The sequence below is a fragment of the Bufo bufo genome, chromosome 1, assembly GCF_905171765.1.
Source record: "Bufo bufo chromosome 1, aBufBuf1.1, whole genome shotgun sequence".
Taxonomy (NCBI): domain Eukaryota; kingdom Metazoa; phylum Chordata; class Amphibia; order Anura; family Bufonidae; genus Bufo; species Bufo bufo.
In genome coordinates, this window is record NC_053389.1 from 41,192,814 (window position 1) to 41,323,872 (window position 131,059).

A 131,059-nucleotide genomic window follows, 5' to 3' on the forward strand; every position below is an offset into this window, starting at 1 on the left:
GCAGGGTTTACACCAGACTATGGACTAACTGACCGCAGGGTTTACACTAGACTATGGACTGACTGACCGCAGGGTTTACACCAGACTATGGACTGACTGACCGCAGGGTTTACACTAGACTATGGACTGACTGACCGCAGGGTTTACACCAGACTATGGACTGACTGACCATAGCATTTACACTAGACTATGGACTGACTGACCGCAGGGTTTACACTAGACTATGGACTGACTGATCGCAGGGTTTACACTAGACTATGGACTGGCTGACCACAGTGTTTACACCAGACTATGGACTGACTGACCATACCATTTACACTAGACTATGGACTGACTGACCGCAGGGTTTACACTAGACTATGGACTGACTGACCACAGTGTTTACAGTAGACTATGGACTGACTGACCGCAGGGTTTACACCAGACTATGGACTGACTGACCACAGTGTTTACACCAGACTATGGACTGACTGACCACAGTGTTTACACTAGACTATGGACTGACTAACCACAGTGTTTACACCAGACTATGGACTGATTGACCACCGTGTTTACAGTAGACTATGGACTGACTGATCGCAGGGTTTACACTAGACTATGGACTGACTGATCGCAGGGTTTACACTAGACTATGGACTGACTGATCGCAGGGTTTACACTAGACTATGGACTGACTGACCACAGTGTTTACACCAGACTATGGACTGACTGATCGCAGGGTTTACACCAGACTATGGACTGACTGACCACAGGGTTTACACCAGACTATGGACTGACTGACCACAGTGTTTACACCAGACTATGGACTGACTGACCACAGTGTTTACACCAGACTATGGACTGATTGACCACCGTGTTTACAGTAGACTATGGACTGATTGACCACCGTGTTTACAGTAGACTATGGACTGACTGACCACAGTGTTTACACTAGACTGACTGACCAGTTCCCAGCACAGGCGACTGCGATGACATCACCACAACCTCCTGAGCCCTGTATCAGGCATTGCGATTATGTCATCATGAACACCTAAGTTTGTGACCACGCTATCGCACCGCCCTTGCACCTGATGTCATTGTGTACTTCTGCGATGTTCTACCACCTGATAGATTTCAAGCCTAGCGCATACTTCCCAACTGTTGAAAAATCGCAAAGAGGGACAATATATGCCGGCACACATTGTGACTAGGCCACGCCTCTAACTCCGCCCAAAACATAATTACTGACTCCGTCACAACTGCAGCAGCTGGGGATCGGTTAGGTGAGTATACGTTTCTTTATTCTTTACAGCATGTGGAGCCCCTGGGACAATTTTTTTTCTTGCACTTCAATATCAATTTAAATATAAGCACATCGATCATCAGATTATAGATAATTTAAAGTCCAAACTGCACCAAATAATGAAGTTCTGGTCTAATATACTGGTAGAAACCATGCAGATTGTATAGTAAGGAGCAATTTACTAAGTTTATTAATGCACATTTAAGCATGAATTATTCAGGTCAAAAAGAGGGACATTTAAGGCTACTTTCACACTAGCGTTTTTGCTGGATCGAGCAGGGTTCAGCAAACGCTTCCGTTACTGATAATACAACCGTCTGCATCCGTTATGAACGGATCCGGTTGTATTATCTTTAACATTGCCAAGACGGATCCGTCATGAACTCCATTGAAAGTCAATGGAGGACGGATCCGTTTTCTATTGTGTCAGATTGTGTCAGAGAAAACAGATCTGTCCCCATTGACTTGCATTGTGGGTCATGACGGATCCGTCTTGCTCCGCATCCCAGGACGGAAAACAAACCACAGCATGCTGCGGTTTACTCTCCGGTATGGGGAAGGAACTAAATGCATCTTGGAGCGCTCCGTTCTGATCAGTTACGTTTTGTCCCCATTGACAATGAATAGGGACAAAACGGAAGCGTTTTTTTTCCCGGTATTGAGACCCTATGACGGATCTCAATACCGGAAAATATTAACGATAGTGTGAAAGTAGCCTAAAGATCAACCTAAGGACAGAGGGACTTGGGTCAAAAAGAGGAACACCTGGGAGGCATGCTAGTGGCCTGCAACCTATGAGGCTAAACAGCAGGGATAGGAGCCATAGACTCCTGTGGCCCGCCCTAAATAGCTGACCCCTCGGCCGTCACCTGCATCTCGCCGCATGACTGATGAGGTCCTGTGCAGGACAAAAAACAACAGTGATGCCAAGCAAAAAAAAAGTCCTTGCATATAACACCCCCAGCATCGCCATATTGTAAAATAGGCCTTTTTTTTTTGGTGTAACTGTGTTCTTTTATCATTATTATTATCTGGGAGTTTATTTGTATGGGAAATAATAGTGCATTTACTAGGTGCAGCCACCAGATGGCAACACTCTTCTTGGTCATTGCATGTTTGTAGGTAAACTATAAACTGCCAGGCTCAGCATTTTTAAGAACCTGTGACATCACTGTGACCTATAGGGATATGGGATGAAGCAGTGATTGTGTAAACCATCACAGATCGTAATTCACAGGAGTCTAAGGGCACAGCTACATAGTCAGGTTTCCTGATGCAGTTCTGGGAGCCAAAACCACTCCTGATTTTGGATTCCAAAATGGCATGCAGCAACCAGACTGTGTGGTTGTACCCGGAGGCAGTGGCGCACCCACAGGGGGGTCCAGCGGGTCTGGACCGCCCCTAGAAGCAGGCCGGGATAAGTTGGGAAAGCGCTCATCTCTCTACATTCATCTCTATCGCCGTCCTCAGTGATACAGCTGGATGCTGCGGCGGGGCAGAGGAGAAGCATCTTCCTACTCCATTCCTCTGATAGGCAGTAGGCCTGCAGCACATCAGAGGCCGGCGCAGGCGACTTAATGACGTCAACATCATCACGCCGCCTGAGCTGGGCAATGTACAGCGCGGGACACAGGCCGGAAGAGGCCTGCATCACATCGCTGCCAGAAGCATGGAGGTGAGTATTCCTGTTTACTTTTTTTTTTATTTGGCACAATGATGTTGAGCACATTATGGGGGGTGTAACGTAATATATTTCCCTACCTTGTGAGTTTTCCTACCCTCGTCACTTCCGGTCGCACCGGACATGACGTGAGGAGGTGTGCCGAGCCGCACAGGTGCACAACGACGGGGTAGGGAAATTTCACAGCAGAGTGCGCATGCGCCGGGAGCCTCGCCAGCGGTTAGGGTAGGGAAAAATTACGGGCCAGTGCGCAGGCGCGGTGATCGGATGGATATCCTCAGCCGGACACTGGCCGAAACTGCGCATGCGCCGGAAGCCTCACCAGCGGTTAGGGAAGGGAAAAATTATGGGCCAGTGCTTTTTCCCTACCCTAACCGCTGGTGAGTCTGCCGGTCGGCAGTGTCGGCTGAGAACATCCATCCAATCACTGCGCCTGCGCACTGGCCCGTAATTTTTCCCTACCCTAACCACTGGCGAGGCTCCCGGCGCATGCGCACTCTGCTGTGAAATTTCCCTACCCCGTCATTGTGCGCTTCCGTGGCGCGGCACACCTGCGGCCCACCTCATCACATCATGTCCGGTGCAGGGGGTAGGGAAATCTCACGAGGTAGGGAAATTTAACGTTACAGGGGCACTATGGGGAAGGGGAGGACAGAAGCACTAGGGGGGCATCTACTAGGGAACCTAAGAAGGGGGATTTTATACTGGCACATTATGGCGGACACTATGCGGGCATCTACTGGGGGCACTATATAAGGGGTTTTTATACTGGCACACATTATGGGGGGAACTATGGGGAAGGGGGAAAGGGGGAAAGAGGAGCATTATAGGGGCATCTACTGGGGTACTATATAGTGGCATTTTACATTCTGTAGTGATGTATGTCATTTTAGTCGTGAAGTGATTAGGTTCAGAATTTAGCATGAGGTTATTTGGGAGGGGAAGGGGGGGGGGGGCGCTGTTACAATTTTCGCCTCAGGCAGCAGAGAGGCTAGGTGCACCCCGGCGCAGGGATCACCATGTGGCAGCCGTGCAGCAGGCGCACTCTATGTGCAACACGCCAGACCTGCAGGGTATAGCGAAGTGAGGTCACGGTTATGGGCAATCGAGGGTTACTCACTATTTGAAGGAGAACCCTGGGCAGGCATACGGCAGTGAAGGAGAGGTAGACACAAGTTCCTCTGGGGCACACTCGGTATGTAGAGACCTGGCCTGATGTTGTGTGAGGTGCCCTGGATGTTGCAGGTGTTTAGAGTGCCTGAAGCAAGGTCCCTTTAAGAGATTCGTGACGCCAGTGCCTGTAACGGTGGCACACCAGTTTCCAGTAGCAATAAGTGAGGTACACAGGTGGTATAGTGAACCAAACGTTGCTTTACTTATAACAGTCCAACTTTGTACAACAAGATGGTAATGCAGTCCCTTATATCATAAGCTTCACAAGCAGGCTTATTTCAAATACTGGCAGGTATAATTCTGTGCAAGATACATGGAGGGCAATCAACAACACACTCAGAATAAGGTTGTACCTTCTCCTCAGAAATAGTGTACACTGTTCTTTAGAACTCCTGTCTGGTTTCTATCCCAAGGCCCGGATGCCTAAATGCTGGCTTTAATCCTTGGTAAATATATCTTCCTCCCGTATTGACTCTTGCTCTTACTTTATAGTTCCTCTGCCCATTAGCTTACTTATGTTAGCTGGTTGCACTGTCTCTGCTTGGCTTGAGGGTAACTGCAGGTTTCTCCCAGGAGGTCCTGTCCTACTACTGGGGTGTCTCAACTGAGCTAATCCTAGCCTCAGGAGCTTCAGGTAGACTAAGTGACTCCTCTAGTCCCCTGGAATACACTACCACTCCCCTGTCTGGGCCTACCTATATATATCTAGGGCTCTCTAGCTCCCTCTAACGCCTGGGAGGCTAAACTGCACCCTAACAGGCCTGACACCCAGATAACACAGGGAAATACATTGCATGTAAAACACATTAACCCTTGTGTAGTGCCCACCTTTACCTAGTGGGACACTACATACCCCCACGCTATGACGTTGCCCGTCCTCGGCGCAACATGGAGGATCCGCCCATCTGGAAGCGGCAGCCTGAAAGACAAAGGAAGAACATGCATACACAACAATCACCACAATAACAATGCAAAACAATGGCGAACAGTGTCACTGAGAGGTGTGGTGAAAAGGGACGTCGTTCTCTTCTTTCAGGATAAGGTAATGGAACAGGGGCGCTGACCTGGTGCAGCATATCAATAATACCAGGATAGTACATTATAAACTTTAAATGCAAATTGTCCATAATAACGCAAACAACCATAAGTCCTTGGAGGCTCACAGGATCACATGAGTCCGTACCCAGGCTTGCAAAGGGTTAAACAGGGGTTTCCCTTGAGGGGCTACCTGGGCCCATAATGTAGTGAAAGCAGTCTTTTCTCGATCTTCTGGGGCCATGGGTACTTGCCAGTACCCACTGGTTAAGTCCAAGGTGGAGAAATAGGCTGATGACCCCAGGGCAGTCAAGGACTCTTCAATGCGTGGCAATGGATATGCATCTTTGTGGTGATCTTTTTTTCGGACAAGTACTAGGGGCGCAGCCCAGGGACTATGACTGTCCCGCATTATATTAGAGTCTTTCATCTCTTTTATCATCTCTTTCACGGACTGATAGGTAGTAGGTGGTATGGGTCGGTGTCTCTCCTTAATAGGAGGATAGAAGCCAGTAGGTATGGTGTGTTTGATTACACTGACCTCTCCGTAGTCCGTGGAGTGCTTGCTGAAAGCCTGGTGGTGCTCCTTCACCAGCTTCAGGATTCCCTCTATTTGCTCCTTTGGGGTGGATTCGCTCCCCACATGTAATTCTTCCCACCAGGATGTCGTAGGGAGGCTGCTGCTCTGTGTAGTCTGGAATGCCTCCGTGGCAGGCAGACGGATCACATCCTGGAAAGACGCTTGAAAAAGCTGAGCAACGGGGCAGTGTTTAAGGAGAGTAACGGGATGATCACCAAAGTTAATTAAACGGACAGGCACTTTACCTTGAGACACGGTCACCAGGCTCTTGGCTGTCCGTATGAAGGGATGATTTTCAATGGGAATAGGTTCCACTAAGGCCTGATAGTCCTGGCCCTGGATCCCTAACACCGCACGGCACCACAGGATGATCTGGGAATTTGGAGGCGGAATTACCGGCCGGTTATCCCGGATCCGGACAGTACAAATTTCTCCTTTCTTGTTGGCGAACCTTTGTTGAGCACACAGCACACTAAATAGTCTTTTGAATAACCCTTCTGGAAGCAGGTGAGGCTGAAGATATAGTTTGATTTAATGCGTCAAGCACTTCAGAGTAACAATTTTTTAGAACGTTAGTCCCTAATATCACAGGGTGTCCTCCTTTATCTCCTGCTTGCACCACAATCACGCCTTGCTGTGGTAAGGTGGCTTCTCCCACCTGAAGGGTAGGTTCCCAATACCCATGCACTTTCACTGGCTTACCGTTGCTGGCAATGATATCTAGCCAGGACTCTGGTGGCTGGGTGAGAAGACTTGGATCCCAGAACTTGTCAAAGGCAGGCTGTTGAATGGTGGTGACCTGTGACCCAGTGTCCAAGAGGGCTTCAAAGGGTATCCTGTTGATACATATATTAATTTTTGGACGGGATCCTACATACTTAGGCATCCAGCTTGGATCCTTTGGACCTACTGTTCTACCTCCCGAGGGGCGGTCCTCTGCCTCAGGGGTTGCCCGGTTTAACTGCCAGCACATTGATTCAGTATGTCCATATTTCTTACAATGATGGCAGACAGGCTGCTTTCTACTTCTGGACCGGTAACTCGGTCGCCCATCAGGTTCTTTGAATATACATCCCTATAGGCAGGTGGGAGCCTTGGAGGAAAAGTGTAGTGTACGGGAACTGTAATACCCGTCACTACCAAAGTGTCACTTGGTGTGCTGTCGTCCCTCCTTAATTATGGGGAAGTTGTTGTATGTCAGTTTTATAAAATGTAATGTAATGTGTGTATTTCCCTGTTAATGACACTTGCATGTACAGGCTTGCCAGGGGTGTCATTCCTACTTCTAGTCCATAGAGGGAGCTAGGGAGCCCTAGTTTATATAAGGCCAGTCAGGGAAGTGCAAGGGAGACGGAGTCTAGTATCTGTAACCTACAGTTGGAGTTTAGACTATGTCTGAGACAAGTCCAGGCCTGAAGCCTGCTGTTCAGGAGAAGATTCCCTCCTGAATACCCATATGCAGAAGCAGGAACATCTTAGCCTAAGGGCCTGAGGAACCATTCAGAAGCTAGGAGAGACTGAGGCAAAGATCAGAGGAGCCAGAGGTACTAAGAAAGACAGAGGAGGTACTTATCTAAGCTATAGCCAAGGATATAAAGCCAGACTTAGGTTAATGGGCCTTGGTGAAGATATGCTATGTTCCAGGATCAGACAGAATTAGAGTGCTAGCTCCTGTGCTGCAAGTCCTGTGTTCAACACTCTGTAATTACCCTGCTGTACTGAATTGCCTGCATCGACCGAATTGCAAAATCGACTGTATGCTGAGGAACTGCGTTTCCAATATTGTCTCTGCCTGCAAACTACTAAAGTTGAAGTTCTGTTTAAGACTACGTTTCCTCAATTTATTCCTGCATCCGCAAACGGCGTGCCACCGTTTACTTGGCACTGGCGTCACGAACTATTCCCTACCTATACCTGCCCTTGCAGAGAGTCAGCTGTACCAGGTTAGTGTATATTGCACTACTACACCCAGAAACACCTACTGCACAACTTGAGTACGCTGCACTTCTCTTTTGGCGTCACGAACAGGATACGCACGCTTTCTAGTGCAAGAAGCGTGAACTTTGTGCCTTATACCGTTGCCCTGTGACCAAAGTGACAACTTTCCTGTTTTATTCAAGTGGACTTTGTGGACTTAAAATCGTACCCAAAGTGTACCAAAAACCTCTAAAAAGCGCTGTGCAGTGTTGCGCTACCCAGAGGAAGAAAATCGCCGCATTGGAGTGTGGTTTTGTGGACTTTAAACATTCCTGCTTGCTGTCAGTGAATAGACAGCGTTTGTACCTAAAGATGGCCGCTGGGCTTGCTGAATTTACTGCTGCGTCACCTTCATCCCGAAAAGGCGGGAAAAATTGGCGCCTTTCTGAGGAAAAAGCGGGAAGAAGGTCAAGGGCAGGCGCCACGGCTTATCTGGACATTTGCATGTCTGCCAGCATGGACACCGCCCTCCATATACTGGAATACCTGGGGGGCGGCCTCCCAGTGCAATGGGAGGAGCTGGCTGCTGTAATTGACGCGACCCTATCGCTCTCCTCAGAAGGATCGAGCATGTTGGATTGTGAGCAGAGTGTTGCTGCAGCGTCCGCACCTGTAATTGAAAAAATGACCGACACCGGTGTAGAGCCAGAAGAGGCTCCACCGGCCTACGCTCCGGGACCGGAGCAACCCGCCTGCCGCACCAGGGAGAAAGAACCCGAGCCCTACTATGGCTCATGGAGGGACTTTTTTCAGCCATCGTTCAAATGGTCTTCCCTGATGGCGGAGATCCGAGAGGCCGCTATCAAGCGGAACATAAAGACTAAGATCGTGTATGAAGAATTGACCAAGACCATCCACGAGAAGCATACGCACACCCAACCCCGCCTGGAAAGGAGAAAGGGAGTGGTGCTGTCGTTTGACAAATCCCGTGGCTACGGGTTTATTCAGGACTATCTTACTGGCAGAGACCTCTATGTCAATCGAAGGTCTGTCAAAAGAGACTACCTCCCTTCGTACCAGCACAGCCTCCGCGAGGGAGAGGAAGTGGAGTACACCCCTGCCGAGGGCCTGCGAGGCCCCTATGCGACTGCTGTGACCCGTCCGAAGCGAGGACCTGAGGATTGGGAGGCAGAAGAAGGAGAAGACTACTCTGGCTGCGAGCGAGAACCGGAACGCTCTCCAGAGCCGGCCCATCATGCCTTTCAGGAGCGGAGCTCCTTCATCGGGCCGAACGTCTTCTGGCAGCCAACCGTGTTGGAGAAATGGGTGAGCCCCTTCCCTTCCCCCGAGCTGCCTCGTCGGGAGAAGACAATATCAGAGCTGGAGCAGTTAAAAGGACTTAGTGCTACCTTTGAGAACATCCGGATGGGACGGAGACCAGATGCAAGTCCAGAACCTGAAGAGGCCGAGTCTGCGTCATCGGTGACTGTACCTGCGCCGGCGGCGCCAGCAGAGAACAGCGACTCCGACACAGAGAGCATCGGTGAGCAGATCGTCCGGCTGGAGGAGAAGTTGCGGGAGTTGCGTAAGACCTACACCGCCAGGATCCAGACACCGCCGAGGAAGGATGAGGTAAGGGTGCCTGTCACCACCCGCCGACCGCCTTCTGTTGCCACCGCTCCGTCAGTGCCCCAGACCGGACCCGCGATTGCCGTAAATTGCTGCACCCCGAGCACCGGACCGCTTGCTGCGGCGGTGCCAAGCACGTCACACCCTGCAGTGATCATGCCAGGGCCGGCACGGTCCATCAGAGGGTTCACCCCTAGGCCTATGGGGCCAATACCTATTAGGGGCCCCTTTACTCTACAGCTGCCCCCTGACACTGTTATGTGGGCACATCCTCCTGTAGAGGACTACTACAGACGATACCTGCCAGCGGAGCCAAGTGGATATGATAGGCCACTGTAATCAGCCTGCTAGGCCTTTGATTTATTTCTTCATAAGAAGTTTGATGTTAACCCTTCCAGGACAGGAGTCCTATGTTTCTAGTCCTTTGTTGCGGCTGCCAGTTTGTCCACGGCTCAGTGGTAGGTGTTGACCACTGAAATCACAAAGTCAGCAAGGCCGCGTTTGTTTCCAGGACCTCCTGCCTGCTTTTGTTACCCCACACCAAGTTGTGCCTGTTCCTTTGTTGCACCTTTTACCCTTCCCCCCTTTTCAGGTTGATCAGGGGTATTACAGCACTTGTCTTTGCTGTCCATTTTATTGTGCAACCTGTTACTAAGGAACCGTGCCCGGAGACAGACTCAAAAGTACCTGAGCCTCTGAGATTCTTATTCTTTTAAAAGTATTGTGCCCAGAGATGGACTCCACCGCATGAGAGCCTCTGTGATTTAATGAGAAATAACCTGGGTACGGACTCATGTTTGTTATTTGAGCCTCCAAGAACTTTTATACCGTTTTCTACTGTTCTATCATGGACTTATTCATTGTCATGGACTATCCTGGTTATAATGTTACGCTGTGCCAGGTCAGCGCCCCCGTTCCATTCACTATCCTGAGAGAAGAGAACGACGCCCCTTGTCACTACCCTTCACTTTTGCCAATTGGACCTGATGTAAATGTAAATGCAGATGAATTACATGTATGTATGCCTGCATGTCTCTATTTTCTATTTCAGGTAGAGATCCCAGTTGGGCGACCCATGATGGAGTACGAGGTCGTACTCAGCTTAAAGCAGTGGGGTATGTAGTGTACGGGAACTGTAATACCCGTCACTACCAAAGTGTCACTTGGTGTGCTGTCGTCCCTCCTTAATTATGGGGAAGTTGTTGTATGTCAGTTTTATAAAATGTCATGTAATGTGTGTATTTCCCTGTTAATGACACTTGCATGTACAGGCTTGCCAGGGGTGTCATTCCTACTTCTAGTCCATAGAGGGAGCTAGGGAGCCCTAGTTTATATAAGGCCAGTCAGGGAAGTGCAAGGGAGACGGAGTCTAGTATCTGTAACCTACAGTTGGAGATTAGATAATGTCTGAGACAAGTCCAGGCCTGAAGCCTGCTGTTCAGGAGAAGATTCCCTCCTGAATACCCATATGCAGAAGCAGGAACATCTTAGCCTAAGGGCCTGAGGAACCATTCAGAAGCTAGGAGAGACTGAGGCAAAGATCAGAGGAGCCAGAGGTACTAAGAAAGACAGAGGAGGTACTTATCTAAGCTATAGCCAAGGATATAAAGCCAGACTTAGGTTAATGGGCCTTGGTGAAGATATGCTATGTTCCAGGATCAGACAGAATTAGAGTGCTAGCTCCTGTGCTGCAAGTCCTGTGTTCAACACTCTGTAATTACCCTGCTGTACTGAATTGCCTGCATCGACCGAATTGCAAAATCGACTGTATGCTGAGGAACTGCGTTTCCAATATTGTCTCTGCCTGCAAACTACTAAAGTTGAAGTTCTGTTTAAGACTACGTTTCCTCAATTTATTCCTGCATCCGCAAACGGCGTGCCACCGTTTACTTGGCACTGGCGTCACGAACTATTCCCTACCTATACCTGCCCTTGCAGAGAGTCAGCTGTACCAGGTTAGTGTATATTGCACTACTACACCCAGAAACACCTACTGCACAACTTGAGTACGCTGCAAAAGGGCCTTCATCCTCCAGTAACAGTGGTCTCTCCCACTCCTCTATCTTCTTACACACCTTCTCTAAGCTAAGAGTAAGATGGTTCACTTGCTCCATTAGTGCTGCCACTACATCTGTGACTGGAGCCTGGGTGGCCTGACTGACTTCTGCAGGCCCCACATTAACAGTCTTTGGCTGACAAGCCTGCGGTTCAGAGAAGGCTGCTGGCCCTGGAGCAGGGTTCTGGCCTAGTATACTGATGGCCAATTCCTTAAAATCCAAAAAGGTACAGTGAGGGTGTTGAGCTGACAACATCCGTAGCTGGCCCTTTAAATGCTTAGTACTTATGCCCGCAATGAACTGCTCTCTTAGAGTCCGGTCCTGATCCTCAGCTTCTTTGGGATCCACTTGGACTACAGCTCTCAGTGTCTCTTGTAAGGACAGGGCAAAATCGCGGAGCGACTCTCCAGGCTGCTGCTTTCTGCTGAAGAAACGCATTTTAACTTCTGACACCGTTCTGGCCTCAAATGTGGTGCCCAAGCGATCAAAGATCTGTTCCAGGCTACTCTTTTTAGAGCGGGGCCACGACATGACTTCCCTGCGGGCGGCCCCTTCTAACTGAGCTAAAAGGATCTCCATTTGCTGTTCGGCAGTTATGGGATAAAGCCGGAACAAGGCCAGTATCTGCTCCCTAAAGTCCTTTAACTTATGGGCTTCCCCTGAATAACGTGGGAACCAGGGGGCCCCAAAATAGTACGGCATAGTTAGCGGCATCAGGCTTGGCGGTGCCACGGCGGTAGGGGCCCTAGAGTCGGCTGTGAGTACTTCAGAAGGCACGACTGGGGCCGCCTGTCCAATTTCCTCAGGTGCGGACATGGCGTTGCTAGGTGGGTATGGCCCTTTAAATGTAGCGGACCGGAGTGGCAATGGTAATAACTTTTTTTTTTTCACAGTAAAGTCTTTGGTCACTGAAAGGGTTCCCTCCGGCGCCCTGGCAGGGGTCGGGAATGTTACGGTAAGGTAATCAGAAGAGCCGGCAACAGTTTAAAGTCTGTACTTACTCCGGTGATGCTCGCTCCAGGTCTCGCGAGATGCGTGGCTACGGGCGTTGAGCGTCCTGCGTACAGCGTCATCAGGTGGGCGCGGCCTCTCATAGCTCCGGGACTCAGGTAGGCGGCACCTTTTCTTCCAGACAGGGCGGCGTTCTTCCTCCTTGTTGGCCGGGCGATGACTCCGCCTGGTTCTTTTAGCGCCAAAGTCCTCTTTTTCGCGCCAAACGGTTCCACAAGGCGCACTTGTAATCCACCTCAGGTTAAGTGGGCAAAATCGCTGTCTATTCACTGACAGCAAGCGGTGGCTTAAATAAGCAGCAAACAGTCCATGCAATATAATCTTCACACCGCAAATTATTACAGTTCTTTGGCCCAGCAATTTTTCAATAAAGCATTTAGGGCTTGGTCACTTTAAGGCATATAGTAGCACACAGTTCTTGTATCCGCAATGGCGCAGGAATGTTCGCAATCCTGTTCGTGACGCCAATTTATGCAACACGCCAGACCTGCAGGGTATAGCGAAGTGAGGTCACGGTTATGGGCAATCGAGGGTTACTCACTATTTGAAGGAGAACCCTGGGCAGGCATGCGGCAGTGAAGGAGAGGTAGACACAAGTTACTCTGGGGCACACTCTGTATGTAGAGACCTGGCCTGATGTTGTGTGAGGTGCCCTGGATGTTGCAGGTGTTTAGAGAGCCTGAAGCAAGGTCCCTTTAAGAGATTCGTGATGCCAGTGCCTGTAACGGTGGCACACCGGTTTCCAGTAGCAATAAGTGAGGTACACAGGTGGTATAGTGAACCAAACGTTGCTTTACTTATAACAGTCCAACTTTGCACAACAAGATGGTAATGCAGTCCCTTATACAGGGAGTGCAGAATTATTAGGCAAATGAGTATTTTGACCACATCATCCTCTTTATGCATGTTGTCTTACTCCAAGCTGTATAGGCTCGAAAGCCTACTACCAATTAAGCATATTAGGTGATGTGCATCTCTGTAATGAGAAGGGGTGTGGTCTAATGACATCAACACCCTATATTAGGTGTGCATAATTATTAGGCAACTTCCTTTCTTTTGGCAAAATGGGTCAAAAGAAGGACTTGACAGGCTCAGAAAAGTCAAAAATAGTGAGATATCTTGCAGAGGGATGCAGCACTCTTAAAATTGCAAAGCTTCTGAAGTGTGATCATCGAACAATCAAGCGTTTCATTCAAAATAGTCAACAGGGTCGCAAGAAGCGTGTGGAAAAACCAAGGCGCAAAATAACTGCCCATGAACTGAGAAAAGTCAAGTGTGCAGCTGCCAAGATGCCACTTGCCACCAGTTTGGCCATATTTCAGAGCTGCAACATCACTGGAGTGCCCAAAAGCACAAGGTGTGCAATACTCAGAGACATGGCCAAGGTAAGAAAGGCTGAAAGACGACCACCACTGAACAAGACACACAAGCTGAAACGTCAAGACTGGGCCAAGAAATATCTCAAGACTGATTTTTCTAAGGTTTTATGGATTGATGAAATGAGAGTGAGTCTTGATGGGCCAGATGGATGGGCCCGTGGCTGGATTGGTAAAGGGCAGAGAGCTCCAGTCCGACTCAGACGCCAGCAAGGTGGAGGTGGAGTACTGGTTTGGGCTGGTATCATCAAAGATGAGCTTGTGGGGCCTTTTCGGGTTGAGGATGGAGTCAAGCTCAACTCCCAGTCCTACTGCCAGTTTCTGGAAGACACCTTCTTCAAGCAGTGGTACAGGAAGAAGTCTGCATCCTTCAAGAAAAACATGATTTTCATGCAGGACAATGCTCCATCACACGCGTCCAAGTACTCCACAGCGTGGCTGGCAAGAAAGGGTATAAAAGAAGAAAATCTAATGACATGGCCTCCTTGTTCACCTGATCTGAACCCCATTGAGAACCTGTGGTCCATCATCAAATGTGAGATTTACAAGGAGGGAAAACAGTACACCTCTCTGAACAGTGTCTGGGAGGCTGTGGTTGCTGCTGCACGCAATGTTGATGGTGAACAGATCAAAACACTGACAGAATCCATGGATGGCAGGCTTTTGAGTGTCCTTGCAAAGAAAGGTGGCTATATTGGTCACTGATTTGTTTTTGTTTTGTTTTTGAATGTCAGAAATGTATATTTGTGAATGTTGAGATGTTATATTGGTTTCACTGGTAAAAATAAATTATTGAAATAAGTATATATTTGTTTTTTGTTAAGTTGCCTAATAATTATGCACAGTAATAGTCACCTGCACACACAGATATCCCCCTAAAATAGCTAAAACTAAAAACTACTTCCAAAAATATTCAGCTTTGATATTAATGAGTTTTTGGGGTTCATTGAGAACATGGTTGTTGTTCAATAATAAAATTAATCCTCAAAAATACAACTTGCCTAATAATTCTGCACTCCCTGTATCATAAGCTTCACAAGCAGGCTTATTTCAAATACTGGCAGGTATAATTTAATGATCTTCCTAGTTTATGACGTAAAGTCATGATTTTATTAAAGACACGGAGGCGAATATTGCTTTCTCTTCCTTTACTAAAATCCATAGCAGCAAGAAGAGTAACCATGGTAACAAAAAAGAAACACCCCTAAGGGTAACCCCTCCCTCCATAAGTCCATAAGTAGCCCTTCCTCAGGGAACACTTCCTCTTTCTTTGTCCAACCGAAACATCCCGAACATCCAGAAGACACTGGGAACTACCAAACCGGTGCACTCCAACGGGAGACGACCTTAACTGCGAACCAGAGTTGTAACGATCTGCATAGACGTGCGCCCAGATCAGGAGCTTTAACCTAGGGGAAAACGGAAAACAAATAGCATAGTAATCTCAGAGTAAAGAATACTGTAAAAATATCAACAGCACCACAGCCAAAATAACTGTCAAGCATATAGATAAAAAATGACATAACGAAAATGCAATATCACAGATACAACATGGTATATACTGAATAGCAAATATATATAAAAAGAAAAACATATAAAAGGGAGGCAAAGGGAGGGCAATATTCGCCTCCGTGTTTTTAATAAAATCATGACTTTACGTCATAAACTAGGAAAATCATTAAATTTTATAACAAGACACGGAGGCTTCATATTGCAAGTTTAAAGCTAAGAAATAACTGAAGAAAACGCATGAGGACCAGGCCTAAAATAAAAATCCCTAAACGTAGAAGCCCTGGACCAGTCCGCTAGTTTCAAGATATCTTCCAAACGGGCTCCCGAAACCGCCATAGACGTAGCGGAAGCCCCACGCACCGAATGTGCCGTAAAGACGGAAGTATCGATACCCGCAAGGGACAAAATCCACTTGACCCAGCGAGAAAGGGTAATACTAGTAACCGGGGCAAACGGTCTGCGAAAGGACACAAAAAGCTGTGGCGAGTCCCTAGACCTAAGGGACGCCGTCCGTGAGAAGTATTCCCTAAAACAGGAAACCGGGCAAACCGCGGGACAATCAGAAAAAGCCGGGTAAGCCACTGTAGAAATGCTCGTCTTGGTACGACGAGAAACATTAAAAGAAATCCCCTCGGGAGTGAATGAGACTGCGTCAAAGTCCAAGGCCCGGACATCCGAAACGCGCTTACATGAAACGAGGCAGAATAACGTAACCAGCTTTGCTGAAAGATGACGTAAGGAAAGATCCGGATTCGACAGCCAACGCGTCAAGAAGTCAATGACCAAGGACACATCCCACAAAGAGGAGAACCGAGGTCTAGGAGGCCTAGAGAGACGAGAACCTTTGAGCAACCGGCGAACCAGAGGGTGTTGACCTGCCGGAAGGCCCGAAAAACCTTGATGACGGGAAGAAATGGCCGATCTGTACAAATTAATCGTACGATAGGCCTTGCCATCCTCAAAAAGGGAAGATAGAAACCGTAAAACATCCTCTACAGGAGACGTAACGGGATCCAGGTTCCGTCCCAAGCACCAACCAGACCACACTCCCCAGGCTGCCCGATAAGCCCGAATGGTACCGGGGGCTCACGCACTTTCCAGGAGGAATCTAGTCGTCTCCGATATTCCAGCGATGTCCCAGCGACCCCTGAGATCCTGCACGCCAGGAGACGGAGAGCGTTGTCAAACAGAAGGGGATGGTGCTGACCCAGCGGGCCCTGAAGAAGATTCCGTCGGGTCGGAAGGAGAAATGGGTCCGCAATCAACAACTCCATCAGCTGAGGAAACCAAGTCTGCGGACGCCAAAACGGGACCACTAGGACTAATTCCGCCTGCTGACGACGTACCTGAGAAAGTACCCGAGGTATCAAGGCGAAAGGTGGAAAAGCGTAAGAGAGGGCGCCTGACCAATCCTGGAGCAACGCGTCTACCACCTCCGATCGAGGGTCCGGCCGCCAACTGTAATACCTGGGTAGCTGGGCGTTCCAACGAGAAGCAAACAGGTCCAAGGAGAACGGGCCCCAAAGGGATTCGATGGAGGAGAACACCGCAGAATCCAACATCCAGTCGCTGAAGTCCGAGATGTAGCGTGAACTCCAATCCGCGTGGACGTTCAGAAGACCTGGAATATACTCCGCCACGACTGTGATTCCCCTGTCCAGACAATAGGACCAGAACTCCTTCGCTAGATGAGTTAGCATTGCTGACCGAGTGCCGCCCATGGCGTTCACATAACGTACGGCTGACACTTTGTCCATCCTGAGTCGAATACAAGCACTGACCTTGCCGTCGACGAAGCTCTGAATCGCAAAGGATCCCGCCAGTAGCTCCAATACGTTGATGTGCAGAAATGTCTCCGACGTGGACCATGGACCTCCGGTGGACACGCCATTGCAGCGAGCACCCCACCCCTGCAGGCTGGTGTCCGATTCTATCACCACATCCGGCTGAGGACCCACGATAGCCTTGCCATTCCACGCTTCGAGATTGTGAGTCCACCACGTCAGCTCGTCCCTGGTATCTTGATCCAGTACCACCGACTCCCCGTAGGAGGCTCCCGCCTGAAGATGGGCAATCTTGAGTCGTTGAAGCGCCCGGTAGTGAAGCGGGGCCGGAAAGACCGCCTGAATTGAGGAAGACAGCAGACCCAAAACACGGGCCAAGTGACGTAGAGAAACGTGAGGCAACCGGAGAGTGACGATGGCCCTAACTTTGGACATCGGAAGACAAAGCGTGCGGGTGGAGGAATCCACACGGAACCCCAGGAACTCCATGGATCTGGATGGTTGAAGACAAGATTTCTCGAGATTGATAACAAATCCCAGACCGGTGAGCAGGGAGACGGACAGATGCAGATGTGCTAGGAGAGTGGGAGGATCCCGGGCAATCAGGAGCATGTCGTCCAGATAAATTATCAGACGGACACCCTGACCCCGAAGCCATGAAACCACCGGCTTCATGAGCTTGGTGAAACAACAAGGGGCTGATGAGAGGCCAAACGGGAGACATGCGAACCGCCATATCTGATCCCCCCACAGGAAACGCAGAAGATCTCTGGACTGATGGGCAATAGGAACTGTGAGATAGGCATCCTTTAAATCGAGTTTTACCATCCACTCGCCGGGAAGGAGAAGGTCTCTCAGCAGATGAATGCCCTCCATTTTGAAATGGCGGTATCGCACATAAAAGTTCAGATTCTTCAGATTTATCACTGGGCGAAACTGTCCCCCCTTCTTTTCCACAAGGAAAATATCGCTGACCACTCCCCCGTAGGGATTTGGGGCCCTTTCTATGGCACCCTTTTCCAGAAGGGACAAGAGTTCCGTGTCTATGAGAGTGCGAGACTCTAGAGAGAACTCTCGCGGTCTGAACGGGGGCAGACGAATTGGGGTGTCTATCAGTTCGATCTGAAAGCCCCTGATTGTGGACAGCACCCATGGGTCGGAGGTGATGTGATCCCAGGCATGCAAAAAATGTAGGAGCCTGCCCCCTATGCATGGGGAAGAAGACAGAGGACAAACTTGGGGACTTACCAAACGGACGCCGGGAACATGGAGCTCCTCTGAAGCCTCTGGACCTTCCGAAGGTACCTCTGGACGGAAAGAATGGAGTTTGACGTTGATCTTGAAACGTTTGGCGTTGTTGAAAGGAGCCTCGACCGGTGTTACGGGTCTGAAAATGCGTACGGCCGGACAGGCGGCCCCTTGAGCTGCCGGCCCTAGTAGAGACTCTATTCTGAAAGACCTTGCGCATACTAGATTGCGCTTTATCCAAAGCCGTAAAGGCCCCGACAAATTTGCCTAACTCCTTAATAAAGGGGTCGCCAAAAAGGAGTCCCTGCGCATCTTTGCCAGATTCAGACAAAGCCATGCTGGTTAGCTTAGGCTCGATTTTCATGAGGATTGCCTTCCTCCTCTCAATTGCCAGGGAAGTGTTGACATTTCCCGTGACGCAAATGGCACGTTGCACCCAGCCCCTGAGCTCATCTGGGTCAATCTGAGTGCCATCCGCCTTGGCAGATTCCGCCAACTCAAAATTTTTTGTGAGGGGCCCTAAGATATCCAAAAGTTTATCTTGGCAAGCCCGCAGGGCCGAGTCAAGGCCCCTGCGAGGGTGAAAGCCCGTTTTGGCCAGAAATTGGACCATTTTAGGGTCTACGTTAGGCGTTTCCCCGACTTTATTGGGGATAATGGGGCGTGGGCATTCCGCCCTTAGCTTGTTGCGGGTCTCCTTGCATAACGGAGTTCTAATTCTGGCTTCCAAGTACTGAGCCACATGGGAGGCAGGGACCCACTCAGCCAACCTGGGATGGTGGAGGCTATCGGGGTCAAACAAGGGCTCCCCAGCTGGGTCAGTAAGAGTGTTGTCATTAGAGGCGACAGCACCTGAGGCCCCACTAGTGGACGGCCGGGAAACTGGGACGTAATCGTCCACATCAGGATCCACCATAGCTCCTGCAATATCATCATCCGAACCATCCGGATGGAAACTCAAAGCCTCCTCATCAGACTCATTTTCAGAGTGATCACTAGGCTCGTGCTGATTGCGAGCAGATTTCCACCGCACGACTTTTCTGCCTGGCACGGACAGGCTCGTTTGTGTGTGCTAGGCACGCTCTCATGTGATAGAACAGTGCTATCAGTGACAGGGTTTCTGGAGGCAGTAGCAGCAGGTGGTGGGATGCTGAGAGAAGCCATAGGGATAAGGGCCTGAGAGATGGACTGTGTGATAACAGATGACATAGACCCCATGGCAGAAGCAATCGCCTGGGATATGGATTGCTGTAGGGCAAGAGCCTGGGCTTCAGCAGGGGAGATAGAAAAAGACCCAAGGCCAGGAGTAGATCCCTGGGGTATGGGGACCAGAGAACTGGGGGCAGGGGTAGCCGAATCGTGAGCTGACATGATTTATAAGGAGTTAGTCACTCCAGAAAAAACCGTTTAGCAACAGAGACAGTTCTACCTAACCTGTAACGCTGTGATGTAAAATGGCGCCGGGAAAGCAGAAGCACGGCCGCCAGAGACAAACGGAACACCCCCTCCGCTCCCAGAAGCCAATCGGAGCGGGGGAGAACGAATTGCCGCCCACAGAAAAGAAAAGACCGCCCAGGGAGGCGCGTCCAGAGCGGCGAGGGACACCAAGATGGCGCCCGTGACCAGCAACGAGTGCCTGCAAGATGGCGCCCGAACTCTCGTACCTCGCGAGAGTTCGGGCGCAAGAAGGACGGAGAAATGGCACCGTATGCACAAGATAACAGGCCCCAAGGGAAAGACCGGTAAGAAGGAGGGTAACCGGTAAAGAGGTGGACGGAGGGGAAGGAGGAGTCAGTGGGAGAGCAAGAGACCCCCCCCAAAACGGGACGTAGTCGCGGCGACAACAGGGACCAAAATATACAAGTACCACTATAAATGTAGAATAAGACAAAATACGGAGAATAAAACTGAAAAGGGGGACTGGAAAAGACCCCCCAGACAGAGAGATGAAAAAACTATAAGCAATAACAGCAAAAGAGACTTATATTAAAGACACCAAATATGACCAAAAAAATCCACTACTTATCTGCTATGGAGCAGCAAAGAAAGAGGAAGTGTTCCCTGAGGAAGGGCTACTTATGGACTTATGGAGGGAGGGGTTACCCTTAGGGGTGTTTCTTTTTTGTTACCATGGTTACTCTTCTTGCTGCTATGGATTTTAGTAAAGGAAGAGAAAGCAATATGAAGCCTCCGTGTCTTGTTATAAAATTCTGTGCAAGATACTCAGAGGGTAATCAACAACACACTCAGAATCAGGTTGTACCTTCTCCTCAGAAATAGTGTACGCTGTTCTTTAGAACTCCTGTCTGGTTTCTATCCCAAGGCCTGGATGCCTAAATGCTGGCTTAAATCCTTGGTAAAATATATCTTCCTCCCGTATTGACTCTTGCTCTTACTTTATAGTTCCTCTGCCCATTAGCTTACTTATGTTAGCTGGTTGCACTGTCTCTGCTTGGCTTGAGGGTAACTGCAGGTTTCTCCCAGGAGGTCCTGTCCTACTACTGGGGTGTCTCAACTGAGCTAATCCTAGCCTCAGGAGCTTCAGGTAGACTAAGTGACTCCTCTAGTCCCCTGGAATACACTACCACTCCCCTGTCTGGGCCTACCTATATATATCTAGGGCTCTCTAGCTCCCTCTAACGCCTGGGAGGCTAAACTGCACCCTAACAGGCCTGACACCCAGATAACACAGGGAAATACATTGCATGTAAAACACATTAACCCTTGTGTAGTGCCCACCTTTACCTAGTGGGACACTACATATGCAGGAGAGATGCTACTGCTCCTCCCCCTGCCATTTGCAGCGGGAGGATTCAGAGTGTGGCAGCGCCAGCCGCCCATAGGCATGGTGGTGGCTGCAGATGGGGCTTCAGCCTGGTGAGGACGGCCGAGGAAGGGCAGCAGGCCGCGAACAGGCGGCGGGGAGAGGAGCTTCCTGGATGTAGCCTGATGAGGTCTATTGTATAATACTCCTCCTCCGTTATATCCTTAAGCCACACTTCTTAACAATCTATTAAAGGGCCCCACCTTCTTAATAAACTGCAAAGTCATTGTAACCTCTTGCAGTCTTTGTCCGTTTCTCTAGTTGCTTTAGGGACTGCTCGGCAGTGCAGCCAGGGCAGGCATTCCCCTCTCTGTATGATGTGTAGATAGGGTTGCGACTAGGGATGAGCGAATCAACTTCGGATGAAAACATCCGAAATCGATTTGCATAAAACTTCAGAGCAGGACCTCCGTTCCATATTAGAATGTATTGGCTCAAATGAGCCGAAGTTATTACTCTCTCGAGACTTCGCAAAATAATCCGACTTCGGGAAATGTTTTTTTTACAGTAGAAATTAATTTATGAAGTTATTATGCGAAGTCTTGCGAGACTTCGCGAAGTAACAACTTCGGCTCATCTGAGCCGATACATTCTAATACTGTGCGGAGCGCTCGCTCCGTACAGTATTCAAACGAAGTATTGTGTGAATCGACTTTGGATGTTTCATCTGAAGTCGATTCACTCATCCCTAGTTGTGATGATGCAGGAGATGATGTTTGCGTTGAGAGACAGAGACAAGAAATGAGATGTGGGAAAGTGCAGCATGGTGGACGGAGTATATGTAACAAGTACTTGATGATTGTTCCTGATTCTGCACGAATACAAAATCTAGAGTCACTTCTGATGAAAGAAACAAAAGTGACCGATACTTGTTATAGGGGAACACCGACTGACACTGTTTATAGGCGACAGTTGCAGGAAAGACACTTATAGACTGCATAGAGGCCATTTTTCTTATGGTGCCAGAACATACCTTACAAGAACCCTGTGGTACTTGCTAAAGAACCACATGCAGCGTCCCACTACGTGTGTGTGGGCACTGCTTAAAAGCACTTTTTGTCTTAACAATTGTATTATGCTGTATTGTGGTACTTTGTATTAATGTATCTGCAAAATCCCTGTTACCAGGCAGATTAGGTGTAATTTATACATCCCACCACTAGATGGGGATATAGCTTAGGTCCTATATATATATTTAGGTCAGGCCTAGTGAGGCAGATCAGATCAGTGATAAAAATTTAGTCAGAGATGAGAGCAGATCTGAGGAGATCAGATTAGATTAGTGGGAGAAAATGTAGAGTGAAGACTCCATGACACAGATTAGTGAGTGGAGCCAACTTCGCCATGAGGTGGTACTAAGATGTGAGGCGCAGAAGAGCGTTTTCCTTCTGTGGCCGGACTGTAGACTTGCATCCCTGACCAGTAGGAGAAGAGTTTGCCTCCCTGGAATAGAAACAAGCTTCCTAAGGAATCATCGGTGATAAGAGCCATTATTGAGGGCCACAGACACCTTTGCGCATGGTGGAGGACTTATAGCTTCTGGCAGCCACACCATACTTCTGAGAGACAGATGAGTTTACCTGTCCCAATGTTCAGCTTGTAGGGAAAGGACAAGGAATAGGACTGAGCACATCAATAGGAACAAGGTACACCTAACCCACAGCTCCAAGTCAAACCTAAAAAGCCTAGAAACAGTGGATTTGCAGACCTACTCTGTTACCATCAAGAGACTGTACTGCTGCAACCAAAGTCATCCACAGTAAAAGTTGTGAGTTGCATCTTACCACTGTCTACCTCATTATTACTACTAATGGTTGTACCACCATTAACGGTACTGGCGTCACGACAAAAAACATCAAGGGACTCAGCCGCAACAAGCACCCTAACATCAAGGGCACCTCAACCACTATCTTGGCTGATGCTTCCCTACCACAGTGCCCGGAGGATTTCGTGCTGTCCACCTCAACACTGTGCTGCCAGCCAAGGGAGGCTTTCTGCTAACCGTGAGTAAACTGATGAACTGTGTGTTATACTTTGGCCCCTCATCGGTCCACCGTGCACCTCACGTGTTGCCCCTGCGCTACTGGCTGGCTGCACACATCCCACTGAGAAGATTGTGGAAACATTTAATGTAAGTGCAGCAACTGCAGCGTACTCAAGTTGGGTGTAGAAATGTTCCTGGGTGTTGTAGTGCAATCGTGACACTAACCTGAGACAGCTGACTCTCTGCAAGGGCAGGTGATGATAAGTAATGTTCGTGACGCCAGTGCCAATTAAACGGTGGCACGCCGTTTGCTGATAGCAGGAATAACTGAGGAACCACGTGATGTTAAAACAGAACTCAAACTTTAGTAGTCATCATGCATGGACATAGATGGAAGCGCAGTTCCTTGGCAGACAGTTGGTTGCAGTACATTTGATGCAGGCAATATATATATATATAGCAAGGTGACTTCAGAGTGTTAAACACAGGACTTGCAGTACAGGCAGCTTGCACTCTATTCCTGACTGATCCTGGAACATAGAAACTCTTCTCCAAGGTCCGATGCCCTAGCTCTGGCGTATATCCTTGGTTTTATAATTATCAAGTACCTCCTCTGTTGTCTTTAGTACCTCTTGCTTTTCTGGACTTGCCTCTGTCTCTCTCAGTTTCCTCAGGCTGGTTAACTGTGGTGTTCCTGCTTCTGCATATATAAACTCAGGAGGGGAACCTTCTCCTTGGATCTGGAACCCGGTTACAGGGACTGCAATACCCTCTCCTGGTCTGCAGGCTTCAGGCCTGGACTTGACTCTGACATTGTCTAATCCCCAACTTGGTTCTCACTCTGGTTAGACTAGACTACAGACTGCCTTTTCCTTCCCTGACTGGGCCTTATATAACCTAGGGCTCCCTAACTCCCTCTAGTGACTAAGAGCTGGAATGACACCCCTAGCAGGCCTGTACATGCACATTTTACAGCAACAGGGAAATACATAGCATTACATTACATTACATTTTATAAAGATGACTTATACCAACTTTCCCTTAAATAAGGAGAAACGACAGCACACCAGTGACCCTTCTGTAGTGACGGGCATTACAGCTCCCGTACACTACACAACCTGTAGAAAAGATGCCAAAGTTTGATGCTGGCGTCCGCCCCTTGGTTGCATAGTGAGAAGTGTTGCACCCCTACCTCCGGATGCTTAGGCTTGAGAGAAAAGTGCAGTGTGATGAAAATTGCATCAGAGAGAGTCCTAAGCCTACTAACTACTACTACTGCAGCCGTGTAACCTGTAAGAACTGTGCGGAATTTGCACATTGTGTAAGAACTGCCAGTCCATGCATGCTGAGGACTGAACTGCCATAGTGTTATGACCAGAGGGTGGGAACCTGCTGCACCATGTGACCAACTCACTCTGAAGGCTACTTTCACACTAGCGGCACGGACCTACGGCAGGCTGTTCCGTCGGGTGAAAAGCCTGTCAGATCCGTCCTGCCGCTAGTGAACGTGTGCCCCCGAAATGCCGCTCCATCCCCATTGACTATAATGGGGGCGGGGGCGGAGTTCCCGGCGAGACACGGCAGCGCACGGCGAGAGGCTGCCGGAATAAAATGTCGGACATGTCGTAGTTTCATTCCGGCTTAACTACTAACTTCCTGTTCTCCTCTCAGCTAGACACACCCAAGCTATATATATATATATATATATATATATATATATAAATAATGTGGTGACAGCACCACCTAGGGGCCAATGGGTGTAATGACATTGCCAGCCTGATAATAGGAAATACCATACAATGCAAATACAAAGGCAGATGTTTAAAGTGTCCCATTTACACACATATGTGGGACGCTGCAAAAAATATTGGTTCAGCTATAATCCTTATAACAGGCTTGGCAATTTTCATTTGAGGAGTTCTCCTTCTTTCTATATCTGTCTATACTTTATCCACACTCTAGCACTCAGGTACTGAATATAATAAACTTGTTACTGGTCAGTAGCAATCCACAGGGCGGCTCCCTAATGGCAGACATCAGTCTTCTGCTCCATTCTGTGGAAAGGATGCTCACTGCGGTCCACTATGTCCATACAGGCATGCGGCAAAGGATAATCATCTGGCTGTGTCCAGGTACTTTTAGGTTCCTCCTGGTTCCGCCTGTTGCTTGTGAAGTCCATTGGCTAATTTAGCTCTAACCTTCACTAGACTTTCTCTATACCAGATGTAGACTCACTGGTCTGTGCTGTGCTGCTGTAATACTGTTCTCTATACTCCCTTAGCTTGATCAGGGCCAAGGGGCTAAAATAGCAGCTACATTATGGATTAGGCCTGTTCTGCTCCTCCGTTAACTTACTTCCTCAACTCTACACTCTCCACAACTTCTCACTTCTCCCTATTAGCATACCTCAGACTATATATATATGCAAGTGATGCCAGCACCACCTAGGGGCGAATAGATGTAAAGACTCTCTAACAGCCTGATAACAGGAATTACAGCTTGATACCATAATACATTAAATACACATATATCAAAAGTTTAAAGTGCCCACATATAACACCTAGTGGGACACTGCACTTAGAAAACGCCCTTAGAGGAGGTAGGACACGTGGCACAGTGGGTTCACACCCACTGGTTCGTGACCAGGATGATATGACGACGACAGGACCTAGAAGTGAATTGAACACCTCTATTGGAGAAAATATGATGAGGAAAACCATGAAGACGGATGAACAGGCAAACCTGTGATAAAATACATGGCTATATGCTGCCAGGGAGCCTCAGGAAGAGAAAGAAGGTGTCTTATTCTGTGCACACAAGAGACAAGCCAAGACAAAATCTTAAAGGGGTTATCCCATCATAATGATCAGTGTTAAATCAGTTAATGATTTGACAGTGATCATTTTTGTAAATATACTTGATTAACAAATTCCCACCGTTTAGGAGAAAATTCATCCCCACTTACCTTATTGTTGTGACTCGGTCTCCCCTGGTTACGGCCACCGCTCTTCTCCAGAATCCCGATGGTCGCGCTTGCTCAGAAGACTCCATCTTTTCTCCCGGCCGGGCCGCTCGCTGTCCTGAACGCGCACGCTGCCGCGCATGCGCGACGGTGACTTCTTCCCGGCCAGAATAGTACAGAGCTGCGAACGCGCACGCCGGCTCTGTACTATACTAGCCAGAAATAAGTCACATGGCGCATGCGCGGCAGCGTGCGCGTTCAGTCCAGCGCGCGGCCCGGCCGGGAGAAGACTTCAATCAAGATGAAGCCCGCCCCCAGCCAGAATCCAGGAAGTGAACGGCGCGGTGGCAGCAGGTAAGTATAAATAGGCGAAGTGGGATAACCCCTTTAAATATTCTTCCGCAAGGATGGCTACCAGTACCGTTGAGCGATGAATTGGAAGGTCTTTTGCTGACTGCCATGACCTGCAACTTTCGAGGAGTGACCCCAGTGTGGGAACCGTCTCCTGAGAGACTCAGCAACAAAATTCTTTCCAGGTGGGATCTCATATAAAACTTGAAAGGGCAGACAGCGATCTTAGCCAGATCAATGATGTTTTGAGGCGCCTCCTCCTGATCTGTACAATAAAAAGACCTGGAAAGAGCATCGGCGTTGATGTTTTTATCTGCCACACGGAATTGGAGAATGAACTCAAAGCAGGCAAAGAACAAGGACCATCTAGCTTGACAAGGATTAAGTCTATGTGCAGACTGCAAATAGGTAAGATTCTTGTGGTCAGTATAGATCACCACTAGATGAGCTGCTCCCTACAGAAGGCAATGCCATTCCTCCAGTGCCATCTTGATGGCCAATGCAGCACGCCAGACCTGCAGGGTATTGCGAAGTGAGGTCACGGTTATGGGCAATCGAGGGTTACTCACTGTATTGGAGGAGAACCCTGGGCAGGCATGCGGCAGTGAAGGAGAGGTAGACACAAGTTCCTCTGGGGCACACTCTGTATGTAGGGATCAGGCGTGATGGTGGATGAGGTGCCCTGGATGTTACAGGTGTTTAGAGTGCCTGGGGCAAGGTCCCTTTTGGATTCGTGACGCCAGTGCCTGTAACGGTGGCACACCGATTTATAGTAGTAATAAGTGAGGTACACAGGTGGTATAGTGAACCAAACGTTGCTTTACTTAAACAGTCCAACTTTGTACATCAAGATGGTAATGCAGTCCTTTATATCACAAGCTTCACAAGCAGGCTTATTTCACAAGATGGCAGGTATTAATCATGCAAGATACTCAGAGGGTAAATCCACAACACACTCAGAATCAGGTTGTACCTTTCCTCAGAAATAGTGTACACTGTTCTTTTAGAACTCCTGTCTGGTTTCTTATCCCAAAGCCCGGATGCCTAAATGCTGGCTTAAATCCTTGGTAAATATATATCTTCCTCCCGTATTAATTCTTGCTTTGCTTTACAGTTCCTCTGCCTATTAGTTTACTTATCTTGGCTGGAAATATCCTTACTTGGCTTGAAGGTAACTGCAGGTTTCTCCCAGGAGGTCCTGTCCTTCTACTGGGGTATCTTCTGAGCTAACTAAGGCTCTCTGGATCTTCAGGCAGGCTAGGGTTCTTCACTAGCCTCCTGGTCATAGCTAGCAGCCAGGGCTATCAAGCTGCATGTCAGGAGGAGGCCCTCAGCTTATCTCTGGCTGGTGCCTTCTCACTTCTGTCTCCACAGACTCCTGACTATGATCTCACTCCTCCCTGTCTGGGCCTGAACATTTATACTAGGGGCTCCCTATCTCCCTCTAGTGTCTGGGATGTCTAACTACACCCAACTAGGCCTGCTAAGCATTAACACAGGGGAAACATTGCATATAAAAGCACATAGAAAATACATTACATGCCTGGTTTAATATAAGATCACTGTCCCTTGTGAGTAGAAGTAACACGCTAACCAATTGACCCTTGTGTAGTGCCCACGCCTATCTAGTGGGACACTACACCAACAACTCTCTGTCCCCAATTGAGTAGTTGCACTCAGTAGCAGAGAAGGCCCTGGAGAAGAAGCCACAGGATGTTATATTTCCTGAGGAAGATCTTTGTGAAAGCACTGCTCCAACAGACGATGCATCCACCTCAAAAACAAATTGCATAGCAGCATCAGGACGATGGAGCACAGGAGCAATAGAAAAGGCCTTTTTTAGAGTTTGGGGTTCGCTCCTTTGTGGGTAAAGGCTGAGATGGGAGCTGTCAAGGAAGAGAAATGAGGCACAAATTGGCAGCAATAGTTGCCAAACCCCAGTATGAGGCCACTTTAAAATCGCTGACAGCTTCTCAAGGTATAACTGTAGACCAGTATCAGAAATTATGTTCCCCAGAAATAGAAGGGAGGACTGCTCATTTTACTAACTTGGCATACAGACAACTCTCTCTTAATCTTTGCAAGACCTGACGGTCCTGTCTCTGGTGGGAAGCCAAATCTGGAGAGAAAACAAGAATGTCATCAAGGTACACCACAACGCAGGAATAGAGCAAGTCTCTGAAGATGTCATTCACAAACTCTAGGAAGACTGCTGCGGCACTGCTTAGCCCAAAGAGCATCATCAAGTACTCGTAGTGACCATCTCGGTTGTTAAAAGCCATCATCCACTCATCCCCTTGACTGATTCTGATCAAGTTATAGGCTACACATAGATCTAATTTGGAGAAGATCTTTTCTCCCCTGAGGCGGTCGAACAACTCAGGATTCGGAGGAAGAAGATATTTGTTCTTTATGGTGATCTTGTTGAGCCCCCAAAAATTGATGCACGGATGTAGGGTGCCATCTTTTTTCATCCCAAGGAAAAACCCTGCGCCAGCTGGAGACAAAGAATTGCGGAGGAATCCCCTGTCAAGATTTTCCTTGATAGATGTGAGGCATGGAACCAATCATGCAGTCATACGGCCTGTGTGGTGTTAACATCTTAGCCTCTTTCTTGTCAAAGACATCCCCGCAGGCGTGATATGCTGCAGTCAGACCCTGGAGATTGAGTGGTACCTGTGGTGACTGAACCGGCTGAACAGCAGAAAGATATCTCCCTAGGAAAGACTATCCCCAACGAAGCACCTCTCCGGTCCTCCAGTCAAGGACAGGTTCATGAGTACGAAGCCACAGAAGTCCCAGGAGGAGAGGATGGGACAAACTTGGTAGAATCAGAAACTAAATCTCTAATAGAGCCCTTCCATCAACAGAGGATACCATCAAAGGTCTCTGCAGGCGTCGAACAGGAATTTGATGACAATCCACTAGGCCTTGTTGCAGGAAGTTCCCTGCAGACCCAGAATCCAGGAGCGCCATCTCCGTGACTCGAACATCTCCCAACGACAAGGTTACCGGCAGAGTCAGAGGGAGATAGAAATTATATTTGCCTAAGGTTACCTCTCCAACAGACCCTAGGCTAAGAAGTTTCCTGGCTTCGAGGACAAGAATGGAGGAGATGTCCGGAACCTCCACAGTAAAGGCCACTAGACCGAAGACTGCTGGAAAGAGGATGCTGGATGATATGATCTTCTTTCACGTGCTACCTTCTTGGCACGTTCCTGAAAGCGCAGATCAAGCCAGGTGGCCAGGGACATTAGGTCATTCAGGGTAGAGGGGAAATCCCAACCGGCCAGCTCATCCTTAATTTTCTCGGAGATACCCTTCCAGAAGGCAGCCACTAGTGCCTCAATATTCCAGTCTAGTTCAGAAACCAGGGTCCGGAACTGGACTGCGTACTGGCCTACCGACTGGATGTCAGAGTGGCCACCTGTATCCCAACAAGGGGAGATGTCAACCAGTATTAATGAGACCTCATCATATACTCTGCTGCAGAACCTTAAATAAAGGGGGTACCACCCTGGTTGTGTGACCAGTGACCGAGCTCCACCAGCATTTTATACTTTTCAGTCTCAGGTCAATCGCGTTAAGTTTTCCAGGTATGCTTCTTTCATTTTCCCCTAGTGTATTTCAAGGTCTGATGTTTGTATTTATCTATGGGCACTGTTATATGTTGAGTGTAGTCTACTAGCTTTTCCATACTTTAGTGTGTTATACTGACATACACAGGCTAGATGGCCATACATACAGAATGAGAGCAGATACTGAGGATTACACCTAGTATACAGGGCAGGAGAAGTGGTACTGTGCAGTGTCCATATGTACAATATGTCAATTGGGTGACGTGTTACTCCTACTCACAAGGGACAGAAATATTATATTTAACTATGCATTTAATGTATTATTCTATGTGTTTTTACATGCAATGTTTCCCCTGTATTATGCATTGCAGGCCTATTAGGGTGTAGTTAGGCATCCTAGACACTAGAGGGAGATAGGGAGCCCCTAGTATAAATGTCCAGGCCCAGACAGGGAGGGGTTAGGTCATAGTCAGGAGTCTGTGGAGACAGAAGTGAGAAGGTACCAGCCAGAGCTATGCTGAGGGCCTCCTCCTGACATGCAGCTTGATAGCCCTGGCTGCTAGCTACTACCAGGAGGCTAGTGAAGAACTCTAGCCTGCCTGTAGATAAAGTGAGCCTCAGTTAGCTCAGAAGATTACCCCAGTAGAAGAGATGTACCTCCTGGGAGCAACCTGCAGCATCCCTCACAGTAAGGACAATACAGCAAGTTCAGATAAGTAACCTGATGGGCAGAAGTACTATAAAGTAAAGAGCAAGGGTCAATACTGGAGGAAGGATTTATATACCAAGGATTAAAGCCAGCATTTAGGCATCCGGGCCTTGGGATCCAGCCAGCTAGAATAGCTGAAGGGGATAGTGCAGCATTGCACTGCAAAGCCTTAACTGTTTGCCCTCCAAGTATCTTGCATGATTAATACCTGCCATTATTGAAAGTAAACCTGCTTGTGGAGTATTGTTCAAGGGACTGCATCATCATTATCAACTGTAAACTGTCTGTACAAAGTTGGACTGTTTTTCCAAAGTAAATCAACGTTTGGTTCACTATACCACCTGTGTACCTCTATTACTACTCCTACAAATCGGTGTGCCACCGTTACAGGCACTGGCGTCACGATCCTTAAAGGGACCTTACCTAAGGCACTCAAAACACCTACAACATCCAGGGCACCTCACATACCATCAGGCCTGGTCCCTATCTACAGAGTGTGCCCCAGAGGAACTAGTGTCTGCCTCTCCATTCACTGCCGCATGCCTGCCCAGGGTCCTCCTCAGAAAAGTGAGTAACCCTCGATTGCCCATACCGTGACCTCACTGTCGCTATACCCTGCAGGTCTGGCGTGTTGCATAAATTGGCGTCACGAACAGGATGCGATCATTCCTGCGTCATTGCGGATGCAAAAACTGAGTGCCGTTGTTTGCCTAAAAGTGACTAAGCCCTATTGCTTTATTGGAAAATTGCTGGGCCAAAAGAACTGTAATAATTTGCGGTGTGAAACTGTGCTTTTTATGGACTGTTTTACTGTTGTAAAGCCACCGCTTGCTGTCAGTGAATCGACAGCGATTTTGCTCAAAGATGGCCGCTTAGCTTGCTTGGATTTATTTGCTGCGTCATCTTCATACTAAATTGGCGGTAAAAATTGGCGCCTTCTGCTGAAAAGTGCGGGAAAGGCTATATGTCCGCGCCACCGCCCCGTGCTGGAAATTTACATGTCTGCTAAAATAGACTCCGCCTCCCCCATGTTGGACTACCCGGGGAGCGGCCTCCCGGAGCAGTGGGAGGTCTTGACTGAATTAATGTGTGCCGCCCTGTCGCTCTCCAGAGAAGGATCGAGCGTGTTGGAAAAATGGGCGAGTCCGTGGCCCTCACCTGAGCTGCCTCGCAGAGAAAAGACCATCCGAGAATTAGAAGATGTGGAAAGATTCCATGCTGCCCTGGACAACATCCGAAAAGGAAAGAGAGCGGACGCCTCACCTGAACCTGCAGCGGCTGCGCAGGATGCGCCCTCTACTTCACAAGTGCCGGCGGCGACATCGGAGGACAGCGATCCCGAATCCGAAAGCCTGGATGACCAGATCGTGCGGCCGGAGAAGCAGTTACGTGAGCTGCGCCAGATTGCCTCCGCCAGGATCCAGACTCCACCCAACCAGAAGGAAAGTGGACATAAGGACTCGGACGTCTCCGGGTCTGAGGTGAGAGTACCTGTCCCTGCCAGCCGGCCACCTTTAGTATCAGCACCTGCGGTGAGGCCCTCCTATGCTGTGCACCGACGCGCAGAGCCAGTTGTCCCGGAACCCACCGGACCGCTTGCAGCAGCGGTACCCAGGCCAGTGCAGCAGCCCACAATTGTCATGCCTGCATCGGTGCGGTCAGCAACCATGATCACCCCTAGGCCTATGGGGCCAATACCAATTCGGGGTCCTTTCATGCTGCAGTTGCCCCCCAATACTGTGTTGTGGGCACATCCGCCTGTTGACTCTCACTACAGGCCCAGTCTACAAATGGAGCCAGGGAGCACCACTGTGATGCAAAGTGGATATGACATGCCCCTGTGAATTGGCCTGCTAGGCCATCGATTTATTTGATTTCTTTCATCAAGGGACCTTATCAAAAGAGGATTTAACCCTTCCAGAACAGGAGTCCTTTGTTTTGGTCCTTTGTTGCTGCTGCCAGTTACCCACGGCTCAGTGGTAGTGTTGCCCACTGAAATACCAATTGCAGCAAAGCCATGTTGTTTACAGGACCTCCTGCCTGCTTCTTCAATATTTGAGCCAAGTTGTGCCTATTTTTTTATGTTGCACCTTTAACCCTTTTTAACCCCCTTTTCAGGTTGATTAAGAGTATTGCAGCACTTATTTTTATATATGCCATTAGAATAATGTGGGCTATTTTTATGTGCTGTCATTTTATTGTGCAACCTAAGTCCAAGGAAATGCGCCCAGGGATAGACTCAAATGCACATGAGCCTCTGAGATATTGCTATTTAAAAGAGATGTGCCCAGAGATGGACTCCACTGTATGCTAGCCTCTGTGATGCTATACCTTCGCCACTGCTGTCTTTGAAATACTTCCTGTGAATAAGAAAGGAACCTGGGTACGGACTCATGTTTGTTCTTTGAGCCTCCAAGAACTTTTAATTGTCTTGCATTTTTCTACTATTCTATTATGGACACTTTACACTTGAAATATCAATATGGACTATCCTGGTATCACTGATACGCTGCACCAGGTCAGCGCCCCTGTTCCCTCACATTATCCTGAGAGAAGAGAACGACGCCCCTTTTCACCGTACTTGCTCCTAAGCCAGTGGAACTGCCTGATGTATACATATAATGTATTCTGCAAATGTAGATGTATTTTCCTGCTTTGCATTATTTCTCTTTTTCAGGTGCAGTATGCAGCTGGGCAGGGCCCCTTCATGTTGCGCCGAGGACGGGCAACGTCATAGCGTGGGGGTATGTAGTGTCTCACTAGGTAGGCATGGGCACTACACAAGGGTCAATTGGGTGACGTGTTACTCCTACTCACAAGGGACAGAAATATTATATTTAACTATGCATTTAATGTATTTTTCTATGTGTTTTTACATGCAATGTTTCCCCTGTATTATGCATTGCAGGCCTATTAGGGTGTAGTTAGGCATCCTAGACACTAGAAGGAGATAGGGAGCCCCTAGTATAAATGTTCAGGCCCAGACAGAGAGGGGTTAGGTCATAGTCAGGAGTCTGTGGAGACAGAAGTGAGAAGGCACCAGCCAGAGATATGCTGAGGGCCTCCTCCTGACATGCAGCTTGATAGCCCTGGCTGCTAGCTATGACCAGGAGGCTAGTGAAGAACTCTAGCCTGCCTGTAGATCAAGTGAGCCTCAGTTAGCTCAGAAGATTACCCCAGTAGAAGAGATGTACCTCCTGGGAGCAACCTGCAGCATCCCTCACAGTAAGGACAATACAGCAAGTTCAGATAAGTAACCTGATGGGCAGAAGTACTATAAAGTAAAGAGCAAGGGTCAATACTGGAGGAAGGATTTATATACCAAGGATTAAAGCCAGCATTTAGGCATCCGGGCCTTGGGATCCAGCCAGCTAGAATAGCTGAGGGGATAGAGCAGCATTGCACTGCAAAGCCTTAACTGTTTGCCCTCCAAGTATCTTGCATGATTAATACCTGCCATTATTGAAAGTAAACCTGCTTGTGGAGTATTGTTCAAGGGACTGCATCATCATTATCAACTGTAACTGTCTGTACAAAGTTGGACTGTTTTTCCAAAGTAAATCAACGTTTGGTTCACTATACCACCTGTGTACCTCTATTACTACTCCTACAAATCGGTGTGCCACCGTTACAGGCACTGGCGTCACGATCCTTAAAGGGACCTTACCTAAGGCACTCAAAACACCTACAACATCCAGGGCACCTCACCCAACATCAGGCCTGGTCCATATCTACAGAGTGTGCCCCAGAGGAACTAGTGTCTGCCTCTCATTCACTGCCGCATGCCTGCCCAGGGTCCTCCTCAGAAAAGTGAGTAACCCTCGATTGCCCATACCGTGACCTCACTGTCGCTATACCCTGCAGGTCTGGCGTGTTGCAGAATTACCACCCCAGAAGGGTGGTAAAGCATGGTGCAAACCAATGGGAAATAAGTCCAGAGAGTCAGGGTCTGCAGTAAATCAGTGTGCTTCTTCAGGTGAAAAACAATCCAGGTGACGCATAGGGCTGGCTTCTCCAGTCCCCTTCCTGGCAGAATAAGGTTTGATGCTGAAGAAAGGCCTAAGCAAGCTCTCCCTCTCTCTATATATATATAATAAGAGCAGATACTGAGGATTACACCCAGTATACAGGACAGGAGAAGTGGTACTGTGCAGTGTCCTTATATACAGAATAAGATCAGATACTGAGGATTACACCCAGTATACAGGAGAGGAGAAGTGGTACTGTGCAGTGTATATATATACAGAATAAGAGCAGATACTGAGGATTACACCCAGTATACAGGACAGGAGAAGTGGTACTGTGCAGTGTCTATATATACAGAATAAGATCAGATACTGAGGATTACACCCAGTATACAGGACAGGAGAAGTGGTACTGTGCAGTGTCCATATATACAGAATAAGATCAGATACTGAGGATTACACCCAGTATACAGGACAGGAGAAGTGGTACTGTGCAGAGTCCATATATACAGAATAAGAGCAGATACCGAGGATTACACCCAGTATACAGGACAGGAGAAGTGGTACTGTGCAGTGTCTATATATACAGAATAAGATCAGATACTGAGGAACTCTTTTTTATTTTATACAAAAATACAAAAACGTTGCCATAAAATTTTCCAAACAAGGTATAAAGTATATACACTTACCCTACTGGCCCAGCTACATGCATACTATCTCATTCATACCTACTAAAAAAAAGGAGAAAATGAAACCTAGCCTAACGTAAACATCCGATCCAGCTGAGCCCCGACTATATACAAATTTATACAAATTGCTCAGAACAGAAAATAAATTACAACTTCACAATAAAAAATAATAAACATAAAATAATCATAATAGAAATGTCAAATAACTATAATTTTTTTTTATATATATATATATATATATATAATATATATATATTTTTTTTTTTTATATATTATTATATATTTTTTTTTTTTTTTTTTTATATATATATATATTTTTTTTTTTATATATATATATACATACATACACATATACACATACACATATATATATATATATATATATATACATACACACATACATCATACATATATATATATATATATATATATACACACACACATATATATATATATATATATATATACACACATATATATATACATACACATATATATACATATATATATATATTTTTTTATATTACACACATATATGAGAAAACAAACCTATACTAACCCTACCAATCTATCTATCCCATCACCTTCACCCAGAGCCAACCTCCGCCTCTTGTCCCTCCATGAGGCCAGGCCTTCCTCCACCACCCACACCCAGCCCCTCGCCTCATGTCCTCCTATGTCCGCATAGTCCAGGGCTGGATGCAGGTCTCCCCATACAAAAATATGAACCCCCCCACCCCATCCCACCCAACCTAACTACACCCCACTTACCCTATCATACAATATATACATCTTATAACAACCATATCAATCTATACAAACCAATATTAAAATACACCCGAAGGCCCAAGTTCAGTCATTTGCAAACCTTTCTTCAAAAACTCATCTTAAATACAAAACAAAAACCTAATGTGAAAGCCTCAGCCCAACACCAGGAAAAGTGCTACTGAGGCTAAGGCACATCAAAGGTGAAGCCTCTCCAGAGGTAAGAGACCCCATCCGTACCCGCCTTCTCGCACTCAAGAGAGCGAACCTTCGCCAGGTCACCTAGAATGTTCCTACACACCTCTTCCACAGGGAGGACTTTCTGCTGGGTTGAAACTAAACACCGTGCGTTCCATGTGAAGTACCTGATCACTATGCTAACTATAAAAGCTGTGCATGGGTCCCTTCTTCCCAAACCTTTGAATGCTCCATAAGCCCATTCCGCATAGGAGAGGTTGGCTAGCCTAGGCCAGCCAATGGATGCACCCACCCGTTTGTATACCTCTGTATTAAAGGGACACTGAAGCAGGAAGTGTTCCATACTTTCCAGTATGTTGCCACACTCCCCCCCTTTCATCAGAGTTCCTGTACTTCAAGTTGTCCCTTACATACAGCTTCCCGTGAAAGCAGCGCCAAGCCAAGTCCCAAAACTTCAAGGGGATCCTTGCCGAATTTAACAACTGTAACCCCTTGTCTAGATCCCGGCTTGGGCAATCCTTAAGGGCCAGGGGCTTTCAGAAGTGGGTCAACAAGACCCTCTCGTCAAGGGATCTCCTTGACTGGGTCTTGATTTCCCTCACTCCCAAACCCCACTGGCGGATCACCTTCAGAATCGGGGTGACATAAGCCGGAAGATATCCGTGAGGTGTACGCAAATCCTTCACTTGCCCTCCTGTCTCCCACTCCTGGAAGAAAGGCCGAAACCAACCCCTGCAAGAGACTACCCACGGAGGAGCCCTCTCTTTCCAGAGGTTTGCCAGGTTGATCTTAACAAAGGTGTTCACAAGGAACACCACTGGGTTGACCATACCCAACCCCCCTAATCTCCTCGTACGGTATGTCACCTCTCTCTTGACTAGGTTCAGCCTATTCCCCCATAACAGTTGAAAGAACAGACTGTAAACCCGAGTCCAGAGAGGTTCTGGCAAGACACATACACTGGCCAAATAGATAAGCAAAGGGAGAAGGTAAGTCTTGATCAGGTTCACCCTTTCCCTGAGGGTCAAAGACCAACCCTTCCACTGGTCAACCTTCTGAGCGGCGATCGTGAGCCTGCTGTCCCAATTTTGGGTGGGATAATCCCCATGGCCGAATTGAACGCCTAGGACTTTGGCTGACGACTGGGGCTCTGGGAGGGTGTCCGGGAGACCGAAAGATGGATCACCCCCTCCCAGAGACTCTCACACTTATCCCGGTTAATCATGGACCCGGAGACTTCCGAGTAGCGTTCTACCTCCGACATCACGTATTCCGCCTCCCCTCCCGAGGACACGAAAACAGTGACGTCATCTGCATACGCCACCACCCTCAGAGTGGCTTCTGGCTCCTCCAGACTCATCCTGACTCCCGCTAACGGTCCCCGATCAATCCTCCTAATAAAAGGATCAATCGCAAACACGTATAAGAGCGGGCTCAATGGACAACCCTGGCGGACCCCAGACCCGACCTCAAAAGGGCTGCCAGACCAACCATTCAACAGCGGGAAACTCTCTGCCCCTGCATACAAGATCTTTAACCAATCGACAAACCCTCCCGGCAGGCCATATTTCAGAAGGACTGCCCAGAGGTACTCGTGGTTAACCCGATCAAAAGCCTTTGCCTGATCTAAAGCCAGCATGTACCCCTTCCAGTTACCCGCCCTACTCTGCTCCACTGCCTCTCGGACACCGAGCACAGCACTAAACGTGCTTCGGCCTGGAACTGAGCAATGTTGGGTCTCCGAAAGGAGCCGGGGCGCAAACTGCACCAACCGTTTAAACAGTATCTTGGCCAGGATCTTTCTGTCCATATTGAGAAGCGCTATGGGACGCCAATTCTCAATACGGCTCGGATCTTTACCCTTTGATATAAGGATCAGAGCTGACCTCCTCATTGACTTCGGCAGAAAGGCACTCATTGAATACCTTAGTCAAGAGGGGACCCAAGGAGTCCTTAAAGGCCTTATAAAACTCGGATGTTAAGCCATCCGGGCCTGGCGACTTCTTTAGGGCAAGCCCTTCGATCGCCAGGCTGACTTCCTCTTCTCTGATTTCTTCTATCAAAACGCCAAGAGAGAGGTCTACTCTTGACTCAGGGATGGTTTCAGCCAGGAAAGCCGAAATCCTGTCCCGATTCAGATCCTTCTTCCTCAAGAGGCACGAGTAGAAGGACTTGACGATTTCCAATATCCCTGATCTGGACCTATCCAGAGATCCCGTACCATCGACCAGTCCCGTCACCAACTTACTTTTCACTGACATCTTACAGTTTCTGTAAGGGTCGGGCGAGCGGTACTTCCCGAAATCCCTCTCAAAAACCAAAGATGTGTGCCTATCGTACTGGCACCTCTTAAGCAAAGATTTCACCCTGGAGATATCCTCTCGGCTACCTCCAGTCGAGACCAGTTGTTCGAGTTTCCTCCTCAGACCCTGATACAAGCGGTACCTGTCCAGGGACCTGAGGCTCGAGAGCTGGCGGAAGAATTTTGCCACCCGATCTTTGAATATCTCCCACCTGAGTGTCACAAAGATCCAGCAACTCTACCTGACTCTGAAGGAAGTCCTTAAAGGATTGTCTCACCTCTGCTTCCTCCAGGAGGGCCGAATTTAGCTTCCAATAGCCTCTTCCCATTTGGGGGGATTCTGCAACATTCAAAGAGAACATAATTAGACAGTGATCAGAGAATTCCACCTCTACCACCTCTAAAGGTGAAAAAGTAGTCTCCTCCTTTAAATAAAACCTGTCTATTCTAGACCTAATCTGACTACCTCTATAATAAGTGAAACCACCGTGGCCTGGGGTGTGCCTGATGTGGACATCCACCAGGCGAGCCTCGCTAGCTATGCTATTCAGGGATACACTATCATAAGCCAGCCAGTTTCTGGCGCCTCCCCGGTCTTGGGACCTTGTGACTGTATTAAAGTCCCCGCCAAAGACCACCTGCCGACTCGTAAAAAGGAAAGGTTTGATCCTCATAAAGAGAAGCTTCCGATCCCACCTGGTTTGGGGACCATAGATGTTTATCAGGCGAAGCTCTTGACCCTTCATGAGGACATCTAAAATCAAACACCTCCCCATTTCTAACTCAATCACTCGTCGGCTTTCTACTGGTGCGGTAAAAAGAACCGCCACTCCGCTATACGGCTCAGCCGCAAGAGACCAATATGATGGACCACACCTCCACTCCTTTTTTGCTTTATACACAGCCGCCAAATCTGGCAGCCTGGTCTCTTGCAAAAATAAAATGTCAGCTTCAACCCGGCTGAGAAAATCAAAGGCTGCAAACCTAGCCGCATCCGATTTAATACTGGCGACATTAATGGTCGCCAGCGTCAACGGAGTGAGTGCCGCCATACAGAGTGATTAAGTTAGACGGCCTTCTTCCTTCCCTTCCCCTTCTTGTTCTTCTTCTTACCCCTCTTGGGGCTACCCCCTAAGGTGGCACGATCTCTTTTGAGAGAGACAGTGGTGTCCATCTCATTAGTCACCACCGCCTCCCCCTTCGCACCACCCTTGTCATTCCCATTCCCAGTGTCTGGACCCGCCCCACCTCCCGAGGACCTTGCATCCTCACCGGAGGGAGGCGCGGGCCCTTCCAGAGGCTCCTTCTCTTGCCCCTCCGGCTCCCCACCTTGAACCTCCTCCCCGGAAGAAGAGGAGGCGGAGATCTCATCCAAGGTGAGGTACCGGTTGGAAAGATCCAGGGGAAGAGAGTCAGGATTAGAGAGGTCCATGGGGGAGCTGGCTTTGCCTTCCACAGGCACTCTAGTCGGGCTAGATCTTTTTTTGGTCAGACGTTTCCTTCTTATTCTTTTAGACTCTGTCTCACTCCCCTCTGTTGCACTCTCGTAGCAAGAGGACAGAGTCACCTCGGAACGGTCTAGTCTCCTGAGTTCCTCATTCCCCTCGATATCCCCCAGGGTCTCAGCTCTAGGAGAGGCATTCTCTTGGGAGGGCCCAGGCATCACCCCAGGACGGGGTTCCACCTGCTTCCTCTCCATTTGACGCCTCTCCCTCCGTCTCTGCTGGGACGGGCCGTCTTTTCTCTTCATTGACCCCACTGCCCTGTCGCCTTCGCCAGCACTCGCCTCGGCGGTGGGGGCCTCCCGGCTCGCCTCCACGCGTGCACGAGCCACGTTGGCGCCAGAGCGAGGGCAACGACTGAACGGGTGCCCTAGCTCACCACACAGGTTGCATCTAATCTGCCCACAAGATGCAGCTAGATGGCCTTCACCCCCGCACAACGCGCACCTCTGCACTTGCCAGCTGGCGCTGAAGTGCGAAGGGCTGCCGCACTTGTAACATAGCTTAGGCTGCCCCCTGTAGAACACCATGATCCTATCCCGACCAAGGAAAGCAGATGATGGTATGTGGGAAACCGACCCCCTGAATGTTTCAACTTAATCTGAAACGTCCAGGCACCCGACCAGATGCCAAACTCATCCAGGTTCTTGCTAGGAAGACCCTGGACGTCCCCGTACCTGCTCAACCAGGTCAAGATGTCAACACAAGAAAGTGACTCGTTACGGGTGAGAACGGTCACCTTCTTGACCTCATTCTGGCGGGTTATCGCTTGCACAAAAAACCCCTGCCAGTCCAGCTGGTCTTTTGCCAGTTCATACCCAGACCAGAAAAGTTCAAGACCCTCTGGCCGGGCAAAACTGACATCAAACTCCCGGGTGCCATACGGATGTATCAGGGCAAAGATGTCACATGCCCTGATGCCCATTCGAAAGAGAAGCTCTGCCATCCTCTTTCTGGTAGGGCACGCTTCATTGCCTCTCCACTTCAGACAGACAACATTCCGCCTGGTTGACCCGGGGCCGGTTGTGGGTGAGGACCAGGTGGTCTCGCCCCCGCCTTGCTCTCGGAAGGCACGCAGGCCATGCCTGTCTATCCAGAAGGATAGATCCACCTGCTGCCCCCCTACTGTAATGGAATTCTCCCCTCTCCTAAGAGCCTCTAGAAGTTGCCGCTGCAAGTTACCGTCACCAGACATTGGTAATGGGGAGGACAATGGGGACCGCCCCTCCCCCCCTGCGCCGGCAACCACACCAGCATAACTTCTGCCAGGCGTAACCGACGCAGGAGGGGCAGCCGGACCGGGCCCACCCCCATCCCCCCCAGACCTATCTACAGCAGGTGCCACTCCAGACCCCTCTGAAGGGGCTACATGAGGCGCACCGGCCACTTGTACAGTGGGCGGCCGACCTCCAACATTCACCCCTCCATCAGGGCCCGGGGCAACACCACTAACAAAAACTGTATTTACACAAGTGACCACTTCTTTAGTGGCCACTACCACACTCTCCCCTCCCCCCACACACACTGCTGGGCCAGAGGGGACCGAGGTCACATTATTTGTTTTGTCCAGCATCTCCTTGCTGGACACATTTTTAACAGTCTTTCCTGATTTTTTTAGTCTTTCCTGATTTTTCGGGCCGGCGGGCTGTAGAACCACTGGTCCCAGCCACGCCGGCCTTATCCACTTGACGGACAGTGCAGGAGGGAGGGGCGGTGCGCACCACACTCGCATCAGGACCGCCCCCTCCCTCTCTGCCTACACACACACTGCTCTAAGCTCTTTTCTGGACATCCGCAGCTCTTTAATCACTTCTTTTTTACGACTTATTTTTCTCGATATGTCTGGCCTGTTTTTTCTGGCTGCTTTGTCCACCTTCCCCCTCTCAAGCTTCAGGTTCTCCCTCACCTTCTTGAGGGTCCTATTCGCTTCCTCGTACTCCCGGAGGTAGGCTGTGATCCGGGAGCTGTAAACGGCGATTAGTTCCCGGGGCTTCATGTTGCCCCAGTCAGCCTCAACCGGAACCGTCCCATCCCCAGGAGCACTCCGCGTACCTCTTGGAGGGCTACTGTCCGCCCTCCTGGAACTGCCGGCGATGGACACGGCTTCACCTCCGGGGGCTGCAGGGGCCGCTGCACCACGACTCCTGCTGGATCTTCTGACCCCCGAGGCGGAAGATGGAACTGAGGCCGGTAGCTCACCTCCCCTACCTCCCGCCAGCCTACCCCGGGAAGCAGGATCCTGGGTCTTCAGTCGCTTCATGGCCCAGGACCCTACCAGCTCCCTGGGGAGAGAGAGGCAGGGCCTGGGCTGGGAAAGGTGGAAAAATCCCTGGAAGTGGCTGGACAATCAGCAGGAGCTCCTCCAAACACGACCACACCCGTCCACTGGCTCCTGCACACTGAGGATTACACCCAGTATACAGGACAGGAGAAGTGGTACTGTGCAGTGTATATATATACAGAATAAGAGCAGATACTGATGTCCTCATGTCCTCCTATGTCCGCATAGTCCAGGGCTGGATGCAGGTCTCCCCACACAAAAATATGAACCCCCCCACCCCATCCCACCCAACCTAACTACACCCTACTTACCCTATCATATAATATATACATCTTATAACAACCATATCAATCTATACAAACCAATATTAAAATCCACCCGAAGGCCCAAATTCAGTCATTTGCAAACCTTTCTTCAAAAACTCATCTTAAATACAAAACAAAACCTAATGTGAAAGCCTCAGCCCAACACCAGGAAAAGTGCTACTGAGGCTAAGGCACATCAAAGGTGAAGCCTCTCCAGAGGTAAGAGACCCCATCCGTACCCACCTTCTCGCACTCAAGAGAGCGAACTTTCGCCAGGTCACCTAGAATGTTCCTACACACCTCTTCCACAGGGAGGACTTTCTGCTGGGTTGAAACTAAACACTGTGCGTTCCATGTGAAGTACCTGATCACTATGCTAACTATAAAAGCTGTGCATGGGTCCCTTCTTCCCAAACCTTTGAATGCTCCATAAGCCCATTCCGCAAAGGAGAGGTTGGCTAGCCTAGGCCAGCCAATGGATGCACCCACCCCTGCAAGAGACTACCAACCCCTGCAAGAGACTACCCACGGAGGAGCCCTCTCTTTCCAGAGGTTTGCCAGGTTGATCTTAACAAAGGTGTTCACAAGGAACACCACTGGGTTGACCATACCCAACCCCCCTAATCTCCTCGTACGGTATGTCACCTCTCTCTTGACTAGGTTCAGCCTATTCCCCCATAACAGTTGAAAGAACAGACTGTAAACCCGAGTCCAGAGAGGTTCTGGCAAGACACATACACTGGCCAAATAGATAAGCAAAGGGAGAAGGTAAGTCTTGATCAGGTTCACCCTTTCCCTGAGGGTCAAAGACCAACCCTTCCACTGGTCAACCTTCTGAGCGGCGATCGTGAGCCTGCTGTCCCAATTTTGGGTGGGATAATCCCCATGGCCGAATTGAACGCCTAGGACTTTGGCTGACGACTGGGGCTCTGGGAGGGTGTCCGGGAGACCGAAAGATGGATCACCCCCTCCCAGCCAGAGACTCTCACACTTATCCCGGTTAATCATGGACCCGGAGACTTCCGAGTAGCGTTCTACCTCCGACATCACGTATTCCGCCTCCCCTCCCGAGGACACGAAAACAGTGACGTCATCTGCATACGCCACCACCCTCAGAGTGGCTTCTGGCTCCTCCAGACTCATCCTGACTCCCGCTAACGGTCCCCGATCAATCCTCCTAATAAAAGGATCAATCGCAAACACGTATAAGAGCGGGCTCAATGGACAACCCTGGCGGACTCCAGACCCGACCTCAAAAGGGCTGCCAGACCAACCGTTCACCAGCGGGAAACTCTCTGCCCCTGCATACAAGATCTTTAGCCAATCGACAAACCCTCCCGGCAGGCCATATTTCAGAAGGACTGCCCAGAGGTACCCGTGGTTAACCCGATCAAAAGCCTTTGCCTGATCTAAAGCCAGCATGTACCCCTTCCAGTTACCCGCCCTACTCTGCTCCACTGCCTCTCGGACACCGAGCACAGCACTAAACGTGCTTCGGCCTGGAACTGAGCAAAGTTGGGTCTCCGAAAGGAGCCGGGGCGCAAACTGCACCAACCGTTTAAACAGTATCTTGGCCAGGATCTTTCTGTCCGTATTGAGAAGCGCTATGGGACGCCAATTCTCAATACGGCTCGGATCTTTACCCTTTGATATAAGGATCAGAGCTGACCTCCTCATTGACTTCGGCAGAGCACCCGAGGAAAGGCACTCATTGAATACCTTTGTCAAGAGGGGAACCAAGGAGTCCTTAAAAGTCTTATAAAACTCGGATGTTAAGCCATCCGGGCCTGGCGACTTCTTTAGGGCAAGCCCTTCGATCGCCAGGCTGACTTCCTCTTCTCTGATTTCTTCTATCAAAACGCCAAGAGAGAGGTCTACTCTTGACTCAGGCATGGTTTCAGCCAGGAAAGCCGAAATCCTGTCCCGATTCAGATCCTTCTTCCTCAAGAGGCACGAGTAGAAGGACTTGACGATTTCCAAGATCCCTGATCTGGACCTATCCAGAGATCCCGTACCATCGACCAGTCCCGTCACCAACTTACTTTTCACTGACATCTTACAGTTTCTGTAAGGGTCGGGCGAGCGGTACTTCCCGAAATCCCTCTCAAAAACCAAAGATGTGTGCCTATCGTACTGGCACCTCTTAAGCAAAGATTTCACCCTGGAGATATCCTCTCGGCTACCTCCAGTCGAGACCAGTTGTTCGAGTTTCCTCCTCAGACCCTGATACAAGCGGTACCTGTCCAGGGACCTGAGGCTCGAGAGCTGGCGGAAGAATTTTGCCACCCGACCTTTGAATATCTCCCACCACTCAGACTTAGTGTCACAAAGATCCAGCAACTCTACCTGACTCTGAAGGAAGTCCTTAAAGGATTGTCTCACCTCTGCTTCCTCCAGGAGGGCCGAATTTAGCTTCCAATAGCCTCTTCCCATTTGGGGGGATTCTGCAACATTCAAATAGAACATAATCATACAGTGATCGGAGAATTCCACCTCTACCACCTCTAAAGGTGAAAAAGTAGTCTCCTCCTTTAAATAAAACCTGTCTATTCTAGACCTAATCTGACTACCTCTATAATAAGTGAAACCACCGTGGCCTGAGGTGTGCCTAATGTGGACATCCACCAGGCGAGCCTCGCTAGCTATGCTATTCAGGGATACACTATCATAAGCCAGCCGGTTTCTGGCGCCTCCCGGTCTTGGGACCTTGTGACTGTATTAAAGTCCCCGCCAAAGACCACCTGCCGACTCTTAAAAAGGAAAGGTTTGATCCTCATAAAGAGACGCTTCCGATCCCACCTGGTTTGGGGACCATAGATGTTTATCAGGCGAAGCTCTTGACCCTTCATGAGGACATCTAAAATCAAACACCTCCCCATTTCTAACTCAATCACTCGTCGGCTTTCTACTGGTGCGGTAAAAAGAACCGCCACTCCGCTATACGGCTCAGCCGCAAGAGACCAATATGATGGACCACACCTCCACTCCTTTTTTGCTTTATACACAGCCGCCAAATCTGGCAGCCTGGTCTCTTGCAAAAATAAAATGTCAGCTTCAACCCGGCTGAGAAAATCAAAGGCTGCAAACCTAGCCGCATCCGATTTAATACTGGCGACATTAATGGTCGCCAGCGTCAACGGAGTGAGTGCCGCCATATAGAGTGATTAAGTTAGACGGCCTTCTTCCTTCCCTTCCCCTTCTTGTTCTTCTTCTTACCCCTCTTGGGGCTACCCCCTAAGGTGGCACGATCTCTTTTGAGAGAGACAGTGGTGTCCATCTCATTAGTCACCACCGCCTCCCCCTTCGCACCACCCTTGTCATTCCCATTCCCAGTGTCTGGACCCGCCCCACCTCCCGAGGACTTTGCATCCTCACCGGAGGGAGGCGCGGGCCCTTCCAGAGGCTCCTTCTCTTGCCCCTCCGGCTCCCCACCTTGAACCTCCTCCCCGGAAGAAGAGGAGGCGGAGATCTCATCCAAGGTGAGGTACCGGTTGGAAAGATCCAGGGGAAGAGAGTCAGGATTAGAGAGGTCCAAAGGGGAGCTGGCTTTGCCTTCCACAGGCACTATAGTCGGGCTAGATCTTTTTTTGGTCAGACGTTTCCTTCTTATTCTTTTAGACTCTGTCTCACTCCCCTCTGTTGCACTCTCGTAGCAAGAGGACAGAGTCACCTCGGAACGGTCTAGTCTCCTGAGTTCCTCATTCCCCTCGATATCCCCCAGGGTCTCAGCTCTAGGAGAGGCATTCTCTTGGGAGGGCATAGGCATCACCCCAGGACGGGGTTCCACCTGCCCCCTCTCCATTTGACGCCTCTCCCTCCGTCTCTGCTGGGACGGGCCGTCTTTTCTCTTCATCGACCCCACTGCCCTGTCGCCTTCGCCAGCACTCGCCTCGGCGGTGGGGGCCTCCCGGCTCGCCTCCGCGCGTGCACGAGCCACGTTGGCGACAGAGCGAGGGCAACGACTGAACGGGTGCCCTAGCTCACCACACAGGTTGCATCTAATCTGCCCACAAGATGCAGCTAGATGGCCTTCACCCCCGCACAACGCACACCTCTGCACTTGGCAGCTGGCGCTGAAGTGCGAAGGGCTGCCGCACTTGTAACACAGCTTAGGCTGCCCCCTGTAGAACACCATGATCCTATCCCGACCAAGGAAAGCAGATGATGGTATGTGGGAAACCGACCCCCCTGAATGTTTCAACTTAATCTGAAACGTCCAGGCACCCGACCAGATGCCAAACTCATCCAGGTTCTTGCTAGGAAGACCCTGGACGTCCCCGTACCTGCTCAACCAGGTCAAGATGTCAACACAAGAAAGTGACTCGTTACGGGTGAGAACGGTCACCTTCTTGACCTCATTCTGGCGGGTTATCGCTTGCACAAAAAAACCCTGCCAGTCCAGCTGGTCTTTTGCCAGTTCATACCCAGACCAGAAAAGTTCAAGACCCTCTGGCCAGGCAAAACTGACATCAAACTCCCGGGTGCCATACGGATGTATCAGGGCAAAGATGTCACATGTCCTGATGCCCATCCGAAAGAGAAGCTCTGCCACCCTCTTCCTGGTAGGGCACGCTTCATTGCCTCTCCATTTCAGACAGACAACATTCCGCCTGGTTGACCCGGGGCCGGTTGTGGGTGAGGACCAGGTGGTCTCGCCCCCGCCTTGCTCGCGGAAGGCACGCAGGCCATGCCTGTCTATCCAGAAGGATAGATCCACCTGCTGCCCCCCTACTGTAATGGAATTCTCCCCTCTCCTAAGAGCCTCTAGAAGTTGCCGCTGCAAGTTACTGTCACCAGACATTGGTAATGGGAAGGACAATGGGGACCGCCCCTCCCCCCCTGCGCCGGCGACCACACCAGCATAACTTCTGCCAGGCGTAACCGACGCAGGAGGGGCAGCCGGACCGGGCCCACCCCCACCCCCCCCAGACCTATCTACAGCAGGTGCCACTCCAGACCCCTCTGAAGGGGCTACATGAGGCGCACCGGCCACTTGTACAGTGGGCGGCCGACCTCCAACATTCACCCCTCCATCAGGGCCCAGGGCAACACCACTAACAAAAACTGTATTTACACTACTAGAAGTGACCACTTCTTCAGTGGCCACTACCGCACTCTCCCCTCCCCCCACACACACTGCTGGGCCAGAGGGGACCGAGGTCACATTATTTGTTTTGTCCAGCATCTCCTTGCTGGACACATCTTTAACAGTCTTTCCTGATTTTTCAGTCTTTCCTGATTTTTCGGGCCGGCGGGCTGTAGAACCACTGGTCCCAGCCACGCCGGCCTTATTCACTTGACGGACAGTGCAGGAGGGAGGGGCGGTGCGCACCACACTCGCATCAGGACCGCCCCCTCCCTCTCTGCCTACACACACACTGCTCTGAGCTCTTTTCTGGACATCCGAAGCCCCACCCCCTCCACCCCTGACCACTCCCACTGCGCCTCCACTCCCCGCCGCCACGACAATACCAGCGGAAGGGACTGAAGCGGAGCAGACCGGGGCAGAGGAGACTGGAACCCCGGCAAGGACTTGGGCATACAAACTGGGAGGGGCGGAGGCAGCCACCTCGCACCCTCCCCCTGCAACTCCGGATCGGGACACCGCTGTACCCGCGGTCCCACCCACTCCACCCACAGCCGTCCGCACCACCCCCGCCCCCCTGTCCCCCACCGCCATGCCAAAACCAGCAGGGGGGGCTGCAGGGCGCACGGGAGCGGCGAAGCAGACCGGGGCAGAGGAGGCAGACCCCAGAACAGGGATCCCGGCAACGACCTCTGCAAGGGGGGCAGTGGCAGCCACACCGCCCCGCCGCACCTCCACCCGGCACTTGTCCAGTGCCCCAGCAGAGGCGGGCGGAGCCATCCGACCACCAACCATGTCCCCCTCGCCGCCCGCCCCGGGAGCCTTCCTGTCTGGCCCCTCCAGCTTTTCCTCACCGCCCCTGTTACCGCAAACAGGGACGGCGTCCTGCGCCATCTTTGCCACATCTGTCTCCCCACTCCTACGCACCGATCCCACAGCAGAGACCGGGCCAGGGAGGATGGTGGGGTTCGTGCCCTGAGCTGGCTTTTCAGCTGGCCCAGGGCACGCAGGGTGGGTCACATAGACATACCTCACCTCTGGCTTTAATGTCTTTGCCTTTCTCTTCTTTCCCATCGGCTCATCTTCAGGCAATTCGTCACCAAAGCAAATGTCCTCACGAATTTTGGGGGACTCCAGGTGGCGTATTTCGGCCATAAGCTGCCCCCCAACTCCACTGTTCTCACTGTACCCGCCTTCTTCATCAGAACTAGTGGGGGGCAGGCATACCTGCTGTCACGAGGGTGTCGAGGACCACGCCTGACTCCGTTATACCCGGGGTCAGGAAGTCGCAGCGGTTGGCTGCACGCTCTATTTAAGATAGGGCTGTTTTCCTTATGGTAGCTTTCTGGGTTTGCTTAGCAAACCCTTTTGGCTCACTCAGGGATCCGTAGCTCCTTCTCCTCAGCTGTTACTTGTCCAGCACTCCCATACCCTCTTCCTCTCATTCCTGACCTGTTTAATCAGATTGCGGGTGCTAGGTGGTTCTCCAAACTTGATCTTAGGGGTGCCTACAATCTGATTCGTATTAAAGGGTTTCTGTCACCCCGCAAAACTCGTATTTTTTTTTTTGGATAGTTAGATTCCTCATAGTGCGATATAGCAGAATATAATGCTCTTACTTACTTTCATGCGGCCGATTCTTTATAAAACGAACTTTTATAATATGTAAATGAGGGCTCTACCAGCAAGTAGGGCGTCTACTTGCTGGTAGCTGCTGCAGAAATCCGCCCCCTCGCCGTGTTGATTGACAGGGCCAGCTGTGATCTCCTCCTCCGGCCGGCCCTGTCAGTAATTCAAAAATCGCGCGCCTCGCGTCATTCGGCGCAGGCGCTCTGAGATGAGGAGGCTCGTATCCTCAGCACTCCCTCAGTGCGCCTGCGCCGATGACATCACCGAAAGAGAAGACGTCATCGGCGCAGGTGCACTGAGGGAGTGCTGAGGATACGAGCCTCCTCATCTCAAAGCGCCTGCGCCGAATGACGCGAGGCGCGCGATTTTTGAATTACTGACAGGGCCATCCGGAGGAGGAGATCACGGCTGGCCCTGTCAATCAACACGGCGAGGGGGCGGATTTCTGCAGCAGCTACCAGCAAGTAGACGCCCTACTTGCTGGTAGAGCCCTCATTTACATATTATAAAAGTTCGTTTTATAAAGAATCGGCCGCATGAAAGTAAGTAAGAGCATTATATTCTGCTATATCGCACTATGAGCAATCTAACTATCCAAAAAAAAAAATATGAGTTTTGCAGGGTGACAGAAACCCTTTAAGGAGGGGGATGAGTGGAAGACAGCGTTTAACACCCCTGAGGGGCATTATGAAAATCTAGTTATGCCTTTCGGTCTGACCAATGCTCCTGCCGTCTTTCAACATTTCGTTAATGACATTTTTAGTCATCTAATCGGCAGGTTTGTGGTAATATACCTAGATGATATTTTAATTTATTCGTCCGATCTGAAAACACATGAGGTGCATGTCAGACAAGTACTGCAGGTCCTACGGACGAATGAATTATATACTAAAATTGAAAAATGTATCTTCGCCGTTCAGGAGATACAATTCCTGGGTTATTTTTTATCTGCTTCAGGTTTCTGTATGGATCCTAGGAAGGTCCAGGCAATTTTAGATTGGGATCTTCCTGAGAACCTTAAAGCACTACAACGGTTCTTGGGCTTCGCGAATTTCTATAGGAAATTCATTAAAAATTATTCACTTATTGTAAAACCCCTTACTGACATGACTAGGAAGGGGACTGATTTTTCTAAATGGTCTGACGCTGCTAAAGTTGCTTTTTCCTCTCTAAAAGAGAGGTTTACCTCAGCACCTGTACTGGTCCAACCTGATGTCTCTCAGCCTTTTATTGTTGAAGTCGATGCGTCAGAGGTGGGAGTGGGGGCGGTGCTGTCTCAGGGTCCGTCTCCTGGCAAATGGCGTCCTTGTGCTTTCTTTTCTAAAAAACTATCTGCAGCAGAAAAGAACTACGATATTGGCAATAGGGAACTATTAGCTATTAAACTTGCGTTTGAGGAGTGGCGTCATTTCTTAGAGGGGGCAGTCCACTGTAATTACGGACCACAAAAATCTTCTGTACCTCGAATCAGCTAAGCGTCTCACCCCTAGACAGGCTAGGTGGTCGCTATTTTTTACCAGGTTTAACTTTGTGATTACCTATCGTCCTGGGGCAAAGAACACCAAGGCTGATGCACTATCTCGTTGTTTCCCTGGAGGGGGTAATGTGAGTGATCCGGTACCCATTCTTCAAAGAGGAGTGGTTGTTTCTGCGGTACACTCTGTTTTGGAGGGGAAGGTGTTAGAGGCCCAGGGGGACGCCCCGGTCTCTTGCCCCTCAGAGAAATTGTTTGTACCGTTGAACCTACGTTTCGAATTATTAAAGGAACATCATAATTCGGCACTTGCTGGGCACCCGGGTAGTAAAGCAACCTTGGAACTATTGTCTCGTCGTTTTTGGTGGCCAAGGTTGCGTCAGGATGTATTGGATTTTGTGTCTTCTTGTTCTACCTGTGCGCGCGCAAAAGTTTCACATACACGTCCTGCAGGGTCTCTATTACCACTCGTCATTCCCAATAGACCGTGGACACATCTGTCAATGGATTTTATCACTGACTTACCTTTGTCTGCGGGTAAAACAGTTATTTTGGTAGTAGTGGACAGGTTTAGCAAAATGGTACACTTCATTGCGTTACCCGCACTACCTAATGCTAAGACTCTTGCTCAGGTATTCGTCAGTGAAATCGTGAAGCTTCACGGGGTCCCCTCCGATGTTGTTTCGGATCGGGGTACCCAGTTTATTTCTAAATTTTGGAAAGCTTTTTGTTCTCGTTTGGGGGTACACTTGTCCTTTTCCTCTGCTTTCCATCCTCAGTCGAATGGACAGACTGAGCGTACCAACCAAAACCTTGAGACATATCTAAGATGTTTTGTGTCTGAAAACCAAGAGTTGTGGTCATCATATTTACCGTTAGCTGAGTTTGCCATAAATAATCGTCGTCAGGAATCCACTGGCAAGTCACCATTTCTTGGTGCATATGGTTTTCATCCCCAATTCTGTACTTTCAAAGAGGGGGGTCTTCTGGGGTTCCCGAAGAGGAACGGTTTTCGTCATCTCTTTCATCGGTATGGCAGAAGGTGCAAGCTAACTTGAAAAATATGGGAGGTAAATACAAATGCATGGCTGATAAGAGACGGTCGCCAGGTCCGGACCTAGGAGTGAATGACTATGTGTGGTTGTCTACTAGGAATATTAAATTGAAGGTTCCCTCTTGGAAACTGGGTCCTAGGTTTATTGGCCCTTACAAAATTGTAGCCATCATCAACCCCGTGGCTTTTCGCCTGAAGTTACCTCAGACTTTTAAAATTCATAATGTTTTTCATAAGTCGTTACTCAAAAAATATGTTCCACCTCTAGAACCATCACCGCTGCCACCCCCTCCTGTTGTCGTGGATGGTAACCTAGAATTTCAGATATCCAAAATTGTTAATTCTCGTCGGGTCCGCCGCTCTCTTCAATATCTGGTGCATTGGAGAGGTTACGGTCCCGAGGAAAGAATGTGGGTTCCTGCGTCTGAGGTAAACGCCGACAGGTTAGTTCGGGTTTTTCATGCCTCTCATCCTGGGAGACCTGGTCCTGAGTGTCCGGAGGCCCCTCGTAGAGAGGGGGGTACTGTCACGAGGGTGTCGAGGACCACGCCTGACTCCGTTATACCCGGGGTCAGGAAGTCGCAGCGGTTGGCTGCACGCTCTATTTAAGATAGGGCTGTTTTCCTTATGGTAGCTTTCTGGGTTTGCTTAGCAAACCCTTTTGGCTCACTCAGGGATCCGTAGCTCCTTCTCCTCAGCTGTTCCTTGTCCAGCACTCCCAGACCTCCTTATATTTCTCTCTCACACTTCTCTGGTTGCCAGAGATAGAGCTTCCTGCCTGGACATCTATTCTGACCTTCTGGAGCTGTGTTGCTGCGTTCGCTGGTAGTTGGTCCAGTACGCTACCCTCCAGATCCCTGTTGGACCTTTTTGGTTTATTGTGGTCGCCCACCTGGGTGTATGTGTTTGTATGTTTTGTCTGTCCTCTCCCTGGTGTTTCCCTCTTAGTGATAGTGGTGTGGACTAGCGATCCCACCGGCCTGTTCACTATCCAGGGCTCATATTAGGGAAAGCCAGGGTTTAGGCACGCGATCGCCGCACGGGTGAGGAACCCGTCTAGGGACGTCAGGGCAGTCAGGTGCCAGCCGCAAGGTGAGTTAGGGGTCACCACCTTTCCCTCTCCCTTGGGCAGGGCTTTCCCTGTTTTCCTCCCTGTGCGTGTCGTCAGTCATTACACCTGCTCTGCGGTGATACCTGTGGTGATGCCAGTTTCCGCAGGCTGCCCCCCCATGTCCGACTCTTCCTCCTCACTAGAGGAGTCATCTTCTAGCTGCTTTTGGTTTCCAGACATTTCATTGAACCTTTCATCGTTCATGAGTTTTTCCTTAAAGGGACCACTGTTTTCCAGAATGGCCCCCATTCTTTCCTGCAGCTCTTTAATCACTTCTTTTCAGACTTTTATTTTTCTCGATATTTCTGGCCTGTTTTTTCTGGCTGCTTTGTCCACCTTCCCCCTCTCAAGCTTCAGGTTCTCCCTCACCTTCTTGAGGGTCCTATTCGCTTCCTCGTACTCCCGGAGGTAGGCCGTGATCCGGGAGCTGTAAACGGCGATTAGTTCCCGGGGCTTCATGTTGCCCCAGTCAGCCTCAACCGGAACCGTCCCATCCCCAGGAGCACTCCGCGTACCTCTTGGAGGGCTACTGTCCGCCCTCCTGGAACTGCCGGCGATGGACACGGCTTCACCTCCGGGGGCTGCAGGGGCCGCTGCACCACGACTCCTGCTGGATCTTCTGACCCCCGAGGCGGAAGATGGAACTGAGGCCGGTAGCTCACCTCCCCTACCTCCCGCCGGCCTACCCCGGGAAGCAGGATCCTGGGTCTTCAGTCGCTTCATGACCCAGGACCCTACCAGCTCCCTGGGGAGAGAGAGGCAGGGCCTGGGCTGGGAAAGGTGGAAAAATCCCTGGAAGTGGCTGGACAATCAGCAGGAGCTCCTCCAAACACGACCACACCCGTCCACAGGATACACCCAGTATACAGGACAGGAGAAGTGGTACTGTGCAGTGTCCATATATACAGGATAAGAGCAGATACTGAGGATTACACCCAGTATACAGGACAGGAGAAGTGGTACTGTGCAGTGTATATATATACAGAATAAGAGCAGATACTGAGGATTACACCCAGTATACAGGACAGGAGAAGTGGTACTGTGCAGTGTCCATATATACAGAATAAGAGCAGATACTGAGGATTACACCCAGTATACAGGACAGGAGAAGTGGTACTGTGCAGTGTCCATATATACAGAATAAGAGCAGATACTGAGGATTACACCCAGTATACAGGACAGGAGACGTGGTACTGTGCAGTGTCCATATATACAGGATAAGAGCAGATACTGAGGATTACACCCAGTATACAGGACAGGAGAATTGGTACTGCGCGGTGTCCATATATACAGGATAAGAGCAGATACTGAGGATTACACCCAGTATACAGGAGAAGCGGCACTGTGCAGTGTCCATATATACAGGATATACTATATATATATACTGTAAGAGCAGAACAGGTACTGAGAATGGTTGTAGTGGCACTGTGCTTCGGTATACGGTGCCCTAATGACAGCTCCTCTCTTCTTAGTGCCATCAGGACATAACAGAACTATACGTCAGGTTATGGGGCTGTGAATCTGGGGGATTCGTCGGTGACTCTTTGCTCCCATCATTCCACATTCTCACTGAATTTTTCATGTAGTTTTTCCCTTTTCATGTTTTTCCTTCCTTGGATTGAATTCTCCCTGGGAGGAGAGAAGGTGGAGGGAGAGGAGGAAGTGAAGGAGTGATGGGAGGAGAGAGAGAAGGAGAGAGAGACAGATGACGAGGGGGTGGGGGGGATGGGATACGTCTTTGTATAGCAGAACGAGGCTTCATCAGACAGACGTTCAGATAGATACCCAACATCTGCGTGACATGCACACTGAGCGCTGGATGCCCCTGTGACAGCGAGACGCAACCCCCGACCGCAGCTCCCGGTGCCGCACTACATCTGCCTCACACATCACAACAGCTGGTATCACCGGTACCAGACTAGACGGGCAGGATGGGCGACTGGGACAGAACGAAGAGCGCTTGGCTGTGCCTGAGCGGCGTCCTGATCTTGGGTGTCCAGGTGAGGAGATGGTGGTGGTGGTAGAGGTGGCGGCGGCAGCGGCAGAGGTGCAATGCACATCTCCAGGGTTGGGTGGAGTTGCTACATTTTCACGGCAGAAGGCTGGTGCTGCATGGCAGCCGTAAGGTAAACGGTGGCACCGCCAATCGAGAAAGCAGTGATACAATGTAGCATCCATTAACCTCTTCCTATGCAGGGTTTACAGCCCATTTTGGTTGCAGGCCGAAGGTGGCACAACCGGGCACAGGTGCAGAACGACATCGTAACACAGGCTGCCTGCTGGCGTCTGGTGCGCAAGGACAGGTTGTTATTTTTTTTTAGAATACCGCCAAATTGATGGGATCGGTCACGTTTTAATATACTCAAACGTTTTTTGTTTTTTTTTCAACCAATATCGAGCGTCCTTTATGGACAATCATGGCACCCAAGCCATCAGACCAACAGCCATCCAGTTCGCTGTTACGAAAATTGCTGCCATCGTCATAATCCGCCAGGTAAACAGCGGAAAAAAAACAATTTGGCATTTTTAAGAAAAATCGTTACCTCCGCGGCTGAGGTCATGTGTCAATATTGATGGAAAGGGATGGCGGTGAGGGGGGGGGGGGGGTTGGGCGCAGGGCATGGCTAAGGATCACGCCAGGGCACGGCAGGGCATTGCTGGCGTGCGGTTAAGGGGTTAAGTGATCTCACATCAGAGCCTGTGCACAGCAGGATGCGGGGATGCGTCTGGACGGCGCAAATGGTTCAGCCGGGCGCTGGACTGAAATAGCAGGTGGTGCCTGATGCCAGAATGGAGATTAATGGAATTACTAATTGGGAGATGGGTCTGTAATGGAAGAGCAGATAATGTCAGGAGCGGGCGGCGGTGGGGGCCATGTCCTCCCTCCGGTTAAGTAATGAGAGGCTGGGAGCCGCTGGCATCACCATATAGGAAGCAGAATTAATGCTGCGACTTCAGCCAGGACGGGGCGGCCATTGTAGTGAGTTGACGCATGTTCTAAAGATCATGGATAAGTCGCCATGTGGATCCGCATCCGTCTAATCTAATCGGTCTGGCTTCTGTATAAAATCTGGTAGGGGCTGGGCCCAAGAGCTTGCAGTCTATCTGCCAGCATTATCGTCCCTGTTGTCAGCCATTGGCGACTCTGTGACTATTATTGCAGCTTCATGCCACATATCGGATGGCAGCAGACGATCTGTTGCTCCATGTTGTCAGCCAGTTCAGGCTGGGGAGTCGCGGACTATGCACCCCTTTTATCAGCCATTTCAGACGGGGTAGAGCCAGCGTTAGGACAGGTGACTGCAGTCTGTTGGCATCCGCTATGTCAGGCCCGGGGGAGACTGTAGGGCAGGTGAATACGATCTACTGTTCTCTGTTATCAGCCATTTCAGACGGGGTAGAGCCAGCGTTAGGACAGGTGACTGCAGTCTGTTGGCATCCGCTATGTCAGGCCCGGGGAGACTGTAGGGCAGGTGAATACGATCTACTGTTCTCTGTTATCAGCCATTTCAGACGGGGTAGAGCCAGCGTTAGGACAGGTGACTGCAGTCTGTTGGCATCCGCTATGTCAGGCCCGGGGGAGACTGTAGGGCAGGTGAATACCATCTACTGTTCTCCGTTATCAGCCATTTCAGACGGGGTAGAGCCAGCATTAGGACAGGTGACTGCAGTCTGTTGGCATCCGCTATGTCAGGCCCGGGGAGACTGTAGGGCAGGTGAATACGATCTACTGTTCTCTGTTATCAGCCATTTCAGACGGGGTAGAGCCAGCGTTAGGACAGGTGACTGCAGTCTGTTGGCATCCGCTATGTCAGGCCCGGGGGAGACTGTAGGGCAGGTGAATACCATCTACTGTTCTCCGTTATCAGCCATTTCAGACGGGGTAGAGCCAGCATTAGGACAGGTGACTGCAGTCTGTTGGCATCCGCTATGTCAGGCCCGGGGAAGACTGTAGGGCAGGTGAATACGATCTACTGTTCTCTGTTATCAGCCATTTCAGACGGGGTAGAGCCAGCGTTAGGACAGGTGACTGCAGTCTGTTGGCATCCGCTATGTCAGGCCCGGGGAGACTGTAGGGCAGGTGAATACGATCTACTGTTCTCTGTTATCAGCCATTTCAGACGGGGTAGAGCCAGCGTTAGGACAGGTGACTGCAGTCTGTTGGCATCCGCTATGTCAGGCCCGGGGAGACTGTAGGGCAGGTGAATACCATCTACTGTTCTCCGTTATCAGCCATTTCAGACGGGGTAGAGCCAGCATTAGGACAGGTGACTGCAGTCTGTTGGCATCCGCTATGTCAGGCCCGGGGAAGACTGTAGGGCAGGTGAATACGATCTACTGTTCTCCGTTATCAGCCATTTCAGACGGGGTAGAGCCAGCGTTAGGACAGGTGACTGCAGTCTGTTGGCATCCGCTATGTCAGGCCCGGGGAGACTGTAGGGCAGGTGAATACCATCTACTGTTCTCCGTTATCAGCCATTTCAGACGGGGTAGAGCCAGCATTAGGACAGGTGACTGCAGTCTGTTGGCATCCGCTATGTCAGGCCCGGGGAAGACTGTAGGGCAGGTGAATACGATCTACTGTTCTCCGTTATCAGCCATTTCAGACGGGGTAGAACCAGCGTTAGGACAGGTGACTGCAGTCTGTTGGCATCCGCTATGTCAGGCCCGGGGAAGACTGTAGGGCAGGTGAATGCGATCTACTGTTCTCTGTTATCAGCCATTTCAGACGGGGTAGAGCCAGCGTTAGGACAGGTGACTGCAGTCTGTTGGCATCCGCTATGTCAGGCCCGGGGAGACTGTAGGGCAGGTGAATACGATCTACTGTTCTCTGTTATCAGCCATTTCAGACGGGGTAGAACCAGCGTTAGGACAGGTGACTGCAGTCTGTTGGCATCCGCTATGTCAGGCCCGGGGAGACTGTAAAGCAGGTGAATACCATCTACTGTTCTCCGTTATCAGCCATTTCAGACGGGGTAGAGCCAGCATTAGGACAGGTGACTGCAGTCTGTTGGCATCCGCTATGTCAGGCCCGGGGAAGACTGTAGGGCAGGTGAATACGATCTACTGTTCTCCGTTATCAGCCATTTCAGACGGGGTAGAACCAGCGTTAGGACAGGTGACTGCAGTCTGTTGGCATCCGCTATGTCAGGCCCGGGGAAGACTGTAGGGCAGGTGAATACCATCTACTGTTCTCTGTTATCAGCCATTTCAGACGGGGTAGAGCCAGCGTTAGGACAGGTGACTGCAGTCTGTTGGCATCCGCTATGTCAGGCCCGGGGAAGACTGTAGGGCAGGTGAATACCATCTACTGTTCTCTGTTATCAGCCATTTCAGACGGGGTAGAGCCAGCGTTAGGACAGGTGACTGCAGTCTGTTGGCATCCGCTATGTCAGGCCCGGGGAGACTGTAGGGCAGGTGAATACGATCTACTGTTCTCTGTTATCAGCCATTTCAGACGGGGTAGAGCCAGCATTAGGACAGGTGACTGCAGTCTGTTGGCATCCGCTATGTCAGGCCCGGGGGAGACTGTAGGGCAGGTGAATACGATCTACTGTTCTCTGTTATCAGCCATTTCAGATGGGGTAGAACCAGCGTTAGGACAGGTGACTGCAGTCTGTTGGCATCCGCTATGTCAGGCCCGGGGAGACTGTAGGGCAGGTGAATACGATCTACTGTTCTCTGTTATCAGACATTTCAGACGGGGTAGAACCAGCGTTAGGACAGGTGACTGCAGTCTGTTGGCATCCGCTATGTCAGGCCCGGGGGAGACTGTAGGGCAGGTGAATGCGATCTACTGTTCTCTGTTATCAGCCATTTCAGACGGGGTAGAACCAGCGTTAGGACAGGTGACTGCAGTCTGTTGGCATCCGCTATGTCAGGCCCGGGGAAGACTGTAGGGCAGGTGAATGCGATCTACTGTTCTCTGTTATCAGACATTACAGGCTCGGGAGAGGCCGAGAGTGGATGGGATAGATTTAGGGGTTGGTAAGATGGGCAATTGCAGTTTCACAGGGGGTCCTCGAGGACATGGACCCCAAAAAGAGAACTAAAACTACCTAGTAATATGTTGCAGTGTATGGTGGTATATATTTTGCGAGCTTTGGAAGAGAGTATTATCTGGGTACTGTATATTTGTTAGGCATCATGTGGTGGTATTATGTGGGCTGTGTATGTCAGTATTATCATATCATCAGTATTATCATGGCAGTGTAATGTGAGCTGTATATGGCAGTATTATCTTAGCACTTTATGGGAGTGTAGCAATATTGTGTGGGCTGTATATGACAGCAGCATCTTGGCAGTGTATAGCAGTATTACGTAGGCTTCATATTGCAAGATTATCGTAACACTATATGGCAGTATGACAGCATTATGTGGGCTGTATATGGCATTGCTATCTTGGTAGTATAGCAGTATTATGTAGGCTGTATATGAAAGTAGCATCTGGGCATTACATGATGACAGTATTATGTGGGCTTTATATGGCTGTGTTATCTTGGCAGTATTATGTGGGCTGTATATGGCAGTATTATCTTGGCAGTATTATGTGGGCTGCATATGGCGGTGTTATCCTTGCACTATATAGCAGCATAGTAGTATTATTTAGGCTATTTATGACAGTAGCATCTTGGCAGTATTATGTGGGCTTTTATATGGCTGTATTATCTTGACACTATAAGGCAGTATGACAGTATTATGTGGGCTGATATGGCAGTACTATATTAGCACTATATGGCAGCATAGCGGTATTATCTGGGCTGTATATGAAAGTGGAATTTGGAGATTATATGGCAGTATTGTGTGGGCTGTATATGGCAGTATTATCTTAACACTGTATGGCAGTATTACTTAGGCTGTTATGTGACAGTATTACCATGGCACATTATGGCAGTATTATGTGGAAAAGCTTCTTGACCACGGCCCCATTTAACATAAAACCAAACCTGAATGCAGAGCAGGTGAATACATCTATAGCTCCCTGTTATCGGCCATTTAAAGCTAAACAGATATATGACCAGTAGGGGGAATGAATGAGACTAGAAAAAGAGCCCTGACCCCCATGATCACTACGGTATGTCACATCTCCAGAGCTGTGATCCTCTAAAGCTATTCATAACCTATTTGTCGGATATTAGCCGCTTTTCGTATAACGGTACGGTCAGAACAATTTTGTCTTGTAACAGGTGGCTGTGGACAGAGAACACAGTGAACTGGTCCCAGTAACCTTTCACTGTCTCCTCCTGGTACAGACTTCTCCTATACATAATACCAAAAAAAAAAAAAGAAAAAGAAAACAAGGCCTCTGTCTATTGTTAGCGGTCATGTGAGATGTAGTAAGACCCGTCCACAAGGCCCGGGCTAGAGCAATGATTACAGATGTCATGACTGATTGTTCCCCCGAAGACAAACAAATAAGGATGATCACCGGTGAATAATATACACGTGCCTATACATATATGATTATGAAGCCAATGATGCCCAGGTTATACCAGCATGGTCCATATCACTATATACAAGAAGATGTATAACTTAGACCAGCTGTACATATATAATTATATACAGGAGATGCCCAGGTTATACCAGCATGGTCCATATCACTATATACAAGAAGATGTATAACTTATACCAGCTGTACATATATAATTATATACAGGAGATACCCAGGTTATACCAGCATGCTCCATATCACTATATACAAGAAGATGTATAACTTATACCAGCTGTACATATATAATTATATACAGGAGATACCCAGGTTATACCAGCATGGTCCATATCACTATATACAAGAAGATGTATAACTTATACCAGCTGTACATATATAATTATATACAGGAGATACCCAGGTTATACCAGCATGGTCCATATCACTATATACAAGAAGATGTATAACTTATACCAGCTGTACATATATAATTATATACAGGAGATGCCCAGGTTATACCAGCATGGTCCATATCACTATATACAAGAAGATGTATAACTTATATCAGCTGTACATGTATAATTATATACAGGAGATGCCCAGGTTATACCAGCTGTACATATATAATTATATACAGGAGATGCCCAGGTTATACCAGCTGTACATATATAATTATATACAGGAGATACCCAGGTTATACCAGCATGGTCCATATCACTATATACAAGAAGATGTATAACTTATACCAGCTGTACATATATAATTATATACAGGAGATGCCCAGGTTATACCAGCATGGTCCATATCACTATATACAGGAAGATGTATAACTTATACCAGCTGTACATATATAATTATATACAGGAGATGCCCAGGTTATACCAGCATGCTCCATATCACTATATACAAGAAGATGTATAACTTATACCAGCTGTACATATATAATTATATACAGGAGATACCCAGGTTATACCAGCATGGTCCATATCACTATATACAAGAAGATGTATACCTTATACAGCTGTACATATATCATTATATACAGAAGATACCCAGGTTATACCAGCATGGACCATATCACTAGATACAAGAAGATGTATAACTTATACCAGCTGTGCATATATAATTATATACAGGAGATGCCCAGGTTATACCAGCATGGTCCATATCACTATATACAAGAAGATGTATAACTTATACCAGCTGTACATATATAATTATATACAGGAGATGCCCAGGTTATACCAGCATGGTCCATATCACTATATACAAGAAGATGTATAACTTATACCAGCTGTACATATATAATTATATACAGGAGATGCCCAGGTTATACCAGCATGCTCCATATCACTATATACAAGAAGATGTATAACTTATACCAGCTGTACATACATAATTATATACAGGAGATACCCAGGTTATACCAGCATGGTCCATATCACTATATACAAGAAGATGTATAACTTATACCAGCTGTACATATATAATTATATACAGGAGATACCCAGGTTATACCAGCATGCTCCATATCACTATATACAGGAAGATGTATAACTTATACCAGCTATACATATATAATTATATACAGGAGATGCCCAGGTTATACCAGCATGCTCCATATAGCTAGATACAAGAAGATGTATAACTTATACCAGCTGTACATATAATATTATATACAGGAGATGCCCAGGTTATACCAGCATGCTCCATATCACTATACACAAGAAGATGTATAACTTATACCAGCTGTACATATATAATTATATACAGGAGATGCCCAGGTTATACCAGCATGCTCCATATCACTATATACAAGAAGATGTATAACTTATACCAGCTGTACATATACAATTATATTCAGGAGATACCCAGGTTATACCAGCATGGTCCATATCACTATATACAAGAAGATGTATAACTTATACCAGCTGTACATATATAATTATATTCAGGAGATACCCAGGTTATACCAGCATGGTCCATATCACTATATACAAGAAGATGTATAACTTATACCAGCTGTACATATATAATTATATACAGGAGATACCAAGGTTATACCAGCATGGTCCATATCACTATATACAAGAAGATGTATAACTTATACCAGCTGTACATATAATATTATATACAGGAGATGCCCAGGTTATACCAGCATGGTCCTTTCAGTGCAGGTTCCACCTATAGATGCAGTAAACACATGAATCACACCTGTCGCTGGCAGGGACTGGATTGATTTTCGGGGGGGGGGGGGGGGGGGGGGTTAATGCTGGTTCTGGTGAATCAGGACTTGTCTTTTATGATCCGTCATTAGGGTGACGTGGATTTACTGCTCCTTCCATTTACAATATTACATTGTTTGGCGCCAGGAGACGTGCTGGCTGTATACCTGGTGAGAATGTGGCGACATCAGTCAGAGGCAGGGTAATCAATCAGACAGGAACTACAAATCTCAGCATAAGGTACCATAGTTATGAAATTGCATTGATCCAGAATACATGATGGGGGTTGTAGTAATTGCTACTGACCCCTAGGTGATAGGTAGCATTGGAGCAAAAGGACGGATAATGAGTAACATGCCATATAGTCCTGATGGGGATGTAGTACAGGAAAGGTTTGCAACCTCCAGCACTCCAGCTGCTGTGAAACTACAACTCCCAGCATGCACACTTGCTTGGCTGCTCTCCCAAAGTAGTGAACGGAGCATGTTGGGAGATGTAGTTTCACAACTGAAAGGTTGCTGATCCATGTAGTTCTTTGACAGTAGAGAAAAATATGGCTTAGATACATTGGCTCAGCAGACAGTATCACACATAATAGGATTAGATACAGTAGCTCCAAAGACAATATCACATATGATAGGCCTAGATACAGCAGCTCAGCAGACAGTATCACACATGAGAGGATTAGATACAGCAGCTCTGCAGACAGTATCACACATGATAGGATTAGATACGGCAGCCCAGCAGACAGTATCACACATGAGAGGATTAGATACAGCAGCTCAGCAGACAGTATCACACATGATAGGATTAGATACGGCAGCTCAGCAGACAGTATCACACATGAGAGGATTAGATACAGCAGCTCTGCAGACAGTATCAAACATGATAGGATTAGATACAGTAGCTTAGAAGACAGTATCACACATGATAGGAAGAGATACAGCAGCCCAGCAGACAGTATCACACATGAGAGGATTAGATACAGCAGCTCAGCAGACAGTATCACACATGATAGGAATAGATACAGCACCTCTGCAGACAGTATCACACATCCTAGGATTAGATACAGCAGCTTAAAAGACAGTAGCACACATCATAGTTTTAGATACACCAACACAGCAGTCCATATCATATATCATGGGATTAGATACAGCAGCTCTGCAGACAGGACAGTATTAGATATAAGCTTAGATATGCAGAAAACAGTATCACACATGATGGGATTAGATACAGTAGCTCCAAAGACAGTATCTAATACAGTAAGCCTAGATACAGCATCTCAGCAGACAGTATCACACGTGATAAGATTAGATCCAGGAGCCTAGAAGATAGCATCACACCTGATAGGATTAGATACAGCAACTCAGCAGACAGTAGCAAGGTTTTAGATACACTAACACAGCAGTCCATATCATACACTGATGGATTAGATACAGCAGCTCTGCAGACAGTGTTAGATATATGCTTAGATATGCAGCAGACAGAATCACACATGATGGAATTAGATACAGCAGCTCAGTGGACAGTATCACACAAGCTAGGATTAGATACACTAACACAGAGGACCATATCATACATCATGGGATTAGATACAGCAGCTGTGTAGACAGTATCAGATATAAGCTTAGATACATGGCTCAGCAGACAGTTGGATACACGGATACAGCAGTCTGTTCCACACATGATAGTGATAGGTACATGTAGTACACCTTAGATACGCTGTGTAGCAAGCACAGTATCAGATTTGAGGAGCTGAGATACGCTCTGGGTTAACCCTTTTCTTCCATCATCCATTAGGATTTACAAGGCGTTCCCCGATCCTGGCTGCAGCCTGGATGAATTGCTTTGTAATTTTATGAGTCCCAATCGGATGAGATAAAACCCTGACCAGACACAATGCCTGTAATTCACACATCTCATGTGGAAGTCTATCGTACATCTCATGGGTCATGTCTGGCGCAAGAAATTCCGCACAATGTTTTTTTGCTTTTTTGTTGTCATTTCTGTGAACAGTACAAACAGATGTGTCTATCACTCCTCTCTGATACAAAAAGCCACAAATTATTGGCGCGAGATCCTACCACTCAACTGTCGATTTTTTTAAAGGAGGCTGTAGATAATCACTGGATAGATCGGAAAGAGTATGAATTCCTATTCCCCCAATATCCGAAAATTGATACCTTCTATGGACTTCCTAAAGTCCACAAGGGGTTACATCCCCTAAAAAGGGAGGCCAATAGTTTCGGGGGTTGGAAATTTGACTCATCAAAATTTACATTGATAGAATTCTACATCCCTTTGTTCTATCCCTTACTTCGTATATACGTGATACGATGGACCTGCTTAAGAAACTCGAAGGAATAGTAGTTGATGTGTGGCTGGCCTCGGTTGATGTTGAGGCCCTTTATACATCATCCCACACCAAATGGGACTGAGGGCTACCAAGCATTTTCTTGATACCAAAATCAATCATTACCAGGGCCATTACAGTTTTCTTCTTCGTTTGCTGGAATTCATCTTGACCCATAACTATTTTGTATTCGATTCTAAGTATTACCACCAGCTCAGGGGTACCGCTATGGGGCGTTCCTGTGCCCCAACTTATGCCAGTTTGTTCCTGGACTGGTGGTGGGAGGATACAATAGTGTTTTCTGACCAATATGCCAACTGGGTCTCACATATTTTACTGCGGGTAAGATATATCGATGACATTCTGATATTGTGGTCAGGTGAGAAACGAGATTTTCAGTTATTTGTCGAGGCACTGAATCAGAATAATATTGGGTTGTTTTTTACCCATGAGATACAGAAAGATTCTATTGCTTTTCTAGATATTCGGCTATGGAAAAAAGATAATATGATTCAGACATCCTTACATCGTAAAGAGACCTCCACTATCAGTTTTCTGCAATGGGGGAGCTTTCATCCCACCCCACTAAAGAAGGGAATCCCAAAGGTACAGTTCCTCAGAATACAAGGGATGAGGATTTTGAGAAAGAGGGTTTCTATTCTACATCAGAGATTTCGAGAAAAAAGATACCCGAGAAAAGCATTAAATCAAGCATGGGAATTTGCACGGAAATGCAACAGAACCAAGCTATTAACCCCCAAAATCAGAAAACAAGATGATAAAACCCATACGTATTATTGTAACTTTTGATTCCTTGGCACAGGAAGTGAGAAATACACTTGGTAAATATTGGTCACTTCTGAAAACAGATCCAGACATCTCAGGATTCATTCCAGATTTTCCAGTAATTATGTATAGACGTGGGCGCAACTTAAGAGATACCTTGGTTCGCAGCCGCTTTGAGACTCATAAAAAAGAGACATGGCTGACCAATAGACAGGCTGGTACCTTTCGTTGCAGCCATTGTAAAGCGTGTCAATTTATTGATAGAGGGTCTCAGTTTTCAGATTCTGGTAGACATAGGGTATACCATACCCGCTCTTTTGCTAACTGAAATACTGAGGGTGTAATATATCTATGTAAATGTACATAAAATTTGATGTATGTAGGAAAAAACATGCTGCGCATTTAAGAGATGGATTTTGGAACTTGTGGGGGATGTAAGAAATAAACGTGATAAACCTATCTCCAGACATGTGACTTTGAAACATAATAGTGATGTCAGAGTTCTGACCTTTTGTGTGTTAGAGACGATCAGGACAGGTATTAGAGGTGGAGATCTTGTCACCATTTTGAAACATAAAGAAGCTAGATGGACATATAGATGAACACTATCACCCCTTGTGGCCTTAATGAGTATATTGATTTTGTGTGTTTTATTGAAATAATGACTTTTTTGGACTAGTCCGTCTATTGTTATTTTTTATCTATGGGTGAGGTAGGGTGCTACTTATAATGAAATGGTGCACCCAATATATACCTTATAATATGTGGGGTGTCACGAACCAGCGGGTTTGAACCCACTGTGCCACGTGTCCTACCTCTAAGGGATTTGTCTAAGTGAACCCCTCGATCTTCACAGTACCCCTGATGGTGGGGATAGACTTTCCCGAGGGGAACACCAGGTTGCTACCTTTTGAGGAGGATAGGCACACGAGGCAGCTGGTCCAGACGGACCAGGAGGTACCTGAAAAAGGTACCAGAGGTGGAGGACTGAAGGATGAGGCAGAGGCGTAGTCAGACAGGCAAAAGGTCAGGGCAGGCGGCACAGGTACAGGTCAGGCAATCCAGGTCGGCAACAGGAGAGTTGTGAGGAATATGGATTATTATTTCATGTCAACCATCTTCCCACACCAGCCATTAGCTGTCAGCTAGCAGAGGTAGTGAACTCCATAGGAGGGCCCTGCTTCAAAGCCCCAGCCATATGGTAGGGAACTTTTTGAAGGCCACCTTTGTTTGCAATTTCACACCCCATTCAGACAGCATGGATCCTGCAGGAAAACCTCCCTGCAGGGGGTCTAAGCCATTCCCCAGTTCAATCAAATCTAGCAGACAGCATGGAACCGGCGATTTATAAGGAATTATGAATCGCCTGGCGATCACAGGCGCAAACTGGATACATATTTGTGTCCCGGTGGCCACGATGAAAATGCCCGTGGTCTTAGTTTGGTGGTGGGATGCCAGGGAAGGGATATATACATATCTCCCCACAGAAACCCAATAATGGTACCATGCTTGGACTCTACTGGTAGCCGGAACCTAGGCGGATTCGTTGGTCCCAGAACCATCTCCCTGTGACCTTTTGGCCTGGAGCTATGAACCCTAAAGGGGTTTGGGGGTCATTTGCTGCCAGCCCAGCAGATGGGGGGGTGGACCCCCCCAAAGGCCGGAAGGGAAGGGACCGGCTACAGGTTAAAAAGCTTGTGCCAGCAAGCGGGCGTTTTTTTTCTCGGAAGGAGGGTCCAGACCACTGTATATATTCTGTGTGTATAGTGTTATATCTAGTGTGCCCTTAAGGCGATTAAATATATAATTTAATCTTGTGCTGTCTTGTATCTCGATCACGAATCCCCACGTCCGTGTTTTGGCCTAGTTATAAGCTACCGCGGGTTGGTTTCTCACCATTTATAATCCCGTTAGCGTACCGGGCTTATATCAAACGAGAAGCTGGTGGCAGATTACCCGGGCTGAGAAAGCGCTGTTTCACTGCGGCAGTGAAATGGCTCTCTCAGCTTGTTGCCTCTCTGTGCCCGCGTGGACAAGAGGTGTCTGTGTAAACTGTACCAAGTTGACCTTACATGTTCCTCCAGGAGGCTGTAACGTGACGTGACGTCTTGGTAACCAGGGACCAAACCGCGTCTTGTGAGCTCGATGTAGTTGACGTCAAGCGGGCACGAGGACTGGTATCCATCACAAGAGTCAAGACAAGTAGGCAGGGATCTAACAGGTAGCAAAATCCAGGAATACAGGTATGAGTCAGGAACACAAGTGGAAATCAGGAACCTTAGCAGGACACAAGGACCTTGACACTGAGGCATCTGGGAAGGGGGCTGAGGGATGTCTTTTACCAGAACAGGAGCCACTGTGATCAAGCGAGCAGGATTTACAATGTACTGGGGCTCCTCCTGCTGGTCGGAGAAATCAAATGACCGAGACAGAGCATCTGCCTTGTTGTTTTTCTCGGCCAGGTGAAAGTGAAGCTCAAAATCACAACAGGAGAAGAAGAGTGCCCATCTGGCTTGGTGAGGGTTCAGACATTGGGCCATCTTCAGATATGTATGGTTCTTGTGTCCGGTGAAGATTATCACTGGATGCTGGGCCCCCTCCAATAGATAACACCACTCCTCCAAGGCAAGTTTTATGGCCAGAAGCTCTCTGTCTCCTATACAGTAATTCCTCTCAGCAGGGGAGAAGAGCTTGGAGGAGAATCCACATGTAAACATCTTGCCCTTGGAACCTTTCTGTAGTAAAACAGCACCGGCTCCTATGGAGGAGGCGTCCACTTCTAAAAATAATTGGCGGGAGACATCTGGATGATGCAGAACAGGTGCAGAAGCAAAGGACCTCTTTAATTGGACGAAGGCGGCCTCCGCCTCAGGAGTCCAGTCTTTGGCATTCACCCCTTTCTTAGTAAGATCAGAGATGTAAGAGATGAAAAATTCGGGATGAACTGATGATAGAAATTAGCAAATCCAAGGAAGCGATGTATAGCACGAAGACCCTGTGTGCAGGGCCAGTCCATTACTGCATTTAATTTTTCAGGATCCATCTTTAACCCGGCATCCGAGATCATGTATCCGAGGAACGGTACGGTAGATTTTTCAAAGATGCATTTCTCGAGTTTGGCATAAAGTCGATTCTCTCTCAACCACTATAAAACTAAACGTACATGCTTCCGAGTGAGTGGTAAGATCTGGAGAGTAGATCAGTATATCGTCCAGGTAAACAATCACACAGACATAGAGCAGGTCCCGGAAGATATTTTTTACCAACTCCTGGAATACCACGGGAGCATTGCACAGACCGAAGAGCATGACGAGATACTCGTAGTGTCCATCACGAGTGTTGAAAGCAGTCTTCCACTCATCGCCCTTTCGAATGCGGCTAAGGTTGTATGTGCCGTGCAGGTCTAATTTTGTGAAGACTTTAGCTCCCCGGATCCTGTCAAAGAGTTTGGAGATTAGCGGAAGAGGGTATCGATTCTTGACTGTGACCTTTTTCAGACCTCGATAGTCGATACAGGGTCATAGGGATCCATCTTTTTTCTGCACAAAGAAGAACCCGGCACCGGCTGGTTAAGTAGATTTCTGGATAAACCCCCTCTCGATATTCTCCTTGATGTAATCAGACATAGCTTGGGTCTCGGGAAGAGTGGGTAGACTCGACCACGAGGAGGAGTGGCACCGGGTAGAAGGTCAATCGGAAAATCATATGGACGATGAGGAGGCAGGGTCTTGGCCTCTTTCTTACTGAAGACATCTGCAAAACTGGTATACTGCTGCAGAGGTCCAGACAGGTCTACAGGTACAGTAGGTGAGGAAGCAGGTCGGACCTCTGATAGTCAGATGGACTGACAGCATGATCCCAAACGCAGAATCGGACTGGAGTGCCAGTCCACAACTGAAGTGTGCTGACATAGGGATAACCGGATTTACGGACGCTGGCAGCACATAGAAGGAGATCATATCTGAATGCAGAACCCCTATTTGCAACTTAAGGGGCATAGTAACAGAAAACACAGGTTCAGGAAGTGCCAATCCATTTACGGAAGCCACAGACAGAAGCCTTTCTAGACGGATGGTAGAGAGCCGATACCGATGGACCAGAGCTTGCTGAATGAAGTTACCAGCTGACCCAGAGTCTAAGAATGCAGGCACAGACTCCCTTGTGAGAGAGAGTCACCGGAACTGAAAGTTTCGGAAAGGACTTCTCCTTGTCTAGGACAACCTCTCCAACTGATCCTAGACATTGCCGTTTCCCGGCTTCTGTGGACAATTACGCACAAAGTGGGCCTTTCCTCCACAATACAGACACAGGTTCTCTGCTTTGCGGCGTAAACGTTCCTGGTCAGAAAATTGAAGGAGCTCAATTTGCATGGGCTCTTCAGATGGGGTGGACACTAGAGGAAGAACCGGCCTCTGGACGGATGGAGCCAAACGAGATGGTCTTCTGGTGCATGCAACCTCCTTAGAACGTTCCCTGAAACGCATATCTATCCTTGTGGCCAAGGTGATCAGGTCATTCAGAGTAGACAGACTGTTGCGACCAGCTAATTAATCCTTAATCCGGTCAGAAAGACCCTCCCAGAACACTGCCAGTTGAGCCTCATTGTTCCATGCAAGTTCGGCAGCCAGTACGAACTGGATGGCGTACTGACCCAGCAGAGCTGATGCAGTGGAGGACGTGCGGCCCGACTCTTCAAAGACCAGCCAGAAGGTAGCCAGGAAAGACTGCAGATTAGTGGTCTCTGGACCTCCATGTTCCCAAATAGGATTTGCCCAAGCAAGGGCCTTATCAGACAGCAGGGACACAATGAAGGCAACCTTGGACCGCTCAGTGGGAAACTTCTGTCCATGCAACTCAAAGTGGATCAGCAGGACACAAGGACCTTGACACTGAGGCATCTGGGAAGGGGGCTGAGCCACTTACTGTATATATGCGCAGGAGGGCTAGGATTGGTCAGCGAGGTCACATGACCTAACCCATAAAGCCCAGGAAGTGATGCACGCTGGCCCTTGAGGAAGTGCTGCATGAAACAAGCAGCAAGCATGCTATGGCCAGGGCTGAGAGGAAACTGTGGAGAAGATCCCAGAACAACAGTACCCACAGCACCCACACACAGGGTAGTAACCTTGCCCCTATTTTACCTCCCCATCCCCCGTCCTATTAGCTGGTATAAAGTGACACTAGTTTATGGTAAAATATTACTTTCAAATAGTCAAACAATCCTCTTGTATTAGTAGAGTACAGTGACTTTGGCATCTGTACCTTAAAGGGAACCTGTCCCGGGATTTTGTGTATAGAGCTGAGAATATGGGTTGCTAGATGGCCGAAATATCCAGTCCCTATAGCTCGGTGTGCTTTTATTTGTTTTGCATCAATGTTTTTAATAGTATTACTATATAGTTTTAATAAGCAATAAATTCCTATAGCTATATATTTCGTTTCTCCAAAGTGGTTTTTTATGTAGGTGTGCCCCTCTTAATTATATAGCTTTTATCACTTTAACACTTTTTGAAGATTGGGTGAATCTTTTTAGTGGGTGCACCCTTCCACTCACTGGACAATAGGTGAGCCATCTCATACTGATTATTTTAGAAGTTGATTTTTACCTTAATTTTTTCAATCCCCGTTGGCTCAGGAGTGGGAGGGGGCGTGGCATACCCAGATCAGGGGCATGGCTTAGAGGGACCTGGGGACGTGGTTTTATATCTTTTGAGGGTGGACACATTGTGGCAGGGGGCGTGTCTGGGCTCCTTCCTGCAAGAGTGACGCCCCTCTGGGCACCTTACTGGCTCATTTGCATACCAAATAAACTGGATTTTCAGAGGATAAAAACATCTATTGCTGGAACAAAGGCACATCTTGAAATAAGGTACTAAGTGCTATTACTTCAATAGCGATTATCCTGGTGACAGATTTCCTTTAAAGCTCTCCTACAGCGGTGAAGATAAATAGCTGGGTTGTTATGGAAACCTGAAGTAAAGCTGTGTATGTGGAGGCTGGATGACCTGCGAGCTTCTATTGGCTGATAAGGGTCATGTGACCAAGCTGCTATTGGCTAATGCATTTTTTTGGGAATATCTCAGGAGCGGTACATCCTAGAGAGCTGAGACCTGGTCTAAAAACTTCCCGGACACTTGATGTACCTGTGTGCCAAATATCGTGATTGTAAATGTAAATTCCTTTAGCGGACATACACACGCACACGCATATACTTATATATTAGAAGATATACCATCAACTGGCTGCTGTTCACAGATCTGTCACTCCTGTTATATTTACATAATAATTGTAATAAACATCTCTAATAAAAAACATCAATCAATGCAGACTTTTGCGCTGAACTATAGGTATATAATGGATATGACTGATCTGTCAACAGCACCTTGCTGATTGGTTCCAGATTTAAAAAAATGTATATGCTTATTTTCATAGCAGTGACTTTTGTTGTGAACGGTGATTTATCCCACCGGTGCAGCAGCGGACCCTTGTTGCTTTACAGACCCATCCCTGTGTTCATGACCCAAGTAATAACGACGTCATCTTGACCCTGAGCCAGATCGGCTTTTATATCCCTGGTTTACTCTCTCAGGCTGCGGCCCGGGCACTGAGGTTGTATAATGAAACCACAACAATTCTGAGCAGAAATGATTAAAAAACCTCTCATGGCTTTATAAGGCTTGTAAAAAGCCCGACACAAAGCACAGAGCGGGGAGCTAAGGCTCAGTGTGAGGACAGCTGCAGGGTAAAGAATGGAATCTTACTGTACATGGCTGCCAATACAGCTCACCCAGCTTTCCAAGACTCCTGAACAACAACAACAGTAGGACAGCATGGAAAACCATAGGCAGGTAGGACGCCCAGGAGACGGCTAATGTGTGGTATAACTACAACCATGTTAGTAGTCACCCAGCTTTCCCAGATTCTTTAGGCGTGAGATTAGCCACGTCATTCAGTCTTCTTATTGAAGAACCCTACGGTCAGCCTCTCCCCAGCCTGAAATGGCTGATAACAGCGAGCAACCGCTTGTAGTCACCTGTTTTACAGTTATTCTTGCCTGTATTCTTCCATACAGCAGAGATTAGATGGACTGTATTTCTTTGCATTTTAGTTTCATTACTTTGGTCCTTTTTTGATGACTCGTCATATGCTTATAATTTACACATTGACAAGTACGACGAAAGAGACTTCATTGCTTTGACAGTAACTTCATCTTGGTTTGAATTATTACCGTCATTCCAGGATCAGATGATTACGGCTCAGGTCAGAACCATTACACAACGGAACGTTTGCGTTCCATGGAAAGTCACAGGATGTATGCGGTACGAGGCGTTACTAGTGTTGATCGAGCACCAAAGTGCTCGTGTGCTCTACCGAGCACCATGGAAGTCAATGGGAGAACCCCAGGCACCCCCTGCTCAGAAGAGCAGAGGGTGTCTGGTTCACAAAAAGAAGTTAAAAATTGATGGAAACCCCCCAAAATAGTTTGGAAACAGCATTGGGAGGATGTGTGGATGTATATTGGACTCTTATTACCTATGACATACAATAGACAACCACACAAAGGCTATATGCCAAAAGCCAGGTATGTGCAAGCCAACAATCTATCTATGAGACAGATACAGTCAGCATACCTTACAATGTCAGCCTTGTGCACTATGAGATATTCCAAACCAGCTCTCATCTGACTGAGAGCCAGTAAGCCTCAAAGTTGCGTCATATCTGTTGGATGGCTTGGGTGGACCTGCGCACCTAGATCAATATCATTAGGGTGACAAAAAGTTTTCTGATTGTCCTAACATAATATTCAATAACCTTTCTATACAGTTTTGTCATGTAAACTCATTTGCATAAAGATGGGCATATGGGAAAAACATGCAAATGAGCAGAATCTGCCTTGTTTTTCAGCTGAAAAACCATTTGCATGGAAAATTTGCAATAAAAATTAGCGATTACAATATTCGCGATCTACACTACTCATGAACAGCACCATCTATTGGATTCATAGTCTTATGACAAGACTATTAGACTATGAGTCTTATGACAAGACTATTAGTCTTGTCATAAGACTATGAAACCAATAGATGGCGCTGTTCATCTTGTTGGGGCGCTAGTAAGGCTTCTTTCACACTCGCATTTTTTGCGAAAATACAACCGCATGCATCCGTCATGAACAGATCCATTTGTATTATCTGTAATATAGTCAATGGAGGACGGATCAGTTTTCTATTGTGCCAGATTGTGTCAGTGAAAACGGATACGTCCCCATTGACTTACATTGTGTGCCAAGATGGATCAGTTTGGCTCAGTTTCATCAGACAGACACCGAAACGCTGAAAGCAGCGTTTTGGTGTCCGTCTCCAAAGTGGAATGGAGACTGAACTAATGCAAACTGATGCATTCTGAGCGGATCCTTTTCCATTCAGAATGCATTAGAATGCAAACTGATCCATTTTGGACCGCTTGTGAGAGCCCTGAACGAATCTCACAAACAGAAAGCCAAAACGCGAGTGTGAAAGTAGCCTTAGTGGGGCACCCTGATCAACAGAGCACACACACACCGTGTAGCACCATCTAAACTGGAATCTTTTAAAATACTATATATATATATATATATATATATATATAGAGAGAGAGAGAGAGATAAACAAAATAACTGTCCACAAGGCCAGCAACTTATAATAATGCTGGAGAGTTATTACACGAGTGGCTGATATCAGTAGTCACACACAAGTAAATGTATGAAGGTTCTCAGCACTGGAGATATGTGACAGAGAGTAGTCATCATGGGGGTCAGGGGGAATTATGGAAACTACTTATCGATTATAATATCTGTGGCCCCCTCCAGCCTTATCGGTCTATCACATTTATTCCTTGCAGTACGCATTGTGGCATTACAGTCCCCTAATAAAGTCCCCGTTGCATACCGCCGACGTATGCCAATTTACTGTGCCATACAGGGGCATATATCAGCCATTGACCACAATGCTAAAAAGACGTATACTCTTTTCTAAATATTTTTTAGCAGTGGGTATGCCGACGTGTACCACCTGCTAGAAGGACTCTCTTCTGGCCTCTGCCAACTGGTCAGGAGCCTATGGCAAATGCCAGGAGTAGCGTAAAAAACAAGATGTGAACTGAGTTTAATATGTACCTTAAAATGTTATTTTAGCATTATTATATTATTACAATATTTATTTTTATCTTTTATTTTTTACCTATTTTATTTTTTGGGCTTTTTTTGTGTGGGGGGGGGTTTGTTTGTTTTTAATATACAAATCACTTCCACATTATAATTGAACGGACGGCCTCGAAGGAAGCTGAGTTCATATCCCAGAGGAGATGCGGCAGATGACACGATGTATAAATATAGGGCCTACGTTGGCGACAGATGTGACAGGCTGTTGTAATAAGAAGAGAGAGGCGAGGTGAGCCGCCAGGCCGGGAATACAATGGTTGAGGCTGGTAGCGAGGTGGGAAGGTGTCAGTCAAGAGGAAATTTGAAAAACATGTTGTAAATGCGAGACGAGGATGAAAGCTGGAGGAGCGAGGAAATCGAGAGGCCCAGGAATATGAGATGAAAAAAGCAGATATGGGATTGGGAGGGCAGGAGACGTGAGAGGTGACGGGGGCGGGGGGGCGGGCAAGATCAACCCTTTACATCCATTTGAAAAAGGTTGTCATGACAACGAAGAAAGATAGACCATCTCCACCGGGAGCCCGTTACCATGGCAGCTTATCCTGGAAAGTCAGCGATAGAGGCTGAGAATGAGTAGGCCGGGGATGTAGACCCTGAGACCGTACAGCGAGGCGTCGGGGGGGTATTCCAACCTTCCTGCCACCTCGCCTCACACTCTACAACATGGCTGACAACAGTGACTCTGACCCCCTCCTACTCCCCTGTAGTCAGAGTGACCGACTGTGGTGGAGAAAAGGTGGTTAGCAGGTAATGACGCTAATATAGAATGGAAGAAAGTGCATAACGTGACTGCAAACCTCCCAACTTTGTAAACGAACAAAGAGGGACACATTGTGGGGAGTACCACAGCAAATTTTTTCAGCACTAGGCCACGCCTCTAACTCCGCCCTAAACATAACTATACACCTAATCCCACCCACATAGTATCCACATAGTAATTATTCCCCCACATAGTAATTATTCCTCCTTCATGCAACTGCACAGTATTTATGCCCTTATTGTGTCTTCACAGAACTATGCTCAGCTGTGCCCCCAGTAATATGCCCACATTGTGCCCCCCAGTAATATGCCCACATTGTGCCCCCCAGTAATATGCCCACATTGTGCCCCCAGTAATATGCCCAGCTGTGCCCTCAGTAATATGCCCAGCAGTGCCCCCAGTAATATGCCCACATTGTGTCCTCAGTAATATGCCCAGCTGTGTCCCCAGTAATATGCCCAGCTGTGTCCCCAGTAATATGCCCATATTGTGCCCCCGTAATATGCCCACATTGTGCCCCCAGTAATAAGTCCACATTGTTCCACCCAGTAATATGCCCACTTTGTTCCACCCAGTAATATGCCCACATTATGCCCCCGAGTAATATGCCCACATTGTCCCCCCCGTAATATGCCCACATTGGGCCCCCCGTAATATGCCCACATTGTGCCCCCGAGTAATATGCCCACATTGTGCCCCCCGTAATATGCCCACATTGGGCCCCCAGTAATATGTCCACATTGTGTCCCCAGTAATATGCCCACATTGTGCCCCCAGTAATATGCCCACATTGTGCCCCCAGTAATATGCCCACATTGTGCCCCTCACAGAAAGTAAAAAAAATAAACACCACATACTTACCTTCTTCCTAGCAGCAGCAGGATATCGGCTGTCTAGTCTGTGAAAGAGGCGGAGCCGAGGCTGAATGCCATCCGGCCCCGCCCCCCACACAGACCAGAGGTGTGGCATGCGGGCAGGGTGGAGGGATGATGAAACAGGGAGCGGATGCCAGTGTTCCGTGATATTTCCCCTACCCGTGAAATTTCCCTACCCTCGTCACTTCCTGTTGTGACGCGGCCGCACCGGACATAACGTTCCCAGCTTTGGAAGGAGGTGTGCCGGGCCGCGCAGGCGCACAACGACGGGGTAGGGAAATTTCACACCAGAGTTGGGGAGAAGGGGCCACCTAATGCGCTTGCGCCTTACCTCTCAGTTGGACACCGGCGGCGCGGTTAACTACTCCCGTCGGGATACACCGTGCGTGCGCACCAGCGGACAGGGAGATCTCTAATACCGAACATCCATCCGATCACCGCGCCTGTGCACTGTGGGGGTAGGGAGATCTGATGGCCATTTGTTCTGTTAAATCTCCCTATCACTCACTGCGCACCCGCGGTGTCCGATCATCTGGAGCCAGCTGAGAGGTAAGGCGCAAGCGCATTAGGTGGCCCTTTCTCCCCAACTCTGGTGTGAAATTTCCCTACCCCGTCGTTGTGCGCCTGCGCGGCGCGGCACACCTCCTTCCAAAGTTGGGAACGTCATGTGCGCCTGCGCGGTGCACCTCCTTCCAAAGCTGGGAACGTCTTGTCCGATGCGGCCGCGTCACAACAGGAAGTGACAAGGGTGGGGAAATTTCACGGGTAGGGGAAATATCATGGAACACCGTCTCTCTGCTTCATCATAATACAGGCAACTGTCTCTGCTTCCTATAGACACAGGACAGCTGCCAGAAAGCGGGACATAGCTCCTCCATACCGGGACAGCCACTGATATCCAGAACTGTCCGGGACGGTTGGGAGGTATGCGCGACTGCATCCGGGGGAGCGCTTTCCCATAGCAACCAATCAGAGTCCAGCTTAACAGCAAGAGGTCGATTTATGAAACTGTCACCAAAAAAAACCTCTTAAATTATCTGTATTATCCATAGCAGCCAATCACAGCACAGCTTTCATTTCTTAAAGCTCTTGTGAAAGATGAAAGCCGTGCTGTGATTGGTTGCTAGGTGCAAGACGGCTTTAATTAGACAGTTTCATACATCTACCCCTATAGGCCCTTTGGAAAATGAAAGTAGTGAGATGATTGGTTGCTATAGGCAACTGCACCATTTTGCCTTTCCCCTCAAGAAGTACCACTGGCACAGTTACACGTGTGTGCGCCATATTTATAGAGCTCTTGGCTGCCATTTTGTGACTCAGTTTATACACTATGGGGGAGATTAGTTCAATAGTTTAGTTGCCATAGCAACCAATCACAGCACAGCTTTAATTTTCCAAAGGAGCTCTGAAAAATGAAAGGTGGAATCTGATTGGTTGCTATGAGCAACTAAGCCAGTTCTTTACACTAGTTTTGATAAATCTCCCCCTCTATGAGGGTTTTGGGGGGAATTTGAGGAGGGCCGGCGTAGCCCACCATCCTGCGTGATGGGATGGAAATTGCTGCCTGCGAAATAATCTTCATTCTATTTTTACCTATTGCTGTTTTCCTCCCTGACAAATGACCGCTGTTATCTTATCTTCTGACAACCCTGCCCCCTCTTCCCACATACTCACACATCACAATCTGACTATAATTGTACAGAGGAGGAGAAGGGGACGAGCTTTAAAACAAAATATGAACCTACAAAAAACAAAAACGCCATTGTTTTGCCTCGAAAATCGACAAGGATTTCATGTGGCACAGTAATAGAACATATTGACCATGGAAATAGAGACAGGACCAGGGATCTCAAGTCTCCCCGAGGTTCAGGGAGTCTCCCAATAGCGGCTCCCTGACACCCGCATGTGAGACAATACATCCCGGAAAGGTTTATCTCAGTCAGATAGCAGAGCAGAGAGATAAGAGAAGTGACAGGACACAGAGTTTAGATTACAGGTTGAATTAACCCTTTAGGGTCAAATTGGCTTCTCAAGGAGATATATATGTTAAAGGCATCCCTTCTTCTGTCTCATTCAGTAGCTATAGAACTATTGAGAGAGATGTATTTTTTTTAAATACATTTACACATTTAACCCTCCATTTTAATTATATTATTTACCCCAGTGTTAAATTCACCCCCCCTGGATGCTTGATTTTTTTTCCTACAGTGGGGTAGATAATTACACACAGGGTTTTAAAGAATAAACTTCCTGACTCAGACCAAGAGCCGACTCAGCGAGTCAGCAAGTGAATCGAAGCATCCGCGCATGCGCATTGCGCAACCTAAGCTTCGGTTCACTTGCTTCTTGTCAGCTCAGCGAATGAACCGAAGATTCATGAATCTGTTCATTACTGATTCAAATGAACCGATTCATGTGAAAGATCCGAACTTCCCATCTCTAGTTTACTCGCAGTAAACCTTTCCGGCAACCTGTAGCAGTGTCCCCTTCTCGGCGCGTGCGCGCAGTGCAAGAAGAAGCTGATGCCAGCAGTCCGCAGCGGCGCATCAGGCAGAGCCTGTGCGCACGCGCGGGATCTCAAAGCGGGAGGAGGGGGAGGGAGGGAGAGGCGGCACTGAGGAGTAGAAGGCGGCGCTGGGCACGAACGGCGATGCGTGCGGCCGGGCACCATGCATCCACAGACCTCCCCTGCTTGGGCACCTTAATTCAATGATTGACAGGTTAGTAAAACCTGTTTTTCTGCAGGATAAAGCCACAAATAGCTTTTATAAGGCCACCTTAGAAATCAGAATGCTGCCCTGGACATGAGCAGATGTTTAGCTCACAGGGCTTCTAGGTGGTGACAGAATCCCTTTAATCATATACAGAAATATGATAATTTGGGGCAGGGTAATGAGCCCCGTCCTCCACACCATAGAGCAAAGTGTGCAGATACTGCAGATGTCTGGAAAATGTAATAAAAAGTTTGTGAAAGAAAAAAAATGAAAACCTCCCTGAAATGAGACGTGCACCTCCCTGAAATGAGTTTTTGCAGGTTGGGATGTCTGCAGGACTCAGTTTCCATTGTGTGTTTCATGAAAAGAGGAAAATATTAATACTGCTATGAGACTGTCTAAATAATAGTGCCACATTGTGCTTAAATATACCGCCATACTGAGCTGCCGCAACATAGTAATACCCACATACAAGTTTCCAAATATTATGGCCATATCGATTCACCGTTGCCATACCGTTATACCACCACTCTGTATCAAGTAATAATTCCATAATCCTGCCAGTACCTACGTGTACCTACAGCATGTTCTGTAACCTCCAACAATCAATACTTCTATACAATGCCATAGTCATAACACTGCTATATAAAGGCAGTAAACATTTAGCATTAATCATATAACGCTGTCATAAAGTGCTTATATAATAGTGCCATACAGAATCAGCGAACACATAAGAATCATACAGCACATAAAAAAATTATATGGTGCCCATATAATTCTGCTATATGGCAACTTACCTGACAGCCATATGACAGTGCTCAAAATATACTTCCATACATTGCTTATATAATAGTGCCATACAGATTCAGTGAACACATAATCATACAGTATCTAAATAACAGTGCCATAGGGTGTCCATATAATACTGCTATACAGTACTTACATGACAGCCATGGACATATAACAGTGCCCAAATAACCCTCCAAAACAGTTCTTATATAATAGTGCCATACAGATTCAGTGAACACATAATCATACAGTACCTACTGTAAATAATGTTGCCATAGGGTGTCCATATAGTACTGCCATACAGTACTTACATGACAGCCATGGACATACTGTATAACAGTGCCCAAATAACCCTCCCATAAAGTATATATATATATGATAGTGCCATACAGATTCAGTGAACACATAATCATACAGTACCTAGATAATGTTGCCATAGGGTCCCCATATAATACTGCTGTACAGTACCTACATGAAAGCCATGAACACATAACAGTGCCCATACGCTGCATATATAATAGCGCCATGCAGATACAGGTAACATATAGGAATCTCAGATGGTGTCCAAATACAGTGGTATAAAGTGTCCATATAATACTGCTCTACGGCACCCGATATGACCGTGCCATGCAGTGTCCCACACTGTGCCAAAACAACCTTGTTCTGTAATGCCTATAAAATGCTGTCACACTATACCTATATAATGGCGCCACACAGATACAGTGAACGCAGAAGAGTGCCAAACCATATTTTTAGCTTACCGTACATAATACTACCATACTGTGAACACATAACAGTGTCCAAATAATATTGCTCTGCAGTGCCCATGTAATACTGCCGCACAGTGTATATAATAGAGCATTATATAGTGAATACAAAAGAGAGCCAGTCTAGTAGTGCCCTATAGTATCCACATAGTACTGCCATACAGTGTCTACATAATACTGCCAACCAGTCACTAGATATAAATTGTATATCGCTCGAGGATTTGCAGACCTCCCTCTCTTTGCTGTTATATAACGGTTTATCTCCCTCCATCATGCTGATTGTTTCCACAATATTTCGCTCGGTATCTAGGTCGCCACTTGTAATCTGCAGTAATCATTTTATTTTATTTTTCCATTTTTCCAATTTCTTTAAGTGGCTGCGGCCGGATCGTTCGCGGCTTCACAGGATTACACTTGATTGTTTTAGCATATCTTTATGCGGCTTTGCGGAGGGGCATATAGCGGTCTGCGGGTTCTCCTGGCATACCATAGGCTCAAATGCCCTATCCTCTGCCAGTCTGTGACCAGGTGGAACTGACAGAGGGGGCCAACCTTTGGGGAATTCACCCAGTGCACTTCTGTGAGCACTACTTCGAATGTCGTCTGCCTATAGTCATGTACAGGACTGTAGGTACAAGCAGGCCCTCCTGCCAGGAAGTACTGACATAGGGATCTCACCTAAATGTATGGATTTCTACCCAATCCATATCTGTGAGGATGTAGTGACTGCGGGTAAAGCGGGTCTAACATGGGAAGTTTGGGGCCCCGGAGGCTGGAGATGGATTTGGGGCCCCCATGGGAAAACCTAAGCTCCACATTTTATGTGTAAATGGCTGCGGGGAAGAACTGGATGATTTTCCTGAGCAAAACCAGCAGCTGACAAGTGAGGAAGAGCAAAGTGATGGGGCTGGATGCAGACTGACATGTGAGCACTGCAGTACTGACGGACATACGTGACCCACATGTACCGCCAGATCATGTCAGTGTCCTACTGCAGCATCTTCAACAATTCTGTGTGTAAAGACGACCCGCTGCAGCCCTATAATCCTCCTTATAATACTCCCTGGAATACCTCTATAATCCTCCTTATAATACTCCCTGGAATATGCCCAGTAATACTACTTATAATACTCCTTGTAATATCCCTATAATATTCCATGTAATACTCTCTGTGATATATCTTATAATACTCCCAATAATACTCCCAATAATACTCCCTGTAATACCCCTATAATACTACTTATAATACTCCTTGTAATATCCCTATAATACTCCCTATAAGATTCCCTGTAATACTCTCTGTGATATATTTTATAATACTCCCTGTAATAACCCTATAATACTCCCTGTAATACCTGTATAATACTCCTTATAATACTCCCTATAATACCTCAATAATACTTTTTATAATACTCCCTGTAATACCTCTATAATACTTCATGTAATGCCTCTATGATACTCCTTGTAATACCTCTATAATACTCCATGTAATGCCTCTATGATACTCCCTGTAATACCTCTATAATACTTCATGTAATGCCTCTATGATACTCCTTGTAATACCTCTATAATACTCCATGTAATGCCTCTATAATACTCCTTGTAATACCACTATATTATTTTCTATAATACTCCATCTAATACTCCTTTATTCCCTGTATTTCTCCCTCTAATACTCCTTCATTCCCTATAATACTCCCTGTGATAGTCCTATATTCCCTATAATATTCCTTTATTCCCTGTAATACTCCTTGTAATATTATCTGTAATACTCTGTATAATACTTTCTGTACTACTATAATTATAACTGTGATCATGCATAACTCGTGCCTTTTCTCCTGTGTCTGCAGAGTATCGCAGCATGGCGACCCCAGTTGGCGCTCTTTTGTGGCCGGGTCCCCCTTCACATGGACCTCATGAGAGGAGACTGGGTGGCGGATCCCCGTGGAGTTCCCAGCTGCCCAGGAAGCAATGAGGAAATCCTACAGTACTGCAGACAGGTGAGGACCAGGAACACTGCTACTGAGCCAGAGTATCTAAGCCTGCCATGAGCGATACTGTCTGCTGAGCTGCTGTATCTAAGCTTATCATATGTGACACTGCCTGCGCTGTGTGATACTGACCGCTAGTCATGAGTGCTAATATCTGTTCTTCTGCAGATGTATCCAGAGCTACAGATCACGGGGGTGACAGAAGCCGCTCAGCCGGTCACGGTGACAAACTGGTGTCAGAATCAAAAGCCTGAATGCAAGCGTCGCCTCCATATTGTAGTCCCCTATCTCTGCCTTGGTGAGTGGTGGCCAGTAACATAATGCACCCTTTAAAGCTGCCCACACTCCTTCAATAACTGTTCTGCCCGACTATCTTATACACTTGCACACTGGGTGGACTGAAACAACGTTTTTTCAACGGGAGAGGGCTCATTGCCTGTGAAAACAAAGGATCGGACATTCTGAAACCCAACATGTCCGATCCTTCTTTCTCCCAGCATCTGAAGAGTCAGGACACCCCATACACATCAGTGAGTCAGGCAATGCCACCAAAACCAGTGCTTGACCAACGTTCCACTAATGTATATGGCACCTGAAAAGGGTTTCCCAAGACTTAAACTTGTCCTCTATCTACAGTATATCAGGGATGGCCAACCTGAGGCTCTCCAGCTGTTGCAAAACTACGACTCCCATCATGCCCGGAGAGTCTACAGTTATCAGCCTACAGCAGGGCATGGTGGGAGTTGTAGTTTTACAACAGCTGGAGAGCCGCAGGTTGGCCATGCCTGGGCTAGGGTATAAATGTCTGATCGATGGGGGTCTGATCACTGAGACCCCCACCGATCCTGACAACAGGGGTTCTGTGCCCCCATATGAATGAAGCGGCAGTCTAGAGAATAAATGGAGCAGCAGCATAAAGGCCATGAGGCTCTCATCCTAGTGATTACGGGGGTCCCAATGATAGGACCCCTGTACAGCCAAGTCATGTGCTTGACTACTGCACATCTAGCAATACCGTAGAGAATGTATGCAGAAGCAGCACACTGGCCATGGGGCTCCCATTCTAGTGATTACGGGGGTCCCAATGATCGGACCCCCTATATAGCCAAGTCATGTGCTCGACTACTGTACCTCTAGTAGTCCCATAGAGAATGACTGAAGCAGCAGTGCACATGGTTGACCTTCACTCCACTGATACAGGGGACACAGGACCTCCTTTGTTATGATGGGGGTTCCCAGCGGTCGTACCTCCAACAGTCAGACACTTATTCCCTATCTTGCGGAAAGTTTAAATCTTGGGACAACCCCTTTAAAGCTCATTCCATATATTTAGTGACTCAGGGGTAGATGGGCCCGGAGCCCAGACTGTTTAGCTCCCAGAGGCTTGTCTAGAGTACATACTTTAGTAACAAAACCGGAGCTGTGAAAAATATTTGGTCTGTACAGGGTTTTTAGGATATAAACAAGAATGTTTCTATTCCCTGACAGCAAGCAGTGACCTTGCTGCAAAACAGGCTAAGCTGCAGAACACGTCACAATGTACTTCCATATGACTGGCCCTCTCATGTCCTTCTTTCTTTATCTTTGGCAGTGAATGAGTTTGTCAGCGATGCTTTGCTGGTCCCAGATAAATGTCGCTTCCTGCACCGCGAACAGATGGACGTGTGTGAGAGCTATCAGCACTGGCATGAGACGGCTCGCACGGTGAGACATCTATCCCTCTATAGTCCCCGGCAATGACAACTCCCATCAGGGCATTCGATGCATTGTATTTTTTTAGATGCCCTGAGAGCTACATGTGACCAGGTGGATTACCATGAATTCTGAGATCCGGGAATAAATAGGCTTAATATGACAGGTGAATAAAAAATGTACTAAACTATAATAAGATATATACAAAATATAACATACAGATTAAAGTAAATCACCAAAGCTGTGAACAAATGAGCCAGCTCCCCATTGACCAGTTCCCCCATGGTACCTGGCCAACACCCATATGATACAGAGAGGTAGTGGTAGCAAGACACATCTTACCCTGAAGATGTTGTCAATGGAGCTAAGCTCTCTGTGAAAGGGGTTCTCCGGGAATTAAGAAAATGAAAAATACTTAAATATTACTTTATTATAAATATATTCTCAAATACCTTTCATTATTTATAATGGCTCGTTTTGGGCAATCATCAGGGGAAACAAAATGGCCGCTGTCCCATCAGTTCACACAAAACCTGTCCTAATCACACAAGAGGAGAAGTTACTTCAGAGCACTGAGGGAAAGAGCTCCCTCGTCCTCCTTTCAGCTCTACTTGTCAGGGATTATGATCCTGCATACAGACGATAAGAACTTTAGCTGAATCTTTGGGGAATTTAGTTCATGAGGAGACATGAAGTACAGAGAAGACGGACAGGACAGGCTGCGGTAATGTGTTGCTGTGGTAATGGAGACCGTAAACAAGTGCTGCTGCTCATTACCCACACCCCAACCTCCTCTCATGTCTCCTCATCATCTCCATTCCCACAGAGATTCACCTGTATGCAGTATCATGATTCCTGACAAGCAGAGCAGAGAGGAGGATGAGGCAGCGCTATGGCTCATTGTGGTGAAGTAACTTGTCCTGCTGCGTGATTAGGACAGGTTTTATGTGTACTGATAGGACGGCGACCATTTTATTTCTCCTAATGATTGCTCCCTAGAAAAAACAAGCCATTCTAAGTAATGAAAGGTATTTGTGAATATATTTATTATAAAATAATATTTAAGTATTTTCATTTTTTTAATTCCTGGAGAACCCCTTTGATTAGCTAGATGTTTTCTAGTTTTCTGGCCCCTCCTAGCGCCCCCTAAAGGTCTTCTGTGTGTAGTACGCATGCACAGATACTTCAGACCTCAGGAACGCGGCCAAGTACCTAGTACTAGTAACCACCTGCATTACAAGGAATTAAAGGGGAAAGAACTACCTTGCTACGTACCAGGTATGGGGAAGTGTCTTTTAAGCAATTCTCTCATGTATTTTATGTGATTGTCTGCCCCTGATGAGCTTGCATAAAGCAGGAACAGACTTCCTTAACACTAAGAAGTTGTGTCTCTTCCCTGCCCAGGCCTGTGCCGCAGAAGACCTGGATCTGCACAGTTACGGGATGCTGCTGCCATGCCGCCCAGAAAGATTTCGAGGAGTGGAGTACGTCTGCTGTCCAACTCGTACACCCCACCAAGTGGAGCCCACAAGAGGACAGCCTGTCACCGAGCTTGAGCCGCTGGACCCGGACAGAGGGTAAGAAAAGAGGAGGGAATTGGACCCCTGATTGAGTAGCATATTTAATCAGAAACCCTTTATCTCTTCACCATAGTAGTTCCCAGATCTAGGGTTAAATATTACCTCATTGATGAAATGTTTGTAGTGGCCTGGGATTAGGAAGGTCCCAACGCTATGCTGGGTCCCCCGGACACCATCGAGGTGTCACCACGTATTGCTGCTCTCCAGAAGGGATGGTAAGGCATGGTGCACCCCAGAGAGTCAGGGTCTGCAATTAACCAGTGTGCTTCTTTACTGGAGGAACTCATGTGCAAAACAATACAGGCGATGCACTGAGCTGACTCCTCCAGACTCCTCCAGTCTCCTCCCTGAGAGAAGAAGGTTCTGTGCTTAGGAAAGGCCCAGACTAGCATTTCCTCTCTCTCTCAGAAGACTGGCTCCCTGGCCAAAGGACTGGTGGCCCAGGGTCTGTGGCTCAGTCATCCGAATGGCTCCCTGGTCAACAGACTGGTAACCCAGGATCTGCAGAGGAGTATCTCCATCTCAGTGTCCTCTTCTCTTCACCTTTGCAGACTGGCAGAGTCTCTCCTACTAAACACTGGTCCCTATCTGCAGACAACTATATACAGTTTGTAACTGAAACAGAACCTTCTAGTGGGAGGGGTGAAGTGGAGAAACACAGCCTAGACAGAAACAATGTTGCAATTTCAGTCTGTCATAGACTTGTATAAAGTTTCAATACAAGTCTATGGGAATGACTAAGCAGTTTTTCCAGACATAAACAAGTCTTCAGATATAAACAACAGAGCTAAACCAGACAGTCAGAAGGTCAGTGTATCTGTTTTTTCCCCTCCAAAACTTTGCATAGTTCCTAATAGCAAAACTGTGGGAGATTTATAATTTCTCGGTGCCAAGATAGAAAGTCTCTCAGTATTAGCTGGCTGTGCATTAACCTTTTCCACAGCCCAGTGCAGATACAGTGCAAATGAACAGGATATATTACAGTAAACATATAAAACAGTCTAAGTGCACACAACAGCATAAGTCATAGGGGGCGCTGTTTCTGACTTGCTTGCTCTCATCAGGGATGATGTGGAGATTGAAGATGACAATGTCGACATCATTGACGACGGAGGAGAGGACACTGCAGGGGCCAGTGAGGACCAGCACCCACCCATATGGGATGACTACTTTGTGGGAAATGGGGAAGAAGAGGAAACGACTAGCAGCGCCCCCACACAGCCACCAGAGGTTAAAGGTCAGACGCTCCTACATGAGTTTTTTTTCGGTATGGGCATGTAACCATACACACCATGTCCATGCCTCCGAGATCTCAGCTTGGGACTCAGTTTCAGCAGAATGTACCATATGTTAACACATTTGTTAGTAGCTGAGGCATGTCATTGTTTGCTGATATTAGTTAAGTACAGTATAGTACTATTACACAGGCATTGTGTAGCACTAATATTTAGGCACAGTATTGTACTGTTAAGTAGGCACTGTGTGGTGGTATTATTCAGGTACAATATGGTGTTGTTACTTACACCCTGTGTGGTGGTATTATTTGGGTACAATATGGTATTATTAGGCTACTTTCACACTAGCGGTAGCCTTCTCCGGCGGGTGAACAGCCTGCCGAATCCGTGCTGCCGCTAGTGCATGCGTGCCGCCGGAGGTCCACTCCGGCCCCATTGACTATAATGGGGGTGGGCCGGAGTTCCGGCGGCAGTGCGGCAAACATTCCAAGAGGCAGCCGCAATAAAACTACAGAACAGCCTGCTGGAGAAGGCTGCCACTAGTGTGAAAGTAGCCTTAAGCAGGCATTGTTTGCTGATATTAGTTAAGTACAGTATAGTAAAATTATACAGGCATTGCGTAGCAGTATTATTTAGGCACAGTATTGTACTGTTAAGAAGGCACTGTGTGGTGGTATTATTTAGGTACAGTATGGTATTATTAAGCAGGCATTGTTTGCTGATATTAGTTAGGCACAGTATAGTACTATTATACAGGCATTGTGTAGCAGTAATATTTAGACACTGTTTTGTAGTATTATTTAGGCATGGTATAGCACTATTAAATATACACTGTGTGGTGGTATTATTTAGGTACAGTATGGTATTATTAAGCAAGCATTGTTTGCTGATATTAGTTATTTTCAGTATAGTAATATTATACAGACATTATGTAGCAGTATTATTTAGGCACAGTATAGTACTGTTAAGTAGGCACTGTCTGGTGGTATTATTTAGGTACTGTAGCATTATTTCAGCAGTACTGAGGCAGCATTATTACAACGTAGGTAAATACAGGCCATCATAGAGGACATGATTCTGTAAAGCTCAGTGTATCTTCCTGATATTTTCCGGCCACTCTTACTAAGCCCAAGTATCAAATCCAAACTGGAGTGAGACCAAATAAAATAATAATAATTACCTAACTTTCTGTTTTTTTGCAGTTTCTCGTCCCACCGACGGGGTGGATATCTACTTCGAGTCACCACGAGACGGATCTGAACACGCCAACTTCCTGCGAGCAAAAATGGAGCTGGAGGAAAGACGTATGAAGCAGATCAACGAGGTGAGCGGAGAATAACCTAACAAGAAAATGAGCACTTAAGAAACTAAGCCAATGACTAAGGGCAGGAAAGACAAGGCCAGCAGTTTGGATAGCGCCATTAAATCGTAAATGGATGGCAGGAATTTTGTTAAAAATTTAGGAATTGGTCTTCCAGGTTATGAAGGAGTGGGCCGAAGCAGATAATCAAGCCAAGAACCTACCCAAGTCCGACCGTCAAGCGCTAAATGAGGTATGTAGTCACTGACTAATGCATTTCATACGTTGTTGATATGTTTGTCCCCTGACTGTCACTTGTCATGTGAAATATGAAGGGTGTAAAATGAAGGTTGTGCGCTCCGGTTGTAAACATCAGGGTGCACAGTCTTATCTATCATGTTGAGGTAATGGGCAATAGATTGGACTATCAGGTTTGGACAAGGTTTCAGGACGGTGAAGGCCCCATCATATCTTGTATGAGAACTGTTAGGGTTGTGGTCGTATTGTATCTGAAATGAGACCTCTTTTATGGTAGATGGTGGAGGTCATGTCGACCAAGCCCACCAATTTTTGGCAGGGCCGATCAAGCATATAATGGGTATGGTGTCTCCCGACTATACCCTAAAAACAGGTGTTAGGAAAATTAAGGATGGGGCATCTTGGATTTTAACTGTCCAATCCTTTGGTTCTTGAGAAGCCACCACCAGTAGAGTCCATCGGAAGTTGACTCCCCTCTTCTTACTGAGAACACATGCATTCTTGAATAGAGCATGCATGTGTATAGGGAGATTAGCAATGATAGCTGTATGCCAAACTAAATTTCACTCAACAGCTGTCAGTCGGCCTAAGCTGCTGCAGCCTTATCTACCCTGACAACAAAAGGATCAGATGTGTTGTAATCCAACACCCTGATCTTTCTATGTCCTACCTGTCTACTGTCAGGGGAAAGTCAGGACACCATCCTACACATTAGATGGTCATCCGGTCCCACTGAAGTTCTGCCAACAATTATCTAATGGGTGTCCCCAGAAGAAGGTGGCCCCATCATGAATGAGCTACAGACCAACAAGCCCTTGATGGTACCTTCATGGCTGGTTGGGAGACTGTTAGGACAGTGGTGGGATCTTTGATAGGCAAGTTGTAAATATGGGAGCTACTTCCAGGTGGGTTCAGCCAACATTTCTCTCATGCGTATGGCTCGTTATGCGTATGGCTCGTTTAGGTGGTCAGTTTTCCTGCAGCACCTCCACAGGGGAAATTAAGCATTACACAGCGTCCATTCATAACAGTGAGTTGTCTGTGTAACATAGGACAGGACAGATCCTCCAGAACGAGAGATACTCTTTGCGGCCGCTCTCCACTCTACCCAAGAGATAAGGATACTGGAGGATGCTGTCTAGAAGACCTCCCTCTATTTACTCACAAGTCACCATTGGAAAGGAAACCCATCATTAATGGGATGAGACCTAACGGGATGCTTATAATCCTATCATCTCTGGGATTTGGCGGTACGGTAGGTGACTACGTTGCCATCAGTCCCTATCATAACTGAGATGTCAACTACTAGTTTGGTAGGATTCTGGTTACCGATTCCAACATGAAAGGATGATGGTAATTTTTTTTGATTAGTTGGAGGTTGAAATGGATGGTGGGTTCCATTTGTGACCAGCTTATGGAGGACGACCCTCTCCCCTCCTTCCCAATATCACAGCCTGCACTAGAATATGATGGGCATGTTCGGTGCCAGTCTTCCAGATTCATATTGAATATGTCCATCGTGTTTGATAGTTCCAGATACCGTGTACAGATGTAGCAGGGCCGACCATGTCACAGGACTGACAGTAACCCTCCTGTATTCACCTCACACATTGAGCACTGCTACATCTGTCCACTAATTGTCTAGTCTGAGTGGTTGCTCTTCAGATGCTGGAGACACCAGGTAAGCATAATGTGGCTGGATGGCGACATTAATATTTAATTGCCCCCCTCACCCCACCCCCACATCCACCGACAGGGGAAAAAAACATACAGAAGAAAATATTAATTATTTCAGAGCGACAGGAGAATTTTCCCATGATAATATCCTGGGGTTTTCAAGCCATTAGCAGTGAAAACTTATACGAGAGACAGATGTAAAAGTCATTTATTTTGCAAATCCCCGATGTCCGGGGAAAGCGATAGCTTTTAGTCCCACTTAGTCTCTATCTGGGGGTCGTGTTACCGCGGAGCAGCAGAGATGAGATGACAGGGGACGAGGGGAGATATCATGAAAGCGGATCTGATCCTTGTTATAAAAACAAAATATGGGACATGACGGTGCGGGGGGGTGGGAGCTTGTGTAATAACGGATCCGGTTACACGGCGCTCTGGACTTCGCCCCGTCTCCCTGTATAAGCCCTTCAGCCTCCGCTATTATTTGGGTAAACGACCCGAGAATTTACGGCGTGTTCTTACCAATCAGCAATGTGGAGGATTCACGATGTGATCAAGATGAGTGCCGCCTGTGGTGTCATGTAGAGCCGCCAAAAGGAGCCTCGCGTTTCTACATTCCCATCGTGTATCATGTGATACTGTCTGCTGAGCTGTGTATCTAATCCTATCATGTGTGATACTGTCTGCTGAGCTGTGTATCTAATCTTATCATGTGTGATACTGTCTGCTGAGCTGTGTATCTAATACTATCCTGTGTGATACTGTCTGCTGAGCTGTGTATCTAATCCTATCATGTGTGATATTGTCTGCTGAGCTGTGTATCTAATCCTATCATGTGTGATACTGTCTGCTGAGCTGTGTATCTAATCTTATCATGTGTGATACTGTCTGCTGAGCTGTGTATCTAATCCTATCAGGTGTGATACTGCCTGCTGAGCTGTGTATCTAATCCTATCAGGTGTGATACTGTCTGCTGAGCTGTGTATCTAATCCTATCATGTGTGATACTGTCTGCTGAGCTGTGTATCTAATCCTATCATGTGTGATACTGTCTGCTGAGCTGTGTATCTAATCCTGTCCTGTGTGATACTGTCTGCTGAGCTGTGAATCTAATCTTATCATGTGTGATACTGTCTGCTGCGCTGTGTATCTAATCCTATCAGGTGTGATACTGCCTGCTGAGCTGTGTATCTAATCCTATCAGGTGTGATACTGTCTGCTGAGCTGTGTATCTAATCCTATCATGTGTGATATTGTCTGCTGAGCTGTGTATCTAATCTTATCATGTGTGATACTGTCTGCTGAGCTGTGTATCTAATCCTATCATGTGTGATACTGTCTGCTGAGCTGTGTATCTAATCCTATCATGTGTGATACTGTCTGCTGAGCTGTGTATCTAATCCTATCATGTGTGATACTGTCTGCTGCGCTGTGTATCTAATCCTATCATGTGTGATAATGTCTGCTGAGCTGTGTATCTAATCCTATCATGTGTGATTCTCCCTGCTCAGCTGTGTATCTAATCCTATCATGTGATACTGTCTGCTGAGCTGATGTATCTAAGCCACTAATGTGTGATGCTGTCTGCTGAGCTGTGTATCTAATCTGATCAGGTGTGATACTGTCTGCTGCGCTGTGTATCTAATCCTATCATGTGTGATACTCCCTGCTGAGCTGTGTATCTAATCCTATCATGTGATACTGTCTGCTGAGCTGATGTATCTAAGCCACTAATGTGTGATGCTGTCTGCTGAGATGCTGTATCCAAGCCGATCATGTGTGATACTGCCTGCTGAGCTGTGTATCTAATCCGATCAGGTGTGATACTGTCTGCTGAGCTGTGTATCTAATCCGATTAGGTGTGATACTGCCTGCTGAGCTGTGTATCTAATCCAATCAGGTGTGATACTGTCTGCTGAGCTGTGTATCTAATCTGATCAGGTGTGATACTGTCTGCTGCGCTGTGTATCTAATCTGATCAGGTGTGATACGGTCTGCTGCGCTGTGTATCTAATCCTATCATGTGTGATACTGTCTGCTGAGCTGTGTATCTAATCCTATCATGTGCGATACTCCCTGCTGAGCTGTGTATCTAATCCTATTATGTGATACTGTCTGCTGAGCTGATGTATCTAAGCCACTAATGTGTGATGCTGTCTGCTGAGATGCTGTATCCAAGCCGATCATGTGTGATACTGTCCACTAAGGTGCTGTATCTTGTGATACTGTCTGCCGAGGTGCTGTATCTAAGCCTATGATGTGTGATATTAAATGCTGAGGTGCTTTATCTAAGCTGATCATGTGATACTGCTCACTGGGGTGCTGTATCCTAGCCAATCATGTGTGATGCTGCCTGCTGAGCTGCTGTATCTAAGCCAATCATGTGTAATACTGGTAGCTGAGCTGGTGTATCTAAGCCGATCATATACGATACTGTCCACTGAGATGCTGTATCTAATGATGTGTAATACTGCCTGCTGAGCTGTGTATCTAAGCCTATCATGTGTGATATTGTCTATTGAGCTGTAATATCTAAGCCTGTGATGTATGATACTGTTCTGCTGAGCTGCTGTATCTAAGTCTATATTGTGTGATACAGTCTGTTCACCCTCTGTATCTAAACCCGGCAGCTGTATCTAAGCTTGTCATGTTTGATACTGTCTGCTGAGTTGCCTATACTGTGCAATACTTGCCGCTGAGCTGGTGTATCTAAGCCTGTGATATTATCTGTCGAGCTGTTGTATCTAAACCTATCATGTGTGAGATTCTCCTCTGATCTTCAGTATCTAAGCCTATCATGTGTGGTACTGTCTGCTGAGCTTCTATATTTAAACCTATCATGTGTGAAAGGCTACATTCACACGACCGCGGTGTTTCGCGAATCCGCAATTTGCGGACCGCACATGCCGCCGCTACCATAGAAAATGCCTAATCTTGTCCGCACTTTGGAACTACGGATGTGGATGCTGTCTGCATCTTTTGCGGCCCGATTGAAACGAATAGGTCTGCACCTGTTCCGTGAAATTGCGGGACGGATGCGGACTCATTCATACGGTCGTGTGAATGTAGTCTAAATGTCCCCTAAGATGGTGTATCTAAGCTTATCATGCATGATTCCCTCTGCTGAGCTGTGTATCTAATCCAGTGGCTCATGTTGTGACTCATCTCTGACCATCGTTCTTTTCTCAGCACTTTCAGTCCATCTTACAAACCCTGGAGAGTCAGATTTCAGCTCAGCGCCAGCGTCTGGTGGAGACACACCTGGGTCGGGTGGTTGCAGCTCTCAATGATAACCGCAGGGCGGCGCTGGAGAACTACTTGGCCAGTGTGCAGACCACACCCCTGGATGTAAGCCCCTCCTCCTCGGACCTCTTCAGACCCCCAGAGACGTTTTCAGAACCGCTATAATCAGAACAATGTGTTGTGTCTGTTTTCGAGCAGCCGGAGAAAGTTCTGCTGGCCCTGAAGAAATACATACATGCGGAGCAGAAAGACCAGCGCCATACGGTGCGTCACTACCAGCACGTCAGCAGCGCGGAGCCGGACAGAGCCGAGACCATTCAGTTCCAGGTACCGGGGTCTGCCCTCTGTGGTCTGTCTCTTCACTGGTGGCTGGTGTCTTCTCTGTCAGTTACAGTGGTACCATCTCTTCTTCAGGTTCTGACCCACCTCCGCGTCATTGAGGAGCGAGTCAACCAGTCCCTATCACTGCTGTACCGGAACCCCCAGCTGACTCCGGAGCTACGGGAGCAGATCGGTGAGGAATGTGGACACATGGAGGACCTCACACCGTGCACTGTAGCGTCTCTCCAGTGCTTGGGCACCCACACAGTGCATATGCAATAGCGCACATGCAGTGTCCACACAATACACATGCAGCACCCACAAAGGACAAGTACGGCACCCACAAGGACACGTACACATACAGCACCCACACAGGACAAGTACGGCACCCACAAGGACACGTACACAGTACACATACAGCACCCACACAGGACAAGAATGGCCAGGGGCGTTACTAGGGTCTCAAAAGATCCAGGGCCCAAGCACTAATGCATATGGCCCAATTCTCTAAGTTGAACAACCTCTCCCCCCGTAAATACTAGCACTGAAGACATTTTCCTGTACTTGCTATACAGCAGCACGTACCTCTCACATCCAGGACCTCCCAGGTGACGTCTCCTCTGATGTAGATCTTCTCTGTCATCATCTTCTCCATTCGGTCCAGACAACTTCTTTCAGCCGTGTCTCGTCTCTGCAGAGTGTGACACACGGACATCTTAGCTTCCTTACTTTTCTGTACCCCCAAATACTATCCTGAGGAAAAATGAGTGCCCCCCCCATAGTAATAGTGCACCTCATAGTCCCACTAATAGTAATTCACTTCTAGAATGCCCTCATTAGTAATACTGCCCCCCACAGTGCCCCCAACCGTGATAACGCTCCCCAAGAGTGCCCCCATTAGTAGAAGAGCCCTCCAGTATTAATAATACCCTCACAGAGCCCCCAGTAGAAATAAGCCCCCCTATTGTCCCCCAGTGGTAACAAAGCTCTCTACAGACCCCTCAGTAGTAATAAGGCCCCCCATAGTGCTCTTAGTAGAAATAATGTCCCTCCTATAAAGCTCCAGTAATAATAAGAACGCCTAATGTCCCTTGGATTTAAAATGCCCTGAAGCGCCCCAAGTATTTATAATGCCCCCTGCAGTGCCCCCTGTAGTTATATTCCTCAGTTTAGTGTCCTCAAAAATTATAATTCCTCAGCACCTCCGCCATACAGTCCCATGTAAATAACACTATTTCCCTCCCTCCGCCATAGAGTCCCATATAAATACCATCACACCATCTCTCTCTATTTACAGCCCCCTCCAAAATACAGCCCCATGTAAATAACATCACACCACCTCTACTGCCCCCTCCAATATACAGTCCCATGTAAATAACATCCCTCTCTATCTACAGCCCCCTCCAAAAAACAGTCCCATGTAAATAACATCACACCATCTCTCCTGCCCCCTCCAAAATACAGTCTCATGTAAATATCACCCCCTCCCCAGCCACCTCCAACATGCAGTCCCATGTAAATAACATTACCCCTTAACATTCAATCCCATGTAACTAATATCACTCCGTCCCATAGCCGCCTTCAACATACAGTCCCATGTAAATAACATCACCCTACCCCAGCCACTTCCAAATATCAGTCCCATGTAATTAACATCACTGCACCTCACTGTCCCATGTAAATAACTTCCCTCCCTTCAGCCCTAATATACAGTCCCAGTTAAATAACTACAATTCCCAACATTGCTCTGCCTCTTACACTGAGTAATCTTCACTTACCTCTCCTCATGTAGCAGACATCACCTCAGCCTCTTCCCAGGGCTTCCTTCACTGCTGAGCCGTCCCCTCCTGCACTGGTCACATGATGGTGACATCATCCCAAGTCCTTTTCAGCTACTGCATTTAGAACTGATCACAGGTCCTTCAGCTCTTGCAGTGCATTAGATTCAATTGTATTGCTGTCTTGAGGAAGGCAATACAGTTATATCTAACAGGCAGACAGGACATTTGGGGCCTGGGACAAAACATCAGAGGCCCAGGCCCCGAATGTTTTGACCTAGCAACGACCCTGCAGTATGTCACCCACAAAGTAAACATATCCCAGACACAGAGTGCATAGACACATAGCATGCACACAGTATAACTACAGCATACGCACAGTACACATACAGCATACGCACAGTACACATACAGCATGCACACAGTATAACTACAGCATACGCACAGTACACATACAGCATGCGCACAGTACACATACAGCATGCACACAGTATAACTACAGCATGCGCACAGTACACATACAGCATGCGCACAGTACACATACAGCATGCGCACAGTACACATACAGCATGCGCACAGTACACATACAGCATGCGCACAGTACACATACAGCATGCGCACAGTACACATACAGCATGCGCACAGTACACATACAGCATGCACACAGTATAACTACAGCATACGCACAGTACACATACAGCATGCGCACAGTACACATACAGCATGCACACAGTATAACTACAGCACGCGCACAGTACACATACAGCACGCGCACAGTACACATACAGCACGCGCACAGTACACATACAGCACGCGCACAGTACACATACAGCACGCGCACAGTACACATACAGCACGCGCACAGTACACATACAGCACGCACACAGTATAACTACAGCACGCACAGTACACATACAGCATGCGCACAGTACACATACAGCATGCGCACAGTACACATACAGCATGCGCACAGTACACATACAGCATGCGCACAGTACACATACAGCATGCGCACAGTACACATACAGCATGCGCACAGTACACATACAGCATGCGCACAGTACACATACAGCATGCGCACAGTACACATACAGCATGCGCACAGTACACATACAGCATGCGCACAGTACACAGCATGCACACAGTACACATAGGCTATCTCCAGTACCCCCATAAAAATTAATGAAGCGGCCACACACATGTGCGACTGCTCTGTTCATTTCAGGGGCGGCTTCTCATGAATGGTGGGGGTCCCAGCAGTAGGATCGGTGATGGAGATAGGGGATAAATTAATCAAACTGGAACACCCCTTCAAGTCTGTTGCACAGCAGGCCGGATAAAGCATCAAACTTAAGGAGAGGCCTACACCTTTATGTAACTTTGGTGCTTCCTCCGGCAGCACAGAGGGGCTTGAGAAAACATGGGTCTTCAAAAATGTCCCGCATACCACACATACACTGTATACATACAGCACCCTCATACCACACATACACTGTATACATACAGCACCCTCATACCACACGTACACTGTATACATACAGCACCCTCATACCACACGTACACTGTATACATACAGCACCCTCATACCACACATACACTGTATACATACAGCACCCTCATACCACACGTACACTGTATACATACAGCACCCTCATACCACACATACACTGTATACATACAGCACCCTCATACCACACATACACTGTATACATACAGCACCCTCATACCACACATACACTGTATACATACAGCACCCTCATACCACACATACACTGTATACATACAGCACCCTCATACCACACATATACTGTATACATACAGCACCCTCATACCACACATATACTGTATACATACAGCACCCTCATACCACACATACACTGTATACATACAGCACCCTCATACCACACATACACTGTATACATACAGCACCCTCATACCACACGTACACTGTATGCGTACAGCACCCTCATACCACACGTACACTGTATACATACAGCACCCTCATACCACACGTACACTGTATGCGTACAGCACCCTCATACCACACGTACACTGTATACATACAGCACCCTCATACCACACGTACACTGTATACATACAGCACCCTCATACCACACGTACACTGTATACATACAGCACCCTCATACCACACATACACTGTATACATACAGCACCCTCATACCACACGTACACTGTATACATACAGCACCCTCATACCACACATACACTGTATACATACAGCACCCTCATACCACACATACACTGTATACATACAGCACCCTCATACCACACATACACTGTATACATACAGCACCCTCATACCACACGTACACTGTATACATACAGCACCCTCATACCACACATACACTGTATACATACAGCACCCTCATACCACACATACACTGTATACATACAGCACCCTCATACCACACATACACTGTATACATACAGCACCCTCATACCACACATACACTGTATACATACAGCACCCTCATACCACACATACACTGTATACATACAGCACCCTCATACCACACATACACTGTATACATACAGCACCCTCATAATACACATATGGCACCCACACACTACTTATATGGCACTTTCATGCCACCCGTACAGAACCCATACCGTAGTGAATTCCTTCTCCCAGAGAGGAAATAATCAGCATAAGAGAAGACGGAAAGGCATGTTGTCCACTGTTCCAGAGCCTAAGGCCCTGTACACACCTAGCCCTGCTCGCAGCTGAGGCCATGACACAATGGGGCACATTTACTATAGTGTCTGTGCCTGTTTCCGACTTATTCTTAAGTCACATTTATCAACTGATTTTGCGCCTGTTTTGGAGGCTTTTGCGCCTCGTTCACTTATTTTGAGTTTTAAGACTAATTCAGAAGTTTTCAAACTTTTGTGACTTTTTTTCCGACCTATGTATGTAGGTGCGCCTTTTTTGCGCCTCTCTTATTTCTACTCCACTCCTGACCAGGCTTATTTTCCCATCTGTTTTGAGGGGGAACTTGCACAATTTTTTACATTGAAAAAGATAAACATGCAACTTTTTTCCAGTCACTTGCGTAAAACCAGGGATGCTCAACCTGCGGCCCTCCAGCTGTTGTAAAACTGCAATTCCCACCATGCCCTGCTGTAGGCTGTCCGGGAATGATGGGAGTTGTAATTTTGCAACAGCTGGAGGACCGCAGGTTGAGCATGCCTGGCGTAAACCAATGAGACAAGTCTAAGTGAATATGAACCCGTCTTACAAGAAAACAACCACTAGAGGTCAGACCTAAACCAGAAAAGAAAAACCTGAGCCTCAAATTAGCGACATGCGTTGCTAATACACCTGTTCTTTTTTTCTCCAAAAAAAGGCAAACTTGATAAATGTGCCCCAATGTATCCAGTCTGTTATTTAAAGGCATCTATAGCACAAATCTCTCTCTTGCCCTGATAGCTTGTTACAATGTATCAGTGCAGCTAAAATGTATCAGCATGTTTAGCAAGTTAGGGCTCATGCACACGAACAGGTGCCGGCCGGGAACCTATTGTGGCCCGCAAACAGCGGGTCCGCAATATACGGGCACCGGCCGTTTATGGACTGCATCACGGATGCGGACCCATTCACTTGAATGGGTCCGCAGTCCGGAAGGTGCGAAGTGGAATGGAGGCACGGACCCCCACTGAAGCACTACAGAGCGCTTCCGTGGTTTTCTGTCCGTGCCTCCGCAAAAAAATAGAACATGTTTTTTGCGGTGCGGACAGATCACGGACCCATTCAATGGATATGCATCCATCTGTGCCAGCCCCGCGGACGGTGCCCGTGCATTGGGGACACGTTCGTGTGCATGACCCCTTAAAGTTTGTCTAGGCTAGGTGAGTACAGGTTTTCAGCCTCTGGATGTTAACAAGAATGGTGGTATTCACTGACAGCCAGCAGAGATCTTAAAACGGTTTCATTATGGCATTTTTGGCAGAGAGTTGGCTGCGCACAGAATGGGTTGGAGCTAGCGATCTCCTGAGCTCAACGCAGAAGAAGCTGAACGAAGACAGCGACTACCCCGAGATGAGAGTGCCCTCCCAAAACTCCGCCGAGACGTCTCAAGGAGAGGGTGAGCAGGAGGCCGAAGCCCTGGCTGCCAGTCTTCCCGTCCCCTTTCCCTTTTCTTGGCTCTCTCTTTAAATCTTGAGTCTGTGTTGTCTCTTATGAACATTGTCTTCCTTTCTCTCTTTGTCTTCTCCGCTTGCTTTGTCTCCTTGTTACTTTTTGCCTTTTGGGGGACGCCTCATCAGATTCCCAGCAGATAGAACGGAAAGGTCAGTGCTTGGGTCGTGCGTCTGTCTCTTTAAATCTCTTCCGCCTGCTGCCCGTTGGGTATACTTTAGAAAGTGAAAACAGTAGTGTCGCCCATGGCAACCAATCAGATTCATGCTCAAAAATTGCTTCGATTCCAATGAAAGCTGGGTGACAACCAAGATGGCCGCCATAATGGCTCCCACAGGTTTCTCCTGCCTCGTTCCCTCCCACCTCAAAAAAGATTTTGGATACACCCCACTCAGTCCTGCTGCTTCTTTTCACAAGCCCACCCAGTCCTAATGAATTCAATATGGCTGCCATCAAACAAAATTCATTTTAATTGGTTGCTATGAGCCACAGCGCTGTTCCTATTAGCAGTGTTTTTAGTATGTGACCCCCTCTATTCTGTGTGTCCCCTCATGACGGGGTCTTCCTGTGTTTCCCGCAGGCTCAGCGGTCTGGGACATGTACTCAGATTTCCCCCCTAGTGAGCGGACTATTACTTTCCCAGGACAGAAGGTGAGGCACCCCAACAGTGTATATCTTTAGGGTGAATATGTGTGGCCACGGGGTATGACTAAAGGTGTCTCCCCCACCCCTCTCATATTTAGGATAACGGATCGGTAAAGCAGGTCCACTACCAATCCGAAGACATCCAGCGTGATGAACTGGTGAGTAGAACATACGCTCTCCCCCTGCTGGCGGGTCTGAGTATAACGCCAGCTCTTATCCTTACAGGGCAGGTCCACATGGGACGGAATTACCATGGGTTTTACTTCTTGGATTGCACCATTATCCGAAGTCCGACTGCACTATAGTAGCCTTGGGGATGAGATTTTACAAATCTTACGTGAAATCTGCAGTCGGACTTGCATTGGGAAAAAATTCAAGTTTTAGGTATCAGTTATCAGATGCAGCAAATTTATTAAAGGGGTATTCCGATAGGATGAAGTTATCTCCTACCCACACATCAGGGGATGACTATTAGATCTGACTGCTAGGGCCTCTTCCAATCAGGAGAACGGGGGCTCCATACCGCACATGTTGCTCCATTCATTTCTAGCGGACAGCTGGAAATAACCAAGCGCTTGTACTCGTCCTGTAGAGATTAAATGGATTGGAATGCTGCCCCATTCATTTCAGAGGTATAGGTCCCCCATTCTTGTGATTAGTGGAGGTCCCAGCGTTCAGACCCCCCGCAATCTAATAATCCTGTGGATAAAGATTAACTTCATCCAACCAGAATACCCTTTTAAAAAGAGCACATGTCTTAAAGGGGTTTTCCGGTACTTAGATATTGATGGCCTATCCTCAGGATAGGTTATTAATATTTTATTGGTGGGTATCCGACACCCAGCACCCCCCACCATCTGCTGTTTCTGGCATCGGAGACTATACAGTGGACGGAGGCAGGAGCATAAGGTTCTGTCCCCTGTGTAGTGGCCGTGCCAAGTACCACAGCTCAGCTCCTCGTGGGTGGAGCCTTCCGTCCACTGTATAGTTGTCAATATCAGTGGCTGCAAAAAGCTGAGTGCTGGACCTCCATCGATCCCATGTTGATGACCTATTCTGTGGGTAGACCATTAGTATTAGTCCCGGAAAACCCCTTTAATAAATTTGTTACATCTTGGGTTGTCCGTCCACAACAAAGTAAAATGTGGGCATTTTAAACAAGGTGCGGCTTGCCTAAAAAATGTACATTTATATACCAAAAAAATTGGTGTACATCACTGATACAATCCCTCCCCATAGTCACTCAGTTCCTTGATATTTCGGGTACATTCACACGACCGTATAATTTTATCCGCATCAGTTCCGGCATTTTGCGGAATAGATGCGGATCCATTCATTTCTATGGGTGAATAAAATGTGCGGACAACGTTGGGGACAGAGCGGCAGTCCGGTGGCACGGCGAAATAGCGGCAGGATGGATCCAACAGCCTGTCGGATCCGTCCTGCCGCTAGTGTGAAAGTGCCCTTAATAATTCTTTTTTTCCTTCCATTTTTTGCGGACCGTAAAAACTGAAGGCATACGGAACACAAGCGGAAGTCATTTGTCCGCAAAATGCAGACACACGGTTCCGTTATTTGCGGACCGCAAACGGTCGTGGGAATGTACCCTAGGATCTCTACTTCCTGTTAGTTAGGCCTCATGCACACGACCGTTGTGTGCATCCGTGGTTCCGTTTTCAGTTTTTTTTCGCGGACCCATTGACTTTCAATGGGTCCGTGGAAAAATCGGAAAATGCACCGTTTGGCAGCCGCATCCGTGATCCGTGTTTCCTGTCCGTGAAAAAAATATGACCTGTCCTATTTTTTTCACGGTCAACGGTTCGCGGACCCATTCAAGTCAATGGGTCCGTGAAAAATCACGGATGCACACAAGATTGTCATCCGTGTCCGTGATCCGTGTCCATTTTTTCCTATCATTTCAATGGCAAACTTGACTTAGATTTTTTTCATTTTTCATGTCTGTGGATCCTCCAAAAATCAAGGAAGACCCACGGAAGAAAAAACGGACACGGATCACGGAACAACGGAAACCGTTTTTGCGGACCAGAAAAAAAAACGGTCGAGTGCATAAGGCCTTAGTGACAGCAACAGTTTCTATCCAGAAGCTAGAAACCTGTCCCGACCTAATACCCACAGCTGAGGGTTAGATACAGCTGTATCCAGACTAGACCATCCTCTGTGCACTCCAGCCTGACACAATGTATCCGTGAGTGAGGCCTCATGCACACGAACGTATTTTCATTCCGTGTCCGTTCGTTTTTTTTTTGCGGACCGTATATGGAACCATTCATTTCAATGGGTCCGCAAAAAAAACGGAAGGTACTCAGTGTGCATTCCGTTTCCGTATGTCCGTATTTCCGCTCCGCAAAAAAATAGAACATGTCCTATTATTGTCCGCATTACGGACAAGGATAGGACTGTTCTATTAGGGGCCAGCTGTTCCGTTCCGCAAAATACGGAATGCACACAGATGTCATCCATATTTTTTGCGGACCGCAAAATACATACGGTCGTGTGCATGAGGCCTGAAGTGTAACGAACCATCAGGACAGGAGAGAGTAGTCTAGGCTGGGTACAATGGTAACAAACCCTCAGCTGTGAAGAGCCCTTAGTCAGAATGAGTTTTCAGCCTCTGGATGTAACTCAAGAATGTTTCTATTCACTGACAGCAAGTGGGGCTTTTGACAATGATGAAAAATTGAAACACAAATGAGATCATTCAGGAATTCCAGTAGTCCACCATCTGTTTCCTGCCTAGATATGGTAGGAGATTTCCAGCCTCAGCACTGAAGCCCTTTCATTTAATGCAGGTCCAGACTAGTCTTTATACGGAGCTGCCCTTTAACCCTTAGGATATCGGAGGTTTTTGCGTTTTTGCCTTTTTTATTTTTCCTCCCTATTTTCTGTGAGCCATAACTTCACATAGCTGTATGAGGGCTTATTTTTTGCGGGACAGGTTGTACTTTCTAATGCCACCATTAATTATAGCATAAAATGTAGTGGGAAGCGGTAAAAAAATTCCAAATGGGGTGGAATTGGCAAAAAAAACGCAATTCCTCCACCATTTTATGGGTTTTGCTCCCACGGCGTTTCATGTATGGCAAAACTAACCCGTTCCCTTCATTCTCTGGGTCAGTACGATTACAACAATACCCCATATGTGTAGTTTTTTTTTTACATCACCATACTCCGACCCCCATAACTTTTTTATACTTATGTCTACTGAGCTGTTTAGGGGCTCATTTTTTGCGGAACAATCTGTAGTTTTTATTGATATCATTTTGGAGTGTGCGTGATCACGTTTTATAAAAAAAATTTTGGTAAGAGAAGCAATGAAAAAATGGTAAATTGGCCATTTTGACCCTTTTTCCCCAATTTTTTTAAATGTTTTAATAGTATGGGCATTTTCGGTCGCGATGATACCCTTTATGTTTATATTTATTGTTATTTATTTTTTAATTATACGGAAAGGGGGGGTGATTTAAACTTTAATATTTTATTTATTTTTTAACATTTTTTTTTGTGTAATAATTTTGAAGCTATTATATGAGCCCATAAATAATGTTTTTTAATTTTTGATTTTCTTCTAGCAGGGATTTTTAAATTCTTATCCTGGCCTGCCATCTGGTGGCCAAAATAAGAATTGCAGCATGAATACTTTCAGTCTCGTCCGCAAGGCTAAAAGTATTCAGCGCAACTACCGATGCACACTTTGGCCACCAGGGGCATCGGTAGCAAGCCCGGAAGTGCAAGCTTCCAGGTTTTTGCGCATTTCGATGCCGTGACGTCACTTGGTCACGGCATCTTAAGCATTTAAATACCGCAATCGGCATTATTGCCAGTCACAGTATTTAGCCGCAGGTCTCTGCTGTTTGAAACAGCAGAGATCTGCCGGCCATGACGCCCGCTGCACATGCGAGCGGACGCCATGTTTACACATCGCTAAAGCGCCGTATACGTACGGCACTGGTAGCGAACGGGTTAATAGTCTGATCATCTAGATTCTAGAATGTTGGATAATCCGGCCTGATTTAAAGGGCATCTGTCAGCAGTTTTGTACCTATGAAACTGGCTGACCTGTTACATGTGCACTTGGCAGCTGAAGACATCTGTGTTGGTCCCATGTACATATGTGCCTGCATTGCTGAGAAAAATGAAGTTTTAATATATGCAAATGAGCCTCTAGGAGCAACGGGGGCGTTACCATTACACCTAGAGGCTCTGCTCTCTCTGTAACTGCTGAGCCCTCTGCATTCTATTTGACACGGTCAGAAGTGAAAAGGTCATCAAACCTGACCAGGTCAATCAAAGTGCAGAGGGTTCAGCAGTTGCAGAGAGAGCAGAGCCTCTAGGTGTAACGGTAACGCCCCCGTTGCTCCTAGAGACTCATTTGCATATATTAAAACTTCATTTTTCTTAGCAATGCAGGCACATATGTACATGGGACCAACACAGATGCCTTCAGCTGCCAAGCGCACATGTAACAGGTCAACCAGGGTCATAGGTACAAAACTGCTGACAGATGCCGTGTAAGGGAGATGTGTACCAATAGAGTTTGATTGAAAGCAGGCGATATTCCCGTCGCCATAGAGACACTATGCGCATTAGTTTACCAGTAATTTAGTAAAGATTTACCCTGCAGGAACCAGACACCCTGGTCACGTTTAACCGAGGAGCTCTGATTGGTCTGTTGGTGGTGGCGGTTGCCGTGGCGATGGTTATAATTATCAGCCTACTTCTTATCAGGCGCAAGCCCTACGGGACCATCAGCCACGGGATTATAGAGGTAAGGCGGAGTGGAGTACGATGGATACTGTCCCGGTCATCTGCAAAACACAGATCCGCCCCAGAAAAATTGGATGAAATCCGAGTTATATTGTTTTTTTGTGGATCCATTATAACTATGCCTGTCCTTGTGCGCAAAACGGACAGGAATAGAACATGTTCTATTTTTTTGCAGAACAGACTTGCGGACAGAGGCAGCATGCACACGCCCGTTGTGCGGCCGTTCCGTGCATTGGGGACCGCAATTTGCGGTCCCCAATGCACGGGCAACATCCGTGCAGCAGGCCGGACACATTCAATTTGAATGGATCCGTGGTCTGTCCGCACCGCAAAAAAAAATGACATGTCCGCGGTGCGGAACAATGGAAAGAAACACCACGGAAGCACTCTGTAGTGCTTCCGGTGTTCCGTTCCGTATCTCCGGAATTGCGGACCCATGAGGCCATACAGATACGGAATGCACACAGAGTAATTTCCGTTTTTTTTGCGGCCCCATTAAAACGAATGGTATATAGTTTATTAACCCCCCGTGGGCTGTCCTAGTGTGTCATAATATAATACTGTTCTGCTCCAATGACTAAGGGCTCACTTTTTGTCCGTGTCCATTCCGTTGTTTTTTTTTGCGGCCCGAATGCGGAACCATTCATTTTAATGGGGCCGCAAAAAAAAAAAACGGAACGGACACGGACAAAAAGTGAGCAGAACAGTATTATATTATTACACACTAGGACAGCCCACGAGGGGTTAATAAACTATATACAAATTAGGACTCTTGCACACGACCGTATGGCTTTTTCAGTATTTTGCGTTCCACAAAAAATGGATCCGCAAAAAATACGGATGACATCCGTGTGCATTCCGTTTTTTGCGGAACGGAAAAGCTGGCCCCTGATAGAACAGCACTATCCTTGTCCGTTATGCGGACAATAATAGGACATGTTCTATTTTTGAACGGAAATACGGAAACGGAAGGCATACGGAGTACCTTACGTTTTTTGTGTGGATCAATTGAAGTGAATGGTTCCGTATACGGAACGCAAAAAAGAGGCCTTACATTGCCAGGAATGACCCTGCTCCTAGTGGTCACCGGCGGTATTGCAATTTCAGTGGTCCGTCACTATCCAGTTGTTGCAAAACTACAGCTCTCAGTAAGGTCTGGAGTCTGCAGGGCATGCTGGAAGTTGTAGTTCCGCAGCAGCTGGACAGGTTTTGCTGCTGTTTTCGTGGGAAGATGGGGGGCAGCCTAAAGACTCTTATAAATGCGAATTCATGCAACTTTTACCGTTTCCTGCCCCAGGTGGAAGCTTCCAGGACCCCAGAAGACAAGCACCTGAGCAAGATGCAGAACCAAGGTTACGAAAACCCAACCTACAGATACCTTGAAGAGAACAACTGAGCGACCAGGCCGGGTTTTATTATTTTGGGGCAAGGGGGAGGGGGCTTTACTTCAGGGGAGGTACTATTGGAGGTGAGGTGGGGGACACGGGTATACAGGGAATATTTACTAAATTGGGAGCGAATGAAACGGCGGATTACCTGTTCCTCCCCCCAAGAACGAGGTCGCAGGATAGGAGAACCGTCCACCCGAATTCCGTCCGGTAACGCGTTGAGCACAACAGGTTAACGTTCTCGTCTCTCGCCCCTGTAAATGCACTTAAATTATTTATGACTGAGAAGGGAAAAGAGACTGTTCAGCATTAACCTATGGTTGTGGGAGACATCTCAGCTATAGCGCCCTCCCTCCTCCTCCTCCCCCCCAGCCCTAATATCCATCGGAGAGACCAGCATTGCATTGCAGCAAACCCCAGGGGTCAGTGTGGTTCATCGGCGTCCAGCTGTTTCACAACATCCCGCCCCCCTCTATAATTTATTTACTTTTCGACCCGTCCGCGGTGGGGTCCTTGCACGCCAATATCATAGCAACCCGCCACAGGTAATAATTATCCATGTATTGACCACCACCCCTTTTTCCCATTGACTGATGGTCCAGTGTTTCAAGACTTTAATCTTTTTTTTATCAATAATTAATTTGCATTTAAAGGGCAACTCCATAAAAAGGAACCAGTCTACTGGTAGTTGCAGCAGTAATCAGTGTCCCTACGTACAGCATGGATGTTTTTCTGTCAGCTCCCCGTGTCGTCAAAATGTTTGGAACGTCAGTGACAACTACATTTCTGGAGGTGGTCACAGACACGCCCACAACTATTACTTCAGTTCTACATAGCTATAAGCGAGATGAATGGGGGCCACCATTAAAAGATAGCTCTAGAAAACAGCATTGTTTGCTTCTGCAGTTACAACTGTGCCAGCCGTGATGATCAATGCATGTATGATGGAGTTCCCCTTTAACCAGTAAATTTTAGGAAAGCCTAGGAGTGGATTCAACCACTGGCCCCCTGTTGGTCACGAGAACAAAATGACTGCCTCTACCATAGGCAGTGGCCCCCTTTTTCCTATAGGCCACTTTTCTGCCCGATTTCGTTTATTATGCTCCCATCTGGCTACGTGTCTAAGAGCGTGGAGATAGGTGTTGTACATACATTTGTACATACGCCATTTTAGCCCTTTTTGGTTCCTTCTACGCCTCTCCCATCATACGACTACTTTACGAGACTAGATTTTAGTTGTCAGTGTTGTAAAAATTTGCATCTGACTACGTTCTTAACCGCGTGACTCCAGACATTAACCATAGGCATTAGGGGAACGGCTGTCCGCTCACGTACAAGTGGTCACTACGCCAAAAACATTTCCCATTGTATTTTTCATGGAAGTCAGCCACTGTAGGCGGCTTAAAAGGGGTGGCCCACATTCCCCCAGCCAGCGGGACTTGTAAAGGTAACTATACTTACCCGCTCCCCTACACTGTCCCAAATTTTTGGGTCCCAGGCTCCCTTCAATCCACTTCCAGTCCCTGCATGTAAATTTCGTGTATGGACAGGGTCACATGCGCCACTGCAGCCAATGACTGGCCTCAGCAGTGGTGTCCTGCTTGAGAACGTCAACACTGATGCCAGTCATTAACTGCAATGGCACATGTGATCCCATCCATACGGAATATTTACGTGCCAGAAGTGCAGTGAAGGAGCCGGATACTAGCAGCAGGTAGGTATAGTTGCCTAAAAAATAAAATGGACAACCCCTTTAAGAACAGGCGACTTCCAGTAATGTTATTTCGCTACCGAATCCGGTTGGAACAGAATTAGTAGTGCATATTTGCAAAATTTCGGCATAAACTATCCAACGTAGACAATTCCTAAAAACCGCAGTTGATCTAAGTTTCGGCATCGTGATCGCGCCATTTGTAAAATCACCCGTGTGGATCAGGCCTAGGGTCGCAGTTAATGATTTTGCTTCCTAATCCTGTCCCTAACGCTACGAGCGCCATGTATATTGTAGAATTCGCAACTAGCGACCCGATCGATCCGCCCCATGCCCATCGACCACCGTAAAAGTGAGACGAAAGCGCGATATAGAGCTGTTCCGTACGGCAGGCGCATCGCAAGCCGCCAAAACAGGAGGGATCATTTGCTCGCCATCTTACAAAGCACGTGCGGTAAATGGTTCTTGTAAATACAGTCATGGAAATTTCCAAAGTGAAAAGTCGAGGCCTGCAAATCCTAATCAGTGCATGTTAATTACTGTACTCGTTAACATGTCAATGACCAGGAGCACAGGGCCTCAATGAGTAGAAACCTAGGGGCAACCAATCAGCTAGTTCATTTTATTGTCTTAGGCTGCCCTTGAAAATGTAAGTTGAAATCTGATTGGAGCAGAAGTTCCCTAGCAACCAATCAGATTACTGGTTTCATTTTTCAGTGTGGAAAAAGGCAGTAATCTGAGTGAAGAGGCAGTATCCAATGGGATTGTAGGTCTCATGTTTCTAGGGCAGGATTGAAAATGAAAGAAGTGATCTGATTGGATGCATTGAGCCACCACTATAGGCTGTTGCCTGAACTAGGTTTGGAACATAGGGCCCAGTGCGCCTGGCAGGGTCACTGTTGTGTATTCAGGGTGAACATAGGGGCCACTACGTTCGCCAGTGTGACATGACGACTGCTGAATATAATCACGATGATACAATTTTGCTGTATTTTCAACTCTCACCATCAATAAATATTAACTTAAGATAATAAAGGATTTGTGAAAGTGATATCAATATGGAGGGAAAATTGGGTAATTAGTGGTACTGTGCAGTGTCCATATATACAGAATAAGAGCAGATACTGAGGATTACACCCAGTATACAGGACAGGAGAAGTGGTACTGTGCAGTGTCCATATATACAGGATAAGAGCAGATACTGAGGATTACACCCAGTATACAGGACAGGAGAAGTGGTACTGTGCAGTGTATATATATACAGAATAAGAGCAGATACTGAGGATTACACCCAGTATACAGGACAGGAGAAGTGGTACTGTGCAGTGTCCATATATACAGAATAAGAGCAGATACAGAGGATTACACACAGTATACAGGACAGGAGAAGTGGTACTGTGCAGTGTATATATATACAGAATAAGAGCAGATACTGAGGATTACACACAGTATACAGGACAGGAGAAGTGGTACTGTGCATTGTCCATATATACAGAATAAGAGCAGATACAGAGGATTACACCCAGTATACAGGACAGGAGAAGTGGTACTACTACTGTGCATTACAATTGCAATTTTGTTTGCTTGGGCAAACTATATCCAGCCTAAAGAAAGAGAGAAGTATTCAAAGAGGTATCTCCCAGAGAAAGAGAACCATATTGATACAATGTCCGACTAACTTTAAAACACAACAAGGTAAAAAAGCCAAGGTCTATATCCATCCCAGACAGGCCAGAAGTGCTCCGACCATCCTCCATGCTTATTACTGCAGCTCTGCTTGTTCAGATTGCCACAAGCTTGTTCAGACACACTATGCATACATTTAACCCTTCATCACAAGAGCCAAGTCACCTGACCCTAATTTTTTTAGAATAAACATTCAGCTTTATTCATAATATAACAAAACAAAAAAATTAGAGCAAGAAGGTTGGCTTCATTAAATCGTCCGTTCTCAGCCGCAGTCCAAGTCATCTGTACAAGGGGGAGTATATGAAACATCATGTGATCACTTTACAGAAAGAAGAACAGAGTGAATTAGATGACCCGTATAATAAAATGGCAGCCACACCCATTCTCTAATATTAACTGTACATATCTGATGGGCAATAATACTTTGATACAGAATCACCCACAATGGAGGAAACGGTTACAAGCTGCGATTCACAGGAAATGACCAAGTCGCCTGTATCTGATGGAGGCTTCATGACCCAAATCCCTGTGGTAATCCTCCTGTGTTCTTGCTGCTGCAGTTTCTGGATCCGGCTCACATGGTAAAGTAGTGATACATCGTCGCAAACATGACCAGCATCTGTGGAGAGACGAGGCGGTTATAAGGCATCAGATGGCGCCGGAAATGTACACGAGTTAGACTGTTTCACAGAGAGGAGATTAATGTTGGATTGCATTTCGAGGTTCAAAGCTGGTGATATTACCATAAAGAGCAAGTATGTCCAACACAGGACACCAAAAACTTCAGAGAAGAATTGTATTCCAATTATATAGACATTGTATTATTGTTAATGAAAAGGTAAAATATATATATATATATATATATATATATATATATATATATATATATATATATATATATATATATATATATATATATATACACACACACACATACACACACACACAGTACAGACTAAAAGTTTGGACACACCTTCTCATTCAAAGAGTTTTCTTTATTTTCATGACTATGAAGGCATCAAAACTATGAATTAACACATGTGGAATTATATTCATAACAAACAAGTGTGAAACAACTGAAAATATGTCATATTCTAGGTTCTTCAAAGTAGCCACCTTTTGCTTTGATTACTGCTTTGCACACTCTTGGCATTCTCTTGATGAGCTTCAAGAGGTAGTCCCCTGAAATGGTTTTCACTTCACAGGTGTGCCCTGTCAGGTTTAATAAGTGGGATTTCTTGCCTTATAAATGGGGTTGGGACCATCAGTGGCATTGAGGAGAAGTCAGGTGGATACACAGCTGATAGTCCTACTGAATAGACTGTTAGAATTTGTATTATGGCAAGAAAAAAAAGCAGCCAAGTAAAGAAAAACGAGTGGCAATCATTACTTTAAGAAATGAAGGTCAGTCAGTCAGCCGAAAAATTGGGAAAACTTTGAAAGTAAGGGCTATTTGACCATGAAGGAGAGTGATGGGGTGCTGCGCCAGATGACCTGGCCTCCACAGTCACCGGACCTGAACCCAATCGAGATGGTTTGGAGTGAGCTGGACCGCAGAGTGAAGGCAAAAGGGCCAACAAGTGGTAAGCATCTCTGGGAACTCCTTCAAGACTGTTGGAAGACCATTTCAGGGGACTACCTCTTGAAGCTCATCAAGAGAATGCCAAGAGTGTGCAAAGCAGTAATCAAAGCAAAAAGGTGGCTACTTTGAAGAACCTAGAATATGACATATTTTCAGTTGTTTCACACTTGTTTGTTATGAATATAATTCCACATGTGTTAATTCATAGTTTTGATGCCTTCATAGTCATGAAAATAAAGAAAACTCTTTGAATGAGAAGGTGTGTCCAAACTTTTGGTCTGTACTAATATATATATATATATATATATATATATATATATATATATATATATATATATATATATATATATATATATATTAAATGAACTCCGCAGCACATCCGAGTAGTGAAGAAGTAAAAGAAGCTTTAATCACCAAGCATGCGACGTTTCAATCCTCTCAATGGGATTTTACTCAAGCAGTGACAGGAGAAGTGGTACTACTACTGTGCATTGCAATTGCTTGAGTAAAATCCCATTGAGAGGATTGAAACGTCGCATGCTTGGTGATTAAAGCTTCTTTTACTTCTTCACTACTCGGATGTGCTGCGGAGTTCATTTATTCTATATTGTTTGGAGGTGGATCGCCGACTCAGCCGCTGGCACTCCGTCTGTACCTTTCAGACAGTGGTGCTGCCCACATTCCTTGGTGTATATATATATATATATATATATATATATATATATATATACATACATATACACACACATACATACATATACACACATTTATATTTAAAGGGTCATCGTACTTTTACACAATTTCATTTCATGTAATAGAGAATGGTGTAATTAGCAAATTTATAAATCACTTCATTTAAAAAATCTGCCTCCATCCACCTAAATATAAGCTGTAAAGTCATGGCCACTAGGGGTCTCCCTTTCACCTAAGTTGCTGTCCACTGCCTGTTGCCAGGCAAGATCTGTCCCTGGTAACAGAGAGGATGGCGGAGAGGAAATGGGGGAGAGGGCGGGTGTCAGAGCTAGCTGAGATCCTGAGTCTGATAAAAAAATAAAAAATACTTCTATACAGCTTTTGAACATCACAGTAGCCTCCTGGGTGCCTTTATTTTCCCCTCCTTATCTGTTCTGTGAGCTTCAGAGCTGAAAACAAGTGGGAAACAAGGGAAAGCACGTCACAGCAGTACAGTGCTGACAGATGTCACAGAAGAGATATGCATCCTGCTTCTGAGTGAAATGCATCTAGCTGTGCAGCTGAAAGGGAATAATATGGCTGAAAAAGACTATAGGGAAGCCCAAAAAACACTTGTTCCCTCGCAGTTATGATTGTTCAAGGAAGCACAGCCATTGTGCAATTTTTTTATTTTTTTTATTCAGGTACTCTTAAAATTCATGGAGAAAAAGGTGACAAACAAAAGTTCACAGTAGGCTGTAAAGCAAGTTTGAGGGCTTGTTGTTGAAAGTCCCCTAGGGGTGGTTAACTATCTCGCTGCCATCTAGTGGCCAATGTGAAAACTGTATTGTTTAAAAATAAAAATCTATAGGCAAAGATCCATGTTCTACACCTTTAAATCATCCATCCAAACTTTCCTCCACAGTTCAGCTTACCGTCCACATGAGAATAGCAAATCCAAACCAGGAGATTCCCCACGTGTAGCTGTCGATCGCATGCCCAATGTGCTGAAAGCACCCCTGAAATATTAATAGGGCAACAACCGTTACATATCAATATCACAACATCTGCTGGTACAGTTGAACAAGGCTTCCTACACCAGTCACATCCAGAGCTGCATTCACAATTCTGCAGGCCACTATTTGGAATCCTTCAGCTCTTAATGATGGACTTAGCTTATGCCTCTAAGGTGTTATTGGGTATAGATTTTTCTCCCCCTTCTCCATCATATCTATACTGGACTAAGCTCCTATACCCAATAGGAGCAGACTACATGTCAAAGCCACCGGCGCCATTTGTACGTGGGCCCTTGGACAATAGTCAGAGTCTAGAAAACCCTCGGCTTGACAAGAGTATGTATACCCAGGTAGCCATTCCCGCCGAACCCCCATAATATGCACTCGGGCCAGCCAAGTGTGCATGTGTTTGGGATGGGAAGATGAGAATAAGCCGCTCTGAACCATCTAAAAGAAAAGGATTGGGCATGCTGAAATCCCACAGCCCAATTGTTATCCCATTACCTCAGTATTCAAGTAGTCTGTCAGTCCAACGCGGCAGCCATTCCAGTTCAGGATCTGGAAATTGCTGTCCCTTTTACAGCACCATAACGGATATGGGTAATCGGTCTCAGAATATAGTTCGCGAAATTTGGAGGCGTAATTAACCCAGTCCAGGGGTCCGTCCACTCCGCAGCACTGCCTCTGCCAAAGACAAGTCGAGTTTTAATACTGAAGAAGATCATCTTAAAAGGGAACTTTTAAGAATCCAGGCACAGGGTGAAGAGTCCTCTGTGTTGTTCTCCCCACCAAGCTGTTCTTGATTGACAGGTCTCTCCCTTTTATGCAAACAGAGAGAGACTTGACAATCAAGCCAAGAAGGACAGAAAGACAGACACACAGAGGACTCCTCTCCAAGCCTGGACTCTTCTCACCACGACCAGCTTGTTTTTAAAAAAAAAAAATTTCCAAGGATTTTTTTTTTAAACTACCATTTCTGATCTTACTCCAGGGCACTTTTGATTAAGACGGACATACCAAATGCCTGCCTTAATAAATTCCTTCCAATATTTTTAAAACAAGGTGGATACAGGCAGAAGAGTCCAGGTACAGGAAGAAGAGTCCTCTGCCCTCTTCCCACCCTTCGTGCCTTGATTGACTAGTCTCTCCCTGTTTGAATATAGAAAGAGACTGGTCAGTCAAGCCAAGCAACACGGGGAGAGCAATACTTCTCCTCGTGCCCAGCTTGCTTTTAAAATAATGGCGGTAACTAATGTAACTGTTCTTAATTAATTACCTCCATCATTGTAAACACAAGCTTATGAGGGGAAGAGTCCAGGCATGAGGAGGCCACTCTGTTGCTGTCCCCACCCTGCTAGGCTTGATGAGAGTGGAGAGAACCTACACAGAGGACTCTTCTCTCCAAGCCTGGACTCTTCTCCCCGTACCCAACCCATTGGTAAAACATTGGAAAGGATTTACTAAGACTAGCGCTTCATACGTCAGTCACACGTGTGCTGGAGTAAGATGCACAACATTTATTAAGACTAAAATTTGAAACACCCAAAAATATATATATGTTTCAAAAACAGGCTGGGCATGAGCAGAAGAGTCCGCTGCATGACCGCTCTTCACCCTTTGCATATAGGTAGAGACCTGTCAATCAAACCAAGCAGGGTGGGAAGAGCTACACAGCGGACTCTTCGCCTCACGCCCAGCTTAAATGATGGAGCTAATTTATTGACCAATTTATTAAGAATGGATACATTAATGTTCTTAAAATCTGGTGCCACCACACCAGCACACTTCTGATTAAGAAGCACAAGGGCAGTTTTTGGTGTAAAATTAAACTAGCGCATGGGAGGCCTCACCTCCACCCATTTTTTTTTTTTTTTTTTTTTAAGTGGCAGGTGGAATAAAAAAGAAATTAAAAAAAAGGATTTTTTTTTAAATAAAAACCCACCATGTGCCACAATTTTCACCAGACTTTGGTCAAATTGGTGGCAGAACTCCTGGTCCCCGATCTATAATCAGTAAGAGTGGTTGCGTGTGGTATTTTGCCCAGTGACCCCCCTTTATGGCCAGGACCCAGGTGGGGCTGCTGACCCTGGGTGCACTAGATCACTGAATCATAGGTCTGCCATACTGTGCACAGTTCACATCGGGGGCTTATAGTACGGACAACTACACTGGATGTCATCATGAGTGAAATAAAGGGGTTTCAAAGCAGAGGGCCCCTTTAAAATAAACAAAAATTGGGCTGGGGGGGGGGGGTCAGGGCTGTTTTTACACTTACTTCCATCATGATCCTTTTCCAAAAGTTGGTGATCTCGATGCCTTGGGAGGTGTTGTTAACCGCAAAATTGGTCAACATTTGGTTCTTGATGACATTGGAGTTTATCATCTGCATGGGGGGGGGAAATCATAAATTATGGTTGGAAATCTAACAACATAGAAATGGCCGCAAATAGGATTCCTGCAACTTACGTAATCCCGATGTGTGAACGATGTAATACAAGAAGCACATTCGAAAATGTACACGATCATCATCAGCACCAGGTACTGCGGGGGAAAGAGATAAAGAGATCAAATCAGCATCATGCAGAGATCTGATTGGCTGTAGTAAAAGGCCCAAAGCATGAGGCTGCACTACTGAGAGAATCTGATCACCTAGTCTCCTTCTCCACATCAATGTCCCCTACATATCCACACGTACGGAGGCCCTTTAGAATCCAGGTATTTATATCCTTTTTTATGTATTTTAGACCCAAAATGCCTTTTACAATGGTCTTAAAATCTGAGATCATGATGCTTTGCAGCAAGACAATGAATTCAGCCAACTGGGCGGGGCCTCCAGCAGTGCGGGGCCTCCAGCAGTGCGGGGCCTCCAGCAGTGCGGGGCCTCCAGCACAGCTAGAACAATGCCTTCCACAGTTCTTCAGGGGAAGAAAGACAATTTTAGAGTTTCATGTGGAGCAGAAATGGTTTCTTAACCAGGAGGATGATCTCTGTTGGACATCAGTCAGTACAGGTAAATGCGCACCCCACCCCACCGCCCTTCCTTCTTCTCCCACCATAACCTGGCTATTCCTTATATTGCCACCACCTCTATAGACCTTGAGCTTACCACCATGAACATGGTCCGACTGCCCTTCACTGCAGCCATGATTCCGTAACTTCCCAGAAGAAAGAAGGAGAATCCGCAAAATATTCCGATCCAGCCCCCAGCAAAGACGTCATCTTTTCCCGTTACCCCCAAAACTGGATAAACGTAGTAAGGATCAGTAGTGGCCCAGATGGTTTCAGCAAACAAGGCCAAGCCACAGAGCTGCATACAAATGGAGGACAAGGTCAAGATCACTTCTAGACTCAGGGCAAGAAATAAATAGCACAGCAATGGAATAAATATAGAGAAAAACCTATGAACTGGTAGGAGCACGCTCACTGGAAATAGCATTATAGTAGTTATATTATTGTACATAGGAGCAGTATTATAGTAGTTATATTCTTGTACATAGGAGCAGTATTATAGTAGTTATATTCTTGTACATAGGAGAAGTATTATAGTAGTTATATTCTTGTACATAGGAGTAGTATTATAGTAGTTATATTCTTGTACATAGGAGCAGTATTATAGTAGTTATATTCCTGTACATAGGAGCAGTATTATAGTAGTTATATTCCTGTACATAGGAGGCAGTATTATAGTAGTTATATTCCTGTACATAGGAGGCAGTATTATAGTAGTTATATTCTTGTACATAGGAGGCAGTATTATAGTAGTTATATTCTTGTACATAGGGGGCAGTATTATAGTAGTTATATTCTTGTACATAGGAGCAGTATTATAGTAGTTATATTCTTGTACATAGGAGCAGTATTATAGTAGTTATATTCTTGTACATAGGATCAGTATTATAGTAGTTATATTCTTGTACATAGGATCAGTATTATAGTAGTTATATTCTTGTACATAGGAGGCAATATTACAGTAGTTATATTCTTGTACATAGGATCAGTATTATAGTAGTTATATTCTTGTACATAGGATCAGTATTATAGTAGTTATATTCTTGTACATAGGATCAGTATTATAGTAGTTATATTCTTGTACATAGGAGCAGTATTATAGTAGTTATATTCTTGTACATAGGATCAGTATTATAGTAGTTATATTCTTGTACATAGGATCAGTATTATAGTAGTTATATTCTTGTACATAGGAGCAGTATTATAGTAGTTATATTCTTGTACATAGGAGCAGTATTATAGTAGTTATATTCTTGTACATAGGAGGTAGTATTATAGTAGTTAAATTCTTGTACATAGGAGGCAGTATTATAGTAGTTATATTCTTGTACATAGGAGGCAGTATTATAGTAGTTATATTCTTGTACATAGGAGGCAGTATTATAGTAGTTATATTCTTGTACATAGGAGCAGTATTATAGTAGTTATATTCTTGTACATAGGAGCAGTATAAAAGTGAAAGACAAATGCTGAAGAAATATGCCAGATGTCAGAAATATGTCAGATATTTTGCTAAAAGGGGAGGGGGGATTGTATTCTTGAAGGTTTCCTGCATTAAAAACATTCAGGTCTGGCCGCTCCCATGCATCTCTACGAGCTTGGACTCACCAGTAAAGCAACATTCCACATTTATTTCTGGGGCTCCGAATGGGGCAGGTTGCAGGGTTTATAGAAATGGATATACAGTTGCAAGAAAAAGTATGTGAACCCTTTGGAATTATATGGATTTCTGCACAAATTGGTCATAAAATGTGATCTGATCTTCATCTAAGTCACAACAATAGACAATCACAGTCTGCTTAAACCAGGCATGCTCCACCTTGCTGCAGAATTGTGCTTTCCTGTGTAATATAACCGAAGAGGTTAATATGACATCACACTACATTGTATGTACAGCACAGTAGGACCCCTGCTGTAGGATAGGTGCCCATTCCATGTATTGCCGTATTGCTGCAGGGCTGACACCGACTGTCCCAATGGTCTGAGCTCCTAATAACCACAGCTCACTGTCTCCATACATAAGGGAAGCCTACAAGTAGCCAGGTTTTAATGGATTTACACCTATCGCAAGAACTAATATTCTGCGGGAGAAGTATGCGGAACCTACTCATGTAGTAACTTATTTTAAACTGAGATGTGGGGGGACGACGATGACTGTACGCTGAGGTGGGGGGGGAACTGTACACCAAGGTGTGGGGGGGGACCTGTACACTGAGGTATGGGGGGGGAAACCAACTCACTGTGAACTGGCATTATACTATTTCAGTTACATGTCCTACCTCAGGAGATGCGAGTTCATAGTGAGCAAAAGGACCTTTAATGATGTCAGGAGCACGTGATCAGTCACATGAGTGGGCGGAGTCAGGCTTTGGGCTGTGCTGGAGACTGTGTTGCTGCTCACATTTGGTCACACAGGGGGCGGTGTTTGGTGATGGACAGGCCAGGCCCCCAATTGGAGCTGCACTGTATGTTAAGGGGCCTGGCCTGAAAAACTATTAGATAATTAGGAAACATTGTGCCTCACGCTGCAGGGTGCCGGGCCCCTTGTCAGCCCGGGCCCCAAAGCAGCTGCTTCCCCTGTAGTTATGCCACTGAGTTCAGCAATATTCTTGGGATGTCTGGTGTGAATCGCTTTCTTGAGGTCATGCCACGATATCTCAATCGGGTTGAGGTCAGGACTCTGACTGGGCCACTCCAGAAGGCATATTTTCTTCTGTTTAAGCCATTCTGTTGTTGATTTACTTCCATGCTTTGGGTCGTTGTCCTGTTGCAACACCCATCTTCTGTTGAGCTTCAGCTGGTGGACAGATGGCCTTAAGTTCTCCTGCAAAATGTCTTGATAAACTTGGGAATTAATTTTTTCCTTCGATGATAGCAATCCGTCCAGGCCCTGACGCAGCAGAGCAGCCCCAAACCATGAGGCCCCCACCACCATACTTCACAGTTGGGATGAGGTTTTGATGTTGGTGTGCTGTGCCTCTTTTTCTCCACACATAGTGTTGTGTGTTTCTTTCAAACAACTCAACTTTGGTTTCATCTGTCCACAGAATATTTTGCCAGTACTGCTGTGGAACATCCAGGTGCTCTTGTGCAAACTATAAACGTGCAGCAATGTTTTTTTTGGACAGCAGTGGCTTCCTCTGTGGTATCCTCCCGTGAAATCCATTCTTGTTTAGTGTTTTACGTATCGTAGATTCGCCAACAGGGATGTTAGCATATGCCAGAGACTTTTGTAAGTCTTTAGCTGACACTCTAGGATTCTTCTTCACCTCATTGAGCAGTCTGCGCTGTGCTATTGCAGTCATCTTTACAGGACGGCCACTCCTAGGGAGAGCAGCAGCAGTGCTGAACTTTCTCCATTTATAGACAATTTGTCTTACCGTGGACTGATGAACAGCAAGGCTTTTGGAGATACTTTTATAACCCTTTCCAGCTTTATGCAAGTCAACAATTCTTAATCGTAGGTCTTCTGAGAGCTCTTTTGTGCGAGGCATCATTCACATCAGGCAATGCTTCTTGTGAAAAGCAAACCCAGAACTGGTGTGTGTTTTTTTATAGGGTAGGGCAGCTGTAACCAACACCTCCAATCTCATCTCATTGATTGGACTCCAGTTGGCTGACACCTCACTCCAATTAGCTCTTGGAGAGGTCATTAGTCTAGGGGTTCACATACTTTTTCCACCTGCACTGTGAATGTTTACATGGTGTGTTCAATAAAAACATGTTAACATTTAATTCTTTGTGTGTTATTAGATTAAGCAGTCTATTGTTGTGACTTAGATGAAGATCAGATCACATTTTATGACCAATTTGTGCAGAAATCCATATCATTCATAAGGGTTCACATACTTTTTCTTGCAACTGTATAAAGGTGTAGCACCCTTTTAATAGTACAAGCGTTATTTCAGCAAAGAATGAAGGTGGTACATGGGCATAAAGGATTTGTCTCTGCAGCTCACAGCATAAATATGATTACCCCCACTGTCTCATCAGTAATGATGATGATGATGGTGGTGGTGCTTCGGGTGGTTTAAAAGACCCTCATGCTCCAGTTAACTTGCAGGAGATTCTGAATATACCTATGCCATCCCTTCTCACTAGGCCTCTACTCACCAAAATCACGACATTGCCAAAGATGATGACTGGCACAAGGCCACTGCTACACTTGCCTGCCATCTTGGGACGTCACCTGTAATAGATACAACCGATTACATTAGTTTGTCTTTTGTCAGGATCAGCCACAATTTGGTGCCTTTCTGAACCATAATGAAGTCATTTACACAGAAGGCTATAAAAAAAAGTCACAAGACCCCGTTTTGTGACTTTTTAAACGCCTGTAAAACAAAAATTTTATCGCATGGAAGTTTCTACGCCATCGGGGGGTGGCAAGGGCTAGGCCGGGGTCAGAATATAGACCCTGGCAAATTCACCAACACCTGAAAACAAGCATAAATGATGACTAAAAACGACTCCAGTCCAGTATTTTTCGCTCCAGGCGCAGAGACTGGCGGAGGCTAATTTATGATTCACCAATTAGGTGAATCCTCTGGCACCACGGGGGGGGGGGGGCCCCATTTTGTCTACGGATTCTAAATTCTCTCTGCCTGCAGCCACCACTAGGGGGAGCTTACTGCATTACTAAGTTCAATTACTAAGTTCAGTATGCAATAAGCTCCAGAGCTCCCTCTAGTGGTGGCTGCAGGCAGGTAGAAGCCCATCATGTAATTTTAGGTCTATTCAGGGGATTCGGAGGTTTGTATCAGGAAGTGAGATAGAAATATGTTAAACACTGTATCAGCACAGGATCTTGGAACCATAAAAAAAAAAAAAACTTACACAATCATAAAAGACAGAGATTCACTTAAAAACCTAATGCCATCAGAGTCTTCTAACCTTTCATCTAACACCACGATAGGGAGATATGTGAAATTGTCTGATTGCAGCTGAGAACGGTTTCCAATTTATTTATTTTTTTGCACCAGTTTTGATCCATCTTCACCAATCCCCATTTTCATCTACCGTAGGTATGTTACCCGCCCGAGGCTAAGTGCTTGTTACATTTGTATTCAGATTAAACAATTATCTGTGAAATAAACAGCATGAATCATGACTGATACATTGTAACAAATCACTGCTGGTGGTGACAGGCACTGGCACTGGCAGCTCGCACTTTCCTGCACGGATGAGGTTACTACGAGTAGGTTAAATACATCCCAGAAGGCTTTGTTCAGACTTGGGCTACTTTCACATTAGCGTTTTTTTGCGGATCAGTCATGGATCTGCAAAAACGCTTCCGTTATAATAATACAACCGCATGCATCCGTCATGAATGGATCCAGTTGTATTATGTCTTCTACAGCCATGACAGGTCCGTCTTGAACACCATTGAAAGTCAGTGGGGGACGGATCCGTTTTCTATTGTGTCAGAGAAAACGGATCCGTCCCTATTGACTTACATTGTGTGCCGTTTGGCTCCGCTTCGTCAGGCGGACAGCAAAACGCTGCAGGCGGCCTCCAGAGCGGAATGGAGACGGAACGGAGGCAAACTGAGGCATTCTGAGCGGATCCTTATCCATTCAGAATGAATTAGAGCAAAACTGGTGAGAGCCCTGAACGCATCTCAGAAACGGAAAGCCAAAACGCCAGTGTGAAAGTAGCCTTAGGCGGTTCTCAGTCAGGTCGCACCAGTTTTTCTAGATTCATCAAAACTGCATTTGTGTTTTACCCGTTCTGTCCGAATACACAAATCCACTGGAAACCTGTAGCAAACCCGAGAACACGTAGGCTCCGCAACGAGGGAAACCTGCAGCAAGAGGGCACAACTACACCGCAACATTTTGTCGCACGACAATTTTTATAATGATAGTCTATGGTGTCGTGCTGCGACGCGACCGTCGCCGAAAAATCCATCTCGAATGGATTTTTTGCGACTGTGGCATCGCAGTCACAGCATGTCGCATGTTGCAGTGCGACACAATAGACTGTTATTCTAAAAAACGTTGCGCAACAAATGCCGTCGTGTAGACCGAGCCAAATTCTGCAACGTATCCACGACCGCGGATTTCAAATTGTGCTGCATGAAATGGTGGCAAAATCTACCTAGGAATAAATGGGGGCGCGGATCCGCTGTTCACCAGCGCAGTGCTGCACGTGTGAACATGGCCTACAGCGCGCATCAAAGCTGTATTGTGCAGTGTTACAAAGAACACAATACGGACACTCAGCGCCAGGCGGGTGCGGCCCTCACATGTAAGACTGTGCTTCCTGACAAACTAACCCAACAAGATTCCACTCAGGTACAGATATAGCAGAGCTGAACTTATCACAAAGGACCAACTACATTATCACTGTGTTATCTGTGGTGTTACATAGGACTGCAGGTGAATCTACTACATGATCTGTACTCAGAGAGTTATCACTGTTATCTGTGGTGTTACATAGGACTGCAGGTGACATCTACTACATGATCTGTACTCAGAGTTAATACAGATAACTTCTCTACTGCATTCGGTCTAGCGTCAGAGTTAAATGACAAATTCAGCTCTACTACATCAGAAGAAAGCAGATCCTAGCAAAACACCAATCGCCCACAGAGCTGAATCTAACCAGACGCTCATGTAAATGATATGCTCGTGAACTACAAGTCCCAGCACTACCTTAATGCCAAACCTTCTATTACACAAGGCAACAACCATTCAAAGCCGACGGATAACGAGAATCCGTAAGAACGATCTCCGCTTGTAAAGGAGCCCACAATAAGAAAACTGCTCTCCGGCAACCGGCCGCTCAGCAGGACGCAAGTAATAACATACAATGGTTATACAATTCCCCAGTACTTTCTGTAGAAATGCGATCACAAGATCTCTGCTTGCTGTCATAGAACAGGAACCTTCACCGTTTACTTCAGGCGGATAGCAATCTTCCCTAGTCATGTAATGGATGCACAGTGCACCTGCGTGTTCATCTCATGAGCTGCAGACCATCATCCAGTCGACAGGCGATTGCAGGCGCCGTGGCGTTTATCCAGATAAGGGCTCATTCACACGACCGTGGTTTGGTTCCGCATCCGAGCCTCATCTTTTTTGCGCCTCGGGTACGGACCCATTCACTTCAATGGGGCCACAAAAGATGCGGACAGCACGCGTTGCTCTGTTCCGTGGCCCTGCGAAAATTATGAGTCATGTCCTATTCTTGTCCATTTTGCGGACAGGAATAGGCATTTCTATAAAAGGGCCGTCCGTTCCGCAAATTGCAGAAGTCACCGTGTTTTGCGGATCCGCAGTTTGCGGACCACAAAATACGGCACGTTCGTGTGAACAAGCCCTAATGCGAATATTTGCTGAACCGCCATTATCTGCCTCGAATATTGGTTTACATCTATTGATTAAAAAGGATCAGTCTTCGCCCTGCGACCCCCGCAGCTCATTGCAAGATGCCGCACTGCACCAACCCTTGCATCTGCGTGTCCGGCGTCACATAATCCGCGGCATACACCCAGATAGCGCTAATATCTGCTGCAGACATGGGGGGGCTGCACCGCACAAATATTGGAGGTTATTTACAAAAAAAAACAGCTTTTTTCACGGCTCTTTGTTACCCCTCTGCGCGGTCGTAGTGAGCGCTTCGTCATAAATCAGGCGGATCTGCAGCATCGGACGCCTGGAGTATAAGCTACTCCACTCCCTAAGGGCTCATGCACACGACCGTTGTGGTTTTGCGGTCCGTTTTTCACTGATCCGTTGTTCTGTAGCTGAGGCTTTTTTTTTCTTCCCCTTTCTCTGATTTAAGTCCTCCTCCGTTCCGTTATTGCACAAAACATATCCGTATTTGATCCTTTTTTTGCGGATCGAAAACAGTAAACTTATTAAATCACCAAACACATGAGCAGTATGGGCTGGGCACAGCATTTCTACAGTACGGATCCGCAAAATACGGATGAAATACTGATGTGTTCCGTATTTTTTGCAGACCCATTGACTTGAATGGGGCCTCGGACCGTGATTTGCGGACAATAATAATAGGACATGCAGACAAATGGAAGCGGAATGCACACGGAGTAACTTCCGTATTTTCTACAGCCCCATTGAAGTGAATGGTTCTGCATACGGTCCGAAAAAAACTAACAAAAAAAAAAAAACACGGAACGGAAGCAGAAAGAAAATACGTCCGTGTGCACGAGCCCTAAGAGGAGTAGTTTTATGCCAGTTTTTAGTAAATGTGTCGGGACCAATGTTTCGGCCCCTGTCACTCCCTTACCACACCCAAAATGTTGAATACGGCGCAAAATATTGTACAAGCATTTAAAAAGCTGCAACTAAAAAAAGGGGTAGGCAACTTTTTTTTTTTTTTTGTTACGCGTGTAACAGGCATTGCACGCTTCGTAAATGACCCCCATTGACTGGTCTGCAACCCATAGTGTTGAGAAATTTAGAACCTGAAAATGACCACACGTTGGGAGTTTCATAAGCCAAAAAAAACACAAAAAAGATAAAATAGGCATAATAAAAATGTAACGGCTTTGCCCGTGTAATAGAGCCCTGAACCATGAAAGGACTATGGGATCTACTCACCTGCAGCCACAGCCCAGCCTCAGGTGTGGCTCTCCGCCTGGATGATGGAGCTCTGGATGCCGCTGTGTGGAGCGCAGGCAGCACTACTTACATCTGAGGTGGGGTCAACTCAGGTCTAGTATCTTATGGGGTGCAGAAGACACAGGAAGGAGGAGACAAGAGCTGCCGCGTCCTCCCTCCCCACTCCTCCACCTTTGCACCAGTCCCCCTGCTCCAGACTGGTTTTCCTCTATTCTCGGGGTCGGTGCGATGTTTACACAGAAGCTGAAGTCAAACTGGTTTGTGGGGAAACAAAGAATGTCAGTCAGATGCTAAAAAGCGAGACAAGGACGAAACTCAACCAGCATGGCGGGCGGTTTGCAAAAATATTCAATCCCTTTGGAGCTCTCAGTCGTCATCCCCCAATCCCTTGTTATGATATGGCTGCAGTGGTTGACTCAGTGGGATTGGACCTAGCTTTGGGGTCCCCCGGAGGTCCAGTATGTGCCATTGACAACCTATGATAGGTGTAGGTCTAAGCCATGGGTGAGGTTAGAATGACTAGAATTGCGCCATTGTCTTTTGGCGGTCAGGCCTGTTTTCTTGATGACCTCCTTCATGACCAGAGAAGTAAGGGCCCCATAGCAAGGATCAAACCAGGCCCCCCACACAGGACAGAAGGGTTTCTGCCTAAACCCCTTTCAAAGACCCTTGGGCCATTTTTCCACTGCCTCATTTACTAAAAGTTGTTCCTTTAGAGCAGGCATCCTCAACCTGCGGCCCTCCAGCTGTTGCAAAACTACAACTCCCAGCATGCACTGGGAGTGCATACAGCCTACAGCTATCAACCTACAGCAGGGCATGGTGGGAGTTGTAGTTTTACAACACCTGGGGGGCTGCAGGTTGAGCATCCCTGCTTTAGAGGGTAGAGTCCTGACCAAGTTACCTCCAGTAGAAAATCCCAACTAAGACTGGGCCCCCTCTTGCCATGGGCCCCATAGCAGTCGCATGGTCTGCCGCTATGGTGGTTACGCCCCTGCACAGCAGGTGTTCGCACAAGGACCAGCCCCATTGCATGCCGCGGATCTGAGGTTCAACATAGCCTAAGGCCCCATTCACATGACCGTAGTGACACTGCGACGTTGTTGCAAAGCGTAGGTCCAGAAAACACGGGCACCGGCCATATGAATTCCGCCTTCTGACTTCAATGGGTCCGCGATCTGCAAGATGTGGCGACAGATAGAAGATGGCCAAAGACCCGGCAGCCGGTCCCAACACAGGAGCAGCGGCGGCGGCCTGTGAATGGGGCCTGATTCAGGGCTCTTCCGCCTACGGCACTCCAGCTGTTGTGAAACTACAACTCCCAGCATGCACGTTTGCTAAGCCTTTCTTGGAACTCCTAGAAATGAACGGAGCATGCTGAGAGTTGTAGTTTGCAGACCTCTGTCCTAGAAATGAACGGAGCATGCTGAGGGTTGTAGTTTGCAGACACCTGCAAACTGGTGTAAAGTAGAACTGGCTTAGTTGCCCATCGCAACTAGGGAAAAGCGAATCGACTTCGGATGAAACATCCAAAGTCGATACGCATAAAATTTCGTTCTAATACTGGACGGAGAAGGAGCACCGTACAGTATTAGAATGTATTGGCTCTGAAGAGCCGAAGTTATTGCTTCGCGAAGGTACCACTTGGAACTGAACCCGAGTTCGGGAAATGGTTTTTTACAGTATAAGTTAATTTATGAAGTTATTGCGCGAAGTCTCGTGACTTTGGCTCATCGGAGCCAATACATTCTAATACTGTACGAAGCTCCTGCCCCATACAGTATTAGAACGAAGTTTTATGCGATGTCGATTCGCTCATCCCTAATCGCAACCAATCAGATTCCTCCTTTTATTTTTCAGAGCACCTTTGATGATGGGGGTGATTGTGATTCTAGAAGTTTGGGGTAAGGTGGGTATAGACCAGGGGTCAGAAACCAGCATGCTCCAGTCACGTTTATAGGAACAGCTAAACACGTGGACATGATGGGAGTTGTAGTAAGACTGGTTTCTGGCCTCTGCGATCCGCTGGTCTTCACAGGAATCTAACGTGTCTGGTACCAATACAATCAGATTCTTCCTTTCATTTTTCAGAGCACCTTTGATGATGGGGGTGATTATGATTCTAGAAGTTTGGGGTAGGGTGGGTATAGACCAGGGGTCAGAAACCAGCATGCTCCAGTCACGTCTATAGGACAGCTGAGCACGTGGACATGATGGGAGCTGTAGTTAGACTGGTTTCTGGCCTCTGCGATCCGCTGGTCTTCACAGGAATCTAACGTGTCTGGTACCAATACAATCAGATTCTTCCTTTCATTTTTCAGAGCACCTTTGATGATGGGGGTGATTATGATTCTAGAAGTTTGGGGTAGGGTGGGTATAGACCAGGGGTCAGAAACCAGCATGCTCCAGTCACGTCTATAGGAACAGCTGAGCACGTGGACATGATGGGAGCTGTAGTTAGACTGGTTTCTGGCCCCTGCGATCCGCTGGTCTTCACAGGAATCTAACGTGTCTGGTACCAATACAATCAGATCAGACTGGTCAGAACGCTTCTGCTTTATTTTCCTGCTTCTTACCATTTTCAAGATCTCTGATCTCTGTCAGTGAATGGGAACATTCTTATTTACAGCCTGATCTTGTTGAATTAACGAAGCTGCAGAGACCAGCAATGGGCCCCTCCTTGTGGTATGGAGGGGGTCCATTGGCTGACAGGCGTCTTTCGGGAGCTTTCTGTATATCTGATGTGTCAGCCGCGGCAGCGAGGTGGACGCCCACCGCTCTTCACATTGACTCATGCCTTTTAATTAGGATTAGTCAGTATGCGCCGGGGGCGGATTCCCCTTCTGGTGACTTTTGTTTTGGGGGGTCGTCGGCTCGGGCTGCTGAATTACCGTCCAAGTTTTTGTGTTTCGGAATAAATCTGCAAGAAAAACATTTTCTGTCCGATCACGAAGATGAATCAATCGCCCACCGCGAATTGTGTGTCAATGTGTGTGTGCGAGTTTCTAAACAAAAAAAAAAATTCACCTTTAGGCCTCTTGCACATGACCATATGGTATTGCGGTCCGGTTTAAACGGATCCGTTTTTTTGTTTCAGTAGGGTTTGCGTTCCGTTTTTCCGTTTGTGATCTGTTTTTTATGGATCGCAAAAGGAAATAGAAGCATGCAATAATGTTTAAACAGTAAGTACATAAAAAAATTGGGCTGGGCATAACATTTTCAATAGTTGGTTCCGCAAGAACGGATACAGAAGACATACGGATGCATTCCATTTTTTTTTGCGGAACCATTGACTTGAATGGAGCGACGGAATGTGATTTGCGGTCAATAATAGGACATGTTCTATCTTTGAACAGAACGGAAATATGGAAACGGAATGCATACTGAGTACCTTCCGTTGTTTTTGCGGACCCATTGAGGTGAATGGTTCCGCATATGGATCCCAAACGGAATGCAAAAAAACAGAACGGAAACGGAAAAAAAAAACGTTTGTGTGTAAGAGGCCTAATTAAGATCTCTGGCTGCAGTCAGTGAATAGACACATCCATTTGTCCAGCCAGTGGCTAAAAACCTGTTAGGCCTCTTTCACACGAGCGTGTCCGGATGCGTTGCGGCAAACCCGCGACCAGGAAATGGATCCACACACTTATGCAAAATAGCCATAAAAAACTGACAGTGTATCTATTTTTAAGGGTGTGAATGTAGCCTTAGGCCTCTTTCACACGGGCGTGTCCGGATGCATTGCAGCAAACCCGCGCGAGTAGGTACCCAATTGCAGTCAGTTTTGACTGCGATTGCGTTCCGTTGTTCAGTTTTTGTCACGCGGGTGCAATGTGTTTTGCACGCGTGTGATAAAAAACTGAATGTGGTACCCAGACCCGAACTTCTTTACAGAAGTTCAGGTTTGGGTTCAAGGTTGTGTAGATTGTATTATTTCCCCTTATAACATGGTTATAAGGGAAAATAATAGTATTCTGAATACAGAATGCATAGTACAATAGGGCTGGAGGGGTTAAAAAATAAATAAATATATATATATATATATATAATTAAACTCACCTTAATCCACTTGTTCGTGCAGCCGGCATCTCTTCTGTCTTCTTCGTTGAGGAATAGGACCTTTGATGACGTCACTGCGCTCATCACATGGTCCATCACATGATCTTTTTCCATGGTGATAGATCATGTGACGGACCATGTCATGAGCGTAGTGACGTCATCAAAGGTCCTATTCTTCACAGAACAAGACCGAAGAGATGCCGGCTGCACGAACAAGTGGATTAAGGGGAGTTAAATAATTATTAATTTTTTAACCCCTCCAGCGCTATTATACTATGCATTCTGTATTCAGAATGCTATTATTTTCCCTTATAACCATGTTATAAGGGAAAATAATAAAGATCGGGTCCCCATCCCGATCGTCTCCTAGCAACCGTGCATACACTTTCTTGCGGATGCTTGCGATTTTCACGCAGCCCCATTCACTTCTATGGGGTCTGCGTTGCGTGAAAAACGCACAAAATAGAGCTTGCTGCGATTTTCACGCAACGCACAAGTGATGCGTGAAAAATCACCGCTCATGTGCACAGCCCCATAGAAATGAATGGGTCCGGATTCAGCGCGGGTGAAATGCGTTCACTTCACGCATTGCACCCGCGTGGAAGACTCGCCCGTGTGAAAGGGGCCTAAGTTCTGCGTTGCGTGAAAAGCGCAGCATGTTCTATATTCTGCGTTTTTCACACAGCCCTGGCACCATAGAAGTGAATGTGACTTCAGTGAAAAACGCATTGTATCCGCAAACAAGTGCGGAGGCGATGCATTTTTCACTGATGGTTGCTAAGAGATGTTGTTTGTAAATAGTGTTGAGCAAACTTGTGTTTTAGGCCCCTTTCACACGGGCGAGTTTTCCGCGCGGGTGCAATGCTTGAGGTGAACGCATTGCACCCGCACTGAATACCGACCCATTCATTTCTATGGGGCTGTGCACATGAGCGGTGATTTTCACGCATCACTTGTGTGTTGCGTGAAAATCGCAGCATGCTCTATTTTGTGCGTTTTTCACGCAACGCAGGCCCCATAGAAGTGAATGGGGCTGCGTGAAAATCGCAAGCATCAGCAAGCAAGTGCGGATGCGGTGCGATTTTCACGCACGGTTGCTAGGAGACGATCGGGATGGAGACCCGATCATTATTATTTTCCCTTATAACATGGTTATAAGGGAAAATAATAGCATTCTGAATACAGAATGCATAGTACAATAGCGCTGGAGGGGTTAAAAATAAATAAATAATAATAATTTAACTCACCTTAATCCACTTGTTCGCGCAGCCGACATCTCTTCTGTGTTCTTTTGTGAGGAATAGGACCTTTGATGACATCACTGCGCTCATCACATGATCCATCACCATGGTAAAAGATCATGTGATGGACCATGTGATGAGCGCAGTGACGTCATCAAAGGTCCTATTCCTCAAAGAAGAAGACAGCAGAGATGCCGGCTGCGCGAACAAGTCGATTAAGGTGAGTTATAGTAAATATTTGTTTTTTAACCCCTCCAGCGCTATTTTACTATGCATTCTGTATTCAGAATACTATTATTTTCCCTTATAACCATGTTATAAGGGAAAATAATACAATCTACACAACCTTGAACCCAAACCTGAACTTCTGTGAAGAAGTTCGGGTCTGGGTACCACAGTCAGTTTTTTGCACCCGCGCGATAAAAACTGAACAACGGAACGCAATCGCAGTCAAAACTGACTGCAATTAGGTACCTACTCGCGCGGGTTTGC

General features: G+C 47.0%; 2 protein-coding genes across 3 annotated transcripts; one reads left to right on the plus strand and one right to left on the minus strand.

Moving 5' to 3' along the window:
• The first annotated feature begins 54,787 nt into the window (after positions 1 to 54,787).
• APLP1 (amyloid beta precursor like protein 1) lies at positions 54,788 to 109,739 on the plus strand. 2 transcript variants are annotated; one of them, XM_040422216.1, is made up of 17 exons: positions 54,788 to 55,054; positions 82,799 to 82,948; positions 83,108 to 83,237; positions 84,531 to 84,643; positions 86,036 to 86,208; positions 87,276 to 87,448; positions 88,649 to 88,770; positions 88,925 to 88,999; positions 93,868 to 94,026; positions 94,120 to 94,248; positions 94,336 to 94,435; positions 99,992 to 100,126; positions 100,308 to 100,331; positions 100,760 to 100,830; positions 100,923 to 100,982; positions 105,467 to 105,610; positions 106,907 to 109,739. In XM_040422216.1, the coding sequence occupies exons 1-17, from the start codon at positions 54,986 to 54,988 to the stop codon at positions 107,003 to 107,005; spliced, it is 1,926 nt and encodes a 641-aa protein (XP_040278150.1). In that variant the 5' UTR covers positions 54,788 to 54,985; the 3' UTR covers positions 107,006 to 109,739. The 2 variants fall into 2 exon arrangements, with proteins under 2 accessions (XP_040278150.1, XP_040278155.1); XM_040422221.1 differs by lacking the exon at positions 100,308 to 100,331.
• Positions 109,740 to 110,971: 1,232 nt separating this feature from the next.
• On the minus strand, positions 110,972 to 120,852 carry UPK1A (uroplakin 1A). The gene is made up of 7 exons (XM_040414196.1): positions 120,790 to 120,852; positions 116,774 to 116,974; positions 116,134 to 116,208; positions 115,943 to 116,050; positions 114,172 to 114,351; positions 113,587 to 113,670; positions 110,972 to 111,016 (listed from the first exon to the last, which is right to left on the minus strand). The coding sequence occupies exons 1-7, from the start codon at positions 120,850 to 120,852 to the stop codon at positions 110,972 to 110,974; spliced, it is 756 nt and encodes a 251-aa protein (XP_040270130.1).
• Between the last annotated feature and the right edge of the window lie 10,207 nt (positions 120,853 to 131,059).

Excerpts from the sequence above, each read along its gene's own strand:
- APLP1 (XM_040422216.1), top strand. The coding sequence starts at position 54,986 with ATGGGCGACTGGGACAGAACGAAGAGCGCTTGGCTGTGCCTGAGCGGC. Across the intron at positions 87,449-88,648 it reads ACAGCCACCAGAGGTTAAAG|TTTCTCGTCCCACCGACGGG; the intron begins GTCAGACGCTCC and ends GTTTTTTTGCAG. Across the intron at positions 88,771-88,924 it reads GTATGAAGCAGATCAACGAG|GTTATGAAGGAGTGGGCCGA; the intron begins GTGAGCGGAGAA and ends TTGGTCTTCCAG.
- UPK1A (XM_040414196.1), bottom strand. The coding sequence starts at position 120,852 with ATGGCAGGCAAGTGTAGCAGTGGCCTTGTGCCAGTCATCATCTTTGGC. Across the intron at positions 116,051-116,133 it reads CGTTCACACATCGGGATTAC|ATGATAAACTCCAATGTCAT; the intron begins GTAAGTTGCAGG and ends CCCCCCATGCAG. Across the intron at positions 114,352-115,942 it reads GGAAAAGGATCATGATGGAA|AGGCAGTGCTGCGGAGTGGA; the intron begins GTAAGTGTAAAA and ends TGTCTTTGGCAG.